The sequence below is a fragment of the Lissotriton vulgaris genome, unplaced genomic scaffold (genome assembly GCF_964263255.1).
Source record: "Lissotriton vulgaris unplaced genomic scaffold, aLisVul1.2 SCAFFOLD_805, whole genome shotgun sequence".
NCBI lineage: Eukaryota > Metazoa > Chordata > Amphibia > Caudata > Salamandridae > Lissotriton > Lissotriton vulgaris.
In genome coordinates, this window is record NW_028245451.1 from 300,604 (window position 1) to 444,782 (window position 144,179).

Consider the following 144,179-nt stretch of genomic DNA (forward strand, 5'->3'; position numbering starts at 1 on the left):
CTCGCAGCATAGCTCTGGGGCGGCGTGATCCCCGAGGAATGGCGGATCGGCGCCGGAGGGGCTCGGGCCTTCTGATCGAGGATTCTGAAAGTACTCTGGTAGGAGACGACCTCGATTGTGGCCAAGGGGAATAGTGGTTTCATTCCTCCGGCCTGTCTCTTGATTGGGGGCCTCCTACGGACTTCGGCCCGCTGATCTCGATGAGTATAGTTACTGCACTTCTTTTTCTGATTTTGTACAGTGTTTTGTTTTGCTTAGGGGGGGGTTTGGTTGGGGATTCTTGGGGATGGGGGGGGGGACCCGTGTCGGAAGGCCATTGGGGGTGAATGCGGAGTGTGTGTGGTGGAGTGCGTACTTTGCTACAGTGGGGATGGTCCAGCGGCTATTCTGGAAACGTTTGGGTGCACGCTGCCGGGGGGAGGGGAGGAATGCGGAATGGGCGCCACTGGTATTACTGATAGCGGGGTCTGTGTTTTGTGTTTGCCATGCCAATTAGTATAGGTACATGGAATGTCAAGGGCTTGAACTCTCCTCAGAAGCGACAGAAGGTCCTGAAATATGTTGTAGACCATCACCTTGATGTTGTAGGGTTGCAAGAAACTCATTTGGCGCGAAAGGATGAAATGCGGCTCCGCCATAGGGCGTACCCCATTGTGTACAGGTCCTCAGCTATCACGAAGCATCGGGGGGTGGCTTTAATGTTCAAGGCAGCGTTGCATTTTCAACCACTGGGGGTCCGCAGCGACAGGGAGGGACGGTGGCTGATGGTCAAAGGGCACATTCAGGGTAGGCTATGTACATTTGTGGTGCTCTACCTGCCCAATGCAGGTCAGAATAAGTTTTTGCAGGAGTTACTGGTTAAGGTGGGGGACTTTGCAGAAGGTCACGTGTTCATGTTGGGTGATTATAACTTGGTTTGGGACAGAGACATGGATAGCTCGGGGGGCGGCGGGCGGACACGGGGGACTTTTCTGAGGCTACGCAGCGTGGGGTGGAGGAGATGGGTCTAGTTGATGGATGGAGGTTCTTTCACCCTGATATGAAGGATTATACGTTCTTTTCCCATGTGCACCACTCCTACTCCCGTTTGGATTACGTCTTCCTTAGTCAATCCCTTAGAGGGAACATTCTAGATGCCGCCATTCTCCCGATATCTGTGTCGGACCACAGCCTCATTGTGCTCACGCTTCGTTGGTCGCCCCCTAACGCCGCGAGCCGGAAGTGGTACTTCCCGGCTTCAGTAGTCAGGGACGAGGTGTCCCATCAAGCCTTGCGTTTGGCCATTCGTGACTTTTTTGATTGCAATCCCCCGTCGGACACATCCTTGATGACCATGTGGGACGCCTTCAAGGCAACGATCAGGGGGACTTGCCTGGGCCTCAATTTGCAATTGAACGCTCTACGTAGGAAGGAGAGGGAGTCGCTAGAGGCCGAGGTGCTCACGCTTGAGAGGGAGCACAAAGCAAATCCCTCGAGAATAACCCTGCGTCCCCTGACGGCGGTTAGGGGCAAACTGAAGGCACACTATACGAATAGGGCCGAGCTCACCCTCCTAAGGCTGGGACGGCACTCCTACTCCAGTGGTAACAAGATTGGTAGGCACTTGGCCCGACAACTGAGGGATAAGAGGGAGCGTGAGTACATAGGTGGGATTAGAGATCCCGCGGGAGCACTCCACCATTGCGACGGGGCGAAGGCGGACGTCTTTGGCCGCTTTTACGCCGCTCTGTATAAGGGGGAAGAGCTGGATACTGCTAAACAACGGGAGTTCCTGCAGCGCTTATCGCTCCCGCAGGTCTCCGGGGCCTGGAATGACTTACTCGATGCTCCGATCACGAGGGAGGAGGTCCTCTCTGCCATCAAACACTTGAAATTACATAAAGCCCCCGGACCCGATGGGTTCACTGCAGTTTTCTATCAGACCTATGCGACTGAGGTGTGTGACTTCCTGACCGCCCTCTTTAACGATATGGTTGGACCTGGGGTGAATTCCGGGACCCTCGCGGAGGCAGTGATCACAGTCCTGCCAAAGCCGGGGAAGGACCCGGAGCAGTGTGCCTCATACCGCCCCATAGCCTTACTCAATATCGACGCGAAGCTTTACTCAGCTATTTTAGCAAGTCGTCTACAGGATCTGCTACCGACGATTATCCACGCAGACCAATCCGGCTTCATTAAAGGCCGCCAGACGCACGATAATACTAGGAGGGTAATCCACCTTATTGAGAAGGCGGACAAGTTCCGCATCCCGGCGGTCTTGGTGGGTCTGGACGCAGAGAAGGCCTTCGACCGAGTGGACTGGGGCTTCTTATTCCACACGTTACAGGCGTTTGGTTTCTCCGATCGATTCATCGCTATGGTGAGAGCCAACTTCTGCAGCCCACGCTCGAGGGTGGCAGTGAACGGCCACCTGTCGGCCTTCTTCCGGCACTCACGAGGCACCAGACAGGGGTGCCCCCTCTCACCCCTGTTGTTTGCGCTCAGCATTGAGCCCCTGGCGATGGCGGTTCGGGAGCATGAGGGGGTGAAGGGCATCCCATTCACAGGGGAACAGCACAAAATCACCCTGTTTGCAGATGACGTCCTGCTATCAGTGGCCGACCCCGCTAACTCTCTTCCGTGTGTTCGAGATATTTTGCTGGAATTTGAAACAGTGGCCGGCTTCAAGGTTAATTACGGCAAGTCGCACGTCCTGAATCTGACCCTAACTCAGGCCGAGGTAGCACAGGTGAGGGCGACGACACCTCTGGCCTGGGCCTCAGGCTCCATTCTATACCTGGGAGTTCATCTCACCCCTACGGTGGGCGGCTTATTCACGGCCAACTTCCCGCCCCTCTTGGCCAAGTCGCGAGCGGAACTGGAGAAATGGAAACCAAAATTCCTATCCTGGCTGGGACGGGTGCACGCTGTCAAAATGGTCCTTCTCCCCAAGTATCTATACCTGTTCCAGGCCCTACCGATGCCACTGAACTCCTCCTTTTTTAGCCACCTTAAATCGATGCTGTTGAAATTTGTCTGGCAGGGTGGTCGGGCGCGCCTTTCGTTTACACTCCTGCGACGTCTGCAGAATGACGGGGGGTCGGCCTCCCGGATTTCCACCTCTATTACAAAGCGGCCCAACTTAGAGTCATGGTGGAATGGTCACAGCAGTTTTCCGACAAACACTGGCTGCATATGGACCGGAGTGTGGCGGGCCGGTCCATCTGGGATCTGGCATGGAAGCCGAAGCGGGACCGCCCGGCAAACGCGTATATTAGTACCCCCACGGGGACTACGCTGAAAGTCTGGGATACCCTGGCGGGTGATGAGAGGTGGACGACCTTTCCGTCCCCGTTCACTCCATTACATTTCAATCCGGAGTTTCCGCCGGCACTCACCGAGGGCCCCTTTGACGCCTGGAGGGAGGGGGGATGCCGGGCACTACTTCACCTGTTCCACGGCCCGATCCCCTGACGTTTGAGAACTGCATGCGGGACTACCAAGTACAGCCGGTGGAACGATACAGGCATTTGCAATTGCTCCACTGGGCCACGTCACCGGGTGTGCGGGGGGCTGCGACAAGACCTCTGTCCGACTTTGAGGCCTTTCTCCTGAAGACATCCGCCATGAAGGGGGCCATCTCCTTTCTCTACAAACTGCTGCTCCGTTCGGCCCTTTCCCCCAGACCGCGTTACATGGAGCAATGGGAGGAGATTGTAGGGAGGGATATCACTGACGGAGAGTGGTCGGCACTTTGGAAGGACATGACACAATTTAATCACTCCATACTCCTGAGAGAGGCGCACTTAAAAACCCTTACGCAGTGGTACATGGTCCCGGCTCGACTTCATCGCATTTACCCGGCTGTCACGGATAGGTGTTGGAGGGGCTGCGGCCTCCTGGGGGACTTCCGCCACATTTGGTGGGACTGCCCGACCATCAAACCCTTCTGGGTCGAGATCTTGTCCCATATTAAAGACATCCTGAAGTACCCTGTCGACGACTCCCCGGAGTTCGTGCTACTGGGGTTGAGAGACCCTGGCCTTGAACACCAGACACGAGCTGACAAAAAGATCCTTTGGCTGTGTCTCGGCGCGGCCAAACTCACGTTGGCTTCGGCCTGGAAGCGGAAGGAGGCCCCGGCAATCTCCCTTTGGCACGCGAGACTGTGGAGGCTCCTGAGTCTCGAGAGAATGGCGGACATATTCCTAGGCAACTACAAAAACTTCAAACACGTGTGGGGCCCCTTGGTGGCCTTTCTCTCTAATGGTTTGCCTTCCGCAGTTTGCCCGGCATCACTGAGGAATTTACATCTATTTCAGCTCTAGAGTGTGCCTGTTGGATGAATGGGGGATGTGAGCAGCACCGGCACGGGAGGGGGGGGGGAGTTGTGGGGAGCTGGGGTTGGGTGCTGATCTGGGACAGTTATATCGATGAGATGAGGCTCACCTAGAGGACAAGGCGGTTCTGGACTCCTTGTCGGCTGCACTAACTGAGCGACCCCATGTTGGGGGATAGGAACGGGACTGCCGACACGTACAACTGACGAAGCCTCTACTCCTCTGGCTTTCTGGTGTTGCAGCATTGCCTCATCTTACCTTGACGCTTTCCCACTGTGTGGGACCATCTGTGCGCCATATGTGGTACCTTTTGTTTAATGTTCATTTTTCTTATCTGCATAATAAAAAAATTTACAAAAAAAAACAAAAAAACATCACAATCCATGAATATTAGATGTAAACACATTTGAATTTGGAAGGGTGTGCATGTGCAGTGTCAGTGACCTGGCCAAAGAGGGCATCAAACAGATGAATTTAGATCATACATTCAAAGCTGTTCCGAACAGGGACCCACAAAATGGGCTTGGGCCAGGGCACCCAAACACATTAAGATGTCCCTGTCTGTGCATCTATTAATTGGGAATTCAATGGAAATGGGTTAGATGGTAGCCTACCGTCAGCTACATCCACATCGGTTTCAGTTTTGGACATCAACAAGCAGCAGAGCCAGGATGTGTACGATCGGCTCCATGGCAGCACAGGACGTGTGCAGCTGAGTACAGGTGAGTTTCAGCCTTATATCAGTCCCTTTCCACCAGCTTAACTGTGGAGGTTTGACCGTCACATTCAAATTGGCGGGAAGGCCATTGTGATTGGTCCGGCGGTAACACTGGTGGCCTGCCCGCCAATGGATGCATTGTACTGTCCCGCAGCAGTTGAGATGTCCTGCTGCCTGCAGCAGTGCCATGTAGTCTTTTGTCTATGAAATTACATGCATCGCAATAGGGTGAGCGGACCACCAAGTGGGGGGCGGTGAATTTGATTCCGTTTCGACAGCAGTGCCGTGACCGCCAAATATGTAATGAGGCCCTTAGTCTGCTGCATGCTGATTAGACGTTGAAAATCAAGAAATGATACGAAACACCGTCCGAGTGTGGAATGAGACACTCTCAATTATCTGAGATGCAATTGTACTAAAAAAGACATTTCATGTACAACAGTGAGCTCCACCTATACAACAAAACTATACAAACGCCAGAAAGAAGCAATTTTTGAAGCAACACTAGTTCTCAAGGCGAAATTTCATCATATTTTGGAAATCACACACTCAAAAACAAAGGCTCACTCCATGGAGGTGGATTCAGCCAGGGGTAGCGGAAGTGGCTTCAGAAATATGTGTAGCCCACCCCCGATGACATCACTGGCTCTTCTTTGCTGCAGAGGGGATAAAAGAGGGCCATGGAGTCCAGAACTAGCAAAGGCAGAAAGAGACAACCCTGTGTCTGGTGGCAGAAAGAGACCATTTTGTTAAACAGCAGGAGATTTAGAATTCGAGGGGTCGGAAACAGCATTGATGGAAGGCGGGACTAAGAGGCTGCTACCGACCTGAAACAATACACCCCACCCCCGCCACTTCCTTTGGAGTTTAGCAGTTCTTTCCGGTGCACCAAAGATACCCTCTGTTTCGTTCACAGTAAGTTGAAGTAGATGTGGCCGGCGGGTACCATTTTGCTCCCGGCCTGCTGTGAATAATTCATCCGCAGCAGATCGATGCATTATTTCGAAGCAATATAGGCCGCAAGGCAAATTAATCGACCGGGTGATCATTTCTCTATTACTTACAATGTGCAGCTTTCCCGCATGTGATCTAAGTTAAAAACAGATGCCTCTTGCTATTCAGTGAAACCACAGAGTGTGTTTCTATTTTTTCTCCGCAGGGCTTCCAAAAGAGTGCCAATGGGTGCAGAAGGGCACCCTGCTCAAGTAGCTTCCACCCAACGGGGCATAATAAAGATAGCTGCCTGGTGCAAAACAAAACAAAACAAAACAGAACAAAGTAGGGGATTTCCATCCGCACAATCTTTATTGATAGTGCTGCAGAGAATGGAGAAATCAGTATTTCATCTAAGCTAACGTTTTGTACCAGGGCAAAAGATGGAACAAAATGGTTTTGCACAATGTTTTTGGTACTCCCATGAGAACAATAGAGAAAATAAATGTCCTCCCTCTTTTCAATTTTGAAAGATAAGACTACATTTTAAGGAAAAGCATTTTCCTCCATGTTATACGTAGAAAACAATAGTGTGTTATCCCTTTGCCCTGTTTTATCAACAAATGTGTAGTTATAGGATAAATCTTAGTTCTTAAAATCAATATCACTTGTAAAATGATTTATGCATATTAAGGGGCTTATTTACAAGCCGCTTGCGCGCCTGGTGCAAAGTGATGCACCAACGGCACAATGTGCTGGCACATATTTACAAGGCAACGCAAAGCCACCCTGAGTGGCTTTTTATGCCCTTGCAAATACGGCCCCTTTTCACATATCACTTTGCGTGAAAGGATCGTGCCACGGGTGTTGCTGTGGGTGTTCCCACGCAACACTCATGAATTCTGCTGCGTTCCCCAGGAATCCTACGCCTCCCCAGGAGAGGTGTAAGGAGGCAACAGGGAGAAATATATTTATTTCTTCTAGTTTTTTCCCACTTTTTATGTCTGCTGCTTTTGCAGCATGTATAGAAAGAGGAAAATGCCATCAATGATTGCAGGGTGTCCCTTCCTGCACAACAACATTCATCCCCGCAATGCAGGCTCCCTTGCAACATGGCTGCAGACAGCGGATAGAAATTACTGATATCTACATTGCACACCACACACTCATGAAGTCTAGGTAAACATTCCCACCCCTAACTTAGGGACAGAAATATTCATGCATTTACATGCCCAATAAAGCTCATACTTGGGAATATTGCTTCCAATGGAGAAGTGGGTATAGAATTGCAGACGATTGGCACCAGCAGGTTCAACGCCATGCCAATGTGGGTCATGAGAGCCCAGGCCGAGGAGAACACAAGGCGAAATCTCTTCCTTTGCTATTCATGGAGGATTAGGCAAAAATACAACTGAAGATACATCCTCATCCACCCTACTGCCGTCAGGTCTCAATCCATTTAATAACAACTGTATTACGGCAGCATAGAATGATCAAAACCATTGCATCATCGTTGCGTCAACCAACGATGGGCCAAAGTGTGACACAGCTCCTCTCTGTAGTTTATAAAGCAAACTTGAATTATATCACCACATTTCAAATCACCTAACAGCTTTGGTTATGGACTTCATTGAGTAAATCGAGATGGGAGGAAATGTATGGGAAGAGAAGGGAGTAGACCAAAGCTTTACTATCCGCCAATTAGCAACATTTATCTCAATTCAAGAGACAATGTCACCCTATCTTCACCTGATCTTCGTATCATCTCAGATATGGCTGTCCTTATACAATCCGTGCCATCCCTTTTATCACAGGTTGAGAAAGGTGACCAGCTTCGCTCAAATGCATATGAGTGATCAAGAACCACAGCTATCAACTTTTCAGTTGCGTATTGTTCCACGATGTTTACAATTGGAGAGGGAGCGCCTTAGGCCCGCTATATTTCTGAAATACCTATCTTAACTTGGGATTGGTCCAACACTAATTCAATAGGTGTTTTGACACACCGCCCAATGGGGTTCTGCTTGGGCCCAGTGAAGCAATTGTAAACACCAATAATTGACTCGAGGTGACAAATTAAATTCAGTAACATTTCTCTCTACTTGTAAATTTGCCAAGTTTTCTCCAATATCTGTTGATATCAATGTAGAGCGTTTTTTGGAGTAATCATAAGAGGTATTGCGGGAGGATTTGCAAGCAGTCTTGCTCCATTAGGATTTGAGGTTCAGTACAAGGGAGCTTTGACTATTCCATTGCTGGCCTCATATGAGTTGCTCACATACAATGCCCCACAGTCAGATATTCAATGCTTCCCTCACATGTTGTGCTTTTCTAGGCTGGGACATAGCTGTTATCATGCAGTCTTAACCATGCAATGCCATTACCACGAAGTCTTTACAGCACATGTGTCTTTACTATGCACATACCATTACCATGCATACCCTTTACCATGCATATCCTATCACCATGCATGCATTTACCGTGCTTAATGGTAAGTATTGATAAGTAGTGGGTAAGTATGTTAAGTGTTTTAAAAAGTGCTTTGTTTTGTTATTTATTAGTTTATTTTCAAATATAATGTAATATAAATTACTCAATATAAATAAATTATAATTATATATTACTTATAAATTAAGGGTTATGGTGGAATGTTAGGGAAAAAGAGCCAAAATGTGGGAAGTGTTTTAGCACACAAGCATTAATTTATTTTAAAAAATTCCAATAGAATTATTAAAAACATACATATATATTTAATATATCAGCATTGGGTTATTACACGTTAAATTAATTTAATTTACAAATAATCATTAGGAGTGGGATGTTAGGGATACAGGGGCAATGTCTGGGTAAGTATATTAATCCTCAGATACACATGTAATTGTTAGAGTATTCATTAATAATAAGTATTGTAATTAAGTGTTAAAAATAAATGTTAAAATAATATATATTATATACTTTTAAAAAATTAATTTTAGGTTCAGGATGCAAGGAATACAGTGGCTATGGGTGGGGAAGTCTATTAATTACCATGGCCAGATTTACTTGTGTTAGATTAATAATTAAAACACATCATTAAATATATATTTCACATATAAAGATTGAATTAATATATGTTAATTTAATTAGGAAATTAACTATTAGGAGTGGTGTGTTAGGGATACAGGGGTAATGGGTGGGGAAGTATATTAATACTGAAGTACTAATTACATTATTAGAGTATTAATTTATATTAAAGATATACAAGAAATTTATATTAAACATATAAATTAATTGGTTAGAAAATACATAAATAATTAATATATTTAATTTTCAAAACTAATTTTTAGGAGAGGGATGTTAGGGATACAGAGGCTATGGTGGTGACTGTATGAACATCCAGATATTCACTTACATTTTAAAATTGCTAGGGGATTAATTAATAAAACAAATACATATTTCAAATATTAATGTTGGATTAATATATGGTAATTTCATTTACAAATGAATTACTAGGTGCAGGATGTTAGGGATGCTGGGGCTATAAGTAGGAAATTATATTAGAAGTCAGGTACTAACTTATTTGCTAGAGTATTCGTTTATGATAAATATAAAACACAGTATTGAAAATAAATAATAGATTAAAATGTTTTAATACATTTTGAGCAAAAACAAGGAGATGATGGACGGAGCACTGAAACTTTTCACACACTTACCCCAGTCACAGCTCTGAGTTAAATCCATCATCGTTCTTTTGCTCACTTCGCCGCCCCAGTTCAGACCCAGCTATTTGTAAATCAGTCTTGACCCTGTGCCTCATGGGAACAGTCCAGCCCGAAATGCCAAGCCAGGTCTTCCCTGGACCGGAAACAAGCATTCTGGTACCGGTTTCGGGCTAACAGCCCTCATCAGCCAGTCTAGCTTGAATCCATTGGCAAGGTGAGTGAGGGACCCACGTCCGGGCATACGCTGCTATCTTAGGACAAACAAAGCAAACACAAGGAGATGGTGGATGGAGCAGTGAAACTTTTCAGACACTCAATCCCAGTCACAGATCTGGGTTAAATCCAACATCGTTCTTTAGCAAACTTTGCCACCCAACTGAGACCCAGCTATATGCAAATCAGTCTTGACCCTGTGCCTCATGGGAACAGTCCTGTCCGAACTGTCAAGCAAGATCTTCCCTGGACTGGAAACAAGCATTCTGGGACCGGTTTCTTGATAACACCCCGCATCAGCCAGTCTAGCTTGAATCCAATGGCAAAGTGAGCGAGGGACCCACGTCCGGGCATACGCTGCTATCTTAGGACAAACAAACCAAACACAAGGAGATGGTGGATGGAGCAGTGAAACTTTTCAGACACTCAATCCCAGTCACAGATACGGGTTGAATCCATCATTGTTCTTTAGCTCACTTCGGCACCCCAGTTACGACCCAGCTAAATGCAAATAAGTCTTGACCCTGTGACTCATGGAAACAGTCTAGCCCGAACTGCCAAGTCAGGTCTTCCCTAGACCAGAAGCAAGCATCCTGGGACCGGTTTCAGGGTAACATCCCTCATGATCCAGGCTAGCTTGAATCCAGTTGGAAAGTGAGCAAGGGACCCACGTCTGGGCATACCCTGCCAAATTAAAGCAAGCAAAGCAAACACAAGGAGATGATGGATGAAGAACTGAAACTTTTCAGGCACTCACCCTCAGTCACACATCTGGGTTGAATCCATCACTGTTCTTTAGCTCAATTTGCCACCCCAGTTCAGACCCGGCTATATGCAAATCAGTCTTGACCCTGTGCCTCATGGAAACAGTCTAGGTTGAACTGCCAAGTCAGGTCTTCTCTGGACCGGAAACAAGCATCCTGGGACCGGTTTCAGGGTAACACCCCTCATCAGCCAGGCTAACTTGAATCCAGTGGCAAAGTGAGCAAGGGACCCACTCTGGGCATACCATGCCAACTTAGGGCAAACAAAGCAAACACAAGGAGATGAACTAGGGTGGCAAATTGAGCTAAAGAATGATGATGGATTCACCCAGATCTGTGACAGGGGTGAGTGTGTGCAATGTTTTTGCGCTCCGTCCATCCTTTTCTTGTGTTTGCTTAATTAATTTTGAGAAATAGTTTTTGGAAGCGGGATGTTAGGTATGCCAGGGTTTAGTGTCAGGAACTGTAAGAATACTCAGATAATATTTTAAATGTTTTAGTTTTACATTAAAATAATCATTTTAATATATGCTTAGTAATCTAAAAATATATTAACATACCTGTCACAATTTGAGAGTCGCAAAAAGGTTATGTACAACAGTATCTCATACACTGTTTGCGATTCCTAATGGGGTCGCACATTGCATGCCTCATGAATATTAATGAGGCAGTCGCAATTTGCTACCCCATTGGGAATGGCTAGCACTCCCAGGGATGGTGGCCTGCTGGGGTCAGCAGACCACCATGTCTGTTACTGCTTTTAAATAAAGCAGTTTGTTTTTTAATGCTGTCCATTGTCCTTTAAAGGAAAACGGGTTTCATTTAAAAAATAAAAATGAAGCTTTTCAGTTTAATTTTTCAAGGGCAGACAGTGGCCCCTGGGACCACTGCCTACCCTTAAAAAATAATTGTGCATGCATCCCAAAGGGGAAGGGGTCCCCTGGGAATGCGAGTGCCTTACCACCCTTCTGAGAAGGGTGGTAAACTGCGAGTGTTTTGCGACTGCAATTGCGGTTGCAAAACATTCATACATAGGTTTTGGAGTCACTCTTAGGAAGGGACGCCCTTGGATGCCCCTTCCTAATAGCGAGCCTCTAACCCTATTTTGCGAGTCGCTAATTAATTTGCAAAATAGGGTTGGTACGTGGACCACATGTTTTTTGCGGTCGCAAACAAGCCTAAAACCCCTTTGTGACCGCGGAAAATGGTCGTACATCTGGCCCATAGAGGCTATGGGTGGGGATTTGGTATGAATATTCAGGTAATACAATACACACTTAATACTATACATTTCTAAAAAAATATATATATATATATATATATTTTTTAATATAATTAAAAAGGTAAGATTATTAAAAAAAATAAGAATATTTGCATAATTTATTAGCATTTAAAATGACAGAAACGTGATAAAATAAAGTTAACTTTTTAATCAAAAAAACACAAACTAGTTTGGATTTAATACACTATATTTTTTTAAACGTTGCAATCATTAACAGTCATTATTTCAATGTTAATCAATATGTTTTAAACAAAAAATAACCTTTTTCTGACATTTTTACATGCATTTTAATGGAAGAAAATGTCTTTATTTTATTACTCAGGTTTCAGGTTGATGTTCTTGGTTTTGCATCTGTTCCTACAGTCGTTGAAGTGCCTCATTCGCAATATGATGGACTGAGGAGCTGTTCTCGGGTAAAAAGAATGTAATTTATTTTTTTATATATAGGCTAGAACCTTTATTGTAAGGCGAGATAGAAGAAGGTAGTTAATAATAACCTTGTAATAAAAAGTATGTATTATGTATATTTAACCAGTTTTACATCACCATATTGGTTGGGTTTTTTTTTAAACACATCGATCAGTATTTTTTTTCATAATATAGGTTTAAAAAATGTTTAAAAAGGTGGTGTTTATTTTTTTAACGTATTTTATAAAAATATTAAAAAAAAATTTTAAATGTGCGTATTTTTAAAAAGGTTTAATGACTTGGGGAAGTAAAAAGTCATTCTGGGGTACAAGAAGAAAAGAAAAAAAGAATTGTATTTGGTCATGGCTTTTAATTTTTTTCAATAAGAAGGGGCGGAGGTCCCGTGCCTCGAATTAGGATGCACCCACCACAGTGGCGGGCGCATCCTGCATTTTTAACATTGCGGCGGGCGGTGCTGAAAGCACCGCCCGCCGCAATGCTCAAAATGATTGTTGTCCGTTTCAAAGCACAACATGACAGGCACCTCGTGGTGCCTGCCATGTTGTATTTTGAAACGCAGGGGGTTATCATAGGTACCCCCCATGTGCATCCCCACCCCTCTTCTCCCTGGGGGCCCGCATCGGGCCCCCAAATTAAAGACCGTATGCCTTTTCGTGGCGGCATTGCCACCATGGAAAGGCATTGCCCACAGCTCATCCTAATATGGCTGGCGGTGTCTGATAGACACCGCCACCAAGGCGACTGCGGCGGAAAAGCGGCGGATGATCTTCCCGTCCGCCGCGGTCCCCCCGCCATTGTAATATGGCTGGGGGAAATAGGTGGCAGATGGGCACGGGTGGCAGACAGATCGCCAACGCCTGCATGGCGGTTGCGATCCGTCCGCCATCCTAATCGTCCCCCTTAGTGTGTAAAAACAGGCGAGTAGTCACCAAATGTTGTTTTACATTTTAAGAATGTACGCAAATTTGTCCAGGTACTCAGAAGCCTCCATCAATGAACATTACTGAATTTTGGCCAATTGTCTCTCAGACATTTCTTTACTTTTTTTGGAAACTCAGGGATTGAGAGTGCCTGACAACAATTGTGCCATTCTCACTCCCTGGATACGTTGTTCTTTTTTTTAAATTTCCAAGAAATAGTTAGGGTGGGATTTACCAATACAGCTGTTAAAATAATTATGCCATCCCTCTATTGAATTGTTGATTTTAAACCTCTTTCTAAACTTTGATGGCCAATCCATGTATCTTCAAAGTAATGTAGAAGTGGTCGCAATTTGTACTCATTTTGGGTAAAATAAATCAGTTTTTATAATTGAGATGTAGAATGCGTCCACACATTCAGGAGTTACAAAGCACACCACTGTTAGGGGCTTATTTATAAGCCCCCTGCCCCTGCACCACCCGTGCGTCACTTTTTGGGACGATCCAGAAGTGCAGGAGCCTGCTCTATATTTACCAGGCAGCACTAAGCCTCTTTTTTTTGGCTCAATGCTGCATTGTAAATATCGTTCTCTTTAACGCAGTTTTCTGCATTAAAGGGGCATGCAATGGGTGTTGATGGTGGCGTTCCCTGCAACATCTACTGCTTTTTTACACTGCCCAAGATTTAGGAGACATTGTAACTATGAGGCAGCGCCAAAAACATACGACTCCCCAGGGGGGGTGTAAGGGAGGCACAACAAGGAGAAATATCTTTCTTTCTCCTCATTTTTTTCTATGTGTGCTGCATTCTGCAACACACATAGAAAGAGGAAAAAGCCTCATGTGATTGTTTTTGTGCAGGAAGGTTCCCCTTCCTGCAAATAAATAATCAAATCTGCAACGCAGACACCCTTGTACCATGGTGCAAAGGTGCCTGGGTTTGCACACGGCACCCATTGTGGGAGAAAAAGACAAGAATGTGCCATATCTAATAGATATGGCGCATTCCTGCCCATTTCTTTTGCCGTTGGGCAGAGCAGCAGGAAGGCCTGCTCTGTCCTAGGCAAACATTCATAAATGAGGCCCTTAGTTACTTAAGTTCACATTGCAGTGTACTGCTTGTCATGTATTCCTCAACTAAGGATGCTTTTATGAATTTTTCTCCAATATACCTGGGAAAAGTGAAAAAAACATCCTTAAATTTGGGTCTCTGGGTAAATTTTGTTAATAGTTTTTTTAAATTGTAATTTTATGTGAATTACTATTTCCCTAGGACTTTTGTTTGTTGTTTTGGTTTTCATAACTGATAAAAGTTCAGTTTATTTTGAGGAATGTGTCAACAGCAATCTATAAATTAATGGGAAGGTGGTGTTATTTGCATGAATAGTGCAAATTTGGGTGAATGGATGGGGTGTTCATTTAAAAGTTCCATCCATTATCCTAATTTCACTATTCTCAAGCGTAACTGTATTATGGACGGTACAGAAAATCAGTATACGTTTGAGATTGTTATCGTTATCATACAGTAAGAAAGATTCATGGTTGTAAGTTTCAGTAAGTTCAGGATGAATGTTAAGGTCTAGGTGAGTAGGTTTGGGGTGTTACTCTCATGGGGTTACTCACTTGTTTTTTAGTTGTATCATTCTTCTCAAATTGGGGATTGTGGACATACTACTTGCATTCATGAGAATATTCTGGACTACCTCCCTCAAAAACAGAGCCACCGGAGGTGGCAGCTGGAGTTTTAGGGCCTTATTATGAGTTTGAAGCTCTTGGAGCGGATCGCCATGCCGGCGCATTGCTCTAAGACCACCAAGCCCATACTGTGACCGTGCTTCAGATTCCTATTGGAATCCAGGTCGGGAAGTCCTGCGGTGGCTGGCCCATGGTGGTGCTGTGCTAAAGCTCATACATGAACCTTAGCAAGGCACAGCAATGGGAATGCCATTGCACATTCCGGCAGGGCATGGACTGTCAAGTCCATTCCCTGCAGGAACTGGTGGCACAGCCTACAGAGGGGGCACAAAATTTGCCCCCCAGCATGCATCACCTGGCCCAGAGGGAACAGGGGGCCCTATGCTGCCACACTTTACATTGTGGTTGCTGCACCATGAAAACTGTGGCACTGAAAGAACTAGCAATATGCTTGACTGTGCAGCAGCAGCACCTCCAGCATATTATTAGCCTCACACCGTAGCAGTGGCTCTGTGGCTGTCAGACCACCAAAGTCAAAACATGACAGGTTGACCGCCAGTATGGTAGTCCACGGACCGCCACCTCAACTATGGCATCCGCCATGGTCATAATAAGGCCCTAAGGAGCATATTTACAAAAGAATGTTGGGTCGCGGCGTTAAGCCAAAATAGCTAACGCTGTGCTCCGCCATTCTGAAAATGCAGGGATGCACAATATTGACAACAATACGGTGCATCCCTGCGTTTTCCCTAGCACTGGTGCTGAACTCAGCTGCCTAGCACCAACGCAGGCACCCTAGTACCATAGTGCAAGAGAGCCTGTGTTGAGGGACAGATTTTTTAAGTGAACAAAGGTGTCCCTTCTTGCACATAAACAATCAATAATGACAATTTGTAACTTCTATATGTGCTGCTTTGTGAAGCACACATAGAAGTTGCAAATCGTAATTTGTTAAATGATTGTTTATGTGCATAGAGGGACTCCTTACTGCACATAAACTATCATACATGGCGTGTTGGTGTTTCTATGTGTGCTGCACAATGTAGCACAGATAGAAGCAGCAAAAACGAGGAGAAATAAAGCATTTTTTCTTGTTTTGCCATGTTAAGACCAAGTTTTCCCTGGTCTTAATTTTGGCCCTGCCTCCTATTTATGCCACCCTTGTAAATAGGGGACAGTGTTGGGTGTTGTAGTGGGACGCCTACCGCAACACCCATTGCCCAATCCTTTTTTTTTTGCTAAGTGTAGCATGAAAAGGTGCCTTATTTACAAGGCAACATTGAGCCACATTAGGTGGCTGAACACCGCCTTGTAAATAAGGAGTAGCCCCTATCGCCACAGAAGCGTCAATTAAAGTGGCGTGCCTGTGGCGGTGGGGCTTGCCCCTTAATGTGTTGAACATTTACTCTAAGCTCAGTCTACTTTGCAGAGGCAAAGTGGTTATGTTCAGTGGTTCTTTCACCCACATCAGCAAGGGAAATCGCTCTGCCTTTGCAACAGGATGAGAAATACTCAACACACCTCTCTTGGTTAATCTCTCCTTACAATAAAGGTAGCCATTTATTTTAAAAGTTGTTTTCCTTGGTGTGACAGTACATATGCAGCTTTACGATTTTCGATTTTCTGAAATAAAAAAAAGTTTTCGTAAATTGTTAATTAAGGTTTTTCTATGTTTTTGTGAACCTTTTCCTGCACCTCTGCAAAAAAGATTTGTGTCTAGAGACAATAACCTGTGTAGGCGAAAATGTCTTTTATTTTTTGCTGAAAAAGAAAAGTTAGCTTCCTGAAATTAGAAGAGAGATTTATTTAATTTTGTTTACTCTGATTAGTAATTACCTGTTCTTTGATTAAGGCTTCTTTACTGTTTTGGAGATATGTTCCCCACTTTATGATGAGATTTCTGTTTTTGTTGTCAAAATGTTTCTCTGAGATTCATTTTTGAGAAAAAGATGAAAATATTTTGGGGTTGATTATGATGTCAGGCGGAAAGCCTCCACCTGACACCATCTCGGAACCAGGACCGACTGACTTGGGGTTGGCGGTTCCAACTGACAGATTGCGATGAAGAGAACCAGCCTTAACACAGGCTCTTATGGCAAAAATTTGATATTTGCGGAAAATCCTGCACACCAAGGCAGGCACCCCATGGTGTCTGCGACACAGTGCAGGGTTTTTAGAGGCGGATCTCTAAGGTACCCCTTCAGCCATCAACCGTAGGCCGGAAGGGCCAAGGGCGCCCTGCCAGGAGCCCCCAAAATCACTTTCTGACAGCCTTTCCATGTCATAAAGTTTGCATTGTAATCTCAAGGGCCGAAAGGCCCGCCCTTGAGATTACTAGCCGGCTTCCGAATGGCAGCCCATCGGAAGCCAGCTGGAATGACCGGCTGGTTTCCTTTCTAACCGCCTCCATCATAATGAGGCAGTCGGAAAGGAAACCAAGCGGCCTATTATGATGCGGCCCTGATGGAACCTTTAAGGGATGCATCACAATTTGCCCCTAAAAGAGAAAACATGTGCTGTCTGAACTTTAATTTGTATAGTAAATAATTGAGGAAAGTATTTAAATCTAGCCCTTTCCCCCTGTCACTATCCAGCAACTTTTCCTGAGGTACCACTTGGCAGAGTTGGAATAGTAAATCTGTCCCCCCTAGTCACTGTCCAGCACCTTCCCTGAGGTAACACTTGGTGGAGTTGGAATGGTCAATCTGCCCCCCGTCACTATCCAGCACCCTCCCTGTGGTAACACTTGGTGAAGTTAGAATAACAAATCTGCCCTCCCAGTCACTGTCCAGCACCTTCCCTGATGTAACACTTGGCAGCAGTGTTAAAATAGTAAATCGGCCCATCAAAGCACTGTTCAGCACCTGCCCTGAGGTAACACTTGATGGAGATGCAATAGTAAATATGCCTGACAGTCACTGTCCAGCACTCTTCCTGAGTGCACAGTTATTTGAAACAACAATAGAAAATTCGACAGTTCATTATTCTGAAAGTTTTCCTTTATGGTCTTAAAAAATAAAAAATACATGTTTTAATTTACAGATTTCACGAATTTATACTGATTGATGAATCCAATTGATGTTGGAATTAAAATATGCAGCAGAAAACAGTTCCAGCACCGCCCGCCGCAATGCCAAAAATGCATGCCCTGCATGTGCCTGCACAACGTGGCAGGCAAAGTGCGGTGCCTGCCATGTTGTGCATGCACATGAAGTGGGGCACTATAGGTACCCCCCAATCCCCCAACATCCCGGGGGCCCGCAACGGTCCCCCAAACTCAAACACTGCATGCCTTTGCATGGCAGCAATGCCGCCACGGAGAGGCTCCCTCCCGCCTGCATCCTGATATGGATGACGATGTCTAACAGACACCGCCACTATATGAAACCCTTTTCTGCCCCGTCGACTTGTCGGCCGGGCGGAAAAGTGGTAGACGGTCTTCCCGTCCGCCGCGGTCCCACCCGCCATACTAATATGGCAGGGGGAAATGGGTTGCGGGTGGGCTAGGATGAGGGGCGGATCGCCACTGCAATGCGTGCGGTGGCGATCTACCCTACATCCTAATGGGCCCCTTTGTTCGCCATCTTGGTTGGGTGTAGACTTAAATGTTGTGTAAAAATGGAAAAGAAGTGTTTATTTTGGTTAAAAATATTTGCGTACTGTTGTGATGTGTTGCGTTATTGTTGTGTTCAGTTACGTACTCATGCGCTACGCAAAACAACTTTTTGTGTTTTTGTAAAAAATAATTTCTTCTATTTAATTACATTTGACTAAGCTCCTTATTATGACTTTAGGGATATGGCACTGGGCTGCCACGCCAGTGCCCCGTTGCCACAACGCCACAGCCATAATGCAACCGTCTGCCGAATTCCACCAGAAATCCAGGTCGGGCGGTCCTGCGGAGGCTGGCCCACAGAGACGCAGTGCTTAAGGCTCATACTCAGCAAGGCATGGATGGACAAGTCTATTCACTGCAGGAACTGGGGGTTCATGCAGATGGGGAGGAACAGTATGTGGCCCCCTGCATGTATCCCCTGGCAGAGAGGCACCAGGGGGCCCGCTTTGTTTCCACACCGCCTCACTTTTCATAGTGGGCTCACCGTTATGAAAACTGTGGTGGTGAGGAAACTCCTAATATGCTTGGGAGGGCCGCAGATGCACCACCAGATTATTAGGCACCTCAGAGCGCTGCAAGACCACCAGGGATTGCGGCTCCCTGGTGGCAGCAGCAGTCCAATGGCTGTACGACTGCACAGCTTGTTATAACTCGTACCGCCAAACTCAAAATACGACCCTACGTATATATAATTTATCGTTGTTTTATTCTATATTTAATTGCAATTTTTTCCATTTAAAAAAAGTGTGCTAAAGATTCTATGGTAAATCCATGCGTGGTAATAGTACTTTAATGTAAACCCATGTATTTTTGTGATAAAGGCATGCATGGTAAAGACATGTATAGTAAAGGTATGAGCGTTGCTAGAACTGTGTGGTAAAGGCATGCATGGTAAAGGCATGCATAGTTGTTGCGTACAGCATAATTCTAGGAGATTTAGGGCCTGATAACGAGTTTGGCGGTCATGGTATCGAACTTGAAACGGTGTGGGATTCACCACCGCCCAGTTGGCAGTCTGCCCGCCCTATTACGATCCATGCGGTTTCATAGAAGTCGGAAGGTGGACTGCCAATTATACAGCCGGCCCAATCACAATGTGCCTTCCCGTCGACGTGACTGTGACTTACTAACCTCCAGAGCTGAGCAGGTGGAAATGGATGGGTATGAAGCTGAAACTCACTTGTACTCAGGTACACATGTCTTGTACCTCCATGGAACCGATCGTACAGATCCTGCCGCTGCTGCTTGATGACTTCCAAAACTGACACCGTTACGGACAGGCTGGGACATTTTGAGGTGTTTGGTTGTCCTGGCACAAACTTATTTTGTGGGTCCCTGTTCGGAACAACTTTGAATATATGATCTAAATGCACCTTTTTTAGGGCGTGTATGTCCAGGTGACTGACACTGCACAGGCACACCCTTCCAAATTCCAGATGTGTTTACATCTAATATTCATGGCTAGTGATGAGCGTTTTTAATATTGCAATGTAACAGCAGCTCCTCACTAACATTATATCAAATAACCTTTGTGACAACCTCCAATTTCCCACATGTGATATGAAATAAACATAAGTATGAATGCTGCATGAAATAGAAATACACCTTCTCAGCAAAATTTCTGTAATACTACCACGCATCACCCACATTAAAAAGTAGTTTTGGGGAAATTCAATTAAATCAATCTGTTGTAGAAGTATTTCAAGGTCACCATGGCAATACTCTCTGTAGAAGACGGGTGTCTCAATCATGGGGCACCCTGAAGGTCTGGCTCCCAGAACCAGAGCCCACTTTTCCCATGCTTGTAAACATCTCTGTGCTTCTGGCTTCAAGTATTTCAGGGACAACCGATGACTTCACTAACCACATACCATATGTGTGTAAGTGCAAGATTTAAAAACCACACAATAACGGACACATGTAACATAAAAAATGGCTGACAAGGCTGACAACTAACCAGCCTCCAGGTGTAAATAAACAAATAAGTGACTTGCACGCATCATATAGCTCAGGGACAAGTGCAAACAAAATGCCAACACAAAACATTTATAAAGTGTACAGCTTAATGATTATTTAAACGTTACCATTAGCATGAGCACATGCATGCATGCTACATTACCGGAAAATAGGTGGTCACAGAGACGTCATAACCCCAGACAGCTCCAAATGCATTAATGGACTTGTCTACACTACATCCTTATGTCCATATTAAGATAGTTGATCACCTTGTATACTTTGGCCCTTGTAGTATAGCATGGTAAACTGATGTAACCAAATAGGATGGCTATTAAATATGCATTTCTACACTGTTCACACAATGCCCAGAATTCACCAAAATGTTCATTTACCATAAACCACATCTTGATGTCATGAAGGTCAAGTTAAAAAAAGCAATGTAGCAGCAAGATGTGCTGTAGCAGAAATCAGGTCTCTTGCAAATGCTCATTGCCCACTGATGACACTTTTGATTTGAAATTTCATCATATGTCCACTTCCAAAAAGTCTCATGAAAGCTGGACTTAAGTAGTTTAGCTATGTATTACACATAGCATAGAAAGGTTTCCTGGAGACATTGAGGGCCAAAGCTTTCAGAGATAGAGACTCCAAGTGCACACAGTATAAGACTTCTTATAGCCCTGTGAACATCCACAATCCTGCTTGGTACTGGTGACAACACCATTGTTAGATTGCATTCCTACAAGCAGATACACCTTTGAAGGTTGTTGTGTGTCAGTGAATATCTATGACATGAAGAGGTGGGATCACTATAGTACTAATGGGATGGCACATCACAGCACCATTTGGTATAGCAAACACAAATTGCCTTGTAAGACTAAGTGAAGAAAACTCACATATGGTATCTACATTTCTACATCTTACTCCCTGATGCATGTGACCATTCACTGAATGAATCTTTAAACAGTATTGCAGATGAAATAACAACAGGGAAATGTACACTGAGCAACATGTAGGCACTAATGCTGATGGTGCCAGCGATATATGCAAACTTATGAAATGGTAGAATCATAAATTACCAATGGGAAGTGTTGTCCAGTCACTGCATAACATGTGCACTGGATGCCATGTCACATGTAATAGGGCTACCACCACATGAGAGAATGTAGTGAGGGAACATCTTTCCTTACACAATGAAGACAAGTGGCCTTGAGGTAATTTATTACTTTACTCAGCTATGTGTCTGCTCAAACCGTAAATTGGCAGTGGCCTGGACTCTGCTGTGTTCCTGGTCATAAAGACAATAGGTAAAGCACATCAGCATCCACCTACTACCAGACCTACACAAACAAGAACTCTTCTTGTGTGTCGTACATGGGTCACTTCGAATGTTGATGGGGAAATGCTTGCCTATAGCCAATAAAGTTGGCAACGTTACATGTACAACTCTGGCCAGGACTAAACCTCTTGTAGCTGCTGTCAGGCATTCAACTGCCCAACAAGCTCTGGGTAGACGACCACTAGTATGCAAGCAATTAGTGAGGTCAGGGTGTGGCATGCGCTGTGTTAGGAGGGCATACCCAGCTTGACCTCCGCGATCTTCGGGCCCATCAATTCAGCTCCTCCCACCTTATCCTGTAATGCAAGCAGCGCCAGCCATAGACCCCCTTCTGGGCGATGACTATCTAAATGGCCTGATTCTGATGAGCGTTGACCTGTATGGATATAAGCGATGAATAAAAAGATCATCACTGCAGGTTTTTATACATCTCTTTTGTTGAGACCAAGTTGCATACATCTAGCACAAGCATAAATTGATAGTTAACACACAACATGTGTAGTTCTCACATGCTGGACACAACAAACATATGAATACACACTTCTGTAGTCATCTGCTGACTATTCTCATCTCTGGTCATGTCCTACACTGACTAAGCCAGCCCATTGACATCATGTAGCCCAGGGCCATCGTACACTTACTATGATGTGAGGTACTATGAAACACGACACACCATTGTGACCTTCTGAAGGGTAAACTACTTGTTCATTAAGGTACACACACCTTTACAGCCAGGCCTGTTGACTTGATGCATACGGTCCATATAGCCTGGTAGCATTGTATAGACTACATCCTAACACTTATATCATATGAAAGGGCTGCTGTGTGTCACTGAGAGTTTCCTTTCTGGGGATGTGTGGACATGTGGACTACTTAATGGGATATAATACTACGGCTGATTGAGTTCATGTTGTATGCACTGCAATTACAGGAAACACCTTTTGCCATAGGTAGCACTGTTACAGGGTATGGCCAGACATGGTCCCTTGCTCACTTTGCCACTGGATTCAAGCTAGCCTGGCTGATGAGGGGTGTTAGCCCGAAACATGTCCCAGGATGCTTGTTTCCGGTACAGGGAGGACCTGGCCTGGCTGTTCGGACTGGACTATTCCCATGAGGCACAAGGTCAAGACTGATTTTCAAATAGCTGAGCCAAACTGGGGTGGTGAAGTGAGCTAATAAACGATTATGGATTCAACCAAGATCTGTGACTGGAGTGTCTAACAAATTTCAGCACATCCGTCCATCATCTCCTTGTGTTTGCACTGTTACAGGGATGACATCAACATACCATTGTATTTTCTTGTTTGATTAGCTGAATGTAACAAAGCTGGTGATTCACATATCAAATCTCTTCGGAAGTACTTAACTATCTGCACTGTTAAAGTATCACATGTGCAGTAGGCCTGTACAGTGCAAGCATGAGTTATTGAAAATTGATAACAGACCTGTGGGAGTAAGGGACCTGACACAAGTAAAGGACACATGTTGACAATGTGAGCCAATGGAAAATGGTGTAAGGTCCGGGGGTTACCTAAGTCACCATTCCAAATGTGGTTCTTGTAAAAGCATACAGGGCTACTATTGGTTATGAAAACTCATTTTGGGATCATCCAAGGATCTGCAAGTCTATAGGCAGATTACTCTGTACATCAGTTGTATTGACTCAGTATCTCTACCCCAGCTTGGCCCATAGGCTAGACTGGGCACAACTCCTTGTCAGGCCTGAGCATATTGAGAATTCTGATTTCATTGAACATCAATACTTTACCTCAGGGTTGTGTGACACTTTGAAGGGGTCTGTGAGGTATACTAGCTCCTGGTCAACAATTTGATGAGCCCTGATCTGGGCTGAGTGATATGTGGGACTATACATAGAGCTAATACCATCCTCAATTGCTTCTTACGGTATACATTCACAGCTTATGCTATAAAGGCTATTCATTTGTTTGCACATTTACCATGATCGGATTAGTAAAAATATCATAGGTACCATTAAATGCATACATGCATATGTGCATGCACCAAAAGTAGAATGTAGGGCTTACCACACATCACCATCACAGGCAGAGGGACATGGCAGCGGCAGGCTAATGGCTGCTGCGAGGCCCTGCACTGAAAACACCCTGAACGACGGATTTGACGGGTCTTTCTAATATGCGATCCAGGATGATGGCGTTTAAATAGACGGAGAGGACGGATGATTGCCTTTCAATAGAGGAATTGCACATACCATTGAATTCTTTTCTGTTTTACTGTCCGGAGGTTTGGAAGCCGCGGCGCTGAATACGGTGAGCACTAGGACCCTGTGGCGATTTTCGAGCGTTGTTACGTGAGGGAGGCAGAGACAGGGCAGCTGTGCCGAATCTCGTATGGAGAAAGCAGCGAGTTGCAGTTGCGGTGGCAGAAGAAGATCAGCGGCGGCGGCAGTCAATGTGCGAAGGTGAAAAACGATCATAGAGGGCTCCGAGTAAGCTGTGGAAGTTTGTGGTCACGGTCAAGGGAGGCTCTCCTTTTTCAAGCAAGAGCAAGAGGTTCAGCATGTTGGGAGGCCTGTATAGCGCTCAGTAGCAGCAAGGTGGCAAGTGGAGGGGAGGACTGCATGGAGGCAGATAAACATACTGCAATTCGCCCGAGTAATTGCGACAGTACAACCAGAGACATTAAGGCTGGTAGCGATATAGAGGGGGCTGCCTCAGTTGATCATTATATAAAGCAAGACCTCTCAGTAAAAGAAAAGTTAGGGGGAGTTAAGAGCAGATATCAGTTAAGGTCAAAGCAAGCCCTTAGGAAACAAGGGGTTTGGAATTCTACTGACACTGCTGAGAAAGGTGGTCCTACACCCATTTCCCCCCATAAACAAAATAGGAAGGGTGGGGCCAGGAAAGCTAGGTCAGTTAAGGTGATAAAGCAAATTCAAGCACCTAGAGCAACTCCTTCGCTTAAAAGTTACTTTAAAATTATGTAGCGAGCAGTGAACTCCAAGGAGGATGTCACAAAAAGGGCAAAGAATAATGCAGGCTCTGAAGTAGCTGAAATTCTCACAGCAGATGCAGATACTAGGCTTAATAAAGTACCTGCTCCCCCACTTTTCTCTACACTACCGCTGAGTAACAAATACGCTGTATTAGATCAAACTCCCAGTGAGGAGGGAACAGAAGCAGTTGCGCTGATTAGCCCAGGACAGAATTTAGACTTGGGTGTAGAAGCTCCATTGAAGGTAGTACAAACCCTCCCCCTTCCACTAACCAAACCTGTAATTCCAAACCCTGTTGTAAGCTCCCCTCCTCTGATTACATCAAACAGTAATACTAGACTTAAATCTCCCCTCCTCCACGCTCAAGATATACAAGGGTCAGTCCCTACCTCTGACGGGGCAGACAGGATAGCCGGAGCGGAAAATGAGGATAGACTTGGCTCCCTATTTCATGCATTAAGAGAAGATCTACTGGGCAAGTTCGAGATTTCCGAGAAAAATCAGAGGGGCCTACACAATAGATTTGATCTACTAGAGGATAAATTAGAGGGTATTAATGCCAGGACCAGTGTCTTGGAAAGTAAAGTCACGGCACTCTCAGAGACCTCCAAAGAAAACTCTAAAGATATAGAAGCCATCAAAGCACAGAATCGTACTCTATCAATGGATCTGGAGAGGTTGGAAACGCAGAGTCGGCGCAACAATCTTAGGATCCTCAAAATTCCTGAAGGGGTAGAAGTGGAGGATATAAAGGGGTTCGTGTGTAGACTACTCCGTGAAGATATTTTAAAGGACCGTCTGGATATTGACCTGGAAACTGAGATTCAGCGAGTGCACAGAGATCCATTCAGATTGCACCCTAATCGTAAAGCACCCAGGAAGATTTTGTGTACTTCCAAACATATTGTGTCAAAGAGCTGATCCTTAGCAGATGCCTGGCGCGCACTTCTCTGCACTTTCGAGCCAACCCTTACCAAATAAGATCGGATTTAGGGGGTAAAACCGCTCAAAGGCAATGGGAGCTTGGCTCTAGGATGCCAGATTTACGTTCAATGGGGGCTCAGGTACAAATGAAGTTCCCAGATTTGCTCAAAATAATGTGGATCAACAAGATGTATACTTGTCATTTCCCAGAAGAAGTTGATGACTTACCAGTTAAAATGAGAGAATAGTTAATTTTTCATCAACTCTCCGTAAAATTGTGTACCTAGAGGGAATCACACAAGGAATAGTAATAAGAATTGATAAAAGGGGGTAAAATAAAATTTAAAAAAAAGGGGACACAAGAAAAAAGACCTACGATGGTTACATATAGCGGGTGTGTTAAGGTGCAGGGCCTCCCAAAATCGTATTCACGCCAAACAGGAGGGTTGGGTTCCTCAGGGGGAGGGTAGGGAGGGTCCACAGAGGGAAAGGGAAAAAACAGACAAAAATGTCCTCATTTGCCATAAATCACTATTCTTTTAGGCTTATACGTAACCACGGGCCGCCATTGATTACAGGTGTAGGGGCAGTTAAATCACATAATGGCTTCAAACCTGACACCTAGTAGTAAATTCCTTTCCTGGAATTTGAATGGCTTGGGAAGCCGGAAGAAACAACAAAATGTTTGTGAGTTCCTGAAAAATTCTGAAGCGTGTATATACCTCTTGCAGGAAAATCATTTGGAAGCAGAAGAGTGTAGGAAAATATTTATCAGATGTAATTGGGTTCAGGAAATACTCTGTTCTAAACAAACTGGGGTTACCAGAGGGGTAGCTATGGTAGTGCGCGCTAATAAAGGGATTAGGATTCACGACTGGGGTACAGATCAGTCAGGAAGATGGTTGGCAGCAGTTGTTTTAATCGGCGGCACTAAAATTTTGTGTGGGGCATATTATGGTCCTAATGAAGATAATTCTTGTTTCCTCCATAAGTTAGAAAAATATATGCTGCAGCATACAGGCCCAGTGATATTAGGAGGCAACTTTAACCTCTTATTGGACCCACAATTGGACCGTACCTCTAAAGCTAAACATAATCCCCTGAAAAAATCTCTTCTTGCTTTAAAAAATATTATGAAAGATTACACATTACAAGATGCATGGAGAGTTAAACATGGTAATCTCAGAGAGTATTCATTTTACAGTAAAAAATATAGCCAGTTCTCAAGAATTGACTTTTTTTTGGTAGATCAATCTCTTTTGGTTAATGTTGCTTCAGTTTCTTACACTCCGGTTGGTCTGTCAGATCACTCAGTGGTCGAGCTAAAAATAATTCTCAAAAATAGCCCTTTAGAATATAGGTGGACACTTGATAGGACCATTTTGTTAAATGACGAGGTTAGAAATAAAATTAAGGAGAGTCTATTAGAATTTTTAAGGTTTAATGAGAACACAGCTTCAGACCAAATTATATGGGACACGTTTAAGTCTTTCCTTAGAGGAATTTATGGTTCTCACATGACTTTAAACAGGAAGCTCGTAAAAGAAAAAGATACTCAAGCACTCAACTTAATTAAAATAAAGGAACAGCAACTTCAACTTGCTGTTTCTAATGATAGAGCTAGTATTCCGGGTCTTGAAAAGGAAATACTAGAATTACAAACAGACTTCAGAGCTAGAGCCGAAAAAATAATTAAAGATAAGTGGGAGGTCAGTAAGCTTCGCAATTTTGAATATGGCGAAAAATGTGGTTCCCTGTTAGCCTGGAAGGCTAGGACGGACAGGAGCAGAAATAATATTAACTCTTTAACACAGCGTGGCACTGGATTGCCTTTAACAGAGGACATAGAGATTAAAAGAGAGGCTAGAATTTTTTATGAAGAATTATACAAGGAGAAGAATATTCGAGGGGTGGAAGAATTGGATAATTGGTGGGTTTCGAGAGAGTTGCCACAGCTGAGCGATTCAGATAAAGCTTTTTTAGCTACTGAGATTACAGGGGGCGAGGTTAGGTCACAACTGAAAAAGATGGCTAGAAATAAGGCCTCTGGCCCTGACGGACTCCTGACCGAGGTCTATAAAGATAATATTGAAGAAATGTTGGCCCCACTACAGAGACTCTTTAACACAATATTTATTCAGGGAGAGCAAATTCCATCCTCTTGGTCAGATGCCACAATTTCTTTGATAGTTTTTTTTTTTTTTTTGGAGTTCAAATCTGCTTTACGTGTCACACAGCTTGTCGTGCCCACAACCCGGAGGCAGGCAGCGAATAGGCGCAGGAGTGTACACAGCCTTAGTGTCGGCATCCCGGAGGCCCGACGGCATTACATGGGAGAAATGAAGTGGGGTAGCGCCACCGATGTGGTACGGCAGAAAAGGATGAACAGCAGCAGAACAGTGTTTTTCATCGGAGATAAAAGAGAGTTCTTCCCTCTCCGTTTTTTTGGGGGGGTTTACAACATCTTAACAAAACAACCCAACAATGTAGTAACGAAGAGGCAAGTCATGCTACATGGTGAATGAAGCAGCAGTGAGCAGGTGTGGCATGCTATGTGTGCAGAGGTGTGTATGTGAGTGTGTGCAAGTCCCAGTCGTCCCAGCAAGAGGATCTCTATAAGCCAGAAGCCAGGTTAGGTATGGAGTCCCAGAGGGTCAGCCTGCAGTGGGTGTCATGTCATAGGGTAGGTAGGGCACATACGGTCCGCGTGTAAGTAATAGGGAGTAATGGGAATCTAAGGTAGTAGAGCCATGGTGTGGGCTTCGCATGGGGTCGGGGGGGTCAACGAGTGTACAGTGGTCGGAACTGGGGGGTACTCCTGCTGGACAGCACAAGGAGGAGGCATGCACGCTGAAATAGGATCCCCAGCCAGGTCCAGTATTGGAGCAGTGCGCTAATCTATGATGGGTCTGTCACCCGCCGGGTTCGTGTCTTCTGAGCGTGTAAGTAGATACCGCACCAGTGGATCCCAAATGTCACCGGGGCGACACGAAATAGGCAACAGTTCAGCAAATGTCGCGTGTTGCTCTTGGCAATAAGTTAAGTCGCCCAGCCAATCCTTAAATCTGGGCGCTCTGCCCCTTCCCCACCGGCACGCCACGCGTCTCCTGGCCAGCAGGAGTGCAGTGTCAATGAATTTTCGGCAGGATCTGGGAAATCGTACCGAGTCCCCAAGCAGGGCCACCAATGGATCAAGAGGTACGGGCTCTTCAACCATCCCAGCAAGAGCATCCAACACCTGTTGCCAGTAGGTCGCCACCTGAGGGCAAGCCCACGCCAAGTGGAGGAAGTCAGCACCAGCAACATGGCAACGTTCACAGCGGTCGTCATCAGTCAGTCCGAAACGCCGCTTCCTCGCCGGCGTGTAATATACTCGCTGCAAGTATTTATAATGGATAATCTTTAGTCTGCTGCTGGCAGAAATGCGAGATGTGAGCGCGCAGCAGCGGTGCCACTGCTCGTCTGATATGTCGATTGCGAGTTCGGTAGCCCAGCGCATCCGCGCATTGGATTCCGGTATCTGGGCAGTTCCCCTGAGTTGTCGATAAAGGCCGGAGACCAGGTGGGCTCCGTCCTGTGAGCTCAATAAAAAGTGTAGCGGTGGCAGGGTGTCGGGCTCGTTGGGAAATTCTGGCAGTATGTCTCTCATCCCCGCCCGCAGCTGCACATAGTAGAAGAGGTCGAGGGGAGTGCGGTCATGTTCAGCAAAGAACAGGTCTGCTGACTTGAAGGTGCCATTGGAGAACAGATCTCCCCAGCTAGAGACTCGTAGCTTTGCACAGAGGTTGCGAAAGCCCAGTTCCCCCAAGAGGGTGAGATCAGGGTGATGCGCGAGCGGTTTTTTGGGTGAGTAAAGAAGTTTACAAGCCAAGCCCTTGGCGATGTGGCACCATGCGTCCAATGTGCAGGAGACCGACGTATGTGGTGTGGTAATGGCAGATTCAGAACAATGAAGCAAGCCATTGAGCGGGAGAGGATGTACGATCCAGACCTCCACCGCTACATGCGGCATAAAGGGAGTAGGAGCCATCCAGTGGTAGGCAAAATGCGCCTGCGCACATTGATAGTAGGCTTCGAAATCAGGAACATCGAAACCTCCTTTTTCATAGGGGGGTAATGGTGGACCACTTAAGTCGGGGGTTCCTGCCACCCCAAAACAGCCGTCGCAGCTCCGAACGCAGGGTTCAGAAAAAATTAGCGCCAGAGTAGTAAGGTATATTAAGAAAGAAGTACAGAAAGCGGGGGAGCACCACCTTTTTTATGAGCGACGCTCTCCCAGCCATGGATAGAGGCAGGGTGATCCAGCGGTCCACTGAAGCAATCAGTTTGGTTATCGCTACCCCGTAGTTGGATCGCAGTGTCTCGTCCCTGTCCCGCGAAATGCATATCCCAAGATAGCGGAGGTCAGATCGACACCACTCAAGTGGGTAATCGAGGGGGAAATCGGTCACCGCATCGGTCAGGGGGAAGAGCTGCGACTTGGACCAGTTGATATGGACACCAGACATCCCGCCAAACAATACAAACTCCCTAAGTAACGGGTTAAGATATACTTCGGGATGTTTGACATAAAGTGTGATATCGTCCGCGTAGAGGGACACATCAATCTGGCGCTGCAAGCATTGTACTGCGCCGCCGCGATGTAATTGGCGCAGTCGACAGGCAAGAGGCTCAACAGCTATGGCGAACAATAGGGGAGAGAGAGGGCATCCCTGTCTCGTACCCCTGGTCAGTGCGATGGGCTGAGATAGATGACCGTTGATCAATACTCTTGCCATAGGGCGAGTGTACAGCAGGTGGACCCAGGATATAAATAATTTGGGAAATCCCATGCTAGCCAGCACTGAGAACAGGTATGGCCATTCGACGGAGTCGAAGGCCTTGGTTGCGTCGAGGAAAATGGCCGCCACGGGTGTGTCAGGGTGCACCGTGCGGAGCAGGGAGAAGAGCGTGCGAAGGTTGTGGGAAGTGGACCTGCCCGCCACAAAGCCGAATTGGTCGGGCAGTACAAGTCTGGTCATCAACAACGACAGCCGGGTGGCCAAGACCTTGGTAAGGATCTTGACCTCGCAATTTAGGAGGGAGAGCGGACGGTAGGAGTTACAGGATTTGGGGTCCTTATCGGGTTTAAGGAGGGATGTGATCACCACTTCGCGCATGGAACAGGGGAGCACCTCATCGCATAGTGATTCCGAGAAGACCTCGCTGAGTACCGGGGCCATAATGTCGATGTAAGCTTTGTAGAATTCGGCTGGTATACCGTCAAGTCCTGGGGCTTTGCCATTCTTGAGGGACATAATGGCCTCTCGCACCTCATCTAGCTCGAACGGAGCCGCGAGGAACTCCCTATCGCCGTCACTAAGCCAACACAGTGCGACGTCGCTTAGGTAGTCAGTATAGGATACATCAGGCCCCACCGTGGAAGTGTAGAGTGAATGGTAATGCGCCACGAAAGTAGCGAGGATCGCGTCTGAGTCTCGAACAGCAGTGCCAGAGGTGTCGGTGAGTTCTAATATGGTGTTGTGAGCTCGTGGTGGTTGTGTAATTACAGCAAGTGCCTTCCCGGGCCCGTCCCCTTCGCAATATTTGTGGGCCCGCCAGTGTTTGCCCCTAAACTTTGCCTCTCGCGCAGCCTCCTCTTCATAACGCGACAGCTTTTCCCTAAAAGTGGCCTGCAGGCCTGGGTTGGGGTTGGACACCATCCTAAGTTCTAAATCCCGCAAGTCTTTCTCCAATGTGCGAATAGATGCAAGGATAGCGCGTAGGACACCATGGCCTTTGGATATACAATACCCCCTGATTGTGACTTTGAATGCCTCCCATATATGCTCAACAGAGTCTACCGATCCCTTATTCCTAGTGAAGAAATCCGCTATCTCTTCCCCTAGCTCAGTGTGAAATAGGTTATCAAGGAGGATATCAGGGCGAAGTCGCCTTTGCGGCCGAGGACTGTCCCAGCCTGGTGTACGACAGTGTAGCAAGACAGGGCTGTGATCAGAGTATGTCCGCGGCAGGTGACGGACCCCCACCAGTTCCACAGCAACATCCTTTGTGATGAGAAAGTAGTCTAAACGTGCCCAGGTCCCGGTATATGATGTAAAGTACGTGCCTTCCCGCCCCAGGGGGTGCAAGTGTGGCCAGGCGTCCAGTAGTCCGCCCTCCTCAACGATGCCCTCCAGCGCCTCCCTTGCCTTGGCCTTGTAGGTGCAGACCCCATCCGCTCTATCTAGCTGTGGTTGCATCGCCAGATTAAAGTCCCCCCCCAAACCATATGTTTCGATGCAATAGAGAGAATTTTGCCCCAGAGTGTAGTGAAAAAATCTGGTGTGTCGACATTAGGCGCATACATGGACACAAATGTGAAAGTGTCGCGGCCTATCCTGCCCCACAGAAGCGCATATCTGCCCTCCCCGTCAAGTAGGTCTCCAAACTTCTGAAAAGGAACCTTGCGGGCAATGAGGATAGCGACTCCCCTCGAATAGGTAGAATAGGAGGCGAAGGCTCATTCTCGCAAATGACGTACCGCCCTGTGGTGACAGATGTGTTTCCTGCAGCATAGCGACTTGCACGTGATGCCTATCAAGGTATGCAATGACATCTCGACACTTTCTGGCATTATTCAACCCTCTTATGTTCCAGGATAAACAAGTTAATTGCTTGTTAGCTACCGGAGTGGCCATGGATGACACAACAAAAGCCAGAACAATGCCGACCTAGGCAGCATAAATAAACCACCCCCACACCACCAGCACCGGTGCTCACACCAAGGTAAAGTTCAAGCATACAGGCCAAGAGATGATTGCCTCAAAGAAAAAGAGAAACATCCCACCCCACCACCCACCCCAGCATTCCAATCATGCCAGCAGCCAAGCAATCCCACCCAACAACCCACCCCCCTCCCCCCTCCCCCAAGTCAAGTAACATGAACAGCTGAAACGCCAGCAAGTCAAAGGGGATCTCCCAGTGGGGGTAAGACATAGAGAACGCACAGCCACTTCCTAGACCCCAGCCTCGTATCTGTGCCGCCCTCGGTGGAGACTAGGGCCAGGAAAGTGGTCCTTGGTTTACGTTACCACAGGGATGAAGAGTCCATGCAGGGACACTGTCCGTTCGGTCTCTCGTGCCTGTGCATCAATGTTCGGGAAAGCCACAAGCAGCCGCAGGTAGGGTGCGCAATGTAGCGGATATCCGCAGTCAGTCTTCATGAGGCGCCGGGGACAAGTCTGCTCCGTCACGGTCCTCCTCCGCATCGCGGTCCTCCCTGCGCACCCTCCGGAGCGATTTGAGAAAGTCTTCTACTTTCTGAGGGTTGGTGAAGAACCGTTGCTTGCCCTGATGAGTGATGCGTAGCTTTGCAGGGTACAAGAGCGCATAATCGACCTGTGCCTCACGTAGCTTTTTCTTAACCAGTAGGAACTTACGCCGCTCCTCCTGCACCATTGGCGTGAAGTCCGGGTAGATGGAGAAGGTGACTCCATTGTATTGCAGCGATCTTTGAGACCGGGCCGCTCGGAGTGCAGTGTCCCGGTCGCGGTAATTCAGCAGCCGAGCAATGATGGGGCGCGGTGGCAGGCCAGGTTTGGGCATAGGTGCCAAGGAGCGGTGTGCCCTCTCAACAATGAACTGAGGTGAAAAAGCGTCCTCGCCGATGGATCCCTTGAGCAGTTTCTCCACGTACAGTTCCATTCTGCCCGTATCTGTGGATTCCGGCACATTGGTGATCCGTATGTTGTTACGGCGACTACAGGCTTCCAAATCCTCATTTTTTGCCGCTATGATCCGGAGGAGGTTGTCTATCCTGGACAGTTGAGTGGTGTGAGACGTGGCCACGTCCGAGGTATCGGAGATGCGTTGCTCCGCGGCCGTGATGCGTTCCTCATGTCGGTCTACCTTGTGCACCAGTGCGTCCAGCCGTGCGGTGACACCATCAACCTTCTCTACGACAGTGGTGAAGCCCTGTCGCATCTCTTGTATCAGGCTGGACAGGTCAGCGTCCTTAGCTGAGGAGACCGTGGCTTTCAGGGAGGACGTGCTAGGGTCCGGGTCCAGCTGCGTTGACTTCGCGCCCTTCCTCGCGGCATCGAAGCTGAGCTTGGTCTGGCGGTTCTCTGGGCGCACCATGGTGGTGCCGGGATACGACACCCCAGGAGCGTAAAGTGCAGCAGCACTACGGGTCGTCAATCTAGGGCGCTGTCACCAGTATGTAGGGCCACAGCAATAGCAAGGCAGGGCAGTGTCGGGAGAGTTCAGCAATCAATCAATCAATCAATCAAAAACATTTATAGAGCGCACTACCTACCCGTAGGGTCTCAAGGCGCTTGTGGGGGGGGGGGGGGGTGCCGCTACTGCTCGAACAGCCAGGTCTTGAGCTTCTTCCTGAAGGAGAGGTGGTCTTGGGTCAGGCGCAGGTCGGCCGGGAGGGAGTTCCAGGTCTTGGCGGCCAGGTAGGAGAAGGACCTTCCTCCTGTGGTGGCTCTACGGATGCGTGGGACGGCGGCGAGGGCGAGGCTGGCAGATCGGAGGTGGCGTTTGGGAGCGTAGAAGTTGATGCGGTTGTTGAGGTAGCTCGGGCCTTGATCGTGGAGAGCTTTGTGTGCGTGGGTAAGGAGACGGAAGGTGATTCTCTTGTGCAGGTCTCTTAGGTGTCCGGAGATGTGGCTGTGTCGTGGGATGTCGAGGATGAGTCTGGCTGAGGCGTTCTGGATGCGCTGGAGTCTCTTCTGGGTCTTGGCGGTGGTTCCGGCATAGAGTGCGTTGCCGTAGTCCAGTCGGCTGGTGATGAGGGCCTGGGTGACGGTCTTCCTGGTCTCCGTGGGGATCCACCAGAAGATCTTCTGAAGCATGCGCAGGATGTTGAAGCACGACGAGGAGACGGCGTTGACTTGCCTGGTCATGGAGAGGGAGGAGTCCAGGATGAAGCCCAGGTTGCGTGTGTGGTTCGTTGGTTTGGGTGCGGTGCCCAGGGTGGGGGGCCACCAGGAGTCGTCCCAGGCGGAGGGCGAGGAGCCCAGGATGAGGACCTCCGTCTTGTCTGAGTTCAGTTTCAGGCGGCTCGTCGTCATCCACTCGGCTACCTCTTTCATCCCTTCGTGCAGGTGGGCTCTGGCGGCGGCGGGGTCGTTGGTCAGGGAGAGGATCAGCTGGGTGTCGTCGGCGTAGGAGATTATGTTGAGGTTGTGTTGGCATGCGATGGCCGCGAGGGGGCTCATGTAGACGTTGAAGAGAGTAGGGCTCAGCGAGGATCCTTGAGGGACGCCGCAGATGACTTCGTGGCCTCTGACTTGTGCGGTGGTAGGCGGACTCTCTGTGTTCTTCCGTCGAGGAAGGAGACGATCCATTCCAGTGCCTTCTCCTGGATTCCGACGTTGCTGAGGCGCTGCACTAGGGTGCGGTGGCAGACCGTGTCGAAAGCCGCGGAGAGGTCTAGGAGGATGAGGGCCGCTGTTTCTCCGTTGTCCATCAGGGCGCGGATGTCGTCGGTGGCGGCGATGAGGGCGGTCTCGGTGCTGTGGTTGGCACGGAATCCGGACTGCGATGGGTCGAGGGATCCATTCGTCTCGAGGAAGGCGGCCAGCTGTTTGTTGACGGTCTTCTCGATGACTTTGGCTGGAAACGGGAGTAGAGAGATGGGGCGGTAATTCTTGAGCTCGGTGGGGTCCGCTGTTGGTTTCTTGAGTAGAGCGCTGAGTTCGGCGTGCTTCCAGCTCTCGGGGAAGGTGGCGGTGTCGAATGAGGTGTTGATAATGTCCCGCAGGTGGGGTGCGATGACAACGTCGGCTTTGTTGAAGACGTGGTGAGGGCAGGGGTCGGTCGGAGATCCGGAGTGGACGGAGTTCATCATGCGGACGGTGTCTTCGGTGTTGACCGGGGTCCAGGCGCGGAGGGTGGTGGTGGGTTGCGTTGCTGCGGTCGTGGCGTGCGTCGGTTGAGTGCTGAAGCTGTTGTGTATGTCCGTGTATGTCCGCGATCTTGTTGTGGAAGTAGGAGGCGAGGGAGTTGCAGAGGTCTTGCGATGGGGTGATGTCGTTGTTTCCGGCGTTGGGGTTGGAGAGCTCTTTCACGATCTTGAAGAGTTCCTTGGTCCAGGATCCAGGCGGTGAAGGCACGGGGGCCTGGTGGGTCCATGCAGGCCCTGCGCAGTCTGGTGGCTGGAAGGGGGGCGGTGAAATTCCAGCAGCGATGGTGGTGGGGCCCAGCCCGTGAACACTGCTGTGGGGAATGGCGGCGCGGCAGGCCTAGGCAAGTGTCAAAGGCAGGACGGCCGAGGTGTAGCGGGGGTGTGCCTCGCAGGTGTGGCGGTCAATTTGGGCCGCCTGCAACAAGTCCGGCCCGCACAGCACAGCCAGGAAACAGCAGAGCAATGTCAGGTGAGTAGATGGGGAGCGTGGAAGGGCCCCAGCCCTTTCCCCACGGAAGGTGCGGCTGTTCTGTAACGAGGGGCAGCGTCCCAAGATCCGGCGCAAAGTAAGTAGCTAGGGCCGGCAAAGGCCTGATGCAGGATCGGCAGCAGGCTCGAGGGTCCAGTCCTGATAGGCAGCCACCCCGCCGGCAGTATACTGGCCTGTGCCGCCCTTCACCAATCGGGCCCGGCACCTCTCAGGGACCAGGCAGGCTGTGTAACGTCCGCCCCCCGGCAGCCCGCAGCAACGGAGGCAGCATCAGTTTCCCCGACGGGGGCAGAGAGAGCAGCAGGGGGGCAGGGAGGGTCTCCGCAGCACCAGGCAGGCCGCTCCTCACCTCCGCCTCAGGTCCGCCGGCGATGAGCCGTCCAGGGGTCCGCCAGCCGCTGAGGGGAGAGGCCTAGTTCCTCGTGGTAATCCCCGGCCCAGCGTAGTACTGCAGTGCCGGCCGCATGTACTCCTCCGCACCAGAGCTGTCGTCGGCGATATTTCAATGAGGCACTGCTCCGGCTCCAATTCTCCCAGCGGCACCAAACATGGACCGAGGGTAGAGACAAGTGTCCTGCTGCGAATCACCAGGAATGTAAGCCGATATGGACCCCGTGGCAGAGGATAACAGTAGGATAATGTCCCAAGGAGCGGCAGCTGCGATACTAAGCGGCCATTCCGCTTGTGCGCCCTCTAGCACCCCCATTTCTTTGATAGTTAAACCAAACAAAGACCCGAAAAAGATTGAGTCATATCGACCGATTTCGCTTTTAAATTCCGATTCAAAAATTTACTCTTGTATTTTGGCGTCAAGGTTAGCTAAAATAATCAAATCTATTATCCACCCAGACGAGAGACCAGGTCAACAACTGAATGAACTGACCTTTCAAGTCATCGGAGCGATAGACGTTGCAATTGAAAATAAGGCACAGCTTACCATTGTAGCGATAGACGCTGCTAAGGCATTCGATCAAGTAAACTGGCTTTTCTTATGGAGGACGATGACAAGATTTGGTTTTCCAGAGGTTTTTATTAAAGGAATTGAAACTTTATATATGGGTCCCAGGGCAAAAATTCTGGTTAACTGTAGTTTGTCTGAATGGCTGAATATCTCCAGAGGAACAAGGCAGGGGTGCCCCCTATCTCCCCTCTTATTTGACATTTATATTGAGCCCTTTGTTTGCTCCCTGAGACAGGACCTAGAAATTAAACCATTCATAATAGGAGACCTGGTGCTCAAGACAGCTGTTTATGCCGACGATCTCCTCCTCTATACGTCTAATCCAGAGGAGGCAATACCAAGATTATTTGAACTGGCTGAGGATTTTGGTAAAGTATCAGGGTACAGTATTAATAGAGATAAAACCGACATAATGAGTTGGAATAATCCTGTCCCTATCCCAGAAGCAAAATCTAAAATCAGATATTTGGGGATCCATCTTACCCATAATTTGGAAGAAACCCCTAAGACTAGTAGGTTAATAGTTGTAAAGGAAGTTAGAAAACTTTTGACTAGATGGAACACTCTACCTTTATGGAGTAGGTGGTGTATGCAGCAACTGCAGGTACATCCCCCAATCAGGCACTCCTCGGGTGTTCAATGATTTGATTCACAAAGTCAATGAAGTTTCATTATTTATTCAATGTTTTTCTTCATGCGATTTTCTAGAAACCTGATATTGGCAGCATATCGGTCAGAATAGCATTATTCCATTAGTTAGATACATGAACTCTTCTCCAATGCATTTCGGGCGGAGATGCCCTTTGCCACGGAGTGCTGAAGAGGAAGACAAAGGAGGTAGGGTGAGGGGTGGGTAGACGGCTGGCGTTTTATGGCAATTATTAGTGTCTATCAGTGAGGGAATAGGCGTAGATAAATCGGAAAGGTATGAAAGGTGCACGATAATCAACGTGAAGGGAGGGGGGTGAAGGGGGTTTAACGCGTGGAGAAAAGGGTGAAAAAGTCTAAGCGCGGAGTGCGCTACGGGACTAGACTTACTTCATGCTCAAGCATAGCGGAGTTCGCTGTACAACGGTTGCGGAGTCGGAGTGGGAGTGGTTGTGGGAGGGATATATACGTGTCTGAAGTTTGAACCGAGTGAAAAGGGTGGGTAGAAAGAGGACTAAAGGTGGAAAGGTAAAGCGGCCATATTGTAACAGTGTATACATACTTGGGGTTGTGAAGTGAAAGCGACGGGTAGAAGAAAGGGAATAGGGAGCAATGCAAGCAAATTAACATCAACATGCGTACATATTACAGATGACAACTGTATTCAATGCGATTGTTAAGACCAAATGGTTTTAGAGTCTGTAATCGATAAATCCATTCTAGTTCTCTCTTTAACAGTAGCTTGTGGTTGTCAGTTCCTTCTCTTTTGGTAAGAATTTCCAAAACTATGAATTTGAGTTGTGTGATTGTGTGGCGTGATTCAGCAAAGTGCATGGCAATGTTGGATTTCTCCAGTTTTAGACGTATGTTGGATTTATGTTCATTTAAACGTGTTTTTATTTTACGTTCAGTTTTTCCAACATATAGTTTTCCGCAGGGACATTTCAAGGCGTAAATTAAGTTCATCGAGTCGCATGTGGCATCAACGTGTAATTTAATCGCATGGCCCTTCATTGGATGTTGGATGATGTTGCCTTTGATAACATTGTTGCAATGATTACAATTTAAACAAGGCTGGGTTCCTCGGTGTTGTGAGATAGCTGAAGTGGGTTTGGTAAGAATCTCCTTGATGTTTTTACTTCTGGTGTGGGCAAATAAAGGAGGTTTTTCAAAGATGCCCCGGAAATCAGGTTCCATCTGTAAAATGGCCCAGTGTTTTAGTATAATTCTCTTGTAGGTAGAACTGGCTGTAAAGAATTTGGACACTAGTACAATGCGTTGTTCCTTCTCTTTCCTGATTTTTAGTAGACATTCTTGTCTAGAGATCTTTTCAACTCGACTTTCGGCTTCTTGTAGAACTTCCTAGGGGTAACCTCGGTTAAGGAAACGTTCATGCATTTGGTTGATGCGTGTTGTCAATGTAAGCTCGTCAGAAACAATGCGTTTCACGCGCAACATTTGCGAAAAAGGTAAGTGTTTCTTCAGGGAGCCTTGATGGAAGCTGGAGAAATGCAAGGTGTTATTGCGATCCGTGAAAATCTCTAGACAAGAATGTCTACTAAAAATCAGGAAAGAGAAGGAACAACGCATTGTACTAGTGTCCAAATTCTTTACAGCCAGTTCTACCTACAAGAGAATTATACTAAAACACTGGGCCATTTTACAGATGGAACCTGATTTCCGGGGCATCTTTGAAAAACCTCCTTTATTTGCCCACACCAGAAGTAAAAACATCAAGGAGATTCTTTCCAAACCCACTTCAGCTATCTCACAACACAGAGGAACCCAGCCTTGTTTAAATTGTAATCATTGCAACAATGTTATCAAAGGCAACATCATCCAACATCCAATGAAGGGCCATGCGATTAAATTACACGTTGATGCCACATGCGACTCGATGAACTTAATTTACGCCTTGAAATGTCCCTGCGGAAAACTATATGTTGGAAAAACTGAACGTAAAATAAAAACACGTTTAAATGAACATAAATCCAACATACGTCTAAAACTGGAGAAATCCAACATTGCCATGCACTTTGCTGAATCACACCACACAATCGCACAACTCAAATTCATCGTTTTGGAAATTCTTACCAAAAGAGAAGGAACTGACAACCACAAGCTACTGTTAAAGAGAGAACTAGAATGGATTTATCGATTACAGACTCTAAAACCATTTGGTCTTAACGATCGCATTGAATACAGTTGTTATCTGTAATATGTACACATGTTGATGTTAATTTGCTTGCATTGCTCCCTATTCCCTTTCTTCTACCCGTCGCTTTCACTTCACAACCCCAAGTATGTATACACTGTTACAATATGGCCGCTTTACCTTTCCACCTTTAGTCCTCTTTCTACCCACCCTTTTCACTCGGTTCAAACTTCAGACACGTATATATCCCTCCCACAACCACTCCCACTCCGACTCCGCAACCGTTGTACAGCGAACTCCGCTACGCTTGAGCATGAAGTAAGTCTAGTCCCGTAGCGCACTACGCGCTTAGACTTTTTCACCCTTTTCTCCACGCGTTAAACCCCCTTCACCCCCCTCCCTTCACATTGATTATCGTGCACCTTTCATACCTTTCCGATTTATCTACGCCTATTCCCTCACTGATAGACACTAATAATTGCCATAAAACGCCAGCCGTCTACCCGCTCCTCACCCTACCTCCTTTGTCTTCCTCTTCAGCACTCCGTGACAAAGGGCATCTCCGCCCGAAATGCATTGGAGAAGAGTTCATGTATCTAACTAATGGAATAATGCTATTCTGACCGATATGCTGCCAATATCAGGTTTCTAGAAAATCGCATGAAGAAAAACATTGAATAAATAATGAAACTTCATTGACGTTGTGAATCAAATCATTGAACACCCGAGGAGTGCCTCATTGGGGGATGTACCTGCAATTGCTGCATACACCACCTACTCCATGATTCTTTCGGTGTTTGACGGAAAACACCACCCCTGAGAGCACCCTAAAACTAGTGAAAAATAGTTTTGAACCTCTAATCAACCCGTGCAGTGCACCACCTACCTCCTTTTGTTTTACACTCTACCTTTAAACATCTATGGTAGGGTGAACCTAGTCAGAATGATAATCCTGCCAAAGGTTACCTTTCTATTTAATTCTATTCCCCTGATCTTTAACAAAAAAGACATTTCTAACTTGCAAGGGAGGATTGGATCTTTTATCTGGGCTACTAAGTCTCCCAGAATAGCCTGGAAGAAGTTGAGGAGGGGACTAAAACTTGGCAGGTTGGCACTCCCAGATCTACTCCTTTATTGCTACGCCTTCCAATTTAAAAACTTTAGACTGTTAGCTAACAAGTTGGACTCTACCTCACATGGCAGACTCTTTCAGGCCATGCTACTAGACCTTCCATATAGTTCAGACTTTTTTCTTTTTAAGTTTGGAGACCAGATGTACTTCAAAAAAATTTGTGTAAAGCTCCTACGGACAGCCCTAGATAACTGGCAATCGATGCGAAACATTTTGGACATCCCTTATCATCACTCTCAGGCTCCAATATGGGATTCCCCCGGTACTCCGGAATGCTTAACGGATCAACCAGCTCTTCCGTTGAGGAAAGCCGGCCTTATGAAATGGGGGGACCTTTGTAATGGTTCGACATTATTAAGTTGGGAAACCCTATCAAGCCTAACGGGGGGCACTATCACAAGATTTAAGTTTTATCAGTTGTCTGCTTGGTGGGGAAGTCAGAATTGGAATACAGAAGAAGAGAGTTTTCAGTTCGAATCAATAAGTAGGGTGAAGGGATGGAAGGGTGAGGTAGCGGAGTGGTACAGGATCTTAATGGGAAGTAAAGATAACCAAGAGGCTGAAATAATCAAGTTGTGGGATACCTCTACAGTGCAGACTTCAGGTGATATACTAAAAGTCTGGAGAAACTCTTTTATAATTTCCCAAAAAATTATTAAACCATCAAATTCAAGAAGAAACCACCTGTTTACAGCATACAGGGCTTATTGGACTCCGGCGAAACTTTCAAAAATTTCAACAGTACTGTACTCTTGTCCACGATGTAAGTTTCCAGCAGCAGATGATAGTCATATGTTCATCGAATGCCCTGAAATAGGTAGCTATTGGAGACAGGTGTGTGTATTTCGGCAAGAGGTATTGTCAACACCAATTGTGTGCACTTCCAGACTAGTTTTCTTTGTTTTTTTGTCGGAATATGATATAAACAGTTGTATATCATAGTTTATTTTCTATGTGGTTGTTATTGCTAGAAGGGAAATCTGTAAAGAGTGGAAATCAGAACACCCACCAGAATTTGTGGACTGTCTCAGGAATATCATGGCGGTGAGCAGACTAGATATACTGTAAAGTCTGTAAAGCTTTGGTCTGCCTTAAAAATATGGTGTGAGAAATAATAACCAAAGTCCAATGATTATGTCAGAGGTTAAGTGGTCCCGTCCTCCCTATGTGGCAAGTAACATCGTGAAAGGGAGTAGGACTGGAAACGACCTTACCTCTGGGCAATCTTCTCCGGCTATCCACAAACTCCAGGGCAGGAAAGGTTGGTTTGTGTCAGGGGCCCGAAGTACGCCCATTTAGAGCTAATATCTACTAGTGGCATATATGAGGACAAAAAAAAACAAAAAAAACAAAAAAAAACATCACAGTGTTGATGAGTGCACGTTGTACAGTGCTCCACAATCCATTATATGATTGCCTATGTAGGAAGCACAACATTTTACAATAGTAATCAGACTTCAGTCTGGAACTCAGAGGAACATTGTAGCCTGTGGGAATGCAAATGATGAAGTTAAGCCGAGTAATATATATGATTGTAAGTTAGTAACTGGTTCCTCTGGTGAGCCATAGAGTTGGTCATACAGGGAAAGGACCTTGTCAGCCAGTAGCTCCAGCTCTTCTGGAGAGAAGGCAGGGCCCCTCTCACCTGCTTGGCCTGGCATGATTGCTTTCCAAGGGTGGCAAACAGCTGCTAATGTAGAGGAGGTGATGATAGCAGCAGTGTTAGAAGGCAAGTGAGTTATTTTTCAAACTGCAGCAAACATGTATGCCACATGCGCAGTCATCAGCATAGACGGACACTGCCATTAGCCCGTTACAGTCACAATCAAAAACATTAGCCTACGGCTGTGTCAGTCATGGATGAAAAAGCCCACCATGTGGTTGACTTCTGCTGGTGGCGACATGTTATGAATGTCCAATATGCGAGGTCAGGCATCTGCCATTTTAGCGGTTGGAAGTTAGTGTTGATGACTGTTAGGTACGTCAGAACCAGTCATGTTCTGCCGTATGACTTTCGGTTTACTTTTCATATATGTTACTGTGGACACTGTGACCAATGTTTTAAATTATTTTCACTGCACACATATGTACCCTGGGAGAGAGAGGAGACGTCAACCTCCAGTATGCTGCCCATTTCCAGACCTTCCAGATTTCCAGAACGGGATATCATCAAGAATTATTTGCTTGAATAGGGAAACTGTGCTGTATTTATGTCATTAGTTGGATACTGATCTTCTTCCTCAAAACATTATTCCTACATGTATCCCACCAATTGTGAAACTTATGGCAGCATTGCAATTGATGGCCACAGGTTCCTTTCAATGCACTGTGCCTACATCTGGTGGTATGTCACAACCATTGTTCAGTGGTGTATTACAAGACGTGCTTTCAGCCATGATGACACACATTGACATCAACATCCAGCTCCCCAGATGTGAGAATTTAGCCACTGTGAAGGTTGACTTCTATGAGTTCGGTAACCTCCCATATGTGGTTGGGGCCATTGATGGCACACATATTGCCTTTGTACCACCGTAAGCCAGGGAACAAGGTTACTGTAACAGGAAGTACTTCCATTCTGTCAACATGCAAGTTGTCTGCCTACCAAATTTGTATATCTCAAATGTCTGTGCCGGGTTCTCAGGCTCAGCCCATGATTCCTTCATACTGCAGAACAGCACCATACACTGGCAACCTTGACAACTACTACCGGAGAGGGCGTGGCTCCTTGGCAAGTATGAACTGTCCTAACTTTGTGTGGATAATGTCAGGTAGCAGACTCAGAAAGTGTGTAACTTATTGTTGCACTTATGTCTGTCTTTCATCTAGGAGACTCAGTGTATCCCAGCCATCCATGGTTGTTGGCACTGCTCCAACAATGCCACGGGAAGTCTACTTCAATTAAGTCCGTGGAAGGACACAGCGGGCAGTAGTGTGGGCTTTTGGGCTCCTGAAGGCCAGTTTTAGATGTCTGGACAAGACTGGGGAGCTCTTGTCTACTCACCCAGGAAGGTGTGTTAAATCATCGTGGCCGGCTGCATACTCTGCAATATCGCCTTATGAAGGAACATCCCTTATATCGTAGATGGAGCACATGAAGTGCCACCAGGTGAGGATCTTAAAATGGCAAATGATGATGACTGTGGTGAAGAGTAATGGCTGACTTGCATCAAAGTCTCATCAACAACTTTTTCTCATGAGTGTTAGTATTTTGTGACATGTCATCATGACTTTGTTACAGCAACTCTTGTGATAATATGAGGAGCATGTTAAGGTACAATGTTAGGAAGGTCAAGCCCTGGAAAATCCAGCTGAAAGGTGCTTGTAGAAGAAGGTTTTGACACATGTTCATTTTGTTTCTGTTGCTTAGTTCAGCTTTCACTTTTTGACATGGACTGTGTTCTCCAGACAATGGCTATGTGAATTGTCTTATATGTATGGTTTGATAGCTAATGTCTTTGTTTTGCTCTGTTTTAGGTGCCTTCACCATGGCATCTTCATTTGGACTTTTCAGAGTTGTGACATTTGTGGGTATATGAGGCTGTTTGGAAGTACAAAGGGGACATGGGTTGTTCCTGGGAATGCCTGTCACAGACTTTGGGTGAACAAATCTTATACCAAGACAGCTTGCATAGTGATAGGATGGAAGTTATGAGGAATCCATTGGACGTGTACCTCACCGTGTTGTGGTCCTAATGCAAATTGTGTGCTATCATGTGCTTCAACAAAACCTTGTTGTGGGGGAAATCATGCTAGTCTTCCTTCACATTGGCAAAATCCTCATTGTTTGTAAAGTGTATGTGCATGTTGAGGTGTCTCTTCATTGTAGGGCAAAGTGCATGGCGCACACCACTGAAATTGTTGTGAAATTTTCACCAGATGCGGCAACACTGGATTGGAATGATCCTGTGATCACAAAATGTAGTACTGCCACATGACTTTCTATTTGTGTTATTGATTTGGGATTCCTTTTGTGGGCTACGTGATATGACTACAGCTGATGATATTGACCATTTTAATTTTGCCTATTCAATAGGAAATTAAGTCATATGTGATATGCTATGTTTCTGACATAAAGCTAGCCTATTGTTGGAACAATTGAATAAAGATGGTATATGGGAATACACTTGTATGTAAGTGTTGGTGATACATGGCTGTGATCCTAAGCTAAACATTGTATACATGCAACATATTCATGCTTACACAAGTTTATATTTTTGGCATTGTAAAGTTCAGATGGGAGTACATATATAATTGCTAAATGTAAGATATACTACAGCAGGCAATGAGTTTCTGACTAGTGAATTTATTGCAGTGAACATAAACATTGTGCAAAACCAAACAGGGAAAACCAAAAGTGAAGAAGTCAGTCATGGTGAATGAAACCGTAGTTGTAGATTCCAAATTGTTTGAAGTCCGTTGTCCAAAATACTACTCCCATCAGAAAGGTAAATGTGTCCAGAAATAGTCCACAGACTGAATGTGTTAAACACACAGGAGGAAATTAGATGCAAAATTTATTTTTGGTGATAGTGGAGGTCTTGCCATCCACACCTCCTGGATGATATGTGTGGACGTCCCAGTTTTGTCGGTGCGGGGGATCCAAGGCTGCGGGGAAAGAGGTGTCTGTAGGTGTCTCTTCCTCTGGCAGGGCCTCCCTTCCTGTGGCTGCCAGAGATGTTGATGGGCCCGATGTTGTTGGACCACATAAAGAGGTAGGTGGTGCTGGAAAAGCCCCGAACAGGTATGTGAGTATGTCCTGCAACACTACTATGAGAGAGCCCATGTTGGTTTTATGGAGCTGCATCTCATGGTATATGTCCCTATGCAGCTTTTTGACCTCCTGCAATTCGGTTGGTACCTGGCCCATCATGCCTTGGGAGTCCTGATAGGCTCCCCAATACTTGGTTGATGGTGGCCTGTGTGTGAGTGGCCCCAGTGGGCTCTCTCAGCCAGCACACAGTATGCCTCTTACGACCCATACCCCCACAAGACTGTTCCTGTAGCCCAGATTTGCCTATCCCACTGGGTCCTGGCTCCTCTGTAGATGGGCTGGTGATTGTCACCTCAGGATGCAGGTCTGGGGGACACACAATGGATTGTGCCAGGTACACAGCTGGGGGGACTGAGGTTGACTCTGCTGTTACAGCTAGGGTGGGAGATGTTGGCATGGGCACAGTGAGACTCACAGTTGCTGTCTGCCCAGGCTGACCACATGGACCAGCACCATTATCCACGTCAAGATCTCCAGAAGTGTTGTCATCACTGAGGGCTTGATCCTAGGGTGGAATGGGAGTCTCTTCAGCAGGCAAGCTCTTACCAGGTGCTCTACCAGATAAACCTGTTGTGAAATAGAGAACTTTGTTATTGGTGGAAGTGTGCTATCTCCATTTGGAGACATTAAATACATGTACTTGAATTAAGCAGCTCATTAGATGTCCCAAGAAGTTGAATTTTGGATTAAGGAATAAACATGACATCTTCCAAAAATGTAAGGCAACACAGTGGAGAGGTAACGTTTATTAGACTATTCCAAGGCTTACGTGTGTACAAAAGAGGTGATCACTAACCCTGGGCATAGGACTACGCTATGCTTGCTTAGTTTGCGCAACTACGCGCTACGCGAATTGCACGTAGCACAGTGCAAAAACACGTAGCGTAGCAGGCATTTTTTGCTTGCTACGCGCCCCTCAATGTGAAGTTGACAACCGCGAGCGAGCAAAATATCATCCCAGCGAGACTTTTTCCTCATTCGTGATCAGCAACATCAAGTTGCTGATTGCGAGCATGGACAATAAACCTCCCGGCGAGATTCTCAACACGTGGAGGTCAGGTTTCTCATTGCAAGTGGTCGCGTATGCTCTCGACCGCTCGCAATGATAAACTACCAGTCCGCCTTCAGAAAAGTTGCTGCTCGAGTACAAATCTACTCGAGCGGCAGGAAACGACTGCTTGCACTGTGCAAGATGCGGTTGGCAATGATTGCACAGTGCGGACAAGCATCCGGCACTGTGCAATCAGTGCGCACAGCATTTTGCACAGTGCACTACGCAGTTTACGTAGCTTGCTTAGTATGAAGTGCACTTCGCGTAGCGATGCGTAGCGCTACTACGCGACCTTCACCCAGGGTTAGTGATCACACAACTTGGTAGCATATTTAGTATTAGTCATCATGTGACCAGTGCAGAGTCAATGGGTCACCTGCCACTTCTAATTAGTTGCGTTACCTTCATGCCTTGCAAATATTTGAGCTACACACTTTGGATTGTGTAGCTCATTAAATAAATTGTTTCAGTTGAGGAGACCAGGACAACATAAAGCTAAGTAGGCAGACATGTCTCAGAGTACAGCATTGTATGTAGATTGCTCAGTCCATGAGAATTAGACATCACTTGTAATTTGTCAGGCATGTGAGTATGGGGAGTTTTGAGTCACAGAAACAGGGCCTAATGGTAGTTGTAGTCATTTCAGTCTCTACTTGACAACACTTCCATAATGGTTAACTCCATGAGCAATGAACACCAGTTGTAATCTGTCAGACAAGTGAGTATGGGCAAAATCACAATTTCATCTTGTTTTGAGTTGCGGAAACAGGGTCTCATAGTAGCTGTATGAAAGATTTGAAAAATGGTTAACTAGATGAGAAATGAACATTAGTTGTAATATGTCAGACAAGTGAGAATAGTCAAAATCACAATTTCATCTTGTTTTGAAACAGGGCCTCATTGTAGTTGTAGTCATTTCAATCTCTACTTGTCAACACATGGAACATGATTACTGTTACATACCTGTTGTCAAAATGCAGTTGGGATGAACCATACATCTACATATTAACACATATGGGTCCTGGAATTACATTTTTATAGTAATACACTTACAGACACCATTCCAACAAGTGGCTTGTAATGGAGATTGATACATGTGTTTTAATATGCAACAATCCACATTAACACAGACAAACCTACATCTCTGATACTTTGAGGATTGCATGTTAGGAAACTAGGTACAAAACACAGTGGAAAAAGCCAAGTAGGGAACAAACAGGACATTAAAGTATTGTGACAGTCAGTCAGGTGTGAATTACCAGACTCCACTCCGCCGGGTTTTCCTGTCAAACCCTCAGAATGTAGAATGGCAAAGACCTTCTACTCCCAGGGAAACAGATGTATTGGGGCACTGGGAGGACCACAGTCAGTCTTCTGGGCCTCCGTGTGTTGCTTGGAGTTCAGGGAACGCACCATCCCATCAGGTCATTCCATCTCTTCCTAATTTCCTCCTGTGTGAGCAGGGTGATACCTACAGCAATCAATCTGTTGACTATTCTAGACCACATTTCCTTTTCTTAGAGCAGGATGTTGGACTTCGGCTCTAAACAATTGTGCCTCTGCTCTTATGATTTTATCCAGCATAACTGACAACTCAGTCTCTGGAAAACATGTATTTTTTGCCGTGACATAACTCCAAATTAAAGTACGAGACAATGGAAAAAAAACAAGGGAGGTGAGAAAAATGTGCAACAAAAGTGTGCAGAGATTGATAAAAGGAATGGGGTCTAAAAAGGCTGCCTTCTTTCACTAGAAATTGGGTTCTGACTTGTTGTGCTGCAGTGGAGTGGCTGAGGACCATGGTCTGAAATGAAGTGTGCTTCATAGTGGGATTTGTAGGTGTATCCACTTGGACAATGGACATCATGTGTGTTGTAATCATATCCATCTAATTGCCAATGTTGTGTTGCTTTGCTGAGAGTGTACTGTGGTGGACTACCACAGTTTGGGAACTGCCGCAAGGAGACTTCCAGTACAACTGTGTTTTGGTAATCGGCCTGCTGTGCGGGTGAGACAAACTCCGTCGACCCGATCAATAGTTCAGGCTGCATGCATCATAGTAGGGCGGGCAGAAGACCGCCGACTCAGAGGTCTTCTGAGGATGCAGTAGTATGGAGGTAAGATTGCCAAACCCGTAAACAGGCACTTATTGTTCCAGGTGAAATTTGTTAATTTATGTTTCAGAGTTTCAATGGTGGATTTTGTGAACTGTAAGGGGAACATTCACATTAGCATAGGAGATGTGACATAACATTAATTTTGATTTATACATATATGAATGTATATGGTATTCATATAGTGAGTACCTAAATGAAAGGCAGCACTTTGCAGTACAGGATCAAAGGCACAGTCAACATGTGATAAGAGGAGTAGCTGACTGCTACTGCATCATGGTGAGGTGTTCTTCAAGAGGTGAGTATTCACCCTTTTCTGAACATGTATCAGCGCTAAGGCAGTTATACTGGGTGAGAGCTATTGGTCCAGGTTCACATGCATAGAAGAAAAAGGTCTGTTGTCTTGTTTTTTTCTGTTTTGCAATTCTTTGTCCCCAGTCTGAGTGTTCTGGGCTGTAGGTGGGACATGGGTTGTTGAAGGTGGTTAGCTTATCAACAGGAGGGTAGGGATGCAGTCATGATGGCTTTCTAGATTATGTTTTTGATTTTGAATTTGGTGCAGGCCAGCAAGGGGAGCCCGTGCAGGCTTCTCAGGATCGAGATTTAGTGGTCATATTTCATTAGGCCCTTAATGAGGGGGCTGCAGCTTGTAGGACTTTCAAAACTAGGGGAAGGAGCGCAAGACTGCGGAAAAATACACTTGTGGTAAAATGAAGTATGGAAGCTCAGACATGTCTTGTAGATGTTATTAGTAGAGTTATTCTTTTAGTAATCTTACAGGCTCTCAGTTACAAAGATCCATAGTAATACCTGGAAATGCCCCACCAGGAGCAGGGTCGTCTCTGCTCAGCCCATCACACCAACTGACTCTCTGCTACATACAAACCAACCTCAGCATTCCAAGTGACCTCACCACAGGCTGAGCAGAAAGACAGAGAACCACAGTGGAGAGACCGCATTAGTAATAAGCACATTACAACACATCTCCCCCTTAATAATCAAAACATTCAAAAGAAACAGAAGAAGATAAAATACACGAAATAGAAGAAGATAAAATACACAAGTCTGGAAAGAAAATACAAATGCACAAGTCTGGAAAGAGAATACACAAGTCAGGAATAGAAGAAGACAAAATACAGAAAATACACAAGTCAGGAAAAGAAGAATGCATTAAAACAATATATAACATATCCTTCCCCCTTAATAACGATCATAAACACAAAAATGTATCAAGATGATAAACACACTTTTGATCAGAAGGAAGAATGCATTCATAACAATATATACACATCCTTCCCATTGATAACGATCATAAACACAAAAATGCATCAAGATGGTAAACACCCTTTTGGCAGGGAGAAGAAAAGAACGCACCACCAAAACATTGTAATTCATCCTTACATCCTTCTCCTTGAAAATGATCAAAAACAAAAATAGCAAGAAACCAAAACCGCACCAATTTCCTACCTTCTTAAACTTACAAATCAAAAACCACACACATTTCCAAATGTGCTGCCGAAATCCCAAAAATCAAGGGTAATAGCAAAACTGATAGGGGAAGTTATACTACACCAGAAGTAACCCCCCCCCACGTGTGTACCCGTCACACACAGTCTAAGTAATGTGTATATAACACAAGACAAAACCTGAAAATCTAGGGTATCCCTTAACCCAAAACAAAATTAGGGTATCCTTTATACCCAAAACACTCTCGAAATATACTATGAGTATCAATAGACTCCAGAAATCCCAAAAACTAAGGGTATAAACAAAACTGATGTGAGAAGTTACACTACACTAGAGGTAACTCAACACGTGTGTACCCATCACACACAGTCAATGTAATCTGTTAAAAATAGTACATGCCAAACCTAAGTAAATCTACGATATCCCTTAACCCAAAACAAATCCAGAGTAACCTTTAACCCATGACTCACTCGTTAACTATGGGTATGGGTAATCCAGGGTATCCTTACAGCCAAAAAGACACTCAAAATATTCACAGACTATGAGGATCTAGAACCCAAGGCAAACATATTCTGGGTAAATCTGAACCCAAAACACACTTAAGACACATTGTGGGTATAATTAAACCCAATGCAAATCCGGGGTACCCAATGCAAATCTAGAGTATCCTTAGCCCAAACACTCACAAACACTCTGTGGGATGTCTAAACCCTAACATCAAATACAGGAAAAGTACAGAAATTCAAAACCCAATAGTAAAACAACCACCACCCTCCAAAATTACACATAAAAGATGTAAAATGCCTTGAAGATTATGTGTTAAACATATTATTTATTTATTTATTTAAAGTTTTGTATAGCGCGAACAAGACCCTTGGGTATCAGAGCGCTTTACATGACAATAGAAAATGAAACTACAGAGGAGAAGTTCTATAGGTGTCCTTCTTCTCATGCCATATGGAAGGAGGGTAATGAGGAGTAAAAAAGGTAATGTACAATACAGAAACATAGTGAGATACAAAAAACTGAGGTAGGATTGGTAATTAATATATTCTCATGTATAATAATGTTTTAAAGACTTTTCATAGTTCCTTGTGTTTATCGGGTCCAGGCATAGTATCATGTCGACTGCTAGTAACCTTATAGATTTGGCCGTTTCCTAGTTTCTTCCCGACTGTTGTAGAGGAGTCCTCTCTAATTCGGGCTTGGATGATGACCTGATTATTTATTGTAGGAACTTGCTCATGAGGAAGATCTTTGCTTCCTTCTTAAATGTTGCGGTGTTCGGAATTTTTCTAATGTTCGGAGGGATAGAGTTCCAAATTCTGGGGGCCGCTCCCGAAAAAGCTCTGTCGTAGGTTTTCTTTTTCTTGAAGATGGCTGGTCTCAGCATCAGCTCCTTGGTCTTCCTGGCCAGTCTGTTTCTACCCGATATTTCAATTTTCTGAGCTAGGTATTTTGGTGTGTTGTGATGAATCGCCTTGTGTGTAATGCATGCCATTTTTAGCTGAATTCTAGCTTCGTAGGGTAGCCAATTTAAGGATTTCAGGTGCGGGGATATATGGTCAAATTTCCTCGTTCCTGAGATCAGTCTTGCTGCTGTGTTGAGGCAAGCTTTTAGCGGTGCTGTGGAGATTTTTGGTAAGCCTGCTAATGTAGTGCATCCATATTCGATCCTCGAGATAACTAGAGATTGGACTGCAAGTTTTAGATCCGTCTCCGTTAAAAATGCTTTCATTTTTCTTAAATAATTCAGATGAAAGCGGGCATTTTTTGCCATTGCTTTGATGTTCGCTTTCATATCTAGATTCTCATCCAGTATGATTCCAAGTGATTTTGCCGAATCGACTAGCTTGGGCGTGCAATTTAACGCTGTGATAGTTTTCGTCCATTCCTTCATTTCTGATTGGTTCTTTTGTGGAGAGATGAGTAAGAATTCTGTTTTTTGTGCGTTTAGCTTCAGATGATTGGTTGTTAGCCAATTTAATGTCATTTTGAGGGTGTTGTTCATTAAGATGATGTCTTCCCTGTTCTCGATCTTGATGTAGATCTGCGTGTCATCCGCATACATGTGGTAAGATATTTTTGAATTTCGCAGAATTTCTGTGAGGGGTTCGATGTACAAATTAAACAGTGATGGAGATAGTGTGGATCCTTGAGGTACTCCTATGGTGTTTGGACATGCAGGTGAGAGAGATTGGTTAACCAGGAATCTCTGATTTCTATTACGTAGGAAGGACTCAAACCATTTCAGTACCTTGCCAGATATTCCCATCCTGTCCTGTAGTCTGTTCAGCAATTTTCCGTGGTTGACTGTATCAAATGCTGAAGATAAGTCGAGGAGCATGAGGAGACAAGATCGGTTTTGTTCTCGGGCTTGGAGTGCTATGTGTAGGATTGATGTTTCAGTACTGTGACCTGTTCTGAATCCTGATTGGCAGTCATCTAATAAAGAGTAATTGTCGATATGCTGGCTCAGCTGATTCTGTACACATTTCTCTATTACTTTGGCCAGTAGTGGAATGTTGGTCACCGGAAAATAGTTGTTTGGGTCTGTTGGGTCCGCTGTAGGTTTTTTTTTTTTTTTTTTTTTAATTTTTGAAAACCTTTATTCTGAGCGGAGCACACAGCTATTCAGCCTGACATCCCGGAGGCAAGGCAGCATGGGTAATATGAGCAGTAGTGCAAAAAGATCCAATCATAATCATCGAAGGTTAATTTTATATTGAGATGAAGAACTCAACAAAGAAGCGCCCGAGGGCGCGAAAAGATGGCAATAGAGTCAACATAAATCAGGGCGTCAAGGGATGGGTAGGGTAGGAGAGGCAGGGAAACGATCATCAAGGAGAGGGTATCAGGATGGGAAAGGGGGGGGGGAGGAAGAACAGGAGAATGAGGTACATCAAAGCTCAGTTGGTGTTACAGGTCAGAGTGTCACATGTTCGTCAAGGGAGACTGGGTCGGGTGGCAAGCACACATCTCCCCTATATTCATTCCAGGCCCCCCACACTTTATTCCACGTACGGGGTCTCCCTCTTGCCACATAGACTGTCTTCTCCCGGAACATGCACCAGTCCATATTGGCTTTCCATTGTACCACCAGGGGGGCCGTGGACGCACCCCACTTCTGAGCAATGTCCCTCTTGGCCACCATGTTCCCCAGGGTCACCCACCTAGTCTGCGCTGCACTGTGATCAGACGGCTCCCATACGTTCAGGAGGCATCTTCGTGCTTCCGCGTGAGCAATCACTCCAGTGACTTCTTCCATGATTCGGTGCACCCTCCTCCAGTAGGAGGCTATTACGGGGCATTCCCAAAGGATGTGTAGGAAGGTGGCGAGGGTCCCACAACCTCTGCGGCAGAGCCCATCAGGCGAATATCCCATGCGCATCAATCGGGGCCCCGTCACGTACACCCGGTGCAAGACCTTAAACTGCACGAGGCGGAGACGAGAGGAAATTGCGACCTCCTTAGGGGAGGAAATTGCGCTCTGCCAATCCTCATCGTCGAGTTCCAGACCATCCGCCACCCAGTGGTCCCGCAAGCAAAGGAGGAGATCCGTGCGCACGTTTATCAGCCTCTTATACGATAGGGAAATCGCGCTATCCGGCATGTGCCCATCCAATATCCTATCCTCCAGAGGGGAGCTTTCAGGGATGTCGCCGTCCGGCGGTGTGGCCGAGAGCAGCGCATGCTTCAGCTGGGTGTAACGGAAAAACTCCGTCGCACCCAGTTGGTATTCCGTCTGCAGCTGGGGGAAGGTCTTGATCGTGCCCTTGGAGAGCATGTCCTCAACTCTGCTAATACTGATGAGGTCCCATTTATCAAACCCCTTGGTGTGCCATAGTCTACCCAGGATGTCCGAATCGAAGAGGGGGGTGAACCTAGTCAGTCTATCTTGCCAACCTTGCGCCTTGGTGACCGTCCGCCAAACATGGATCGCCGTCCGTGTAGGACCCGTCAGCCGTCGGTCGAAGGACTTCGAGTACAGGGCCCGATAATAGTTGCCGTCACCCACGAGCCATCTATCCATGGCATAGCCAGGACTATCCACAGGGCCATAGAACCCGTGGTTGAGGGCAGCAAGTTGAGAGGACCAGTAGTAGCGGCGTACGTCCGGCAGGGCGATGCCGCCGTCGTACCACGGAAGCGTGAGTTTATGGATGGCAACACGAGGTCGACCGTCCCAGAGAAGATTTCGCAGGAGACCTTCAAGGTCTCGGAAATAGCGCGCCGGAACCGGATCTTGGGCGTTCTGCAGGGCGTACAAGAACCTGGGCAGGGACATCATCTTAAACAGCGCAGCACGGCCAAGGAGGGAGAGCGGGAGCTTACGCCAGCTATCCACATCGCGCTGTAGACGCTGGAGAGGAGGGAGTAAGCTGAGGTCGTACCGCAATTTGGGATTACCGGAGATGTAGATACCCAGGTACTTGAAGCCACGTGCGGCAATCTGAATGTTTCAGTCCCTGCGGAGCCGTGGAGTATCTCCTTTAAGGACGTACAAGGACGACTTGGCCCAATTTATGATCAGGCCAGAGTAGCGTCCAAAGAGTCTAAGTACATCACAGGCCACGATGAGGGATTTGCAGGGGGAAGTCAAATAGAGTAAAATGTCATCGGCATACAAGGATACCCTGTCTTCAAGACCAGGGGCCCAAGTAATACCGTGTAAATCAGGATGCGCACGCAATAGGGCTGCGAGCGGTTCAAGGGCCAAGGCAAACAGAAGGGGTGACAGGGGACAGCCCTGTCTGGTACCCCGATGTAAGGGGAATGGCGTCGACAGGCGGCCGTTAACCGTGACGTTGGCCATCGGCTCAGCGTACAGCAACTTCACCCAGCTCACAAAAACCGGTCCAAATCCGAGTTTGGACAGAACTGCCCAGAGGTATGGCCACTCGAGAGAATCGAAAGCCATCGTGGCGTCAAGGGACGCGAGGACCGCTGGCTCTTCGAGGGTGTGGGCTCTAGCCATGACACCGTGAAGGCGGCGTAGATTCAGGGCGGTATTACGGTGGGGGATGAAGCCCGACTGATCGGGGTGTACAAGGTCGCCAATGACACCAATCAGCCGGTTGGCGAGCAACTTGGCGAGAACCTTGGGCTTCACATTAAGGAGAGAAATAGGACGATACGAGCGGCAGACGTCTCGTGGTTTACCCTCCTTGTGGATGACCACAATAGTGGCCAATCTCTGATCCAAGGGGAGACGACCCCTCTCAAAGGATTCCAGGAACATTTTTCGCATGTGCGGAGACACCGCGTCCGGGCGGATTTTATATAGTTCAACCGGGATACCGTTAGGTCCCGAGGCCTTACCGGTGCGTAATGAACGGATCGCCAAGGCAATCTCGTCAGCGGTAATCTCTCTGTCTAAATCCGCGCTTTCGTCCTCGGAAAGGCAGGGAAGTTCAATACCCGAGAGGAAAGCCGACGAGTCCGCCTCAGAGAAGTCCGAAGCGGACTCATAGACCCCCCGAAAGTAACCAGCGAAGGAGTCGACAATGGCACTCGGGTCCGTAAGGACCACTCCGTCGTCCCCCAAGAGTTCAGGCACCACTCGGCTGGCCATCTCCCTCCTGTCCAACCAAGCCAGCAACTTCCCCGCCTTGTCACCTTGCTGCTCTTTAGCCAGAGTGAGTGCGGCATTCGTGGCAAGGTTGTGGTACCCTGCTTGCTTCAGTGAGAGGGTATGCAGTACCGAGGGGTCTGGCTCGGGCCCCAGCTGGGACTCGAGACGTAAGACCTCCTGCTCAATATTCAGCAAGTCGGCATCCCTAGTCCGACGGGCCTCCGCAATGAGCGCCTGGGCCTCGCCCCGGAGCACTGTCTTAAAGGCCTCCCACAGCGTAGCGGCCGAACGAACCGAGCCCACGTTTTCAGCAAAATAAAGGTCAATGGCTTTGGCCAGGAGGGAGCGGGTCTTAATGTTGCGAAAATACCACGGATTGACCGTCGCCGGTCGCTCCGATAAAACCACGCCAAAGTGAAAAGAGACCCACAAGGGGGAGTGATCAGAGATACCTCGCGCTAGGTAACGGGCTTCGGAAACGGCCGATGCGTGCGACGCCAATGTAAGGATGTAGTCAATGCGGGAGAGACTCCCATGTGCACCCGAGAGGAAGGAAAATTGACGGAGTGTCGGATGGAGTAGGCGCCAGCCGTCCACCAGGCCCATGGACTCAAGAAAGGAGGGAAGCCACATCTGTGAGCTGCGGAGGTCTCGAGACAGTTGGCGATCAAGCAAACCAGAGCAAACCGAGTTCAAGTCACCCCCCACTATCAACAGGCCGTCCGGCATAGACAAAATGGCACCACCAAGGTCCTGAAAGGTACTGGATTGCAACCCCGGGGGGACGTATACGGAAAACAACGAAAGGGAACGCCCTTCCCATCTACCCGCCACGGCAGCGTACCGCCCCCTGTCGTCAATCATGGTGACATCTATCTCTAGGGGAAGGGACGCGCGCATAAGGATACCCGCCCCCCGGGATCCGGAAGAGAACCCCGAGTGAGCCACCATTTTGTAGCCTTTACGATTCAAAGCCTTACACGTGTTACCCACCAGATGTGTCTCTTGAAGGAGGACAATATCAGGCATATGACGTTTGATCAGTTGTATCACCACCCCTCTTTTGACTCGGTCACCCAACCCGTTAACATTCCAACTGAGAATTCTTAACTTCCTACCCCCCATCACCCCGCAGCCCACCCCACCCAGTCCCAAAGGACGCCGATCTCAAATACAGTCCAGGAGCATAAGTGACCCATTGCCAGACAGAGAAAAGAAAGAAAAAACCAGCAAACAAATTAACTCTTCCCAACATACCCCCCACCCTGCACCCCTGCATCAGACTAAAAAGCCCTCCCAACCAGCAGTGTGCCTGTCGCCCCATTAACTAATCTACGAAAGACCCAGAGGAGTAGGGAATCTCCATGAACCCGTCCCGCCACCCGCCATGTAAGGAAAGGAGAGTCAGGTTTAGTTACGGATACCAGCTCCGGCAGTCTTTCGAGGCGGGGGTGCCGCCAGCCCCTATTTAGTCTCATTGTTCCGCTCCACCAGAGGCACCTCCATCCCTGTCTTCCTGTTCATCCCGTTGAGGCGAGACTGTGTCCAACCATTCACTGACGTTTTCAGGGAAGTCAAAGAAAAGGGCACGTCCCTTATATTCAACACGGAGTTTAGCTGGGCACATCATCGAGTATTTGTAGCCCATGTCCCTGAGGCGCCTCTTCACTCCGGCGTAGCTCTGGCGTTGGCGCTGTACCGACCTAGTGAAGTCCGGATAAAAGTGCACCTCCACATTCTGGTAGTGGAGTGGCCCATGCGATCTAGAAGCTTGCAGGATCACGTCCCGATCTCTAAAGTTGAGGAGACGCGCCACAATAGGCCGTGGCGCCACCCCTGTCTTTGGCGGGCCACCCGGTACTCGGTGGGCACGTTCCACCGAGAAAAAGTTGCTCAGTCCAGAGGGTGCCAAATGAGTTTTAATCAAGTCCTCCACGAATAGGTCCGTCGCAGCATCCTCGGATCCCTCCAGTACGCCGACTATGCGGACGTTCTGCCGCCTGGCTCGTCCCTCAAAGTCCTCCAGCCGCCTCGAGAATAGGTCCGTGGTCATCCGCAGGTTGCGGACCTCGGTCTGCAACTCGGAAACGTCGGAGGTCAGGCTGGAGGTCTTAATGTCGAGCGCCTTCACACGCTCATTGGTCCTGCCTAGGTCGGCCCTTATAAGAGTGATATCAACAGCCATTGAGTCGACCTTGTGGTTCAGGGTTTCGTGCTGCTGTTGCATATCGGCCCGGAAACTCGTGATGGCGCCCATGATGTCGCCGAGGGTAGGGTCCGAACCATCCGGCGGGCTCGTAGATGGGGGCACCTTAGACACGGCCCCCGATGTAGGCGGCGACTTCAGGTTCACATATCGCTCAATGCGATTCTGTTGCGTTTGCGACTTGCCCCGGCCACCTTTGTTCGATGCCCTGTCCGAGTCACCTCTGCCCGCCATGATGGGTTCGAGAGAACAAAGGCAAGACGCCCCTCGAGTCCGGGTCCTCAGCCGATGGGCTGGCAGGGCCGAGGAGACAAAACCAGGGTGTAGAAGGCACAGGCTGGAAACACTATCACTCCGCCAGTGAGGACAGCAGGCAGTCACTACGCAGACCAATCGTGCGAAGTGGCGAAGTTCGAAGGGACAATGGCACCGTCCCGACGCGAAGTTCAACTCGGTGTAACTCTGCACAGGAACCACCGATTTGGAAGCCGAGGGCAGTCCCAGCCTCAGCAGACCACCAGCAATAAGGTTCCACCAACGTGGATCAGGATTTCAAGCAGGATATTTGCGGTGGGTCGGACGGTCCACGGAGCTCCGAGCTTACGCGGCCATCTTGGTTGCCCGCGAAGCTCCTCCCCTCCGCTGTAGGTTTTTTGATGATTGGTACAACTTGACCAGTTTTAAGGCATTCTGGAAGGATCCCCTGGGAAAGAGAGGCGTTTACGATTTCTGTCCAAATAGGGATCACGATATGGTTGATTTCTTTCAGGCATTTTGCCGGAAGTGGGTCATTATAGTGGTTGTTGGGTTTGATGTCCGCTAACGTTTTGGCAATGTCGTATTGATTCAATAATTTGAAGGTGTCCCAATGTGCTTTGTTTTTTATCTCCCTTTTCCCGTCTTTTGGAGTAGTGAAGTTGCGTGCTTGTGTGTGGTCGCTAGGGTTGTCTGCTGCCATCTTAAGTTCATTTTCCAGCTTGTTGGCTTTGTCTATGAAAAAGTTGGAAAATTCTTCGCAGCTTATTTGCGTTTTAACTACTTCTTGGGCAGATTTGGCTTGCTTATTTGATTGTTGTTTGATGATCTCAAACAGTTTCCGTGGTCTGTTTTTGGCATTTTGTAGTTCATTTCTAATAAAGTCCTTTTTTGCGTTGAGGATCTTTTGGTTGTACTCTTTTCTGAGTCTTCTGAGGGATTTCAGCTCCAGGGATGATGGGTGTTGTCTCCATTTTCTTTCCGCACATCTTAGTTTTCGTCTATCTTCGTTCAAAGATCCATTGAATCATGGGTTTTTATCCTTCTCAGTTACTCTTTTCAACTTTAGAGGCATGGTGGAGTTGACAATTTTCGTTACAGAGGGGGTGTAATGGTTCGTGAGCTCATCCACATTTTGCACGTTGAGAGGTAAGTTTAGTTCTTTCTTGCATCTTTCGGTTAGAAGTTCCATGTTCGAGTCTCTGGTATCACGTATCCATCTTTTGGTTTTGATTGGTTGAATGGTTTGTGTCTTCATCCATGTAGGTATCATGAAGGTTATGGCATAGTGGTCCGACCAATCGCATGGCTCTATTGCGAGACTTGAGATATTTTCCTTTTTAGATATTATCCAGTCCAGTGTTGCTCCCTTGGAATGTGTTGGATGTAGGCATGCCTGGGATAGATTTAGATCGGTTAAGAGGTCTTTCAGGATGTTGACCTGTTTGTCGTTGTTGTCGTTCCAGTGTAGATTAAAATCACCTAAAAATATGTTGTTTGCGTCTGAGTTAGTGTATGCCGTGATTATCTCCATTAGCTGCTCGATGAATGTCACATTGTTGTTGTTTCCCGGTGGGTGGTATAGTGCATGTAGAATGCAATTTAGTTTGTTAGCTGATCTTATATTGAGACCTAGGTACTCGCAATCCTCTAAAGGGTCGGCTTGACTTTGGCTAACTTCTATGTCCGATCTGTGTATGCAGGCTATACCACCTCCTATCTTCTTTTGCCTGTCAAGTCTCACAATGTTGTAGCGGGGGGGTACCAGAAGGTCCAAGATTGGGGACGACGATTCAGATAGCCATGTTTCCGTGAGGATTGTTATGTCTATCTCCTGGTTAATAATGATGTCAGCTATGTCAGATGCATGTTTAGCTGCGGATCGACAGTTCAGCAGTAGGCATTTGAGGGATTTTTCTGTTGTACATGAGTTGATATTGTGCGGTTCGGTGATCAGATGGACTTTTTGCAGGTTGTTATGATTAGGTTCCTTTCTGTTCCGTTTTGGCATTCTATTGGCATCTATCGGCACTCTTTTGATTTCCTCCCCTCTACTGTTCTCCTTAGACTCATATTCGCGTACTAAGGCTTGAGTCTCTTCTTCGGTTAGGAAGTTCTGGATCCTATTTGGTCTGTTTTGTCTTCCTGAAATTGGCATAGGCATCTTTTTGCCCTTACCTTGAGATGTATGTAATAGTTTTTGGATGTGTTCGATTTCTGTGTGGGTGTTTCCTGTGATGTCCCGAAGACTTTCTATTCCTATGAGGGCGCTTCGTAAATCCCGTGTGAGATTGTTCATTTGTGTTTGGATCTCTGTGATCTTTCTTCTCATGAACCCGGGTGACGTATTGGGAATGGTCCTCTGCCCATTTAGAGGTTTGCGTCTTCTGTTCCCCAGTTTAAGTTTAGCGTTTTTCATCTGGGTCTTGTTCTGTTTGCCCGTGTGACGGTTGATTATATTACTATTGTTTGGCTTGCTTAAGTCTCTATCTTTGTTTTGTGTTCCTGAGGGATTGATTGAGGAGTCTAACGCTGTTTAAGGAGTCTAAGAAAAACCAACAATATGCAACTTCACACATTAGAAACAAAAGAGCATAGTAAAAACATGCTGAGTTAACTTGTAGTGAATACATCAGGTGTGCATGTCACCGCCGATCGAAATTCTTCTATGCGCATTCACTTATATATAAACGCCGGAGCTCGATCCTTGCCCCCGAGCCAAATATCCCCATTTTATCGAAGAACGCACTGCAACCAAAAAGAAATAGCGGATGCACAGTACAATCCCAGTACAATCCCATCCTCGTCGCCAGTGTTAAAACGAAGTATGGAAGCTCAGACATGTCTTGTAGATGGTATTAGTAGATTTATTCTTGTAGTAATCTTACAGGCTCTCAGTTACAAAGATCCATAGTAATACCTGGAAATGCCCCACCAGGAGCAGGGTCGTCTCTGCTCAGCCCATCACACCAACTGATTCTCTGCTACATACAAACCAACCTCAACATTCCAAGTGACCTCACCACAGGCTGAGCAGAAAGACAAAGAACCACAGTGGAGAGACCGCATTAGTAATAAGCACATTACAACAACTTGTTTTTCTTTTCTGTTATTTTCTTCTCATAAGAAAACATTTAGAAGAGCTTACAATTGCAAGGGTTCCCTACCCCTTTAAAAAGGGGGGCATCTGACCCCCCATGTGGAAGATGTCACCGGGAGCAGATTTGCATGTATTCTGCCAAAATCTGTTTTCGACAAGGGGTTATGGATTTTAGGGGCAGTTCTATATGCAGAGAGCACAAAAAAGAAAGAGAAAGACACCCCTGAAAAAAAAACCTCAGCAAACCCCCAACATGCTCCAGTTTAAACAGAAATCTAACAGGATCAGTACTGCAAAATGATTTCATTTTTGTTTATTTTTCTTATGGCAATACATGATGATGTACTCTGGATGCTAAAACATATGAACGAGGCGCCCGTGCAACCTGTGGAATATAGCTCTAAGTATGTCGACTTCGAAAACTCACCACAGAGCACTCGTCCTAAACTTTGACGTCTCACCATTTTCAAATGTTACCAGCCACCACTGAAGAACATGCAGCTTTTTATTTTTTTCTCCATACCTAGGAAAACTAGTTTCTATACATCAAATCTTGGGCAATTTACCCATGGATGAGAGCTACTCCTTGCTAGAAAGAAACACATCACATTCAACATAAAAAATTGAAAACGACAAGAAGACTTCACTAAAGCAAAACAATAATAGAACAAACAAGAAAACACAATATCACACATTAGTGTGTTAATAATTGAAAGGGAGCTAGATTCAGGATTGAGCCTTGTGGAACCGATTATCAGATGGGGTCAATCAGCAAATCTCTGATTTCAGCATACAGCTGAGAAGCAAACTGATCTGATATACACATCTAGAGTAACAGATCTCCTACAAGGATAATTCATTTTTATTACACCTCCTATGATGGATCCCTTGCTTCAAAGTTACAGTGACAACATAAAAATAAACTCACCCCTTGTCAGAGTTTTCACAATTGTATCTGTTCTGGTGACTCCTAAATCTACTAGCTGCTCTGCATTTTCTGCTGGTCTGGATTCTTGCCCAAATTCCTGGCCCCCAGTGAGGATGGCTATCTTAGTTATCACACTCAATCAGCAGGAAGGCAAACCTTCTTTGTTGCCCTTGTACACAGTGGTTTAGCTTCAGAGGGTATTTGGGGTGTTACACCCCCCTAATAAATGTATTTTCTGATGAATAGTTCGGTAAAGGTGCTTTCAGTCAGGAATCGTGAGGTGTCTGGATTTCACCTGGGATTTTTGCATGCACACATACAAAAACGCCTCATAACAATGCGGTTCAGTCGCAACCGAGAGCTTGTTGGTTGTGGTCTGAACCACATCTACTGCTGCGGTCCGACCGACTCACTATAATGCGTGTGGTCTGAGGCAGCAGTTGGAGGACCGACCAATGCTTTCTGAGGGGCAGTCGGTCTGAAGCTCACAGTAATCCCTTAAGGACGGCTTTTCTGCAGTTGGGATAATGATGTTGCTTTCCGACAGTCTTTCCACGTCAGACTTTCTGACATGGGAAAGCTGTGGGAAAGCAGCATTGGGGGACCCTAGCATTGCCCCCTGGGGCAATGGGAGCTTGTGCACGGCGGCTTCCACCTGTTGCACAAGCTCCCGTTGAGAAATGGTAGTTTCTCACCGCACTATGTGCCGTCAGATCAGAATTCGTGTGCAGAACTATCAACTTATGGTCGAGCGATTCCTCCACCGCAAAGGTGCCGGTCAAAGGCAACTCCGACTGACATCGTAATCAGGCCCATAGTGTTTATTCTCACTTAGTATTACTACAAATCGACACCACACTCTCTTTAGATTGCCCATTATCCATTCTCAGAAACCCGACTTGTTGTATAATGTATTTTAACATAGTATGCCAGTGTGATTGTTGGGAAATCTGAAGCTCACCCCCCTCCTCCCTTCTTCCCAGTCTTACTGACCAAGCTACACCCCTGCTACTGCCACCAACTAGTGAGATCTGAAGATTGGTCAGTACCTTAAAAAATACCTCATTATATGACTCTATGCTTTATCCCTCTGATTGTCTCCTCCATGTGGGGCTCAGGCAGACGACTGCCAACATTATATCTTGGCTCGCCCCACTTGAATGTAGAACCATGGACCACAAGCCCCCTACAGACCAATGCAAAGAGAAATGTCCATTTTTGTTGGCCAACACTTCTAACCCTAAACCAAGTAGGTGGCCAACCTTCCTCAAGACACTTCCTGAATTAGAGACATTGCCCCTTCTTTTGCAGAGCATCTGTAAACTATCTGTCATTCGTCATTGTTTTTGCTCTGTGGCATATTGGTTTAGTTGTTCGTCAACATTAAAGTGGCAATCATTAACTACTACTGACTCACAAATGGTTCAGAAACGATATTGTGACATTATTGTGCTTCTTGTAGCAGGGTTGCCCTGGGGCCGTATTACGTATTGGCATTGTTTGCGCCCAGCCCATCTTTGAAAAGGTGAGCCGGGCGCAAACAATGCCAATGCCCCCCTTTATGGTGAATGTGCTGCCCTGGGGTCAGACGCGAACTCGGGCTGCCTCCAGGGGAGCGCATTCGTGTTAAACCACGGAGCAGGTGCTCTGTGTTTTCACAGTGCAGGTGGCATCTATCTGCACTTTCAAAGGGGATTAGGGATCCCCTTGCAAGCAGGTGCACCTGCCTGCAAGGAAATGTCAGGGGACCCCCTTTACCCTCTGCAGAGGGTTGCTTTCAGGGGGCACACTGACAGCGCGCCACCTTTAAATGGCACACTGTCAGTGCGTCTCCTGAGGGCTTCTTTGACTCTGCGCCTGCATCTGTAATATGGCGCGGGCACATAGTCAAAGGAATTCCCTCATTTGCATAGGGCACTCCCCTCTGCAAATGAGTGAACACCCTCTGTTGATAGCACTGGAGCGTTAAGTGCGCCAACGCTATCGGTATTATAGAAGGGGAAGCACCAGCGCCTGCTCCCCTTTCTATAATACCAAATTGCCCTGGGGGAGCACAAAGCGAGCACAGACGCCCGTTGCACCCCCGGGGCACCTTATGTAATAGGGCCCTGATGTTCACACTCTTCTAGTGACAGCAAACAGTAAATGATGTGCATTGCCAATGGTTCTATTTTACTTTTTATACTGTGTGCACTAATTTGTGTAGTTTGTTGTGTACTTTCTACCCCTGGACAAAATCGATTGCACTGTGTATATATCTTTGTTTTCTTGAGCTATTCTTGGCTGGACATTTACATCTTTGCTGCAGCTGTGATAAATGTGTTGTACTAGCCCTAGATTTACAATTGCCATCTTCCTTGAGCTACATGTTCACGGTTCATCCACTTCTATGCTGAGGGTCTAGAAGGCTTCCATCACACACTTAATACATGGAGTAAGGGTTGATCGGGGCCCTTAACATTTTCAATTTTAGAGTACACAGTGGCCCTTACAGCTGTTGGCTCCAGATACAAAGCCTTGCTGTACAACATGGCACCCATGTTCCCGAAAGCCTTCTGCAGGTGCCTATTTACAGTAGAAGCTTCAAAGGTGCCTATCTCAGAACAATTAAGGGCTTTGTTTGTTCATTGGCAAGATTTGATGAATGGCAATGTCAGCAGGTGTGTGTCTGTGGTAAAATTCCTTTGGGTTTGACATATTCAAGGCAATTAGCAGTCATCAAAAAGGAATACATTAGAGCTGGCTCCAGGTCACCATTAAGGCAACATATTCTCACGAGACTTCCTTTTCTATAAATGCTAACATCATACACCATGCCTTCTTCATAATATCCCCCTAAAAGAGATCAATGGTCATTGAAAATTTATGAAAACTCTGCTTACTTTTACAAATGTCCTTCTTTGCTGGCTCAGCGTAGGGGCCGTAGCCTCCAGCACTCGTGTTCCCCAAGGTAGAGCAGTTCATTGCATAGATGTGTGTTAAACACTAGAGGGGAATACAATGTATTTTTTATATTCTAGTTTGGGAAATGTTCGACTTGGCCCTTTCTTCAGGGTCATCTCCAAATGTTTTGCCTTCACTCTTTCTATTTTTGCTGAAAATTGTTTTTATGGGCCTTAGTGCTCTGCACAATTTACCACTGCCTACCAGTGCTAAAGTGCTTGAGCTATCACATTAAAACATGTTAGACTGGCATGTTTAATGTACTTGTAAGTCCCTGATAAAATGGAGCTACCCATGCCCAGGGTCTGTACCTTAAATGCTAATAGTGGGCTTGCAGCACTGATTGAGCCACCCATTTAAGTAGCACTTTAAGCATGTTTGAGGCCTGCCATTGCAGAGCCTAAGTGTGTGGAGTTTTTAAACTGTCATTTCGACCTGACAAAATCAAGTCTTTGCCAACATCAAACCTTCCTTTTTAATACACATAAGTCATCCCTAGGGTAAACCATGGACAGCTCGGAGGGCAGAGTGCAATGTATTTGCAAAGTGGGACAGGTACCTTTAAGTTTTACATGTTCTGGTTCTGAAAAACTCTCAAATTAATTTTTCACTACTGCAAGGCCTTCCTCTCCTATAGGATAACATTGGAATTACCTTATTACATTTTATATTTGTGGTTTTCAAATGGGACCATGTTGGACATGGCCCTTCGTAGTGAATTTCCCTAAAACCTTTTGCTTTTTCACCTCCTGGTTTTTGATGATTCTTTTTGTCGTGGCCTTAGGACACTGATCGTTTTCCCGCTGTAATTTAATGTGAAAGTGACCGCACCCTTCCTACTGAGGCTAGGATGTGGTGCCTACTTGATTGGTTCAGGTGTTGTACCTGTGAGTGTCCTGTAAAAAGGTACACCACATACCTAGGGCAGGTACTGCACTGGCTAAAGGTGGGAAGCAGCACTGATTGTGCCACCCACCAAAATGGCCTTTCAAACATGTATCAAGCCTGGTATTGCAGACCTGTGGGTCTGCAGTTGCGGCTTTGCTCAGGTTGGCATTTCTAACTCATTAGCCAGGCAGGATTCTTTCTGGCACGATGCTCCTGTCACAAAAATTTAACCTCAACAGGAAGCACTTACAGTTATAAATAAAGCAGGTGCCCGAGTTTAAGCTCAAATTCAGTAACTCATTAATAGGCCCTCGAAATTTAGCTGTGATGCTTGATGGAGGCATTTGCATCCTTGACTTTCACGAGTGAAGTCCCTGTGCAGTTCCTGCTTCTTTCTCCTCTTCTGCTGCTCTGATCGGTCTCTGACCTTTTATAAACACAGGAGGCATGTGAACTCGCATAGAAGCCCTGCCCGTTTGGCCCCGCCACACACACTAGCGGTTATAAATAAAGCAGTAGCCCGATATAAAACTCCAATTCAGTAACTCATTACTCAGCCCAAAAAAATCGTGAGCTTTGTCGATGCAGGGCAGTTGTACTTTCTCCCCATTTCTACCCTTGAAAATTAGCTGTGATGTCTGATGGAGGCATTTCCATCCTTGACTTTCACGATCGCAGTCCCCATGCAATTCCTGTGACCAGGACCTTCTTTCTCCTCATCTGCTGCTCTGATCGGTCTCTGACCTTTTAAAAACACAAGAGAGGCATGTGAACTCGCAAAGAAGCCCCGCCCTGGAAATCTCCGCAAGTATGAGAAATTCCGCGTGCTTGGGGAGATTTTTTGCCGTTTCGCGAAATTTTGCGAAAGGCAATTTAGCAAATTCCGCCCACCCCTAGTTTGCTCTTCCTATAGGTTAACATGGGGAAATAGTTGAAATTACTTCAAGCAGCAATAATGGCTTACATAGGAGCAGCCTCATAAGGTTTCCTATAATTGGATTCGCAGTGACAAACCGTTTCCTGCGGTGAAGGGTGATTTGTCATTAATAGCTCAGAAATGCCACTTCTAGAAAGTGGGAAATTCTCTGCTCTGAAACTGTTTGTGTCCCTTAAGTTTGACTCCAGTCCACAATGGAGTTCGAGGGAGCACATCTGTGCATTCCCCCGAGACAACTATAAACATTGGGCATGTAACTGGAATAACAGACCTCTGCCATTTGCAGTCCTAGCTGGATAGATTGGAGAATGAGGTTTAAACACTTGGCCTCTGGGAAGCCATGATCTATGGCCCCACTAAAGATTAAGATCTGCATTCTATGGCACCATGGCATACTGGACTGAAATTTAGGGAAGATACTAGTGGTTCAAAGGGAGACCCCCTCTAAACCACCCCCAACTTCAAAAGCACACTAGGGTATAACTACTGGTGCCATACTTCAGCAGGATAGAGATACACTTGTGGGGAAGTGGGACCAGAGACCATGGAACATTGCCAGAGGAGTCATTTGACCACAAGGAGGATTATTACCATTAGAAGGGACAATGCACCCTTCCTAAATTGTGGCCGGCCTGGGCTGACTACATGCTTCTGTGAGGCATCCTGATGTGTGCTCTCCAAGGGCTAGTTGGCTTGCCCCCTGGTCTCTTGTGGATGTCTCTGGGTCACCAAATACCTCACACAAAGAATCCACACTGTCTACTTGTGACACCTTAAGTGCCCACATCATCTACTGGATCCCAACTGGTAGTGCGACGTGAGCATGGGACTAAGTATTGTGTCTGGAGACCGGATTGCCTGGTGAGGAGCCCCAAAATTGCTGCTTGCATTTAAGGAGGGTGGCCCCTTTATCGTTGGGCCTCACCACGCATAAGCCTCTTGTTGGTGGTGAGCGTATTCACCAGTTGCCGGACCCACGTGGCCCACTTAGTCTGTCGTGCCGCATCTCTTTCATGTCACACACCGACTGCATTCTCATTACATGCGGTGTTGAACTTGCGTCTATGTGTGTGACAGGAATTGTCTGGTGCGTCCCATATCAATGCACAACAGATTTTCTGCCTCATTTCCAGGGAGGTATATAATTTGCAACTCTTCATTGTGTGTGACCAGGCGCAACAGACAGTTCCTATCACATACAATGCAAATTATATACCTCCCTGGAGAGATGCGGCACGATAGACAAAGCGGGCCATGCGGGATCCCGCAACCGGATTATTGGTGCCCAGATTGCCCGGGTGCTACTTTGATCAACATGTGTATGACGGGGTGCCTCCTTTTTAAAGAGGCTCCTCTGCTTCATCCCCCATTCGTTGATTGTTATTTTTGTGCCCTCAGTGCGGCAGACCAACCTCACCCTGCCCCAATGACTTTGTGTTGCCAGGTAGTATTGCCCAGACAGGGCCTGGTTGGTGAGAATGATTTAGTGGGGGCTAAGAAACACTTCAAAGAGCAATCATAAGCAGGTCAAGAAACCGTGTGACCCCCCTGGGCTTCACTGAACTCGGCTGGTGCCGGAAGGCACTGTGTGGAATCCTATGATTGAACTACTATCGCCCTCAGCCTGCTTCTGCTCTGCACACCGTGGGTGAACTTCCCGAGTAGTGGCCAAATCTCCATTTGTCGAATGCTGCCTAATTAGCCCTGCCACCTACCCCCTCTCTACGAACCTGACTAATAGTGACTCTGGACACAATTGGCTTGGTTTCAGGGGGGAACGTTTTCTTTATCTCCAGCCAGTGGGTGTAGGGTAGTTGGGGTTAGCTGAATGGTTGGGCCATGGGGTCTGCATGTGCATTATCAACTTATCTCCCGGATATCAGTTGCACCACAGTATGGTGCTATATTCGTGTGTGTGCTAGTGTGCCCTATACATACCTGCCTATCGGTGGTACCATGTATCAGTGCTGAGTGAGTGTGTGAGAGTGACTGCCTATTATGAGTTACACTGTACAGTGGTGTTGCTTTACACTTTGACTTCCTGCCCAAAAAATACTACGTTTGACATTGGTTTTCACCTGTGCAGCCTTGGATCACAGTACTGTTTAAAATTGTTGAAATCCTTTGTGTGTACACATATTTGATATCATTATGATCTTGGGGGCACCCTACAACTGTGTGGTATTGAATTATAATACTTGCCAGGGTGGGCCTTATTCTGATAACGTTTTGTACTGCATAAGCATAAGGGTGATGGAGGAGTAAAATATTACATATTACCGTTGTCATTTTAACACTTTTGGGTTTAGTACTGCTAGTGATATTTCCAACTGTGAACTATGCCAAGATATACATGAGGTTTATGGTGTGTTAGTTAATGTGTGTGTTGAATAAAAACTTTATTTACATACATCACATGTGAAGTCTCTTTTTTGACGCTCATTGTACTTATTGTATGAAAGTGCTGTGCCAATGCTTTTCACATTTCCTCTGTGATAAGCCTGACTGCTCAGTGCAAGCTACCTAAGGGTTAGCACAGGTTATACAGTGAGTGTAATCACCTAACCTTGACGGGAGTGGTAGGTTCTACCTCGCTAGGGACTCACCTCAGCCAACCATAACGTGCCAGTTCCAACAGACCATGTAATAATTTCAGGTTTGGTGTCTCTGGAATTGAATTTGAAATCCAATTGATAGTGAAGTTGGATTTTAAATTACAGTTTTAAAAATGCCAAATTTACAAAGTTTGTTATAATGGACAGTGGCCCTTGTTAAGAAAGAAATTCAAAGAGTAAATATAGAACGCAATGGATTATATACAGTCTACCCAGCCGGATAGACAATTTAATATAAATTAATACGTTTTCTGTCCAAGGACAGTTGCAATATCCAGTAGGATACAGTCCTTTACCCAACAAAATACATAAAATGTGTGACAAGGTGATAGGGTGTGTTAGAACCGGCTGTCTCTAGTTGGCAGAGGTAGGCACTTCTGACAAATAGGGACACACCTTTTCTAGTCAGGGCAAGGGGATCACACCCTTTGATAACCCCTGCTCACCCCCTTGGTAGCTTGGCAGAGCAGACAGGCTTATCTCAGAGGCTGTGTGTTAAGCATTTATGACCACATACAGTAATAAAGTGAATACACTACAAATGGACACGACACAGTAGTATTATAAAAATAAGTATTTTTATATAAGGCTTAGCACAAGACCAAATAACGACAAAAATATGCCACAATCCCAATAAATACTCTTGGAAGGAAAAATAATGGTTCAAGTGTAGTTTCTTCTTAGCACAAAGTCTTTAGTATCAAAAGCAACTCGTCTTCTAGGAAACACAGTTCTTAGCAACAATGTAACCCACACGGGAGTCACACGACGTCGAGGCAAAGTTAATCCAAAGGGTTCGGTGTCGACCGCGAGGAGCGCTACGTCGAGCCCGGAGTCACACGGACCCCTAACAACACAGTACCTTAGGAAAATGAGGCACACGATGTTCAGCGGCGTCGAGCAATCCGGCGTCGCGTCGTCGGTGTCGATCAGGCCTCAGTAGTCGTCGATGTCGATGATGATGTTGCAAGAGTGAGCAGCGCTCACGGCGTCGAGAGGGCACGAAGTCGATGCGATCAGCAGCGGTGCAGACACGAAGTCCCTTGGAGCTGGAGCCGAACTCACTACTCACTGGCGGTGCTGCTGGCGTCGATCGGGCCCGGCGGCCGGTGTCGAGGAAGCGGGACACTGGAGCCGTACTCACGATGTCGAGCTGGATTCGGTGACGTCCGTCGGCGTCGAGATTGCTGGTTTCTTTCAGAGGTGCTGGATTCTCAAGTTCCAGCCACAAGCACTTTTAGCAGATGAAGTCCTTTAGCCCTGTGACTTCAACAGGAGGCTGGCACTCTTCCAACCCTTGGAGATTTTCTTAGCAAAGTTTGAGAGTACACACACAGTTCCTCTCTCCTGGTTCCTTGGCAAAAATAAAGAAGCAATGCAGGATTCCCCCCAGCAAACAGCACACTGGCAGAAGGGGTAGGCAAGTCCTTGGCTCAGCAGGCTTCTTGTCCTTGGTTTCAGGGTTCCTTGTCAGAAGTGATCTAAATTCTTGGTTCACGGGTCCTTCTCTTATACCCCTTTTTGGCTTTGATCCCTTTGTCCATGCAGGGGAATTTCCCAACATCCTGGGTCTGTTGTGGGTGTAGCCAGGCAGAGGCACCTGGCCTATTCACTGAGCAGGGCTGGGTCCTCAGATGCCCAGCAGGAGGTGGAGCCAGCATTGTCACTGGCAGGAGCAGAGCTATCGGCCTCCTGGTAGTAGGTGGGGCCAGGATCGTCCATGGCAGGCACAGAGCCATCAGTCGCCTGGCAGGAGGTGGAACCAGTATTGTATCAGGCAGGGCAGGCTATCAGCAACTACTCTCCCCCTACTCTCAACGCAAATGTCCCACTCATCCCACACTGACTCATCAGATCTCTGGAGCCACCCAGCTCCTGTCACACACACACCAAACCAGCAGAAACCAGAAATAGTTAGACAAGAAAATAGCCACTTTCTAAAAGTGCTATTTTCAAACCCAGAGTCTAAAAACCATCCACACAAACGGATGCGTAATTAAACCCCGAGTTCAGGGATACCAAACTCGACATTGCACCATGCTCCCTGAGCCAGCTAGGATTATAGCATTAATAATTCTAACTAATGGAGAGCAGGTTACCTCGCAATAGTGAAAAACGAATATGGCTGTAATTCACTATTAGGACATGCCAACTTGGTCACGCCTGTCCTACCTTATACTTACAATGCACCCTGCCCGTGGGCCTACCATAGGGGTGACTAACATGAAGTTAAGGGAACGTTTGGGGACTGGCAAGTAGGTGTACTTGCGCAGTCAGCGTGACAGTATCAGACTGCACGTAGGTCTAGCAATGGCAGACCTGTAGACATACTTTTACTAGGCCGCTCTTGTGGGGGGCACAATATGTGCTGCAAGCCCACGGGCAACATTTGTATTTACACGCCCTGGCACTCCTGGTACACTAGACTAGGGACTGACAGTAAACCAAATAAGCCAAACATGGAATTCAATCGAGACAGTAATTTAACATAGGGAGCACTTGCACTGTGGCACTGATCAGCAGTGGCACAGTGCCCAAAGCGATATACCAGCAAAAACATCGTAAAACAGTGGAGGCCAACAGAAAAAATGGAGGAGAGACTCACGCCAATGATACCAGGTCGAACATGTGTCCCCTCCAGCTGAAATGTGGGGAGAACTACCCTTGACCTAGGGAGTCCTCATCACTAAGGCGGAAAAATCTGGACAGACCATCAGCATTGGCGTGATCTGTACCAGGGCGGTGTTCCACCGTGAAGTCCATCCCCTGTAGGGAAATGGACCACCTCAACAGTTTTGGATTCTCACCCCTCATCTGCATCAACCATCTGATGGGCCTGTGGTCTGTCTGAACCCGGAAGTGAGTCCCAAACAGGTAGGGTCTTAGCTTCTTCAGCGCCCAGACCACAGCAAATGCTTCTCGCTCTATCGCACTCCACCTTGTTTCCCTGGGAAGTAACCTCCGGCTGATGAAGGCTACAGGCAAGTCTCGGCCCTCTTGAGGGGGCGCTAGAGGGCGCACTGCAGCATGGCCGCACTGCCGTGAGGCTCCTGCAGCCCGGAGCTCTCATCCGGTCATTTATCCTTCTTGACCATCGCCGATCCCTTACCTGACCCTGGAATCTTCGTCGGAGTGCTGCACGCTACAACAGCAGCGGTGCGTCCATTGGGGCGTAGGGGCGTAGCCCCACTAAGCCCTGGACGCACCGTGGCACTGCTAAGCTTAATAAATATAGCTGCTCAAATTCAGTAAAACGCAGCGCGGGAGTGAAAGAGACACGGATCATTTTGTCAATGCCTGCCGGAGTGGGCAGGGGGCGTGGGGGGGGGCGGGGCTGCTGGCCTGCTGCAGCTGCTTGAGTGACAGTCTGCAGCAGGCCAGCACTGTACCTACGCATGATACTGCCGGGCTGAGACTTGCCCGCGCATGCGCTGATGCCCTTAGGCATAGAGAAGGGGCCGGGGGTGAGGCTTCAGCCGGGCCGTGTTCTAAAGGCTGCCCAGGGCGAGCAGTCCATGTGCCATCCTAACCAATCCTGGCGCAGCATGCTGCGCCAGGATTGGCTGCCACCACGCAACGACCATTATTGGATGCCGTCCGTCCAGTCATTTACATTGCCAGCACGTGGGCCCGGGTCTCGGTTTCCCCTCACTTGACTTCTCTACTTCTCGTCTACGGTCCTTCCGGCGGGGGAACAGGAGGCACTTTGCAGCCGACAATGAAGCCTTGGCAGCTATTGGAGCCGTGGGAGATGACTTTCAGGTAAGTCAGGATAAGGAAGCTTTAAACATTGTAATGGAGGGTTGGGAGTAGGCGGGGAGGGGGGCGCGAGTGATGCAAAGTACATGTACCACCCTGTCACTGCATTTCAATCATGTACAGAACCAGAACAATATGGCGCGTGCAGTGTCTGAGGGTATTAGTGGAGACCAACAATAACATGATGCCGTGGTGTTTGGTATGTTGTAGTGCGATGCATCCATTTCGGGGACAACAAGTGCATGTTTGCCTCAGTGACGTCAGTGCGAGCCAGGGCTGTCTGTCTTCTCTTCCATAGCCTCGTGTTTTCCAGGGCGCGTGAGTAGTATAGTAGTTCGTTCGTCCCAGACCGGAGTTATCTCATCCTCGGCTCGTACATTCCTCTTAGTCGTTTCCCTTGAATGTTCTGCTTTACTCGATTCCCAGCAGAGAACATCTGGGTCTGTACTGCTTGAGTTGTGTGCGCTAGTTGAGATGCGAAGTGCTTGGTTCAGAGGCTCTTGCATTGCAGTAGCAGTGACGCTATGTTCAGTGTTTAAAATATGTGGTGCAATCTTTGAGGCCCTCTCTGCACTGACTGTGCGCTCATTAGTGCTCCACTCGGATGCTCTTCGCACTAATTGAGGTGTTAACACGCATTGCAGAGATCAACTGTTCAGTGGCTTGTGCGTCGGTTGAGGAGCCCTGAACAATAGTCGAGATATAGCTCGAACAGGCTAAAAAGCCGCCTAAAATGACTGAGATGTTCTGTGCAGTAGCAGAGAGGTCACGTGCACTGAGATTGTGATTCCGCATAGCCTGGTGTGCTCTGTGCTCCGGCCGAGATGATGCTTTGTGATCCGGATTGTGTGTGTCTCTGACGGACTTCAAAGCCAGATCCATGCTTCCTTTGGCCAGCACTAATGCTGTGTCTATAAACCTATGGCAGACTCTTATTTCTTGGGCGTGGTATTAAGTCCAGTAAGGAGGCTTCAGGATCTATCAACTCCTTTCTGTCCATTCCTTCGGAAAGTACCTCTTGACCTTTCCCCAACATTTTGCTATTATTGGACATTAGCAGAGAATATATTGGAAAGACTCCTTTTTGAGGCAGCATTAGAACAGGAGGCCCCGAGGTCTGGTACATCTTGATTATTTTTCATGGGGTGAGTTGTGCTCTGTGTGGATAGTTAAATTGAATTAACTTAAAGAGTGCGTTCTCTACAATTTTTATTGTGTAGCTTTGTTCAGTTGCCTGCCGTCATCGCTTATTATTAAAGAACATTTGATCATATTCGGCAGAGTTTTGTTCAATAATGTAACTGCTCTAATTCGTTATTATTTAAAACCATAGATCATGTTGTAAAATAGGCTAGTAGTTGTAGTGCTAGTTGCTGTGTTTTTTGCTGCAAATAATATGTGCAGATTAACTGTGATTTGTTAACTATGGACGCTTTTGTAACCCCGTTTTTGCTCCCCGAGAGAGCAAAAACGGGGCACACAGAGGGGAAAAAACAGTGTCACAGAGGGCAAAAACGGGGCACAACAGAGGGGAAAAACGAGTGCCAAAGAAAGCAAAAGCAGGGCACAAAGGAGGGGGAAAACAGTGGCACAGAGGGCAAAAATGGGGCACAACAGAGGGGAAAAACGAGTGGCACAGGGAGCAAAAACGGGGCACAAAGGAGGGGGAAAAACAGTGGCAAAGAGGGCAAAAATGGGGCACAACAGAGGGGAAAAACAAGTGGCCATGTGTTTGGCGTGGGTTGGTAATTATACACACCTCTGTAGCAGTGTCCAATTGGGACAAAAAATAGGCCCGGACACCAAATTAAATATGCCCCCCCATCAGATAGCTAAACAAGTGGCCCACATTTGCAAATCAGGACTGGTTTAACTTTGTAAAGACATTAAGTATAGGTGTTTTGCAAGGTGTCGGAGACTATCCATCTGTGCTTGCTGCAGCCAACGTTTGTGTTAATATCAGAGCAAACCAACTGTAAAAACAGACCTACCACACCGTAAAATAGGTCCACGAACAATCCCAAAAATAAATTACCTATATGCTGACCTGTCGCACCAGCCCTTCATGTACAGCCAGATTGTCCTACAGGCCAGTGCGACCCTGCTGTGTAATATAGGTCAGGAGGTGCAGTGCTGATTGTGCTTACTGGAGTTTTGGTTGCAAGTAATGTTGAGTCCGGTAGTGACAGGGATGCTGGGATAGGGGACCGGAGGCAGGGAGGAATTGATATGTTTGGTGCCTGTTATTGTGTGTCTGCCTCCTGAGCTGCCCAGCATTAACGCAGACAGCTCCGTGTTTGTGAGGGGCTTCCGGCTGTGTGATTGGAATAGGGATTGAGCGACTGATGGAGTAAATACCAAAAAGAAATGTTGTCTGCCTCCTGCCGGCACCCTGCTTGAGAAAGGCGCATGGTATGTACGCATGAGGGGGCTCGCTGGGGGGAGAGGTCTTGTGTTTTTGAAGTACAAACACCCCCAGCCACCCCACAGCCTTAGAGTATGTACTTTCAACTCTTCGGATGCGCATCCATACTGTGCAAACAGACATTTGATTTCTTGAGGAAGAATTAAATTAGAGGGCATTACACTGACGATGCCTGTTATCTGTAATACGGTAACCATAGCAATAATGTAGATACCCATGCATCTGCCTATATTCCTTCACTTGGTAAAACATGTATATACTTTGACATGATGTGGTACATTTGTTTTTGTCTGACTGCAAAACGCTGATACCGAAAATGGAAACTGCAGCTTGCACATTGTGTGGGAAAGCTCTAAAAAAGGGTGTTCAACCAAAGTTTTGTGAGAACATAATTTCTATATGGTTTGAGCACATCTACTTATTTGGGTAAACACCAAAGCTAAAAATAAGCGAGGCATTTTAATATGAGCTCTTACACGTAATATTGTTGTTGTAATTACACTCTGCCCGAATGTACCTATTTTATTGGCCAGTTTTATTTCACTGCCCTACATATTGATGATGAGTGTATTTTTTCATGTTGCAGATCACTTGGTGGTTTGCAGTGTGATATTGCCGTGTCCAATAGATGTTTGCTTGGGTTAATTAAATGACTAACTTTCCCGAGTTGAATATCCCAGAGTATGCCCCCAAAAAGTTTAAATTTAGTTGCCAAACTATTTCCATTGATGTGCTGAATTTCTTAGGCAGGACCCGCACAGCGCAGTGTTAATGTGTTCACAGTTTCTCCTTTGCTGTCTAGGCATTTCAAACAAATGTGAGTAGGCAGTGTGCACGTTAAGGAATTGAAACTGTTCTCCTTTACTGTTTGGCAAACATTATACAACGTTATTCAAGCCTAAATAGGTCGATTGACTGTGTGAATTTTTTGTGTGGATCTCTTGCTCCTCCCAAAAACATATGCACAATATTTGCACTTCCAGAGGTGCACTTGGAGCACAAATGTGTGATATCTCGCTCATGTGGGGACAGCAGTGGGCGCTATTCGAGCCCCTCCGGCTAACAGTGCCTCAGAACCAACTCCCCCTGATGTACACTTATCTATACCAGCTGTGCTCTAAGAGTGATTGTCAGTGCCTGACGCATCTCTAGTTCTAGAAGTTACCATGAAATGGCCCCAAGTTGACAGGACTATGATAGGCAAACCACTTAAGGCATCTACTATGGCAGTGACATTGATAATCACTTATTAATATACTTTGTCCACAAATAATGAAATCAGGTCAGTGACTTCAGGAGCGAGTGGGCCTATACCTGTATACTTGCAGGTCACAGGTTCAAGTTGCAGCAGATCATCCTTTCAAAGTAGACGGTTTAAGTAAAAGCGTTCTAAGTAGTATGTAGTGTTTACATTTCCTTTAAATTAAGTTCTCAGAACCCCGATATCACTGAAAACAACGAATTGGTTTATTTTGTAGAAATATACCTGGAAGTTTGAATACAGTATATCGGATTATTAAATGTTTTAGGGCTTTTGCCTACAGCAAACATAATGTACTCAAGGTAATTACAATATCGGTGATTACTGCATGCCGTTCTGCAACCTACTCCTGCTGCTTTGTCAACAGAGCAAAGCAGAACATTATTTCAGAAAATGAAGTAAGATCTTTCCCAAAATGAAGGTAGCCTACGTGGTTCCCCCTTTCTCTGCTTTGTGTGATCAATTGCACCTTTTCCCATTAAAACAGCTACTTCTTAGTACCTCGTGCAAACAGGTTGTATTTTTGTAAAAATAATTATACAGGTTAAAATATCCTGGCTAGCTGGTGTGGGTGCTTGTGCAGGTGATCATGGGAAATTCCTTTTCTATTTTATGTACTTTAAAGTATTATTAGGGTTTGGTGTTCCATAAGGACGCACCAGATCGTGATTTTTGATTCGTGGAAGCTCCTCCAGTGTCATTGGAGTGTTTTTTTGACTTTTCCAAAGACAACTACGAGAGTCCCCCTCCCCATTGGAAGTTGATTGTTTACCGAAGGTTTAGCTTATCCAAATTCTCTGCCATCATGCTCTGCCATCATACATGGGTTTGAACAAGTTCTGGAAGGTTCTGAGCATCATTCCTGTTCATTTCAGGTACATCATGGAGCTAAATACCAGTGTCCAATAGAGGGTTTTGGAGTTATCTAGCATTTCTAACTATTAGCTACATTTATATACAATTACACATAAAAATGTGTATACAGAAGCATAACAGATGCAGTTGAAATTGTTATCCTGGATTTCACCAGGGTTACAAATTGCCTTAACGTCTCTACTTTGGAGACCCGGAAATGGTTTGTCTCTTAAGTGTAAGAATGGTGTTTAATTCAGTGAACCAGGGCTTTCATTGAGATATGTACCAAATAATGTGCCATATGGACTGAATCATTGGTGGTATGAGGTGTGAAGCAGGAGGAATACTAATGCCCAAGCAGTCATTGCACACTTCTCAGAGGTGCAGCGAGTCAACCAAAAACACATCACATAAAGGTGTGTCCAATAACCCACTGATTCAAACCTTTGCTGCTAGAGGTACAAGGATCTTAACAGTGGCAACGTGTACTATCCAACTGCTGCCCTGTCTGATGTGCTGTTCCAAACATTACTTTTAATCTGGTAATATCACCTTCGAAAGGATGCGCTCTAACTAGATGTAAAACATGACCTGCCACTATTGAACAGGAACCGGATGGAATCCACACTTTAAAAACAAGTCTGATTATACAGGAGCCTTCACTGTTAATTCCACTGTTCGATTCAGCTTTAGGCATGTCCATGTGTATTTCTGGCAAAAAGACATGCAATATTATGCCGTTTTTGAATTGTACAAGGAAAAGGCATGATAAATGCAGTCCGGATGCAGTTTGAGGTTGGCTTCCTTTGACAATACAGGAAGAGCAATTCTTTTAACGTTAACTTTTCTCGTCCTAACAACTAATATTATTGTGTATAAGAGAAGGCGAAGAATACAACGGGGGCACTCATTAAAGGTGTGTAATGCAGAGTTGTTTTGCTTACAGGAACTGTAAATCAGATTAAACTTTGTTATTATCCACTTGCCTATTTTTACTAAGTGGGCAATAAATGATCACATTTAAAACTGCGCACATTAGGTGGTTACTGGGCACTATATGTGGTGGTCACTGCTAAGGACGGCAGGACAGCACTGTTCAGGACAGCATTTGTTTTAGCACTTTGTGAAAGCTGATAATCTAAATCATTGCGACTGACATGCCTTTATTTAATTGCCTCAAGCTGTGCATGGTGCGAGCGTGAGCCACACTGTTAAAACATGGTATTTCAAGCTGGTATTTATTTAAAGTCTTATAGTCTGAATCAGCACCTGAGCATAATAGGACGGAATGTATGAAGCTCTGTGGTTATACTGAATAAGCAGCTACCTATGTTATGCCATCTATTAATGTAATAATTGCACTTTCACAATTGCTTTATTAACCTTCCTGCTTTCTCAAATTTGCTTGAAAATGCTTGATTTTTCTTCTTTTTTCTCAAAATTTTCTTGGGGGGGGGGGGTAATCCCCCCAAACCCTCCTTTTGGGGTTCGGGCTCGCTCGCTGCGCTCGCTCGCTACGGTGCTGTATGCAAATCACTTGCCGCCTCACCACTTTCAAATGTCACCCACCGCTACTGCGCTACAAGCGGTCCAAATCCTGATCGGTGATTCCTGGCCGGAGTTAGGAGGTCCGGAGTGTTCACCGGCGGGTGATCTGGAGGACGGGCGCTCCGCGGCCCGGCGACTCTGTTTACTGTGGACCGCCGCCTCACACGTGGGTGGAGGCCTGATCCCCTCCCCCCTCAGGGATTCTTCGGACCTGCTCGTTTGCGGTACCGGTGGCTGGTGCTCATTGGCATTGCGTGCTGCGACAGGAGGCGGCCCATGGCTGAAGGTACGAACTAGTAGAGGTTCTGTTGACCGCGTTCCTGGGGGGGCCCGCATTTTCCCTCATTTGGCGCCATAGCCGACGCGAAGGCTGCTGTGTGGCGGAGCCTGTTGTACGAGGGTCTGCGGTGGAGCGCTGTGCAGACTGTCGTGGTGCCGGTCCCATCTACCTGCCCTACCCACCAGTACCCCCTGTGGTGATACTTCTGGGCCAGCTTGTCTCGTATTGTACAACACTGCTCCTGGGTGACCGGCATAGTTGCTAAGACCTGCGCATTGATCCTGTTTGCACCCGGTAAGCAACGCTGCCTTCACTTGCCTCTGCTGTGCTGTGGCAGACCGCGGCTGTCTCCTCTCCACCCCCCCTTGCTTGGTATTACTGTGATTGCCCCCTGCCTTCCTGGACGCAGCACTGTGGTGTGACCATTGGAATCTGCTGGTGAAACTGCGTATCCGCTCTACTGCTGCGCTTCACTCCTGGTCGTGTTCTGCTACCTGCCCCATTGACTGGTGTACGGGGACTTGTACCCAGGGATCCCCGCGTCTGCACTTACTGTGGTGGCCGAAGCTGACTGTGTGTGAGTGACCATGGGCAACCCGGACAATAAGCAGCCTAAACTCTCATTTGACTCTGCGGCCTCTAGGAGAGGCGCCCGCTTGGCACAGGACGCTGGGAGCTCCCGCTCCCCCCCCCCCCACGCACTGCTGATGCCACTCCGCAGCTCGCCGCCCCAGATTTTCAGCAACTGATGCTAGAGATGCGACAAGGGTTCGCTACCATTGTGGACAAAGTGGACAAGCTATCCTCGCGCATGGACGCAGTGGTGCAAAAACTTGATGTCCATGAGGAACGCCTGACCACGGCGGAACAGCGCATATCGGATCACGATGACACTGCTGCCACTCATACCACTCAACTGGCGAGGATGGACAATATCCTACGTGTGATAGCCGCCAAGAATGAGGAGTTGGAGGCGAGAAGTCGGCGCAACAACATTCGCGTAGTGGGTGTGCCGGAGACGACGAATGTTGGAAAGATGGAGACTTATGTGGAGAGGCTCTTAGTTGGGGCAGTTGGAGCGGAAGCATTTTCTACCCAGTTTATTGTGGAACGGGCACACCGTTCGCTCGGGCCGCGTCCGGCCACCGGTGCACCCCCGCGCCCTATCATTGCCCGCCTCCTGAACTATCGGGATCGTGATGCGGCTCTTCGGGCGGCTCGCACTTCCCGCTCCCTCTCCTTTGAGGGGGTCAACTTCACCATATACCCGGACTTCACTCCGATGGTGCAGGACCAACGGCGTAAATTTTTGGCGGTTAAGAAGAAACTTAGGGACCTCCAGGTGGACTACGCCCTGCTCTACCCTGCAAAGCTAAGGATCACTCATCAGGCGAAGCAGACTTTTTTCACCAATCCGCAGCAGGCGGAAGACTTTGTGAAGCGGCTGAAGAGGGAGCGGGCTGCTGCTGACCGCCAGGATGGACTGGGACAGGATGATCGCCAATCGGCGGGAGAGGAGGAGGACTCCTGATCAGGTTTTTTGTTGGCATGATGACTGTATTGAATACTTCACATTGGTACTACTGCACCTGCTGCTGACAGCTGTCTTTCCACAGATGTGTGCTATTGTGGGCGGATACGTGGACCTCCGGACCTCTCCGAGAGGCTGTATGTTGTGTCTATTGGGACGGCGATGGTTGGGGTTTTTCTCTATTCTTTACTCCGGGCACCCACCCCAGCACTTTGCCTGCCTCGTATCTTTGCCTAATCGGCTGGAAGGGCGGCAGAGTGTGAGAGGGTGGTGAAGTGCACCTCTGGTGGGCACCCCCCACGGGAATTCCCCTTCTATGTTTACGCTTTACCTTGTTGTGGGACTGTTTTTCTGGATGAATGGATGGATGCCTGGGGTGTGGGGAGGGGGGGTGGTAGAGGGTCCTGACTGGTTGGGGTTGGTCAGGTGGGTGGTGGGAGGTAGGGACACTTTGGTACTTTTACATTCCCTTGCTGGCTGTGCTGCGGTCGGAATGTTCTCATGCGGCGCTGTGTGCCTGTTGCATGGTTGCGCTCTGTTTGGTTTTGGGTGGGGGGGGTTGGTTTTGGGTTTGGAAGACGGCGTGGATGGTTGTGACTTTCGTGTAACTAGGTGGAGTGAATGTGGGGCGGCTACGGCCTACTGCTCTGGCTCGTGTGGTGTACCTGTTGCGGGGTTGCGGGGTTCCTTGGCACGTATTCCTTATGAGTAATGTCGGTCGAAGTGTTGGATAGGATATCGATTCTTTCTTGGAATGTACGGGGGCTCAATGATGCCAGGAAGTGTCGGAATGTGCTGCAGTATCTGGACCGACATGCCATACAGGCGGCGCTTCTTCAGGGAACACATCTGCGCCGGTCTCCGGCACATGCGTTTGGAGGGAGGTGGGCCGCTGTGAGGAAATTCTCATCGTACTCCTCTTATGCAAGGGGGGTTGCCATATTGATTAAAAAATCACTTGCCTTCCAGGAGTTGGGATCACACTTGGACTCTGACGGGAGATATGTACTGTTGTGGGGGAGGATTGGGCTAATCACTGTGCTTTTTGTGAATTGTTATGCACCGAATGTTGATACTCCTGCTTTTTTTCTTGCACTGTGGGGTCATGTACTTGCTGTGGATGCTTCCCATATTGTGTGAGGGGGGATTTTAATCTGGCAATGGAGGCTCTTGAGGACAGATCGGAGGGGAGCCTTCAGTACAACATACAGGCCAGGGATGTCATGCGGGGCATTGTGGAAGAGGCAGGGCTGGTAGACAGCTGGCGTTATGTACACCCCACTGTTAAGGAGGGCACGCATTTCACGACTCAGGCCCGTACCTGGGCGAGGCTGGATTATATCTTTCTTTCCAGAGGATTGGTGGCTGGATTGCATGGGGTGACACACCTCCCCAGGACATACTCTGACCACTGTCCGGTTCGGGTTGTAGTATCGGTGCCTGGATTGCACCGACCGCGCCCGCCCTGGAGGCTCTTCCCGTCGGCCCTTCTGGACCCCATCTTTAAGGCAGAGCTGGGCGAGGAAATAGAGGCTTTCTTTCCAAGGAATAGGGGGTCTGTGGACAGTGTGGAGGTGATATGGGAGGCATTCAAAGTTACGATCCGGGGGGTCACAATCTCCAAGAGTTGTGGGGTACTCAGGACTATTGTTCGTACACTTGCTGACTTAGAAGCCGATCTACGACGCCTGGAGCGTAAACTGCTTGCTGGCTCTGACCCTGATCTCATGCACCAATTTAGAGGTAAACTTTCGGAATACGAGGAAGAAGCGGCCAGGGAGGCGAAGCATAGGGGAAAATACTGGATGGCTAGACGGTATTGTGAGGGTGAGAGACCGGGGAAGGTACTGGCTGCTCTTACGAGGCACCAGAGGCATAGCTCGGATGTCCTGGAACTGGTCTTGGCTGATGGCACGCGCTGTACGGACACTACGGCTATCCAGGATACGTCTCTACAACACTACACACACTTATACACTTCCCAGCACTCAGGAGATGTGAGGTATGGGGGGTTTTTGGATGAGTTTTGCTGGCTCTCTGACGGTCATAGGGCTTTTCTGGGTAGGCCCCTGGAGGTCGATGAGGTCAGGAATGCCATCATGTCTCTTAATAATGGCAAGGCTACGGGCCTTGATGGTCTCCCTGCCGAATTTTATAAGTGTTACGTTGATATTATGGCTCCGGTGTTACGGGAGGTATTTGAGGAATCCCTTGAGGTGGGGCGCCTGCCAGGGTCTATGAGAGAAGTTGCTATCACCTCTTTACTCAAGCCCGGAAAGGATCCCCTTGACGTGGGTTCCTATAGACCTCTTTCATTGCTCAACTGCGATGTTAAAATTCGGGCCAAGGTGTTGGCGATGCGCCTCTCCGAACTTATGCCCGTAATAGTGCTGCCTGACCAGTCGGGGTTTGTGCCTGGACGGGCGACGTCCCATAATCTCCGTACTTTGTTCTCCTTGATTCCGACCATCTCCCCTGAGCTCCCGGTGGCTGCTGTTTTTCTTGACGCGACAAAAGCGTTTGACTCGGTGGAATGGGGTTATTTGATAGACGTTCTGTGCAGGATGGGCTTTCCCAGAATTTTTATCTCCTGGGTTAAATTACTCTACACTGACCCTATGGCCAGGGTGGTTGTGAATGGTGTGTTGTCCCCTCCTTTCCCGATCACGAGAGGGACCAGGCAGGGGTGCCCACTCTCTCCCCTATTGTTCGCCATTGCTATAGAGCCTCTTGCATGTAGAATTCGGCAATTGCATCAACAGAGCGCGTTTAACTGTCTTCAGCGACAGATTGGCATATCCCTGTATGCTGATGATGTTACCCTTTATGTGAAGGACCCGCAGTCGAATCTTAATGCGTTGCTACGCGAGTTTGTTGTCTTTGGCGGTATATCTGGGGTTCATATCAATTGGCAGAAATCCCAATTCTTTCCACTCACTGCAGCGGTTCATCGTTTCCCACTTGACTACCCCCTGGAGTGGTGTGACTCGGAACTGCGATATCTGGGTATTGTTGTGTCGTTGCTCAGGGAGGAGACGCTACGGCTTAATTACGGTGTGGCTATAACTAAGTTGGCAGATAGCGTCACGAGATGGATGTCTTTACCATTGTCTATGGCGGGTAGAGCATCTCTCATTAAAATGGTGGTGTTACCTCGCTTCTTATATTTGTTTCAAAACATTTCGTATTATCCTGGGGCTTATTTTTTCACACGTCTCCGCTCAGAGTTGCTTCGGCTGTTCTGGGGGGGCAAACAGTCACGAGTGGCGTGGGCCACACTGACGCTGCCGTATGTCGACGGGGGCTTCGATGTCCCTGAGTTTGAATTGTATTATGTCAGCGCTCAAGCGCACTACGCCTACCATTGGATGCGCCCCACGCCGTTTATGCCTCAGGTGGCCGCTGAACAGTGGGCTGCCCATCCTCTCCCATTGGAGGGCATGGTCCTGGGTAATGTTGAGGACATTGACACACACCGAACGACGGTTACCTGCACTGTTGATGCATGGAAGCGTATCACAAAGGTGCTGGATGTTGCGTTTCTCTACTCGCCTGCGTTGCCTTTGATATATCACCCTGATCTGTCTCTTTTGCAGGAAACTGGGTTCCAACGCCTGTGCAGTCGTCTTGCGGTACGTACATGGGGCGACCTGTTTCGTGAGGGCGTCTTCCGCACCCTGGAACAGTTCTTCGGGGATGGGGCGTACTCCCCGCTTGAAATGTTTTATTATGTCCGGCTGCGACAGGGCCTGAGATCGCTGTTACCTGAAATCCCTGTGGAGCCGGGTGTGACCCTGCCGCTTCATGTGCTGCTACTTTCTGATGGGCGTCACTTGGTGTCTAGATTGTATAGTGCCATCAGGAAACAACGTGCTGTCTCGCCTGGCCGGGCGCGGGCCCAGTGGGATGCTGAGCTTGGCATTTCCATTTCTGATGACCAATGGAAGTATTGTTGTGGTGTGACCGCCAACATCTCCTCTAGCTGCCGCCTAAAGATCATACACTACAAATTCATACAGCGTTTTTACTACACCCCGGCTAGGAAGCTCAGGTTCCGGCTAGCGGAGGATGATAGGTGTGCTCGTTGTCATATGCCAGGTGCCGATTTTCTTCATTTGGCGTGGGAGAGTGGGGTGGTCTCGAAGTACTGGGGGCTAGTCCATGATGCTCTCCAGGTTATGACCGACAATGGAGTGCCCCTTGACCCTATGGTCCTGTTGCTGGGTTTTACCAAGGCGGTGCCGGCGTTGTATCGTAGATTTGTAGATGTAGCTTTGCTGCTGGCGAAGAGGCGTGTGGCCTGTTGCTGGGGAAGGGGCAGGATACCGCAGTTAGAAGACTGGTTGAAAGATGTCGTTTATTGTCAGGACCAACATAATGTTTACGCAGAGATGATGCCTGTGCGCTGCAGGCCCAGAGACTTTTGGAGCCCATTGCAGGTGTATCTCCTTACCAGGGCTGTGCAGGATTCTGACTCGGACAGTGCTGATCGGGTTGGGGTGGGTTAATGGGGCTGCATTTGTGGGAATGACAAGCTTCTCTGCCATATGTCCAGTCTACACGATATAAGAGTCCCTCTATTTGCACTTCTGCTTGTTTCGATAAAGGGAGTATACTATGATCATCGGCAGGGGAGCGGGGCTTTACGGCCCTCTTTCTTGTGGTGCTGCTTATACTGCCTTACCTCAGAGACTACTGCACTGTAAAATTTACTCGCGGCCCTGCCGCTACTCTCCTCTTTGGTAAGCTATATGCTTGTTATTCGTATTATTGGTATGTTTATATGCTCTGTAATGATGTGGTACGTCGCAAGCCAATGCTGTTGCCATGACTTCATTTCTGCCCTCTGCACCTCCCCCTTCTGGATGTGACGCCTGGACACTTTATGTATGCCGCTGCACTACACTACACCTGAAGCTTTGTATGCTTAGTATGTACGTCATTGATGATCTCATGCTTGTCTTCCACTACTTGTTGCGAATAAAGGTTTAAAAAAAAAAAAAAAAGTCTCGGCCCTCTTTATTCACCTGAGCTAGAACAGCCCCCACGCCATGCTCTGAAGCGTCCGGCTGGACAATAAATTCTTCAGAAAAGTCGGGTGCCTGGAGTATGGGTGCTGTGCACATTGCAGTTTTCAGGGTGTCAAGGGCCGTTTGACAGGCGTCAGTCCAGATCACATTTCGTGTCTGCTTCCTGGAAGTCAGCGAAGTCAAGGGGTGCACAATGTTACCATAATCCTTGACAAACCTCCTGTAGTAACCCGTGAGACCTAAGAAGGCTCTCACCTGAGTTTGGTTTTTGGGCGGTGCCCAAGCCAGGATGGTATCAACCTTGGGTTGTAGGGGGGCACCTTGCCGCTCCCGACTTGGCGCCCCAAGTACACCACAGAACCCTGCCCAATCTGGCACTTACTGGCTTTGATTGTGAGGCCTGCTCTGCGCAGGGCCAACAACACTTCCTGGAGGTGGCGCAAGTGTTCCTCCCAGCTGGCGCTGAACACTGCAATGTCGTCCAGGTAGGCAGCACTGAAATCCTCCAGTCCAGCCAAGACCTGGTTGACCAACCTCTGGAAGGTGGCAGGGGCATTCTTCATCCCAAAGGGCATCACCCGGAACTGGTAGAGCCCATCTGGTGTGGAGAATGCTGACCCCTCCTTTGCCCCATCAGTTAAGGCGATCTGCCAGTACCCAGATGTTAGATCAAACGTGCTAAGGTACCGGGCAGCCCCCAACCGATCTATGAGCTCATCAGCTCTGGGGATGGGGTGCGCGTCAGTCTTCGTGACTGAATTGAGTCCTCGGTAATCCACACAGAACCGAAGTTCTGGTGAAGCACCAGGCGCTGCAGCCTTCGGGACCAAGACCACTGGGCTGGCCCAAGGACTGCTAGAGGACTCAACCACCCCTAAGGCAAACATTTTTGAGACCTCCTCCCTAATGTATGCTCTGACCTTGTCAGTCACCCTGTAAGCCTTGTGCTTCACAGGAGGGCCGTCTCCGGTGTCAACATCATGGACACACCAATGAGTGACACCCGGAACCAAGGAAAACAGATCAGGGAATTGTCCCAACAGTTGGCGACAATCCTGCTTCTGCTCAAGGGTCAGTGTGTCAGAGAGGACAAAACCATCCACTGACCCATCTTGCGCTTTAGCACACAGGAGGTCAGGAAGAGGCTCACTCTCCTCCTCCATTCCAGCATCCGTAGCTAGGAGCATGCCCACTTCGGACCTATCTAAGTGGGGCTTCAAACGGTTGACATGCAGGACCCTCAAGGGGTTCCTGGGAGATTTTAAGTCCACCAAGTAGGTGACATCGCTCTTCTCCACAACCTTAAACGGTCCAGTCCACCTGTCCTTGAGCGCACAAGGTTCCACAGGGGACATGACCCAAACTTCCTGACCAGGATGAAGCTCTACCAGAGTGGCATTCCGGTCGTACCATCGCTTCATCTCCTCCTGGCTGGCCTCTAGATTTGCCTGAGCAAGATCTCTGAAGCGCCGAGTCTGGTTCCTAAAGGCCAGCATGGAACTGTATACATCCTGGGGAGGTTTCCTGGGAGATTGCTCCCAGCCTTCTTTGACCAGACTCAAAGGCCCTCTTACCGGATGACCATACAAAAGCTCAAAGGGGCTGAACCCTAGAGACTTCTGTGGCACCTCACGGTAAGCAAACAGCAGGCATGGCAAGAGGACGTCCCATTTCCGCCTCATTGGTTCTTCAAGACCCATGATCATGCCTTTAAGGGTCCGGTTGAATCTCTCAACCAGCCCATTTCCTTGAGAGTGGTAAGGAGTGGTGAACTTGTAGGTTACCCCACACTCCTTCCACAGAGACTTCATATAGTTGGAAATGAAGTTGGTGCCCCGGTCTGACACCACCTCTCTGGGGAACCCCATGCGGAAGAAAACACCCATCAGTGCCCGTCCCACCACGGGGGCCGTCACTGTTCGGAGAGGGATGGCTTCCGGGTACTGTGTGGCATGGTCCACCAACACCAGGATAAACCTGTTGCCCAGGGCTGTCTTGGGGTCCAGGGGCCCAACAATGTCAATCCCCACCCGGTCAAAGGGGGTACTGACCATTGGAAAAGGTTGGAGGGGAGCCTTCTGCTTACTTCCGCTTTTCCCACTTGCCTGGCAAGTGTGACAAGTTTTACAATAGATGTCTACATCCCTTCTCATCTGAGGCCAATAAAAATGGGTGACAAGCCTGTCATAGGTCTTGTCCTGCCCCAGTTGTCCAGCTAACGGAACGTCATGAGCCAAACCCAGTAGGAAGGCTCGGAAGCGCTGGGGTACCACCAGCACACGGGCTGACCCAGGCTCAGCAGCCTTAGGCTCGCTATACAGTAGGTCGTTCTCCCAGTAGACAAAATGTGACCCTGACTGATCAACTGAGGTTTGGGCTGAGGCCTGCTGCCTCATACCCACAAGAGAAGGGCACACTCTTTGCTCGGCACAAAATTCTTCCCTGGAGGGACCACCATCCTGCTGCCAATGGGTCAGCTCGGGCAGGTCTCCCAGTTCAGCAATTTGTTCCCCTGTGGGCTCCAGGGCATCCCCCTCAGGGTCTACCTCCTCCTGGACCACGGGAACTATGGGGGCCGGTTTCCCGCGCCTCCTGCCTCTTCTCTTTACAGCTGGGTCCTGGGCCATACTCTCAGGCTCCGGGACCCCATCAACAGCTTACTTGCTGTCATGGAATGAGTGGTTGCACACACCCACTCTGGCACACCCAACATTTTCAAATGTGTCTCCCTCTCCACCTTAGCCCAAAGGGTGTCTTCTAAATCATTGCCCAGGAGACAATCAACAGGCATGGCGGGCCTCACAGCAACCTGAAGAGTACCTGAAACTCCCCCCCCATTCAAAGGAAACTTGAGCTACCTCACACTCCTTCTGGGAGTTGTCAGCAGCTATCACGGGGTAGAATGCGTGGGGAACCACCTGCTCTCTGGACACCAAGTGACACTTGACAGCTGTCACACTTGCTCCGGTGTCTCTGAGAGCTTCCACTCTATGGCCATTAATGGTCACCCACTGCCTATATTTATTAATGTTACTAGGCAGAGGGGGTGGAGGGACCATTTCCATGTCTCCTAGCGAGACCAGGGACATTTCTGCGGGACCCCTCCCACCAGGGACAACCATCTCCTCCCCTCCCAGGGCTACACTCGCCAACTGACGGGGGTGCACGTGGCAGTGCACCAGAATTCTTCATGGGACACTGGGGGTCATAATACCGGTGTCCCACCTGCCCACAAACGTAGCAGGTCATTGGGCCCCTATGAACAGGTTTGCCTGTCGGGCCCCTGGCTTCTTCTCAGGGGGAGGCTGGGAACCTTTCCCTTGGTTCCCTTGGGGATTACTTTGGGGCCCTTTCTGGGACTCCTTCTGTTTGCCCTTGTCCCCCCCACTCTTCTGCTGGGGACCCTGCCCACCTTTGGCTGAGTCTCCCCCTGGACCCTTGTGGACCCTGGTACTGACCCAGCGGTCCGCCTCCTCAGCAATTTTTCTAGGGTTAGATATCTTGCTATCAATAAGGTGCTGGCGCAGCTCTGGAAAACAGTTATTAGACAAATGCTCCCAAGAAAACAAATCATAAAGAGCTTCATAACTTTCCACTTTGCTGCCCTTTACCCAACCATCCATGGCTCTGCAAAAAAAAGACACATATTCACCCCACGTCGTACCAGGCAACTTCTTACATTCTCTAGAAGCTTGTCTGTACTTTTCTGGGGTTAGGCCATACCTCAACATTAAAGCATCTTTCATATGAGCATAAGACATCCTTTCCTCAACAGGCATGTCTAACAGGGTATCTCTTCCCTCATTCACAAAGCGACCCCACAACCCCGGTCCCCAATCCTTCTCAGGGACCCGGTGGGCCAACAATGCTAACTCATATGCTTTAAACCATTTACCAATATCTTCATTCTTATGATAATCTTTGATCACATCTTTGGGAAAATAAAACCTACTTTCTGCAGGCACAGATGGGATGCTGCCACCAGAGGGATTCAATTCTAACTTCTTAGCTTGGATCTCCAACTCCCTCAACTTGGTATCACGCTCCAAAGCTAACTTTTCTCTTTCAACTCCAACCTTTTGGTCTCCAAATCAGCTTCTCTCCTACCTCTTGCATTTTCTAACTCCAACTGCCCATTTATCTTAAGCCTTGCCATTTCCATGTTGTATTCTCGCTCTTTCGCCCTTTCTTCTCTTTCTTCAGGGGAAAGACCTTTGGAGGAAACACTGCTACCGGGAGAGGACACGGCTCCATTCACTGGTGCCTCCTCATCCCCTTCCACTGGTGGTACCACCACCGGATCAGTGGGATCTCTGGCCTCCAACCAGGCCTGCAATGCTTTGAGATATCTTTCCTTAACCCCATCGCTGCTGCGGCGATTTTTGCGCTGTGGGGCTTTTTTTCAAAAGCTGCGTTACATGACGAGCTCAGCTCGTCATCAGCACACGCCACCCGTAGGTGATGACGAGCTGAGCTCGTCATCAGCATCGAAAGGGTTAATCTTGAGGCCTTTGGTAGGAACTTTCAACTGCTTGCAAAAGTATTTCAGCTGATTTAACGTGTAATCCTCGATTTTACTTCTATCGAATTCCTCCACAACAACAACAGAGGCAGTGACTCCGGTGTCACTCATGGTCAAAACTGGCAGTGTTCAAAAAATCAAGCTTCAGAAAAGCGGAGAACAAAAATGGAATCCTTCCAAAATAGATTGTGGCTGCGCTATGGTCTGCTTTCACTATGTAGCGCACACTAATCACTGCACATGGGTCATAAATGCAAGGTTCAAATTCTCACCGCTGCGTCCAATGTTGGAACCGGCTGTCTCTAGTTGGCAGAGGTAGGCACTTCTGACAAATAGGGACACACCTTTTCTAGTCGGGGCAAGGGGATCACACCCTTTGATAACCCCTGCTCACCCCCTTGGTAGCTTGGCAGAGCAGACAGGCTTATCTCAGAGGCTGTGTGTTTAGCATTTATGACCACATACAGTAATAAAGTGAATACACTACAAATGGACACGACACAGTAGTATTATAAAAATAAGTATTTTTATATAAGGCTTAGCACAAGACCAAATAACGACAAAAATATGCCACAATCTCAATAAATACTCTTGGAAGGAAAAATAATAGTTCATGTGTAGTTTCTTCTTAGCACAAAGTCTTTAGTATCAAAAGCAACTCGTCTTCTTGGAAACACAGTTCTTAGCAACAATGTAACCCACACGGGAGTCACACGACGTCGAGGCAAAGTTAATCCAAAGGGTTCGGCGTCGACCGCGAGGAGCGCTACGTCGAGCCCGGAGTCACACGGACCCCTAACAACACAGTACCTTAGGAAAATGAGGCACACGATGATCAGCGGCGTCGAGCAATCCGGCGTCGCGTCGTTGGTGTCGATCAGGCCTCAGTAGTCGTCGATGTCGATGATGATGTTGCAAGAGTGAGCAGCGCTCACGGCGTCGAGAGGGCACGAAGTCGATGCGATCAGCAGCGGTGCAGACACGAAGTCCCTTGGAGCTGGAGCCGAACTCACTCGTCACTGGCGGTGCTGCTGGTGCCGATCGGGCCCGGCTGCCGGCGTCGAGGAAGCGGGACACTGGAGCCGTACTCACGATGTCGAGCTGGATTCGGCGACGTCCGTCGGCGTCGAGATTGCTGGTTTCTTTCAGAGGTGCTGGATTCTCAAGTTCCAGCCACAAGCACTTTTAGCTGATGAAGTCCTTTAGCCCTGTGACTTCAACAGGAGGCTGGCACTCTTCCAACCCTTGGAGATTTTCTTAGCAAAGTTTGAGAGTACACACACAGTTCCTCTCTCCTGGTTCCTTGGCAAAAATAAAGAATCAATGCAGGATTCCCCCCAGCAAACAGCACACTGGCAGAAGGGGTAGGCAAGTCCTTGGATCAGCAGGCTTCTTGTCCTTGGTTTCAGGGTTCCTTGTCAGAAGTGATCTAAATTCTTGGTTCAGGGGTCCTTCTCTTATACCCCTTTTTGGCTTTGATCCCTTTGTCCATACAGGGGAATTTCCCAACATCCTGGGTCTGTTGTGGGTGTAGCCAGGCAGAGGCACCTGGCCTATTCACTGAGCAGGGCTGGGTCCTCAGACGCCCAGCAGGAGGTGGAGCCAGCATTGTCACTGGCAGGAGCAGAGCTATCGGCCTCCTGGTAGGAGGTGGGGCCAGGATCGTCCATGGCAGGCACAGAGCCATCAGTTGCCTGGCAGGAGGTGGAGCCAGTATTGTATCAGGCAGGGCAGGCTATCAGCAACTACTCTCCCCCTACTCTCAATGCAAATGTCCCACTCATCCCACACTGACTCATCAGATCTCTGGAGCCACCCAGTTCCTGTCACACACACACCAAACCAGCAGAAACCAGAAATAGTTAGACAAGAAAATAGCCACTTTCTAAAAGTGCCATTTTCAAACCCAGAGTCTAAAAACCATCCACACAAACGGATGCGCAATTAAACCCCGAGTTCAGGGATACCAAACTCGACATTGCACCATGCTCCCCGAGCCAGCTATAGCATTAATAATCCTGGCAGCCCATTCTAACTAATGGAGAGCAGGTTACCTTGCAATAGTGAAAAACGGATATGGCTGTAATTCACTATTAGGACATGCCAACTTTGTCAGGCCTATCCTACTTTATACTTACAATGCACCCTGCCCGTGGGCCTACCATAGGGGTGACTAACATGAAGTTAAGGGAAGGTTTGGGGACTGGCAAGTAGGTGTACTTGCGCTGTCAGCGTGACAGTATCAGACTACACGTAGGTCTAGCAATGGCAGACCTGCAGACATACTTTTACTAGGCCGCTCTTGTGGGGGGCACAATATGTGCTGCAAGCCCACGAGCAACATTTGTATTTACACGCCCTGGCACTCCTGGTGCACTAGACTAGGGACTGACAGTAAACCAAATAAGCCAATCATGGAATTCAATCGATACAGTAATTTAACATAGGGAGCACTTGCACTGTGGCACTGATCAGCAGTGGCACAGTGCCCAAAGCGATATACCAGCAAAAACATCGTAAAACAGTGGAGGCCAACAGAAAAAATGGAGGAGAGACTCACGCCAATGATGCCAGGTCTAACAGGGTGACACTTTAAACAACATAAATCATAAAGAAAACAAATCAAAATTCGAAACAATCAGGCGAAAAAGAAGAAGAGCGTGTTCATAAGTATTCATGATGTGACAAGAGTGATATAGGGCTACAGACGTGACACAAATGCAATACAATTATTCATGTGTACGCTGTTTTAAAAAAGTCAATGGCGTTTCGATCCCTTTTAAGGGATAATTGGGATCATCATCTGGACAAAATTTACTGTGAGCCTGCGATAACACTAATTGTGCAAGGAATGGACACGGTGATCCGCGAAGTGGAGGTTTCCTTCCCTGTGGAATGCAGAGTTATGGTAAAAGAGGTGAAAATCGGTCCTGGTGGGGTGCCAGTGAGCTTGCTGATGGGTAGGACTAGCGGCGCCGAACTGCAGGGGTTCTAGAAGCGCTTGGTCGAGGAATTGGCATACAAGACTGTCTTGTATGAAAAATGTCGGAGCGCGGCACTGCCCCAAATTTGGCAGTGCCACGCGCTGACATTTTTAAAATCAGGGATGAACCCTATTCACAAGAATATGGTGCCCCCCTGCCCTTCTGCTAGCGCAAAAAAGCTGCCTAGCGCCAGCACAGGCACCCTGCCGCCATGTTGCAAGGGGACCTACGCTGCAGGGACGATTGTTTATGTGCAGGAAGGGTGGGGGCATGGCCCCACAACATGGGTCAACCCACAACCCCATGATCATTAACTGCATTTTGGTATTTTCCCTCCCCTGGCATTTGAGCCCCAAAGCATAACACAAACAGCCACCCAGGGAATGGAAAATACAGCAGACATTTTGTTTTTGGTGGTGCATGCACAGGGGCTTTCTGCTGCCCCCTGAAGCAGTAACTGTGAGATGAGGACTGAAACCCCTAATCCCCAAGCAAATATCCCACAGGCCACCAAGGAGATGTTTTTTGGGGAGATGGACCCTCTGGCATATGGGCTTACTTTCATGCCTGAATTGTCCTGTTAAATATAGGCATGGGGCAGGGGGTCAGGCCACTCATCCATTGGCTAACTTCACTGTGATTGAGGGCTAGGGGCTTCCAGCCAGCCCTCAACATCCCTAGCCATAGTGTTGTGTCATTCACATTTGCCTTTGTCCCATTTCATTATACTGCATGAGGCAATGGGTCAGCCCGCTTCAGCCATTGGTGGCTACCTTCACTGTGAGTGAGGTCATTCTGCGCTTTCACAAGGAGCACACCATCACCAAAGTAGTTAGTAGTAGTAGTACAAAGCTTTATTTCGATATGAAATATCTTAAAAAGCACATGGCAGTTAAAATACAATTCTTTTTTAAAAAACATTACATAAGCACTTAAACGAGCATAAGAGAAAAAAAAAACATTAAATCAGATGCTGCTTTGGACAAGATTAAAAAGCAGTCGCCTTATAAAATTATTTTAGGACTTTCAATCTGATCACCCATGCCCAGCTGAGAAATTTAGCCACCCCACAGGCTAGGGTGGTGTTAGGATCAGTCTGCAAGATTCTATGGGCAAAGGCGTGATTCTTGGTCTCAAGCAGATGGCAAAGAGGTTTTAACCATTTCGACCTAGGTTTGTTATAGGCGCGACATACGAAGAAGAAGTGTGGGATGTTTCGGGTGCATTGGTACAAAACGGGCAATTGGCAGGTGTTTGGTTCACTTTAGGGAGTTCTTTTAATTTTTGTAGTAATGTTACACCTAAGTATCTTATTTCATTTGACAACCTTACACCATGAACATCCAGGTTCCAAGCCATAACTTCCACCTTACTTCTGTTAATCTCATATCCAGACATCTTCCCAAATGCCTGCACTTCAGTGTATCATTCTGGGAGGGCTTGATTGGCATCAGAGGTGAACATATCAAGTCGTCGGCATAAAGAGCTGGGTTCCAGGAGAAACCGCCTATCATGAAGGGAGTTATATCTTCATTTTGCCTTAGTCTTTAGGCCAGAGGCTCAATATACATGCCAAAGAGGATGGGAGATAAGGGGCACCCTTGTCTGGTGCCTCGCCCTATTTGTGCAGAGGCCATGACGCTGCCTCCTTTCAACTCTTAAGTCATTCACGTTCCAACTCATGACCTCCAGGGATTCCCCTCCCGGTGATCTCCCCTTATCCCCCATCAACTGCTATCGAGGTCTAACCGCATCCTTAAACTCCTGTTGTGCTGAGCGAAGATCATTTTATTTCATTTTTACCCCTATGCACTCCACCACATGTGCTCCCCCTGATACTCCCTCCCTTACTACCTACTGGCTAATGCCAATTTGAGCTGCTATCCACAAAACTAGAATTCACAGATACATTTTGGCTATCACCACCGTCCGTCTTCTAGGATGGGTGCCTTAGCTATTTTTCAGCCTTACTGAGGCCAAAAAACTACCCACTTCATTTGGCGACTGAAAGTTATGCATTTTATTTGCCCTCATCACTTTAAGAAACGCTGGGAACTAAGTTGTACTTGGGCACTCATTCCTTATAAGGGTCCATTCGCTTGCCCAACTCCCACCTTCTATCTTCTGTCACAAAAGAGATATCGGACCTAATTTTGAAGGTTAGATATTGGACCTGGATTGTTTTTTGCTTATGGGCGGCCCCCAAAAGGTTTTTCTTGAGACTGTAAGATTGTATATTCAGCAGGATATTTCTGGGTTTCTTCGGTCCAGGGTTTAATTTGAATTGATCATGATGCACCCATTGGATTTCGGATTCCAAAGTTGTAGCAGATACAGCTTGTGTGAAAGCTTTCGTCAAACGGTCTATTACGAATGACAACGTTATCCCCTTCCACCCCTTTCTTAAAAGCCAGGATCCCGATGGAACTGTTTTCCAATCTTTCTAGCCTTTCTGATAGGTCTTTCTCTCCCTGTGTAAGCCTAACCACTGCCTGAGTATTATCCTTCATGTCCGACCCTAGCTTCTGAACTTTACTTTCCAGTACCTCCATACGGTGCATTAACGCTAGGTCATGAGTTCCATGGGTGGAGAGCCTGCACCATGCTTCTGCCTCTCTTTCCCTGCTTCAAGAGACTGGGTTGATAGCAGGTTTTGACAGCATAGCCTTTTCCACTAGGCAGGACCTCCAAGACTGCCAAACCTCTGGCACCAAAACCTACAAAGCCTCCACTTGACTTTCCCGGGAGGCTGCAGCATGTACTGACTCTGCCAAGTTTCCCCTGGAACAGGATCCAGGGCCTCCAGGGCGGGGAAGGGCCCGGTGCGCTGCACGGGACTCAGAGAGCGCACCCACGGCCCTGAGCAGAGCCAAGCCTTCACACATCCGCTGGGTGCCTGAGACTGCCAAACAACCGGACACGGAGAGGACAAGAAGAGAAGAATGAGCAGGGTGCAAGTCTGCGGAGAAAGCAACTCCTACGGTGAGGTGAGCAAGAAGAGATGCCGAATATTATGCATGGTGCTGGTGGTGAATGCCAGTAACATCAACATCAAGGGGCCACCCTGGCGGAGGCAATCCGCCCGCCATCCTTCCCTGCATTCCCCCCGCCATATTACGATGGCGGAGGGGACCGCAGCGGTGACAAACACCGCCCGCATGTTTTCCGCCCCCGTCGCCTTGCGGCCGGGGCGGAAAACCAATAACATGGTGGCGGTGTCTGTTAGACACCGCCCGACATATTACAATGGTCTGGTCTCAATGCCTTTCCGTGGCGGCAATGCCGCCACGGAAAGGCATGCGGTGTTCACTCTGAGTACAGGTGGGGGGTGCACATGGGGAGGTACCTATGGTACCCCCCTTCATTTGCATATACAAAGCGGCAGGCACCGCGCGGTGCCTGCCGCTTTGTATATGCAAATGCTGACAAGCATTTCTAGCATTGTGGCGGGCGGTGCTGAGCGCTCCGCCCGCCACAATGCTAGAAATGCAGGATGTGCCCGCCACAGCGGCGGGCACATCCTAATGCCACCCCCGGGACCCCCGCCCTTATGGCGGGCGGTCCCATTCCCCGCTAGGATGACGGGCGGACAAAGTCCGCCCGTCATCCTAATAGGCCCCCAAGCATTCGTTGGCGTGTGGAGAGCAGCTTCTAAGCAGGACGCCATGTTCCCACCGGCAGTCAAAATTACTATCAACATAAAAATATTAAACAAAACAAAGCATAAAAATATTTTTACTAGTATTTCAAAAACTTCATCAAGTTGAAATCAATGCCCTAATCGTGGAGAAAATTTGTAAATATTTTTTATGTTAAATATTATTTTAAATAAATGTTATATATTGATTTTAGCTGTGAAACACTATCCAAATGGTACAGCACTGTTAACTTAATTTTATTTTAAAATGTAATCCTTTTTAATACATTTAATTAATTTAAAATTATTTTTCGGAATCTTAATTTAAAATAAAAGATTTCACTGAAAGCAAATACATTTTATTTTTATTTTACACTAAAAATAATGAACATAATTTATTAAGAGTACAGTAATGTTATTTAAATAAAATGAATTTTACATTTATTTTTCAATTAAAATGATTATTAAACTATTTTCAAATAACATATTAATATGTTTTCTTTATAGATCCTTTGTTTAGCACTAAATTAAATGTACTTTTATTTTCAACTAGTTTCAATATTTAATTAACATTATTTCCTTTGGGGCTCTATTTTAATTTTAATTTCATTTAATTTATTTATTTGTAGAGCGCGAACTGTTGCTCCGGAAGGAGCATCCCGGCGCTAGGGAGAGTGAGCAGAAGAAAAGATGACGTGTTAGATTGATGCTAGGACTGATGCATCTGTTGCATTAAAAATCCACGTTTTCAGTGATTTTCTGAAATGGATTTCTGAGGATTGAAGTCAAAGTACTTTCGGGAGGGCATTCCAAGCCTTGGATGCTAGGACGCTGAGGGATTTGCCACCCTTGGTCTTATAGTTGAATTTTTGTATTTTAATTAGGTTTGATCCAGCCGATCTTAGCGCTCTATTAGGCAGGTAAATTGTGAATTTTTTCGCCAGGTATTTAGGGCCATATTATGTAGGGCTCTAAAAGCGATTAAAAGAATCCTTTTATGAAGAGGGAGCCAGTGCAGTGTCCCAAGGGCAGCCAAGGCAGAAGATTTACGAGAAAGTTTTAAAACAAGTCATGCTGCTGCATGTTGGACACTCTGAAGTTTTTTTAATGTTTGTTTTTTTATTCCAGCCATCAAACTATTGCAGTAATCGAGTTTTGAAAGTATCAGGGCAACCGTCACCAACTTTCTAGAGTTTAGGTTTAAATCTTTTTATTGAGAGCAACACAATCAAGACAAAACATGTTATGCGGTCTAGTAGCGACAGAAAGCAAGTGGAAGATAAGTACAACCCCAAGGGGGGTGGACATAATATTCAATGGCCAACTTGACCAGCAAAGGCATGCAAAGACCATAAGTGCAGCAAGTACCCCCAAAAAGAAAACCCTCACCACTACCCCCTTTTTCCCCGTCTCCCCACACACCCCCTCCCGTCAAGTGCTCATATTCACCATCCCGTAGTTCTCACACACCCGTTCGTGAGCGATCCTTCATCTGTACCTCCTTAGGAGTCCGCCTCTTTGGGCTCTGTAAGGCGCAACAGGCAAAGGTATCTCGGGCAGGTGAGCTCCCTAAATTCAGTGACCAACAGAGAATGAAACGGTTGCCAGAGGTCCTCAAATTGGCCTACGTCTCCCGCTAGGGTGAGCGAGAGTTTCTCCATCCCCAACACACACCACAATTTTTGTAATCAGCCTGTAGCGGAGGGGACTGTAGCTGTACGCCAATGTGTAAGAATGTTCTGTACAGCAGAACCCAGGGCGATGGACATCTCGCGCCACCTACGCGAGCGCAAGGGATATGTCAACGGATTAGGGAGCCCTAACAAAGCATAGGCAGAAAAGCGGGGCAGTTCCGTTTTAAAGTGAGTGTCAATGTCGTCTATCGCCTGCTTCCAATAATCCTGGAGGAGTGGGCAGTCCCACAGGAGGTGCAACAAGGTGCCTGTGTGTCCGCAACCCCGCCAACAGTGCTTGTCTCTGCTGCGATCCATCTCATGCATCCGTTCTGGGGTGTAATACCGGTACGTGGAGACCCTACTGAGTGTCTCCGTAAGTCCGGTATGGTATGTGGAGTGGCGCGCCCTATACAAGATTTGGTCCCATTCTTTATGACTCAGTGTTCTGCCTAATTCGCATTCCCAGCATTCCCTGCCCGGGTTATAGAAATGTATTGCGGGTGGTTGTAGGAATTTGTAGAGGTCTGAAATCAGTTTGGAGTCAGAAGTGCGCAAGAGAAGACATCGTTCATAAGGTCGGAATTTCCTATCAGCCGACTCCCGTATCTGCGGCTGGAGTGCCCAGTGTCGGACCTGCATGTAACGCAGCCGGTCCGTCTCCGAGAGGTTATATTCCTGTTTAAAGAGCGGAAAAGGAAGAACCCCGTCGGGGCCATAGACATGGTAAAGAAATCGACACCCTTCGCTAGGCCGGGAGTGAAATCCAGATTATCAACCAGTGGGGTGAGTGGGGAAGGGAATGTGGCAAGGTCGTGAACGACGTTAGTGGCATCCCACGCTACCAAGGGGACCCGTGTGACGAACGAGACGCAGGTCGGTGGGCTTTACGAACAAAGGGTATCTCTTGGAGCGGGCGCCCTGCAATCGCCTGGTCCTGAAAGAGCCAGTGCCTCTCCGACTCCCACTTGCTCCATTCCACCAAATAGTGTAGTTGTGCCGCCTTGAAGTATTTACGCAGGTCCGGTATCCCCAGGCCTCCCGCTTCTGGACTCAGCATTGCTTGAGCCTTCTTCATTCTCGGCCTCCGGCCCTGCCAGATAAAGTGAGCGAGGTCCACCTGCATTTGTTGGATCCACCCCATCGGCAGTTGCAGCGGTAATACCCGGAAAAGATAAACGATTTGGGGGAGGATTGTCATTTTGACAGCTGCGATCCTGCCCAGCCAAGAGAGGGGGAAGTGTTTCCAGCGTCTCAGTTCCTCCTGTACCTTCTTTCTAAGTATAGTGTAGTTGGCCTGTACCATAGCTGGAAGCGTAGGGGCTAGCTGGATCCCCAGATATGGCACTGTGTCGGATGCCCATTGGAGAGAGAAGAGGTGTTGCAAGTGGGCCTTTGTGGAGGGGCCCAGAGACAGATCGAGGGCTATGGATTTGTCCATGTTCATCTTGCCACATTAGCGAAGGTATCTAGCTCCGCCACGCAAGCCGGCAGGGCCGTCCGCGGGTTCTCCAGGGACAACAGGACATCGTCTGCATAGAGACTAATGGTATGCGTAAAGCCACCAAAATCTTATCCCTGTTGCGTCCCAATTCTGGCGGATTTTCTGAGCGAATGGCTCCATATACAGGGCAAATAATAGTGGCGACAGTGGGCAACCCTGCCTCGTGCCCCTCTCTATATTAAAACTCTCAGAGCTATAACCATTGACCCTTACTACTGCTGAGGGGAACTTATAGCAATTAAATATGAGGGTGCAAAATTTCTCCCCGATGCCAACCTTCGCCAGAACCTGTTCCAGATAGGGCCAGTGGACCCGGTCGAATGGCTTCTCGGCGTCTACCGCTAACAGCATTCTCTCCCCAGGTATACGGGAGGCTTTTTCTATGAGGTGGACGACCCTTTTTGTGTTATCTACCATCTGGCGTTCGGGGATGAATCCCGCCTGATCGGGGTCTATAAGGCCTGGCAGGTGGGGAGCTAGCCGGGCCGCTAGAATTCCCGTGTATAGTTTTAGGTCCACATTTAGCAGTGATATCGGCCTGTAGGAACCGCACTTGGCCGTGTCCTTTCCCGGTTTGGGGATGACCTAAGGGATGCACGCAGGAGATCGGGCGGAATGTCGCCTGGGTCCGAGAAGGTGTTAAAAAGACGCGTAAGGATTGGTGCTAGCGTAGTGCAGAACGTTTTGTAAAAGAGGGCTGTAAAGCCATCCTGGCCTGGAGCTTTCCCCAGCTTGAGCTTGGCGATGGCTGAAATCACTTCTTCAATGCGGATATCTCTTTCAAGATATTCCGCCTGAGAGGGCTCAAGAGAGGGGAGCGTAACCAAGTCCAGATATTCGGCCGCTGCTGGAGCGGCCAATGGGCTGCTAGTGTAAAGAGTGGCGTAAAAGCTACGGAAAGTCTCCGCGATCTGGGCGTCCTCCGTGGCCATGGACCCATCTGGGCGAGAGAGCTCTTTAACCCCTTGGAGTTGGCGTACTACTCGTAGTCTGTTCGCCAGAAGACGGCCGCACCTGTCCCCCCCAGTGTAGTAGGCATGGTGCAGCTGCAAGGCCGCGAACTCTGCTCGGTCCGTGTCTAGGGCTGCCAGAAGTTGTTGTGCGACTTTCAATTGCTTCCAAATCCGAGGTGCCCCGGTGCGTTGGTGCATTTGCTCAAGCTCATGCACCTGCTGCGTGAGCTCTTCACGCTTGCGTTGCCTGTCCCTGTTCTCCGCAGAGGCAAGAGCCAGAAATTCCCCCCGAACAACCGCCTTCATGGCCACCCATTGTGTCGCTAGAGTGGTGTCGGAGTTAGCGTTGTGAGATAGGTAGTCCTGGATCGTGTCTTGCCCATGTTTCACTACCTCTTTCTTATGCAGTAAGGTGTCTCTAAGGCGCCAGAGCCTAGGAGGATACGACGCTGGTGGCAAGGAGAGTGTTGTGGTGACGGGTGCATGGTCCGAGAGTGAGGTGACCCCTATCTCTGTTGAGGTGGAAAGGGCGCTAACAGGACTAGAGACCAAAAGATGGTCCAGCCTGGCATAGGTCTTGTGTCTTGTGTGCATTGGATTAGTAAGTGTATTCTCTGTCGCGTGGGTGTGAGCGGCCCCAAAGATCATGAAGATCCAGCTCGGCCAGCCGATCAATGCTGCTGGGCGAAAACGTCCCAGCTTGGTGGGTGCGTTGAGCAGACCTATCCAGATTCGTATCAAACACCATTTTGAAGTACCCCTTCAGTATAATATGCCTATCCGACGTGTCCGTGATGTCTGTAAGGGCGGAGTGTAGAAAGTGTTCCTGGCCTTCATTAGGGCTATAAAGAGACCCAATCGTAAACGTCAAGGCCCCTATTGCGAAGCGGTATGAAAGCAATCTCCCTTTCTGTTCAGCATTCTTATGAAGGAGCTCACCTCTAAAATGTCGTGCCACCAGTATCGCCACCCCCGCTATCTTAGTGGAGCAAGAGGAGAAGAATTGAGTTGGAAATTTGCGCGAGCGGAGCCTGTGGCAGTCACGGGCACTTTCTAGAGTTTATTGGAAGATAGTCAAAAAATTTCTTTAAGAATTTTATGATGCTGAAGCAGCTTCCTGCTAAGCTCCTTGCGTGGTGATCAAAGGCGAGTGATGAGTCAAAATAAACTCCGCGATTTCTTGCAACCTCTACTGTTTTCGGGGTGGAGAGGGTAGTTCCCTCTGGCCACCAATTAGAAGGGGTAAATTTTGTGGTTTTGCCGATTGGCAGTATTTTGGTTTTACTCGAATTACATTTTAAGTGGTTATCTTTCATCCATTGAAAGACATTAGACAGGCAGTCACGGAAATTCTGTTTTGCTTCTGTGGAGTTTTTTTCCAGACTTACAATCAATTGGGTGTCATCGGCATAGGATGTAACTTCGATGCCGTATGCCTCAATGAGTGAAATAAGAGGGGCCATATAAATATTAAAAAGCAAAGGGCTCAAGGTTGAGCCCTGGGGTACTACAGAAGTGATTTTCTTGTCCGCGGTGGTATACGAACCAAGTGATATCGTTTGTGTGCGTTCAGAGAGGAAGGACTTGATCCAGTTGAGAGCAATGTCCGTTATCCCGCTATCTCTCAACCTTTCTATGAGGATGTTATGAGAAATGGTGTCAAACGCCGCCGAGAGATCGAGTAAAATCAGGGCGGCGTTTTTTCCCTTATCTTGTGTAGTAATAGAATCTGTGAGTTCTATTAATGCTGTTTCTGTGGAATGCTTTGGTCGAAAACCTGATTGTTGGTGGTGAAGGATATTATGTGATTCCACATAATTTGTTAGATCTGAATGCACCATTCGTTCTGTTATTTTTCCTAATACTGGTAACATGGATATAGGGCGAAGATCAGAAAGCTCAGTGTGGTCTTTATTCTGTTTTTTCATATTTTAAGCCCCTATGTCCATTATTTTCTATCGCAGTTCTAGTGGTTGGCCAGGTGGGGTGTGTGGTGCTGGACGTACTTCATATCTGAGCAGCAGCACATTTACTACTGTTTTGGGTCCTTTTGGTTGAGGTAACTTTAGAAGTGCAAATTGTGAATAGCAATGCCTTACTCTTTTATGAGTGGTTGCATGTCTCTCATTAACCCCTTCCACGCTGATGACGAGCTGGGCTCGTCATGGCGTAGTCTCCTCGCACGCTGATGACGAGCCCAGCTCGTCACGTAAAGTGCGGTTTTAAAAATCTCAGCACAGGAGTGGAATTGCGCTAGCGCGCATGCGGTTAAACACCTCCTTAACCCTTCCTAAACCATCCTTACTTCTCCTTAACCGCTCTGATTCAGTAGTAAGTATACTCCTTTGCAGCCTCTCCCCCTGCTCCCTCCCATATTTGCTACTAACTAGTAAACTTACATATGTGAGTATCTTCCCATAGGAATGATAGGAGTGGTGGAGGTAGAGATTTACACACGAAGACTTGCGAATTTCGTAGTAAGTAGAACTACTGAAGTACTACTTACCTACTACAAAATGCAGTCTGTGAATCAGGCCCTGTGTCTCTATGAGTGTATTATTTCAAGCTTAAGGTTCACCAATCCTGAGCGGTGACTCGACTAACCTACACCCACGTTCACAACAAAATGATTTAATCGAAACTGATCCTACTTAGTCTCACGTCACTAAATCCCAACTTTTGCAAAATTGCAGATGCTTTTGTTTGACTGAATGTTCTCTTCTGCCCTTTGTTCTTATTTCCATTGCACTTCAAAAATAGCACTTGGTGAGGCTGAGAAGCACGAGGGTCTAATTTAAGGTATGGCGCTAGCCAGACTGTCATAGTCACAGTGAGTAATATAATTTACTAAGAGCGTGATTAACAGCAATGGATCTTCCTGGATCAGACTCAAAATCAAAAATCCCAGAATGCCCTGTCAAAAGAGGGACTCCATACTTCTGTGTATTTAGCATCATGAAATCTCAGCAGTAACAGACAAATAAATTATCTTAGGTGAAGTCTCGGTGGATGTAGATAACATTATATAATCAAATTAAAGCAAATAGCTAGAAATATTAACTCACCAATGAAAACGCCACAATCCTTAGTTTCATAAAGTTATGGGCTATTGCAGTCAGAAACGTATGTTAACTTTAACTAACAAAATTGTTTATCTGACATAAAGCCATGTAAGGAGTCTGTGTGCTATTGTGCTGACAGCACATAGCACAATGTTAAAAAACATATCTGCTCGGTAGAAACAAACATTTCTCTGCAGCCTATTTTAATGTTAGAATACTAGGGAGACAATCCGAGTAGTTCCAGCGCTTAATTTGAAAAAAAAGGGAAGTGCCAGGGCCCTTGTCAGGAGTCCATTTCCACTGGCAATGCCCATTGACACTGTCAGCATTGCCAATTATAGTATCAACACAGCCACTAACGATCACACTCCTACAAGTGTGACAATTCTGACTATTCCAGGCCCTCTAATCTATAAGAATGGCTTTGGCGGCAAGTATTAGTCATATTTATTTTATGTTGAATTAATAAACAACTGTTGTTGTGCTAGAAACAGTGCCACAATGGGGCAGACTGTCATAAGAGCTGGTGTTGCCAATTAAGGGTCCGACTTCGATGTCGGACGGATTGATTCGGTTGTGGGAGGGACCGACCTCCTATCGGCAGTCCCAAACCAGTAATTAGGATGCGACCGAACATTGTTCGGTTGCAATCCTATTCATTACAATGGGAGCATGCAATCCGACTGGAATGCATGCTCTTGTTGCAAAGTGATGAGGTGCAGTTCGCCATAGGAGCCTCCTCAAGCCCATCGAGCCCGTCGGAAGCCATTCGGAAATCCAGTTCGGATTCCTTTCTGACCAATTCCATCCAAATGATTCGGTCGGAAAACAATCCGAACAGACGATTAAGATGCTGGAGGAACGGCTCTGACCGTGGGTTGGAGCCATTTCCTGCGCATTGTAGTCGGCCCCCAAGTGTTGGTGCTGAGCACCGGAAACCACCGGCTAAAATTAAGCACTGAGTAGTTCACTGTCCAGGAGCTATCACCACAAATTAAATCACTGTACTTTAATAAAAAAAGTGGAAAATGAGAGTGGCAGAAAATTCAAAATGTTCTGGGCAATTAACAAGGCACATGGAATCCTTCTCAGTGCCCACCGGTAATTTGACTTTTACTATCATATCACAATGTCATGCTGGCATTATAGAGGAAAATGAGAGTCAAATAAATGTTTAGACTTACTATTATCTTAATGAAATTCGAAAATGTATTCACATGCGATATATTCTTACCCTTTTTAGACCTGCAGCCTGTCTGCAAGGTAAATGCTTTTGTTCCATGCCTCTTCTAAGGAAATGCTGCAGAGTTAATCCCTTAGCTGCTGAGGTTTCTCCCACTTACAGGTGTTGAGTCTTGAGCCTTTTTTGTTTATGTCTGGGGCATATTATGCTTAAGCTACATAACTTTTTTTCCACATAAGGGATCCAGGTCACATTTGGGTCCCTTTTTCCAACATATTGAGGAATCTAAAGATACCCTCGGTTTGTGAATTTTCCAGAGGAATCCATGAAAATAGCCAAAATACAGAAAGGTTTGAGTTTCTTTGGAAAATAGAAGTGCTGCGTAAGAAACCATATTTTTCCTACAATTTACATCAACAAAAGATTTCCTGTGCTATAATCAACATCTTCTCACCTTTCAAGAATAAGCTGTAAAAATAATGTTTTAACCCAGTTTTTATACTTTTTCTAAGTGATAGTCCATTGTTCCTGTTTTTGTAGTTTTTACCCACCTGTAGTTTGTGGTGACAAGAATTACAAAACCCTTGGTGCACGTAGAGAGCTATACCACTCTGAAAAGTAGACACAACTCAAACTTCAGCAAGTGGTCATTGAAGATGATTGTTTATGATGTTCCCACAGAAACTAATAGAGGAATTAAAAACATTATGAAATACATAGGAGAAAATAGCAATCTGTGACCATTTTCATCTGTAATTTCTTTGCACCAATGGCCAATTTGCATAAGTAATATATTGGTACATCAGTCACATCCTTCTGGGTGCAGAAATGTGTATTTTTTGCCCTACAACCGGTGACGTCCAGAGCTAACAAATGAACTCTAGTGTATCACTTGGTTATGACCATGCATCAGTTCATAAAGTAATACCGTATGTATTTGAAGAATAACAGATATGAAGAACATCCAAGCATTTTTTAAATGTGCCCAGATAATGAGTTTAGGAATAAGAATATTAATTATTTGTACAACTCAGATTTTTGGGTATTTGCTGTTACCCATACTATCCTGTGATTTAGAGGGCATTTTGCAAAATATGTTCTTTCTTGCACAGTGGATTACATTTGAAGCATACAAATTCACAGAATTTAAATTGATAATCAAAATGGTTACAATATTCTGTGTTCTGACACGTCTCCCGATAGAAAAAGAACCCCACTTGTAGGTCTGGGCCTACCTCCAACAATATAATAAGGTCTAAAACACAGACAGCCTGATTGACTGACATCTCTGTAGTTTTGAACCGACCAACTTCAGGCCGGCGGGCCGAAACTGCAATTACAATGCAACCGCACATGGTGCGGTCACATACTCACATTTTCCTATGGGGGCTTGTGCGGCGGTCGAAAACCAGTCGCAGCAAAGGCTCCAATAGAGAATTGGGAGTTAGTGTAAATCCCTGCACTGTGTGGGAAGCACCTTACGGTCCCTGCCACATGGTGCAGGGATTCACAGGGGGGTACCATGTGTGCCTCCCAGGCCAACAACCGGTGGCCGCAAATTGAAGAGGGCCCTGCTACGGGCCCCCAAAGTCACTTTGTGATAGGCTTTCCATGTCGAAAAGCCCGACATGGAAAGCCTATCAGTAACCGATATGATAATCCAGACGGTAGAAACGGCGTCCGTTAGGGATTATGATTGGTTTCCGACTGGCCGACACTATGAGAGCACCAAACTCTAAATCTAAGCATACTCCGTTTATGCAGGATCAATGACTTACTGACTGCTATATTCTTCAAAGTATAAGTCTCTGGAGACAAATGTTTGACAATATGCTGAATTTTGAGTAGATAAGTAAGATTGTACTGTTGGTTTGCACCAATACAAATGAGGAGTGTAAGGGCCAAAGCAAATTTCAAGTCCTCATGTGAAGTGGGATCCACGGTTGTGCCCTGGAATGAGGTGCCAGACTGCCTCCATAGATGTTCAGAAGCTGTTCAGCATGCAAATTAGTTTAATGCACAATTTCTTCAACAAACACATCATCCACAAAAAATAGTAAGTAGTCAATAGGCAACACATGTGTAGTATTGACTTTACATCCTGTATCTGCAGTAAATGGGGTAATTTGTGGCTGACATCCATGAGGGGCTGCCAAGTGAGAACTGCCCATGTGCTGTACCCGCCTGCACTTGGGACTGGCTGGACTGCCACTGTTTCTCAGCTGCACAGATTGTGCCTGCAAAGAACCTCTCAAGTGCCATGTGCTTCAGAATCACTGGAAGAAAAGTCATCATCGGATGCAACTCCACTGATTGTTCCAACTTTTTATTCATGATCCTCTCCCTTGGGTGCAGTCTCATTCTCAGAAGCTGCTTCAGAGCTCTCCTCCAATATTTGAGTTAGGGCCTAGGCAGCAGTGATCCAACAAGACATCATCCCTGATAACTATCCGAATCTTTCTTTCTCATATACTGCGTACCAGATAGAATGCTGTTACTCCAGTGATAATAATGCAGTGACAATGATGTGTGTCTGATATTAACTGAAAGTGAGAATGTAATGCAATGGTTTGCAAGTGAGAGTACGCTACAAAAATAACAGAGACAAGAACACATTTGGCTCAATAAAAAGAAAAAACACCTAGCTTTTACTACTCCGCAATGCTAAGAACATCATCCAAGAACCTAAAAGAAAAAAAAACGACTTCAAGTTGCCGCACACAGGAGGAAACTAAAGTGAGTTTTTTGATCTCCAAAAGCACTTTTTGCCTTAGTAGTCCCTGGCACTGAAAGTAACTACTTTGGTGATGGTGTGCTCCTTGTGAAAGCGCAGAATGACCTCACTCACAGTGAAGGTGGCCACCAATGGCTGAAGCGGGCTGACCCATTGCCTCAAAGGCAAATGTGAATGACACAGCAATAGGACTATGGACAAAGATGGCTGAAAGCTGCTCATTTCCTTCAATCATAGTGAAGTTAGCTAAAGCTGAAGTGGGCTTACCCTTTGCCAAATGTTGTATGCAAACATGGGATAAAGGCAAATGTGAATGACACAACTCTATGGCTAGGGATGATGAGGGCTGGCTGGAAGCCCCTAGCCCTCAATCACAGTGAAGTTAGCCAATGGATGAGTGGCCTGACCCCCTGCCCCATGCCTATATTTAACGGGACAATTCGGGCATGGAAGTAAGCTCATATGCCAGAGGGTCCATCTCCCCATCTCCCCAAAAAACACCTCCTTGGTGGCCTGTGGGATACCTGCTTGGGGATTAGGGGTTTCAGTCCTCATCTCACAGTTACTGCTTCAGGGGGCAGTAGAAAGCCCCCGTGCACGCACCACCAAAAACAAAATGTCTGCTGTATTTTCCTTTCTCTGGGTGGCTGTTTGTGTTATGCTTTGGGGCTCAAATGCCAGGGGAGGGAAAATACCAAAATACAATTAATGATCATGGGTTTGTGGGTTGACCCATGTTGTGGGGCCATGCCCCCACCCTAAAAAAACAGACATCTCTGGCTCGTTGATCAGCCAGAAGGGTTGGAGCTGACATGAAGCGATTCCCCATTGGTCTCCATAAAGGGTTAAATTGGCGGAAGCCTCCGGTGCAGGCACCAGAGGTTCTCCCGCATTCCCCTAGGTGGACCAATCATTCAAATCAACCGAACTGGGTGGTTTGGTCGCTGTACTATAGAGGTTATTCACCAGCACTAATTGTGTACTAAACAGACTCTATTCTGCTTTTGGTTAATACTGTGATTGTAGAAAGCTAAGCTATATTGTCAAGGAGAGCATGGTCTTGGTTGCACATAAGCCTTTCAGATTCAGAGGAAATCAACTTCAAAGCGCAAACAGTTTTGACACAAAAAAGCTAATATTTTACACTTCCTTAGGTGTGTCTCATGGGTGTTGCACTGCTAGCAATCAGGCAAGTAAATGGTTCAGGACCAAAGTACAGTGCACACATAGGCATATATGACAATAGATTGTGTGTATCTGTAAGACACATCAATTTAAATCAGTTTAATGAAGATAGTAGGACTGGTGACTGTATACTAGGCACTCACTCAAGCGTACACAGTGACCATTCCACCCACCACGATACATGGGTTGAATTCTATGCTGCGAAGAAAGAAGTGTATGTATATGCCAACAGCCCTGATTCAGACAGGAGAATACAATTTATTTTAAGTCAAATAGCTTTCATTCATCTGTATCCCACCAAGAATCGATTCCACAACAATGTAAGTGATGAATGGGGGTAGTAAATTCCCTTGATTTGTTTTCTCAAAATCTCCTTCTTTCCAGGTTCAAAATGTTAACATGTCTGGGGATATGATCTGGCCTAGGCTTATAAACACTGCTGTGAGGAGTGTAACAGATACTGGAAGGGACTGGCAGTGAGGCCAATCAACTTGGAAGCAGGGTAATTGCCGAATCGCATTCCGGTGTGCACACAAATGCACAATTACACAGTATCTACTGATTTGGGGATCAGGCCTTTCATAAGGATACACTCTAACCTGTTGGATTAGTCCTGACAACTCTCCACTTTTAAAACATATTTACATTGAAATGGAGAATTCTTATTGTCAAATATGTATTGAGGCAGTGAAGAAGCAACCTCATGACTAATAACAGAGTGGTGTATACTGACACTCGCTGTTGTTCATGGGAGCCATTGGCCTTACCAGCTAAAGCCTTCCCTGACTTCTAATTTGATCATGGGAGCCATGTGGAATATGCATATGGTTCTATAAAAGCCGCATACTCTGGGGCATATTTACAAAAAAATGTCATGAGGCAGAATGTTCTAAGAATGGGGACTAGGATGAAATCAGATATGGCTCATCACCTCCTACACACAGAATCAGCCAGCAGAAATTGGCTTTGTAGAAAAGAAAAAAAAGTTGTACCCGATTATTGTTATTGTTATTGTTATTGTTATTGTGGTTTTATATCGCGCCTAATCACCTGCAGGTCTCTAAGCGCTTGGAAAGATGGTAACAGACAATAACTTGGCAAGGTGGAAGCTGAGGCCGTAGCTAGATTATACTGTGCTCATGCTTTTACTGAACAGTAGTGTTTTTAGGCTCTTTCTGAATCGTAATAGATTCCCTTCCCCAAGCAGCACCCCAGGCAGCCTGTTCCATAACTGGGGAACTAACACTGAAAAGGCTCTCCCTCCCTTAGTCACTAACCTGTAGCGAGGACAGACCAGTAGCTGGGAGTCTGAGGATCGGAGTGTTCTCATAGGGCAATAAAGCTGCAGACGATCTTTGATGTAGGTTGGGGCTTTGCCATAGATTGCCCTATGGGCCGTACATAAGTTCTTGAATTCCACTCTTTCTTTAATGGGGAGCCAATGCAAACTTTGTAGTAGGGGAGTGGCTTATTATGACCTGAAGCCTACTGGTCAGAGTTTTAGGTAAGCCAAGGTAAAGGGCATTACCATAATCAATTCTGGAGATGATGGTGGCTGCTACTATTGATCGCATCATGGATTGTGAGAGGACAGGAGTTAGCTTCCGCAGTTGCCGAATGATGTTTGTACAGCTTCCCACAACCGAAGAGATCTGAGGGGCCATTGACAGGCCACCATCCAGCTTGATCCCCAAGCTCTTTACAAACGGGCTTGGTTTTGGAGCAGGGCCTAACTCCGTGGGCCAATAGAGATCAAACCAAGGTGAGGTAGTGGATGAAATCACTAATACCTCAGTCTTGTCTGGATTAATTTTTAGCAGGTTATCCGTCATCCATTGCACTGTGAACCGCAAGATGTTCTGAGCTTGGAGTTGTGCGGCCGTAGTGTCATCGACACTTAACAGCAATTGCGTGTCGTCCTCGTAGTTAAAGACTTTACAGCCCATGGTGGCCAAAGAAGCAATCAACGGTTGCAAGTAGAGATTAAATAGAAGCGGGGACAGGGCAGACCCCTGTGGTACCCCGCACTCTAAGATCCCCATCTCAGATGTTTTGTCCCCCAGTTGTATCTTTTGGGTCCTTCCTATAAGGAATGATTGCAACCATTGAAAGGCCAAGCCCTTAATCCCAAAATCCCAAAATCCTTCAGTCTTTCCAAAAGCAAGGCATGGCTGACAGTATCGAACGCCGCTGATAGGTCCAACAAAATCAGGGCGCAGTCAGCCATGCCTCTTAGTTCATTCAGCACCGAGAGCATCACCAACTCGGTGCTGTGATGAGCTCGGAAACCTGCCTGTCGCTCATGGAGTAGATGATGGGATTCCAGATAGAGGGACAGGGATTTTAACACGTGCTGCTCGAGAATTTTTGAGAGAAAAGGCAGCTGGGAAATAGGTCTGTAATTCTTTAACACCGCAGGGTCCGACCCAGGTTTTTTCAATAGGGGTCTTACACGCGCCTCCTTAAGTTAAACCGGTAGGTACCCCGTATCTAATGATCTATTGAGGAGGGAGATGATACATTCCTCCAATAAGGGGCCTCACAGGATACCAAATGGTGATCAGACGAAATGCAAGGCGCTACATCTTTAAGGGTTAGACTAGCGTCTGTGGTCCACACAAGGTCAAGAGTGTGGCCTTTTTCATGTGTGGGGACATCCACAATTTGTTTAAAGCCCACCGCAGACATTAAGGTGTCAAGCTGGCGCGTGGGTAGGTCCCAGTTGGGCTTATCCCAGTGTAAGTTGAAATCTCCTGTTACCAGGATTTTCGTGTATCTGGAGCATAGGTCAGATATAATAGGGCAGAATAAATCATGGAAGAGTGGATTTGAATTAGGTGGGCGATAGACTGACAAAATCACCCAGCACACATTGTGCACAGTGACTTTTACTCCAAGCAAATCAGTCAGGTCAATTGTCTCTGATAGCAACTTTTCAACTATCAAAGTCTTCCTATAGAAAATAGCTACCCCTCCCCCCGTGAGCCCCCTGGGCGGTTGTGCCACATTACATCATATCCGCTTGGGAGGGCGGCGATGATATCACGCATCGAGTTCTCGCCCGTCCAGGTCTCCGAAAGAGTCAGGACATCGATGTCATTGTCCTGAAGCATGCTGTAAACCTCCAAATGATGGCAGTGGAGCGATCGAGTGTTAAGGCTGGCTATTTTTAATACAGGGTACTGACCCGGGGGGGGAGTAACCTTATCGGGATGCAATATAGCATACTTTTTAAGCGTCAGTAGGACTGCCTGATCTACAAGCGGCTCACCTCTGTTCAGGGTATATAGCTCCTCCATGGAGTACATGCGCCGCTGGCCAGTAGTCCCAGCCCCTGCACCGGTCTGTGCGCGGACGGGCGCAGACGGGCGCAGACGGGCTGGACTCTGGCGTGACTCCGGCAATGCTGCACGTCAGCATGACCTGCTTAAGTACCCGTCTAGCGTCCTTGTGACCACTAGACCGCCCCGACCAGCGCATTTTCCCTTTCTATGTATGCTGCAGAATGCAGAACACATAGAAAATAGACAAAACGAGGAGAAATAAAGTTATTTCTCCTCATTCCCCCTCCCTTGCGAACAGTTTTGACGCATTCCCAGATTTACAGACCCTTGTAAATCTGGGAATGTGTCAAAACCCATGGGTGTTGAGTTGAAAAAACCCATGGAGCAACGCCTATGGAATGTCTCCTTGATGTAGAGAAAGGCAAGGCAACACTTTGCCTTACTCCATAACTATGAGGCCATGCAAAGCCATGCAGAGTGGCTTTGCGTCGCCTCATATATATGATTGAGCGACCTGTGCTACTGGTCGGTCATAAAAAGTGATGCTCTGGTGACCTGGCCTCCTGTAAATGAAGCTGTAAGACTGCAGAGAGTGAGGGCTGAAGGTAATGATACAATGTTTCCTGGCATCGGGTGCAATGCAGCTTGGAAAACATCTCTCTCTCCCCTTGACATTGACATAGCACGCAATGACAGAAACTCATATCTGCAGCAGGGCTCACAGGAATGGAAGGGACCTCTGCCCTGCTGGCAGCTTAAAAGAAGGCTCATGTACTCAGTGAAGGCACTTGCAGTGGGTTATATTACTCTGAAAACACAAACCTGCTCCCTCCTCACCTATTCTGAGCACAAGAATAGCAACAGTAAATAACCCAGTGCATCTGTCAGCACCTATGCCGCTGCATACCAGCATCACATCAGATTCAGGCAGGAGACTCCGATTTTTGAAGCAAAAAATGGCTTTATTTTAACTTCCTCACACCTGAAATTGATCAAACTTTATTGTAAATCAATGTGGAAAATAGATTCATCCGCTTTATTTTTTATTGACTCCCTCTTTCTCCCTTCAGAATGTTGGCAATATGAGGGCCGTAACTCTTCTGTACCAATATTGGATGGGAGTGAGCCATTATACCATAAGGGGCACCATTCTGTGACCAAAAAGGAAGTAAGATTTTTCATGTTTCAAGCATGCAAATTTGTATAATGGTGACATCACAGGAGATGACATGAGGCGACATTCAAAATGAATGACCATGTCAAGCACAGGAAATGACCTCCCAGATTTAAGGAAAGACTGTTTGTCCTTTGATAGAGGGGTGGGATTGTAGGAAAAAGTGAATGAGCTCTATAGATACTTGACGGGAGATGAGGGCTGCCGGCCTTATCTACCCGTGGAATTGGTGACACTTTTTTAATGCAGCGGTCATATTAGGTCTGTTGCCTTTCTCTGATTCTATTGATCTCCAATTCCCTAGGGACATTCATCATGCCAATTTACAGCCTTCACATCACTCTCAGGCCCACAAGGGTCCCCAGCTTCTTCCTAACTCAAATATTGTATCGTTCTTTTCTTATGCCGTAAGAGTAATAAGTACAGAGCGACCAAAGTAATGGTAGAGAAAGCATTGGCATAGCCAACAGGATTTGCCTTTGGGACCTTATAAGTGTTTAGCCATGCAGCACATTATCCTGGGTGCTGCGCCACCAGGGATTGAAGAGCTACATTTAATTATTACACACTGGGTCGTGTAGTGTGAATCAGGAATCCATGCTTGCCTCAGGAAACATTTATGGACACATTCCAAGGCTTTTTAATGCATAGACAGAAAGACAAGTGCCTTGATGCAAGTCAATAGCACTATAACATTCTGTGTGCAGGGGCATCACTAGAGTATTTAACATCCTATGAAAAAAGCACGGAAGTACTTTCCAATTGCAGAGACATCCCATACCCCCTTCCCCAGATCTCTATTCACCAGGCGCCCTTCTCCAGAGTTTTCCATTGAAAACACTGTTGGTACCATCCATTTACCAGCAAGTCTCCCACCCTGCCCTCTGTCCCTCCCAGCCACCTGGGTATAGGAGAACTGGACATAGCAACAACAACAAGAACAACAAAATGCTCCCATTTATCAGGTAGAGGGGAAATAATGAATAAAAAGGGGCGGCGTGGGCTCCAATACCTTCGGGTCAGCCGCGTTCATGTTATATAAAAATGGCTTCAAAAATTAATCTTGTGTAATGGAACTAGTGCTCATGTAAAATGCTCCAACACCTTCGGGTCACTCAAGGTCACATATAAACAAGTGTCAGAGAACACCTTGCTTAGTAACTGTGCTGCAAGGTTAGGCTGCTGTATATCGGTGATTAAGGCTCGCTAAAGCAGCAAGCAGGAAAGTGGAAGAGTCTGGAAAAATCATTGCACCTTGAAGATAGAAAAAATGAAAGAGGCGATTTAGAAAACAGTGTCTGAAGCGTCTGACATTTCATCAATCAATCAGTCATTTTTCAAGCGCACTACATACCCAGGAGGGTCTCAAGGCGCTGGGGGGGGAGGTGGGGGCAGCTACTGATTGAACAGCCAGGTCTTTAGTATCCTCCTGAAGGTCAGCAGGTCTTGGGTCTGTCGTAGGCTCAGTGGGAGGGTGTTCCATGTCTTGGCGGCGAGGTGGGAGAAGGATCTCCCATTGGTGGTTGTTCTTCGGATGTTTTGGACGGTGGCGAGTGAGAGGTCGGCGGTGCGTAGCTGGCATTTGGGGGTGTAGAAGGAGAGCCTTCTGTTGAGGTAGGCTGGGCCGGTCTTGTTATGCGTTTTTATTTGGCGCACAGATGCTCCAGCTGAGGAGCGTCCTGGCGCCGGACAAGGCAGCTGCACAACACAACTAAAACAAAAACAAACATATGTATACAAACTAAGGGAATAAAAAGGTTTTCACCGCGCGGCGAAAGGAAAGCAAATCTCTCATAGCGCGAATCGCCGTGGGCAAGGAGTTCCAAAGGGCAGCCGCACGCACTCGGAACGAGCGTCCTCCGGCTCTACTCCGCTTGAAGCTTCAAGATCTGCAGATCTTAAGGGTCGCGCTGGGATGTAGTTGGCAAGGAGGGCCGTGAGGATCGTTGCTGGGGACCCCTTCAGAATTTTATAGGCGACGCAGAGGACCTTAAACTGGATCCGCTGGGCCACCGGAAGCCAATGCAGTGACCGCAGGGTACTGGAGGTAGGACAGAATCTTGGGAGGCCTACCACCGCTCTAGCTGCGGCGTTCTGAATCCTCTGTAAGCGCCCGATCTCTGCCTGATTCAGACCAGCCAACAAGGAACTCGCATAATCCAGCCTGGAGATGACAGTAGCTTGGATCATGAGTTGCCTGGTGTGGGCATCGAAGAACTTGAGCACAGGACGGAGCCCGCGCAGGATGCCAAAGCAGCATGCTGCCGTGCGTTTGGTATGGCACACAAACGTGAGGGAAGGGTCCAGCCAGACCCCGAGGTTCTTAAGCTCGGCAACTGGAATGGGAGCAGGACCCAGATCCCCCGGCCACCATCTCTCTCCCCACAGCTCCGGCTGTCTGCCAAAAACCATGACCTCGGTCTTACTAGCGTTCAGCTGGAGACAGTTGGACGTCATCCAGCTGGCGACCGCCCGCAGTCCTTGTTGAAACCTGGGGGCATCGACTTCGGCATCCCCGCTGATCGTAACCGCTAGCTGGGTGTCATCGGCGTATGACACCATGGTCATACCCCATTGCCTGACAACCTCAGCTAGCGGCCTTACGTACAGATTAAACAGCGTAGGGCTCAGCGAGGAGCCTTGGGGGACCCCCAGGTTTAACGGATGGAATTTGGACTGATAAGGTGGGACGGTCACGCTAAAGGCCCGGTTGGTTAGAAACGACCGGAACCACTCAAGAGCGGTACCGGTGACACCAGCCTCCTCTAGGCGCTGCAGAAGGATAGGGTGCGAGACGGTGTCAAAGGCAGCGCTTAGATCTAATAACACAAGCGCTGCCGTTTGTCCCGCGTCAAGCACGGAGCGAAGATGCTCCACCATATAAAGCAGAGCCGTCTCCGTGCTATGACCAGCCCTAAACCCATTCTGCGTTGCGTCGAGGATATCTGCACGGCGAAGATGTTCCGAGAGGACGGCATTTACATGCGCCTCCATAACCTTAGCCGGCCACGGCAAGAGTGAAATCGGCCGATAGCTCTCCGGCTTGCTACCGTCCAGGCTGGGTTTCTTAAGAATAGGCCGAACCATGGCTCGCTTCCACTTCAGTGGGACCTCGCCAGATGTTAACGACGAGTTGATCAAGGAACATAGCGGTGAGATATCGTGTACCGCTAGGTCCTTGAACACATCGGGGCAAAGTGGATCCTCTGAGGACCCAGACTTCACTCTGCGGGCCAATGTGTCTAGGCTATCTGATGTTAACATAGGTAAGGAATGTAGTCCCTCAGATGGTAACGGCTTAGAAGATGGATTAGCCGAGGGAGTGACCGAAGGAAAGGCCCGATAGATGGCATTCACCTTTTCCAAGAAAAACTCTGCCAATTTTTCACAATGCTCAACAGAGCTCTGGTGTGTCGTTGTGACTTTTTTGGCAGTGAGGTCTTTCAATACCTTAAAAATAGCCTTAGACGGGTTCGAGCTATTCCTGAATTGTGCAGCATAAAATGCGGCACGAGTTCTACATACCGCCCGATGATACACTTTCACAGTCGACAGATATAGAACTTTCTTCGTGCTGTTATAGGCTTTACGCCAAGCCCACTCTGCACGCCTGCAAGAGACCTTCAGAGCCCGCAGTGAGTCGTCGTACCAGGGGCTGGCTTTACCAGCTCCCGTTTTACAGGTTACCAAGGGAATAAGGGTGTCCAAAGCCCTGGATACCCAGTTGCAAAACCTGTCATAGACCTGATCAGGCGATCCCAAGATGTCAAACGGGTCAGCCGATAGGAGGTGGAAAAACTCATCTTGTGGAGTGCCTTGTGTGCGTGGATGAGGAGCTTGAAGGATATCCTCTTGTTGAAGGGGAGCCAGTGCAGGTTTATCAGGTGGGGGGTGATGTGGCCGTGTCGAGGTACATCGAGGATCAGTTGTGCCGAGGCGTTTTGGATGCGCTGTAGTCGATTGATGAGCTTCGTCGGGGCTCCCGCGTAGAGGGCGTTCCGTAGTCGAGTCTGCTGCTGACGAGGGCCTGGGTGACTGTCTTTCTTGTATCTGTCGGGATCCATCTGTAGATCTTGCGGAGCATGCGGAGGGTGTTGAAGCAGGAGGAGGAGACGGTGTTGACTTGCTTGGTCATTGAGAGCGTTGAGTCGAGGATGATTCCCAGGTTGCGTGCGTGGCCGGTGGGGGTCAGGGCTGCCCCCAGTGCTGTTGTCCACCAGGAGTCGACCCAGGCTGACGGTTTGGAGCCAAGGAGAGGACATCCGTCTTGTCCGAGTTCAGCTTCAGACGGCTGATCTTCATCTAGTCAGCGACGGCCTTCATTCCTTCATGGAGGTTGGCTTTGGCTGTGATGGGGTCCTTGGTGAGGTAAAGGATCAGTTGAGTGTCGTCGGCATAGGAGATTATGTTGAGGTTATGCTGTTGAGCGATGTGTGCGAGCGGGACCATTTAAATGTTGAACAGTGTTTGGCTGAGGGAGGATCCTTGGGGTACGCCGCAGATGATCTCGGAGGCTTCGGAGCGGAACGGGGGAGGCGGACGATCTGTGTTCTGCCGGGGAGGAAGGAGGTAGTCCATTCCAGAGCCTTGTCTCGGATCCCTGCGGCGTGGAGGCGTGCGCATAGTGTGCGGTGTCAGACGGTGTCGAAGGCGGGTGGAGAGGTCTAGGAGGATGAGTGCTGCAGTCTCCCTGTTGTCTAGCAGGGTCCTGGAGTTCTGGACTTTTTGGTTCCGTCCAGAGGTGTCAGGGATAACACCCGAAGACCCCGGAGTTCCACCTGACCTCGGTGAGGTACGACCCAGATTGGAGTGGAGCTTTTACGCTTGCTTTCTCCCAAACTAAGGCGATACTCCGAAGAATTCCAACTCAAATATACTCGTAATTCGTCTCTAGGGTAAGATGGAGTATTATTGACGTCCTTGATCATGTCAATAATTCCCTGGACTAAAGCTTTGTTGGCAGAGTTATATTTAGTGGAACGTGGTGGACGTGGAGGATAGGTTTCAAGGGCATAAGCAAAGATGGTTTGAAAGGCCTGAAATGATCCATTATAGCTAAAAGGCAAAACCAGATAGGGAATGCCTTTATCCATAGTGTGGGGTATCAAGCCACACACCCAGCAGTCTGTAGTGTTAACTACCAGTTGGTGTTGGTGCAAGAGCTGTACGAAAGTGTTATTGATAAATTCTGAGAATCGAGCCTGCTCATGTTCAGGAAACGAGTGAAAAGAGTGTATAGAAGAAACAGTAGAGATAGCAGGATCAAGGCGAGGTACTGTAGTTACTGGCACAAAGATTAAATTTATACCAAAAACGATTCCACCCACCAACGTTATTAAAACAATTAAAAATGTAATAGCACATTGCATCAGAAAACATTTGCTGTGAAGAATTCTGTAAAGTCTGTTTCTGCGAACATAAATCAAATTTTCTCGTTGCAGCGCAGGAAGCTCCATCTTCTACAATCCGCTCGCGACCACTGATGATGTGTACGTAGATGAAAATGCCTCTATCAGCCCTGGGAGTTCCCAGAACCAACAGAAAGATCGACCTTGTGTCTGATCCCTGCAGATTCAACTAGGCACACAGCCACGACCCTACGGCTACCCAGACGGCAAGGCAATTTTTAAAAACAATAAAACAATAGCAAACTTCCTGGCTGATGGCAAAAGTTTCAAAATTCAAATATCACAATAGGCAGTTTCCTGCTTTATTTGTCCATATTACGAGATCGTAAGTTGTATCTTAGTTTTGCAGGAGCTGTTTGATCAGGAAACAGTGTATCATTAGTAGATATTGCAGTGTTCAGGTTCGCAGATGGCAAAGTTTCTTCTGATGCAGAGGTCAAATGTTCAGAGTTCAAAGGAGTAGTTTCAGGAGGAGAGTCAGAGTTCGAAGTGTCAGTTATCAATTCGGCATCGCTGAAAGGAACGAACTTAGGTGTTTGCTCGAATTCAGAGGCACCAATTCCCTTCTTCACCCAGTTGTCATAAGGAAGTGGCAAGGGCACACGTTTGACGTGTGTTGCATGGATCCAATGCTTGTGACCAGCCACACGAACAGCAGTTCTCGTCGCCAATAACACCTGGAAGGGGCCAACAAATCTGGGCTGAAGGTTCTTCGTCCTCGCAAAATTTCGTACCACAACGTGGTCACCTGGTTTCAGCTGATGCCCTGAACTCTCCGGAGGCTTTGGCAATGCGTCGAAAACCTGTTGGTGAATAAGACTCAATTTAGCAGTCAAGTCGTAAAGGTAGTCAATCAACATTGGATATTCCAGAGAACAAAATTCCTTTGGCCTTGGCACTCCCCAAATATTAGCAGGACGGCCAAAGACAATTTCATATGGACTAAGCCCTACTCTAGAATGCACAGTCGCTCTCGTGGATAACAAAGCCAAGGGTAGTGCGTCTGGCCAGGGTAAACCCGTGGATGCCTGTATTTTAGCTAGTTTTAGTTTGAGGGTGCCGTTGTAGCCCTCAACTAAACCAGCAGACTGGGGATGGTTTGCACTATGGAACTTTTGTTTTATACCCAAACCGGCACACACACTCTGCATAACTTTCCCTATAAACTCACTTCCGTTATCTGACCATACAATCCGTGGCATTCCATATCTAGGGAAATATTCTTTGAGAAGAATTTTGGCAGTTGATAGGGCAGTGTTGTCTTTCAGTGGATATGCTTCGATCCATCTGGAAAATGCACAAACTACCACCAGGACGTACTTTAGATTGTTACAACGATCCATGTGTATGAAATCTAGCTGAATTACTTCAAAGGGGCAGGAAGGAGGAGTGAAGTGACCAGCAGGAGTTGGGATTCCCTTGCCAGGATTATGCATCAGGCATACCATACAATTTTTCACCACTCTTTCTGCACATTTACTAATTCCATTATTCTTCCAGACTGGAGCCAACATCTTACATATTCCTTTAGAACTTATATGCGCTACTCCATGTGCCATTGTCACCACTGCAAGCACATACGCATCAGGCAACATCCAACGCTGTTGTTCCGACAAATCAATCCAACACCCACTCGAATCCAACTTGCCCGTACTTTCTTTCCATGCACGCTTTTCTTCCTCAGTTGCCTCTTTCTGAATCTCTTTCACACTTTCCACTGTATCCTCACACATTCCAGACTCGGAAATCCATCTAGCAGACGTAGCAACATACATTCTACTCATCATATCTCTAGCTGTCTGTTTAGCAGTCTCATCAGCAAAAGCATTCCCACGACCAACATCATCCGTGATTGCTTTATGAGCACTGCATTTCACAATTGCAACTTCAGTCGGCAAGGTTAGAGATTCCAACAAGTCGTTAACTAGCTGACCATGTTGAATCTTAGTCCCATGGGACGTAATGAAACCTCTTTCTTTCCACAAACGGCCAAAACTATGGGCCACGCCAAACGCGTACTGACTATCTGTGAACACATTCACTCTCTTTCCCTTAGCTAAAACACACGCTCTTGTTAGAGCAATTAATTCTGCAGCTTGGGCAGAATTCTGACTCACTCTCGCAGTCTCCACAATCGTACTCAAAGTCGTTACTGCATAAGCAGCGGTCACATCACCATTCTCCAGTTTAAAACATGACCCATCCACATACAACGTGCCATCTGGATCTGACAACGGAGTGTCTTTTAAATCAATTCGTCCTTTTGTCTCTTCCTCAGTTCTAAAACAACAATCATGGGGCTCGGAATCACTCGACTCTTGATTAGTCGGCAACAATGTTGCTGGATTCAATACATTGCATCTTTTGATTTGAATATGACTTGCTAGTAGTGTCAGCTCATAACCAGATAATCTAGCACTGGTAAGGTGTTGCGTTTTGGTTCTGTTCATGAGCGTATCCACAGCATGAGGAACCATAACCACTAGCATGTTGTTCATCACCAAACCAGCAGATTGTCGAATGGAAGCTGCAGCTGCCGCTGTAGCTCTCAAACAACTAGGTAACGCTCTAGCTACCGGATCTAATGTTGATGAAAAATACGCACAAGGGCGTTGTTTATCACCGAATTTCTGTGTCAGAACACTCAACGCGCAACCTTCTCTTTCGTGAACATAGATCGTGAATGGCTTACTGTAATCGGGTGTACCCAATACAGGGGCTGAACACAATGCTTTCCGTAATTCAGAAAAACTTTCCTGACATTCAGCAGACCACGGCACCGGACTCGGAACATTTTTCCCAGTCAAAGCTACTAATGGTTTTGCTAAAAGAGAAAAATTTGGGATCCACTGCCTACAGTAAGAGGTAATACCTAGAAAGGCACGTACTTCTCTCTGAGTACGAGGAACACTCATCTGCGTAATTGCTTTTATTCTTTCTGGGGTCAACTTCCTTCCCTCCTTTGACAAGAGATGACCTAGGTAGGTCACTTCTTGGCAGCAGTATTGCATTTTGGAAGGTGACACCTTGTGATTCAAATTGGACAAATGATGCAATAACGAAATCGTAGCTGCTTTGCAAGTTTCCTTGTCATCGGCAGCCACTAGAAGGTCATCTACATACTGTACTAGAGCAGAACCTGGAGGAAGTATAAAAGAATCTAACTGACTTTTTAATGCCTGGCTGTAAATGGATGGGCTCTCACAATAGCCTTGTGGAGCGCGTTTAAATCTGAAGCTTCGACCTCCTAGACAGAAGCCAAAAATATCTCTACTTTCTTCGGCTATCGGAATGCTGAAAAAGGCATTCTTTAAGTCGATGACTGAAAACCATGTGGCTGTAGCAGGAATCAACGTTAACAAGACAGTAATGTCTGGAACCACAGGAAACTGTGGAACCACAATCTTATTAACCTCTCTGAGATCGATAACAAACCTATATACTGGAGGCTTTGTAGGATCAGTTCGTTTCAAAATCGGTAATACAGGACTGTTACAGACATTTCCTCTAGTTTCTTCAACCACACCTTTTTTAATCAAATCTTGTACAATTAATAAAAGTGCACATTCACCTTCACTAGAGATTTTGTATTGAGGAATTCGTGGAAATTTTACATTTGCTTTCAACGTGACTACATATGGTGGTATTTCCAAAAGGCCTACATCATTAGGACCAGTCGCCCAAAGAGTATCAGGGAGTGAACGCAGCTCCGGCGGGAGTGCATCCATTGACAAGTACATCGGAGAGGTTATTCTTTTACCCAACGTAAGCTGTACTCCTTCCGGAGAACAGTACAATGTCGCATATAGGCGTTTTAACAAGTCTAAACCAAGCAGATTTTCATTACAACCTGTCGTCAAAATCAAAGGTGCTTTCAATTGACACGGTCCAACAGAAATAGACAAAGGACCAGATATGGGATTGTAAACAGGGGCGCCTGAAAAACCTACAGAAACATTTGTTAAGCCGGACAAAGGTGCGCCAGGGAGTTTTGCATGGATGATAGAACTTTTTGCTGCACCAGTATCCAACAGAAACGGTTCGACTACACCTGATGTTGCTACTGCGACATAAGGCCCACTCTGATCCACTGGAACTGATACTACTCCCTCTCTCTGTCCATGGCTGTCCTAGTACTCATTTTGCTGAAATCCCCCATCTACTTCACAATAGCCCTCAACATGATACTGTTGAGATCTATTTTGTTGGGCAGACTGTCCATTCCGCTGATCAAAGTGATTGGAAGGGCGATCGTTCGTCTGTGGAGGCATAGCACCTCGTCCTCGACTTCTAGAATTCTGCACAAAACCACCACTGAGCTGCGGCTGCGTTATTTTGCGCTAAGACTGGACACTCATTCTTATAGTGACCCTCTTTCTTACAGAACGCACACTGATTCCATTGATATTGTGGTCTCCGGGAACCATAATCTGTCCTTTGATACGATCCTTGCTGCGTATTAGTCTGAGTCATACGAGGCGGATATGCCTGTTGCAGAAGAACTTTAGTCTTTAAGTCTTTTGTTTTCTTATCTGATTTCTCCTTCTCCTCTTTATCCCTGTTTTCATAATATTGTGCAGTTGCAAGTATTTGCGCAGTTGTAGAGACAGCCCACGCACACTCGGAATCTTTCAATTTGTTGCAGAGCTCTGGTAGTAAATTGTGTACAAATTTATCGACAAACAATCTCTGTCCTCCTTCTGTGCTCATATCCTGACCACTATGATCTACAAAAGTCTCTTCGAATCTTGTGAAGAAGTCGGAGACACTTTCGTCTTTCTTTTGCCTGCATGCGGACAACTTGTCCCAGTTAACGCGCAGTGCTGGCATCAGAGTCTTCATTAAGTCAATTATCCTACCTGGAAGATTAGCAATTAGAGGTTCGGGTTTGGAACCACCTATTTGCTGACCATCCGCTGCTATGGTAGCTGCCCAATCACCACCTAGGGCAACTGGATGATTTTCTTTACGAATTTTCGCCCAAATTGGTTGCGGAACTACATTCCCAAATAACATGTCGATGTCCGCTAGATTCATTACACAAGCCTCAACTGTCTGTGCTAATTCCTTATAGTATCCGGCAGGATTTTTACGCGGATCTGGCAAGGCCTGTTTCACTGCTAGCACTTCGGCTCGCTTCCACGGAATGTGTATCCACACTCTCTGGAATTGCGCCGGAGCGGCTGCAATACCATTAATAGCATCAGCTTGCACAGCTTCGCGCCAAATTGGAGGAACCTCCCTCATTGGATATTGGCGATTCAGCTTCGTACTTTGTTTCTCCAAATCTCTCGGTGAACGAAGAGATGGATCATTCCTATAGCTTAAGATCAGTTCCATCGCTTCTTTTATATCTTGACCCACTATCATACCTGCAGCAAACTCTTTCTGAACATTAATTAATTCTTCTAGGTTCGATTCAGAATCATCTTCTTCTAACTCATCACGCGACAGGGAGCACATTTCGTCAAAAACATATCGTTGCGTTGGTTCCTTCCACTGCATAAAAGTATTTAGTACATCTCTCGTACTATATCTCCTACTCTTCGAAATCCATCGGAGAGCCGTGGAATCTAATATTCCCCGTTCCTCAGTACTTGGGAGCTGACTACGTCTCTGCACAGAGTCAGAGGCAGGAGTTTTAATTAAAGTTTTATAGAAAGGAGACAGAATATTAGAGACAGAATCAGTGATTCTTCGACGAACAGAAAGCGGAGTCATAATGCTGGCAGATGCGGAGAACACAGTAGCAGTTGGAACAGATAGCGGGACAGTAGGAGTATCGAGTAGGATAGCTTGTGAAACAGTAGGTGTAAGCGATACAGGTATAGGCAAAGAAGCCGGCAACCCAGGAAGAGGGGGTGCCGAAGGAATATTCACATTAATTGCAGGGGGTACAGGACCTTGATTCTGAGGGGCAGGAGCAGGAATACCAGGTTGTCCAGCAACCGGCAATTGAACATTTGGTACAGGCAGAGCCGTAGCACCCTGTGCATACGGTGGAGGTGACTGTAACAAATAAGACAACAGAGGATCGTTTTCGGGATCTTCTACTATCTTAGTTGTTTTCGATGGCAAGGCAGGATAGCACTTGTTAATCGCTAAATTATGCTCTCTAATGGCCACCTCTACGGCCTTCTCAGACTCGTTGACTTGCAGCTGCTTAACAGCCTGTTCTAAAGTCAACTCTTGCTCTTTTTGTTCTTTCTTCAACCTTTTAATTTCTCTCTGTTTAGATTCCTTTCGCCAGAAACGGAAAGAATCAAACATTGCCGGCCGGGCTTTCTTTTTAAACAATTTCGCTTCCAAATTATCAAGGATTTCGGGTTCAAAACTACCATGCAGTGGCCAACTAAGGACACCATCCTTTTCCGTATAGCGGACCCACACCTCATTATAAGATATAGGACCCACACCAAACTTACAATAAAGATCATGTAGAGGAGTCCCAATCGGAGGTACCAGACATGAGTCCTCCAATCGTGAATCACTGTTGCAACCAAAACACGACAACATACAATTTTTCCGACTTACCATTTTGCAATCCGGAACACAGAACGAACAAAACAAGAAACAGATATGTGCACTTGAACCAAGAACTTAGGCCTACCAAAAGCGAACTGATGTATCGATACCCAAACTAAACCAATAGATTATCGTAACCAGGACAACCAGTGATAATCTTACGAAACCAAACCAAACCAAGAACCAAAAAGGATTTTAACAACCCTCACGAAGTAACCAACGAGCAACCACTAAATACTTAACTGAGGCACTGAAGACGTCACCAAGGAGAAACCCGTCACGTTTCGCCGTACTAAGGACTGCACCTCGGGTCCAAGACAGGGCGACGGTCAAGGCAACGGCCCACTGCAGCCGTCTTGAACGGGAACCCTCGCGGAAGAGAACTTCGGGCCACTTTTGCGATATGCCGGGATCGATGAAGTGGGGCGCCTCCCTCAGGAATCTTCACACGAAGCTTCTCGAACTCTTCAGGCTTTTGGACCGGTACCGAATGACGTCGCCCCACGTTGGGCGCCAATTGGAGTTCTGGACTTTTTGGTTCCGTCCAGAGGTGTCAGGGATAACACCCGAAGACCCCGGAGTTCCACCTGTCTCGGTGCACGAATAAACAGAAACACGGGCTTCTCGATGGTGGCGTCAAAGACCAAAGGTTTATTACTGCAGGGACACAGAAATCACAGAATCTACACACGGGCAGAGTCTAGGAGACTGTTCAATTTGTACAAAGAGGGTTGCTCCTTATATACTAAAATTTAAGCTTGAGGCAAATTCTTTACATGTAATACATTCCCAAACCTTTGTGTCCTAAACAATAAATATTTGGCGTTGCACAGGAATCGTCGACAATATCTGATGTCAAAACATTACGAACGAGGGGTTCCCACTTTTCCATCATAATCTCATGTCAACTTTTCATTCAAGACCAGGACCGCCTCATCGTAAATTTCGTTACCTCCCCCTAATAAAGGCCCAGAAGGAAAGGAGCAGAGCCAGGTGCAGAAGATAGAAAAGCAGGATAAGGGATGTTTGTAGGTTGTAAATGGGCAAGGTTACCAGCCTCGGCCGCCTAATCGTGATCAGGCCAACGAACACAAGAACCAGTATAGCAGGACTGGCCTCGGGCAGAGGAGGCAGTCTTTGTCGAGTCATGCAGCTACAGCATGTTCTGTTCTAAGGTGCACGTGTCACTAGAGAGGTGAATCTCCGGCTAAGCCTACGTGTCCTTAATCGAAATGGAGAAATCAGAGGTTATTGCGTATGTGAGGGCAAGAAACACAAAATGGCTGCCATGTTCTAAGATGGATGCCATGGGTAGATCGGAAATGTGTTTGTAGCAGGAGTACCCTTGCTCATAGCATAGCGAAAACACCAGGATATGCTAAATGGATCATTTGCGGTTCGCTGATACCAATATTATGTATTTCCGACAATATTGAAAACACGGGTTCAAATCGTCATGGAACCTCAGACCTGATGTCGTCGGTGGCGGCGATGAGGGTGGTCTTGGTGCTGTGGTTGCTGCGGAACCCTGACTGGGAAGGGTCCAGGATTCTGTTCTCTTCGAGGTATCGGGTTAGCTGTCTGTTAATGATTTTCTCAATGACCTTGGCCAGGAAGGGGAGCAGAGAGATGGGTCGGAAGTTCTTGAGGACTCTTGGGCCTGCCTTGGGTTTTTTGAGTAGGGTGTTGATCTCAGCGTGTTTCCAGCTCTCTGGGAAGGTCGCGGTCTCAAGGGAGAGATTGATGATGTTGCGTAGGTGGGGTGCGATGGAGCTAATTGCTTTGTTGAAGACGTGGTGCGGGAATGGGTCTGACGGAGAGCTGGGGTGGATTGTGCTCATGGTCTTGATGGTGTCATCGACGCTCACGCTGGTCCAGGCTAGCAAGGGGACGTGGTCGATGGCGTGCGGAGGGTCTGTTGTGTTGCTGTCTGTTGCAGCTGTCTGGGTGTTGAAGCTGTCGTGGATGTCTGCTATCATGCGGTGGAAGAAGGTGGCGAGGGAGTCTCACAGGGCTTGCGACGGCGGGATGTCGTTGGTGTTGGAGCTGGGGTTGGAGAGTACCTTCACGATGTTGAAGAGCTCCTTGCTGTCTTGTGCATTGTTGTCAAGGTGGTGATGAGGTGGTGGTGGTTGTGGACGGCGTCCTTGTGTGCTGCGTGGCTGTCCGGAGTTTGTTCACTGTGCCATTTCATCTCTAGTTTCTGCCAGGCTTGCTTGGAATCTAGGAGTTCTGGGGTGAACCAGTTGACCCTCTTGCTGGTGTCTCTGTGGGGGGGTTTCTTCAGCAGGCGAGGGTGTTGGCGCAGTCTTCGATCCAGCGTCTGAGGTTGTGGGCAGCGACGTCTGTGTTGGAGGGTTCGGTGGGTAGGCTGAGAGTGAGTTTTGCATGTAGTTGGTCTTCGGTAATTTTGCTCCAGCGGCGGCTGGGGATCTGTTGGGTGCGGTGGTGTGTGGTGGGCTTCTGGAAGGTGAAGTGGATGCAGCAGTGGTCGGTCCAGAGGAGTTCGGTGGTGTGGCTGACGGAGACGTGCGGGCTTGAGGAGAAGAAGGGGTCGAGCGTGTGGCCGGCGGAGTGGGTGGGCGTTGTGACTAGTTGCCTCAGTCCGAGGTTGGCGAGGTTATCGATCAGGGTGGTGGAGTTGCTGTCGTTGTTATTCTCAAGGTGAAAGTTCACGTCTCTGAGGAGGATGTAGTCGGTGGAGATCAGGGCGTGCATGCTGATGAAGTCGGTATTTGAGGGGGAAGGGGAGATTATGTGCCTGCCTTGGCTCAGCTTAAAAAGGAAAAGAAAGAGGAGGACGGGCAGAGAAGAGAACATAATAGAGGCCATGAATACATTTTAAGACGAAATGTCAACAGGGGCACATTGCTGGAGAACATCTAAAAGGGAAAAATAAGTACTTGTGCTCCTATGCTGAGGGGCATACTTTTTATAATGTGTTACCTGTACAAAATAGCTGTAATGAAAATAATAAAACAGTACTGAGCACTGAGTAAATTAACTTATTACTGCTCTAAAACAAAGTTTAAGTGTCTGTGATAATGTTGAGGGCCCCTAGCAGTGCTTGATACAAAGGGCCTGACAATTTTTTATTTTTTTTGCAATCTGCTTGTGTGGTTTAGATATTCTTTCTGCATGGCTGCAGTCACAAAAGGGAATGCGCGTTAAGAACTAGGCGTGTGCAAAATTATTTGCACACATACAAAGAGGGCTAGTGCGAGTTGTGCTCTTGATGACAGGGCCAGCTCACCCCTCATTCATGCAAGCCGCCCTCCAAACAACAGTGTTCAAATAGGACATGAACTTACGCATGTGTTTGTGTATACATGAGATCTACACAGTACAAACCTCCTATAAACCAACGGAGAGCTGTACAATGAGATGGGGTTTTATTTTCTTTAAATCATGATGATAGCTTAATATTAGCTATACAACCATACTTGAACATCGACGTCTCAATCTTGACATCATCTTCATCTTAAAATTCAACACATTTTTAAGAATTTCAAACATTGCTAATTATCATTCCGAAATGCATGCTGAATGCATAACCTGACCTATCTCATTCATGTGTATAACATTTTAATTTCTGTAATAATTCCTGTTATTGACTCACATTTTTTGGTCTATCATTGCAAACAAAGAAAAATGCAATAAAGTGTGTGGGATACTTTCAATTACATCTCCATGGCAAAACCTACAAATCTGCACATCACTAGGAATACTCCTGCCAGACTCCAGTTGTTTTCAGTACAGGGAAATGTCTTGATCGAATAACATGCATTAGAATGAGATATTGCTCTTCAAGCAGCACCCCAGTGAGATCAATTATTTCAACATGTGCCAGTCCACCACAGCTTGCATTATTACAGTTTGTCATAGTTTCTGCCTCTCTGGAGGATGGATAGATTTTAGTTCTAAAAGATTTCAATGCAAAATTGCTTGGTCAACAAATAAATGTTATGTTATGTTATGTTATTTATTCTTTTGTATAGCGCAACGGTTACTCAAAAAGAGTGTCCCGGCGCTTTAGGTAAGGAGAACAGATTTCAGAATAACACAACACAGTTAAAAGAGGTTAAAAGGCAAACAGAACAAAAAAGAGGAACTACTAGCAAACCTATTGGGAAAACAGCCAGGTTTTGAGACCTCTTCTAAAATCAAGGAGCGTAGTCGCCCCCCGCAATGGGAGCGGTAATGAATTCCACATCTGTGGGGCCAACAGACTGAAAGAGCGGCCCCCGAGGCGAGCCCTCTTCACACGCGGAACAGCCGCCAAAAGTAGAGATTCCGACCTCAGCGAGCGAGCCGGGTGGTAAAAGGTCAGTCTCTTTTGGAGATGTTTTGCTCCCACAGCATGGAGCGCCTTGTAGGCCAAAGTCAGAGCCTTAAAGGCGATCCGTTTGCGGATGGGTAGCCAGTGTAGCGTCACCAACAACCCAGAGACGCTGGTGCGTCTACTTAGGCCAAAGATGGCCCTGGCCGCCGCGTTCTGTGCAACTTGAAGCCTCTGCAGCAGGTACTCTGGCAGGCCCAGGTAAAGAATGTTGGCATAATCCAACCTGGAGCCTATCAGAGCCTGCACAGTCAGCCTCCTGTGCTCCTCGGACAAGAGGGGCAGAAACCTCCGCAACATTTTTAAAAGGCCGAAGCAGGTGCCGGTCACCCCCAGGATCTGGGCTTTCATCGTCAGCCCCTTGTCCATCTTAACCCCTAAGTTTTTAGCCATGGGAGAAGAGCCGGACGGAGGGAACATGTCGATGGGCCACCAGGCTTGCCAGCTAGGCTCCGTATCGCACCCGAAGAAGAGTACCTCAGATTTGTCAGAATTGCACTTGAGGCTGTTCAGTTGGAACCATGAGAACACAGCCCCAAGGCAATTCTGGATACTCTCCCCGTCAAAGTCAGCCCCTCTCTCGCAAGAGAAGAGGAGCTGGGTGTCGTCGGCATACGACACGATCCGGGCACCAAATGACTCCGCCACCGCCGCCAAAGGGGTCATAAAGATGTTAAAAAGGGTCGGGCTCAGTATAGAGCCCTGAGGGACCCCGACTCCCAAAGGCGGCATTACAGCGGTGTCAGATGATGTCCAGATCGTTTGCCGGTGGCCGGCTAAAAAAGATGAAAACCATCTGAGCACCGTCCCCCGCAGACCAATCTCAAAGAGTCTTGCGAGCAGGCCCTCATGGGGAACGGTGTCAAAAGCTGCCGACAAATCCAACAACACCAGCATGACTTTGCCCCCGGTATCCAACACCCCTTTAATGGTTTCAGAAACCTCAAGGAGCGCGGTCTCGGTGCTACGATTTGAACGGAAGCCCGACTGGGAGTCATGTAAGATCTCATGGGACTCCAGAAAATTGGAGAGCACCGACTGAACGTGCTTCTCCAGGATTTTTACAAGGGCCGGCAGCAGCGAAATTGGCCTATAATTGGCTGGAGCTTTCGGGTCAAGTCCCGGCTTTTTAAGCAACGGGATGACCATTGCCTGCTTCCACACTGGCGGCACCACTCCCAGACTCAACGAAAGGTTGAGAAGAGGGTGCGCCAGTGGATTAACCACCTCCGCCAATTTACCCAGGAGCTTGGCAGGGCAGGGGTCAAGCGGAGACCCAGATTTTAAATTGCCCATAAGCGCTAGGGAAGCGAAGGCTGGCAGAGATGGAAACTCAGCCAATATGGCGCCCTGCATAACTGGGGGAGGCGTACCCGCCTCGGGCATTGGCAATGTAACCGGTCCACCAGATAGAAAGGAGTCCTGGATGAGTTTGATCTTGCCTGTAAAAAAACAAGCAAGATCCGCCGCCCAGGATTCTGCGGGCCCCTCTTCCAAAGCGGTGGTCCGAGGTGAGATGAATTCTCGAACAATGGTAAAGATCTCCTTACTGGAGTTCGATGCTGCTTCAATTCTCCCCGCAAGATAAGCTTTCTTTTCGAGGCGGATGTCCCGGTGGTAAGCTTTAACCACGGCCTTGTAGGCAGACCTGTCCTTGCTGTCATAATGTGCCCACCAGGCCCTTTCGGCTATCTTGCACTGCTGCCGCGTAGCCCACAGTGCAGTGGTAAACCAAGGGGCCGAGACCCGCTTAGATGTCAGGCGGGGGGCAAAATTGGGGCCAGGTCATTAAGCCTCTCCATCAGCCATTCTTGCAAGGACTCCAAGTCTCTCTCTAGCTCGCCAGACAGAGGGCAAGGGTGAGTCACAGCAGCCTGAGCCAGCATCTCAGGGGTCACCCTGCTAAATGCTCTAAAGGCTCGTCCCCGTTGCTGTGGGACAGGTATAGGCGCCCTGGCATTGCCGCTGATTACAAATTTGGCAAGCCAGTGATCCGACCACAAGACCGGGAGAATCTCTTTCACCACCAAAGGAGAGGTCGAGAAGACCTGGTCAAGAGTATGCCCCTTATCGTGGGTCGGACCCTGCAAATGCGGGGTAAGACCCAGCGGAGTCATGGCCTCCAAAAGCAATAAATTACATCTCTTTAACAGTGTAATTCATGTTGAACAAAAGGAGACATATAGGTATATGTTTTATCATATTATCAGATTGTCCTCCTAAATCAAAGCTGCAAATGTATAAAAAACAAAAATGGGCTGGTAAAAGCGATAGGCCCCAGAGTGTGCATACATCATTTTCAAGGCGAGGGACCCAACTGTGGTTGAGGGCCTAAGATCAAGCAAGGGGCGCAACACCCGGGCCTCAGACCTGGCAGGGGCAGTTCAATCTAAGCTAAGTAAGAGGTACACACACTGCGGCAGGAACCACCTTTATTATGCATGCCTTAATCAGGGGAGTGTAACTGCAACAAATAATGGACGGAATGCTGTATGATTCAAACATTCTCCCCCAGTCAAGAGATCTAGGTGAAATCCATTGTTCTTTTGCCCACTACGCCACCCCAGTTTGGGCCCAACCATATGAAAATCAGTATTTACCCTGTGCCTCATGGGAACAGTCCAAACATAAGTGCCAAGCCAGGTCCTCCCTGGACCAGAAACAAGCATCCTGGGACCGGTTTCGGGGTATGTCACCCTTCATCAGTCAGGCTTGCTTGAATTCCGTGGCACAGTGAGCAAGGGACCCACGTCTGGGCATACCCATCCCACTTAGAGGGAAAAGTATAACTGCAACAAATGATGGATGGAATGCTGAAAGATTCAAACATTCTCCTCCAGTCCTGGCAGTTCGTGCTGGACTGTTCCCATTGGGTGCAGGGTCAAGACTGATTTGCATATGGCTAGGTTCCAACTGGAATGGCACGATGAGCAAAAAAACGATGGATTTAGGCCCAGATCTCTGTACTGGGGTAAATGTAAGACATTGTTCTGCATTCTGTCCATAATTTGTTCATTTTGCATTTGTCAACCCGGAATGGGCGGTTATGCCCAGACATGGGCCCCATGCTCTCCATGCCACTGGAGTCAAGCTATCCTGGCTGATGAGGGGTGAAACCCCGAAACCGGTCCTAGGATGCTTGTTTCTATATGGGAGGGCCTGGCCTGGCAATTCGGTCTGGACTGTTCCCTTTGGGTGCAGGGTCAAGGCTGTTTTTCATATGGCTGGGTTCAAACTCGAAAGGCATGGTGAGCAAAAAAATTATGGATTTAGGCCCAGATCTCTGTCCTGGGGTGAAAGTATGACATTGTTCTGCATCCTGTCCATCATTTGTTCTTTTTGCATTAATCAGGGGAGGCATCATACCGCCTCAAATTCCTTAATCAACCTATTAAAAGATCCTTTCAGAGCTTGCATGGTGCTCACGTTGGCTTTCAGTTAGGCTGCCTACAATTTACCATTAAAGATAAGTAAAAGTAATGATATTCTGAAAACCTCAAAGAGGCAACACTTACTTAATAACTACATTTTTAAATGTTTTATTTATCCAAAACAATTTCTAAGTAAATACAAAAGTAAGTTCCTGTTCTGTTGGTTCTCCTAGCAAGGAGAGAACTCTGTACGAACTGTTTGCTCAAGTCTGCCCCAGTCAGGGTGGGATGGGAGCCTCAGAGAAGTAGGCATTTGAGATAGACACAAATGATCGTTCAGATAAGAGACTGAATATGTGGCAACCAGCGTCTACTTGGATAAACAATGATAACTGTTCATAATAGTTAATCCTCACTTATCTTTCCTTAGTGACCAACAGCTTGCTTTCTCATTTAAGAGTGTAAGGCATAGGTCTTCAAACTGTGGGGCGCGCCCCATGGGGAGGGGGCACAGCATCCCTTCAGGGGGGGGCGCGCACTCCACCCCACCACTTCATCTTCCATTGTTGCCTTCAGGCAACCAGTTGTGTGGCTCAGCCATACTCAGAGTAGAGATGCAGGGGCGCTAGGAGATGACAAAAACAACAAAGCCTCGTTAACACGTGAATGGTCTTTTAAAGACCTGTGAAGAACTCGGGTGCGGCTGGCAGCTCAAAAACTGTCTGCGTGTGTGCCCTGGAAGCTGTCTCAGCCCGGGCTGACCCACACGACGGGGTGCGTTGGGGGTGTCAGAGGAGGTTTTTTCAACTGTAACTTGTATGCCTTTGCTCCGATTATCTCTTTATCTCTTATCTATGATCCACACTTTGGGGACCCTCCTGCACCCAGTGGGTGGGTCCGTACTGAGACACTTTGCAAGTCCAAACCGGTCAGACAGGAGGTCCTGTATTTTTTTAAGTGACCTGCTGCTGCAACATGTGCTGAGGCGTAGCACCTGTCACAGCATCACTGTAGCAAACCACAGTTGCACTCACACTGGCTCCACATCAAAGCAGGTGCTGCATAGTGCCCAGAATGAGATGCCAACATTTTATTCCAGAATCAAAGATAAATATTACTAAATTTTCACTGAAACTTTAAACTAAGAAAACAAGGAATGGCGCTTATGTCGGCTAACACAAGCAGCAAAGAAATACGACTAGAGAAAGACGACAATGTCCCCATCTGCTTCTTTATGGATGTTAATTTGTTTACTTTGATCACGTTTGTTGTAACTTTCACACTAGAAGGCTGGGTATTGTAGTTTTTACTTAGGGCTATGAATTCCAAGAAAGTAAAGTCGAATCTGAGCCTGTGTCAAAGTCATAGAAACTTAAGGAAAGGCTATCTGATGGGGAGTGGGGGGGTTGGCTGAAACCCTCGGAACCCTATGTGCCTTGGGCGCCTCCTAAAGACTTACAGGTACATGCATCAAACTCGGCATTTGCGATTCCTTAATTGCGATTTTTAAGGAATCGCAATTAAGGAATTGCAAATGCCTATGCATCAAGAAATCGCTAAATAAATTGCGATTTCTTAGAATTCCTTAATTGCGATTAGCATTTTGCGAATCGCAATTAAGGAATCCCTTCCCATTCATTCCTATGGGCCTAGAGGCCCATAGGAATGAATGGGAAGACAATCTCAATTTGCGATTCGCAATTAGCTAATCGCAAATTGAGATTTCGATTTCAAGGGTGCAGGGGTGTCCAATGGACACCCTGTTGCACCCCTGAAATCAAACAATGCACATATGTTGTGTACACACATGCCCTAAGGGCATGTGTGTGCACAACATGAAAGTTAAAAAAATGCAAAAAATTGCATTTTTGTTACATTTCGCAAAATTACCATGAGGTCCAACCTCATGGTAATTTTTTCTCTCTAATTGCGAATTCGCAATTTTTTTTAGTTTCATGCATTGCTTTTGAGGAATCGCAAATTTGCGATTCCTTAAAAGCAATCGCACTTGAAAAAATCGCTAAAATAGCGATTTATTCACTTTTAAGTTGATGCATCCCAAATAGTGATTTGGGAATCGCAAACGGCCGATTTTTGCGATTCGCACCGTTTGCGATTCCCAAATCGCTTGATGCATGTGCCTGCATGTGTATATTTACATACCTTAATAAACTGATTACACAGGCTGTTTGTTTTCTGGTTCCAGTACCCCCTGGGACCCCACTCTGCCTATTCCTTGCATTTGGATTTTACTGCCTTAGTGTGAGACTGCATTTTATGAATAGGAATATAAAGTAGGGTTCCCAGAAGAAAAAAGCCAGCCATGTGTTGTTTAAAGAGCCTGCCAAGGCCTTGTCTTTACACTTAATAGGGTTATAAATAAAATAGTGTATATTTATTTGTAATGTGACTTTTCAAGCTTTGTTCCCTTTAATTATCAGTCATGGATCATTCAGGCAGCCTTAGAACAATTAAAAATGCTTTCTATTTATTTTTGCTGTTCCAAGTATGCACAGATAAGTGCTGCAAATAGGATTTAGGTGACTGCTTATTTTTGTCCATCTGGGGCATCAATATAAAGAGCTGGCAGCACAAATCGCAAGACTGGAAGTTTGGTGCAGGATAAGCACAATATTTATTTCCTTCACCCTCGATCCCTGAAGCCTGAATAATGCCATAAAAGCAATAGTTTAACTTATATCTCAAACCTTATGCCAAGCCTCAATCACATGCTGAGTTACTTCAACTGTGTCTGGGGATGCACCCTGCATTCAGACAACTCACTCCTCATTCTCGCCCTTCACTTTCACACTCACCCTGCACTCACAGGGATCACACTGTACTCACACTGATCACCATGCACTCATTCCACCCGCTCAGCCTGCACTAATAGTGACCACAGTGCACTTATGCCACTCACCATGAACTCACACTGTTCTCCCTCCACTTACTTGCGGTCACATGAGCACACCGCACACTCTGCACTCTCAGTGATCACTCTGCACTCTGCACTCACAATGCTCTTGCGCTATTCACCCTGTACCTCACCCTGCAGTCGCAAAAGCACACTACTCACCCTGCTCATGTGACAATTCACTCACCTGTACCTCTCAGGTGAGCGATTAGTGTTAGGGCCAGCCCTGGCTGGGAGCGATTCCTAAAGTCAGAGCAGAGTAGGCCTAGGCGTGAATGAGCACGGGTCTAGTTGCACCCCATGTTGCTTCTCACGTCGGAAGTACGTTTCACTGCAAAGAATTTACAATGGTTGTATCACTCCTGAAGATTCCATTCTCTGGCAGGTAAGAGTGAAAAGCTTTTGTAATATTTTTTAAAGCCTCACTCCTTTCCCCTTCATCCCACTACTAGTGGGAACGTTGGATGTTTCAAGGAGGAGCGGATTTGGCATTAATGCCATAGATGCTGACTTTGGTTCTGGGCACCCCGGTTCGAGTCCTGGTATCGGCTCAGCATCATGTGATCCTGGGCAAAATCACTTAATTTACCAGTGAATTACAAAAAATGAATTTGACCTTGATTAAAGTCGCTGGTGCTTGTATGACATGTTCCAATCCCTAGAGCTGAGTCCACAAGCATGATATAATAAATATTGTGAAGTATTCCTACCATTTGTCCTTACTTCTTTCGTAGACCAATATTAAAAAAAAATATTGTTCAGCTATTTCTGAAGCTTTAGAAGGCAATCTTCTTTATAAGCCAACTATGCCAACAAAGTGACGGTTGATGCTGCAAGAGAATAAAGATGCATATGTCCTCTTGAATCACTTATATCACATATGTATGATGTAAATGTCCCCTTGGCCTTCTTGGAAAACTGTGGCTGGCCTTCTACTGACATGGCAAAACCTGGCCATACGCCACATAATCATGGATTTTTCAATCGTGTCAGAAAGAATGTTTTGTGGAACTCTTTTTTTTTATATCTTGTTTAGGGGTACGGATGTGGCGCCACAGCCAGAGCAGATGACTGTAGAGCTGGGGAACCAGGTTCAATTCTTGGTGTCTGCTCAAAATCCTGTGATTCTGGGCAAATTACTTAATATCCCTGTGCTTACAAAAAATGAATGTGTGCTTGTGTAATGTAAACGATGTTCCTGTAAGTGCTCCAATACCTTTGGGTCTTGTTTGCACTATATAAAACTGCAAAAAATATATTACAAAATGTTGTGAGCACTCCTGTTTCCAGATACTGGTCAAGACTGGAAGTGGAGCACAACCAAAGGATGGCAGAAGCAATATTCCATCCACAGATTGACTGTCTCTGTGGAGAAAAACAGGCACACCGCACACCTGTGTTTTGGGAGTGTTTTTGCTAATCTATCCTACATTTTGTGTTTTATGTGAAAAATAAAGCACCAATGTAATTTTATGTGCTAATTCCTTCTTGGAGACTTTTTATTTGAACTTTAGAATAAGCACAAGCACTAAAACAACTTCAGTGTACTATACACTCTTAATTTATTTAATATTATTTGCCCTATACGACCTGGGCTCTGTAGGAGGGAAGGGCCATCAATGATGCAGAGTACCAGCTTCCAGAACTTTTTAGTCAGGTGGTGGTGATGGTGGGGGGGCTCAATATGTAAAACGTTTTAGATGGGGGGCTCAGTCGACAAAAGTTTGAAGACCTCTGGTGTAAGGGCTACCAATACATCCTATCACTAAACCTGACACTTGAGTCTGATACTCCAAGGTTGAGGTCAATCGGAAATTGCCTGTAGTCTCAGTTCATGAGATGATGACACCATACTCTCAGAGTTGGAATAAAGGATCACGTGGCAAGAGGTAAATGAGGACAATGATAAATAAATAAATAATATTAATGATCAATAATGCATTTAGAGCTCACTGTACACCAAGTGGGGTCAAGTCACAGAGGACGAATTGAGATGTGAAATTCCCCAGCTTTGTTTCTGCTAACCACTCCTGAACCTGTTGACTATTTGCACTGGAATTAATTATTTCATGGTGGTGTTAAAATTGAGATAGAATTTGGACATGTAGGGTTGGATGGTGGAAAGGCAGTTATTTAGCTTACTGATAGCTTGTTCTGATGATGCCGACAAGCAGAAAGGACCTCAACAATGTTCTGGTGGATGCTGACACACTTCTGGCCTACGAGCAGGTGGGCTTTTGGTGAGGAGAGAACAGAGTCTTGTGGAATGCTGCAGTTTATGGAAAATGTCTCATTTGGACCAACTGGGCTCTGGTCCTCAGGTATAACTCAAACTATTGTAGTACAGCACCGCCCAAGCTTATTGAGAGCACCAGGGTTTCCTAAAGAGCTTGGCGGTCATCGGTATAGATAGCAAGGTTGATTAAAGTGAGCAGGGTTTGTTGCTTCCGAAAACCATAATTATAACATAGACGACTTTTCCATTCAGAGAAACAAAAATGCTATGGATAGAATGTCAAATTAATCTCAGCCTCTGATAATTACTCAGGCCACACTTCAGTCTATACCTTTTTGCTCACTCTAGACAAAGGCAGGCCATTGCAAATCCAGCCTGAGTTGCCAGTAGATGCCTTTTCCATGCAATGTTGTTGTCCGAATCCAGACTGGCAGCTGTTGTCTTTGACATATTTAATGGACATAATTTGCCACAGTCATCCCAATGACGTTCTTCAGGAACAATTTAATGAGTGATATTTTTTATCGTCCTTCAGTTCCAGTTTAACCTTTTTTCAATAGTAGGACGTTCTGTCTGATCATCTAGAAAAATGTCTTCCATGAAGGACACATTCACAATGTCCAGTAGGGGTGTAAGGGTTTCACATTGTATCACCATCACAATAAATAATGTGATTACATCATCTTCCCATGTTGCTATCAGGGAGTTAGTAAGGGGAAACAGCCATTACTACGCAACTAAAACAATGCACTACCATTACAACAAAACGTTTACAAGGGAGGATCCATTACAACGCATGCCATTACAACGCAGCTGCTATTACAACGCATGCCATTACAACGCAAGTATGGGTAAGTATTTAATTAACCCCTCCAATGCTCATGACGAGCTGAGCTCGTCATGAGCCAAGGCGCTCCGGTGCTCATGACAAGCTCAGCTCGTCATGACCCGTGGAACTCTCAGTTGCGGGGAGAATTCCCCAGCTGTGCTGAGCGTTCCACAGGAGGCAATACACCTGTGACGAGTTGAGTTCGTCATGAGCACAGGAGCGCCGTAGCTCATGACGAGCTCAGCTCGTCATGAGCATGGGAGCGCTGTGTGCACCCCCCTCCCACCCAGCACAGCGGGGGATTAACCCCCGCAGCGAAGGGGTTAAATTTTAACCCCTACACCTTCCAACACTTACCCTACTATTACGTCCCCTGGAGTTAGAATAGTAATTTTAACACCTACACCATCCAACACTTACAATTTTTTTTAAAAGTACTTACCCATACTTATGTTGTAATGGGATGCGTCGTAATAGCAGCTGCGTTGTAATGGCGTGAGTTGTAATGGCATGCGTTGTAATGGATCCTGTGTTGTAAAAGTTTCGTTGTAATGGTATGCGTTGTGAATGTATGCGCTGTAACGTCATACATCCGTTAGTAAGTAAGGCAGGCCATTGTATGGGTGGATGTGAACAGAATGTCTGGTCATTGGATTGGTGGATGTTGAAAAGAAGGTCAGGTCATTGGATGGGTGAATGTGAAAAGGTCAGGTCATTGGATGGGTGGATGTGAAAAGAAGGTCAGGTCACTGTATGGGTGGATGTGAAAAGAAGGTAAGGTCATTGGATGTGAAAAGAAGGTCAGGTCACTGGAAGGGTGGATGTTAAAAAGAATGCCAGGTCATTGGATGGGTGGATGTTGAAAAGAAGATCAGGTCCCTGGATGGGTGGATGTGAAAAGAAGGTAAGGTCATTGGATGTGAAAAGAAGGTCAGGTCACTGGATGGGTGGATGTTAAAAAGAATGTCAGGCCATTGGATGTGAAAAGAAGGTCAGGTCGCTGGATGGGTGGATGTTGAAAAAAGACCATTAAGGTTTTTGTGGACCGCAGTTATCATGAGAATGTCAGATAAAGGTGGACTGTCAGTCTGCAAGGAGGGTCTAGTAAATGTTATCTTTATTATTATTACTATCATTATTACTTTTATTTTATATAGCACAGAGAGGTGAGTAAGTACTGCTGCCCTGGAACAACCTACCCCCTCCTCCAACTCACCTTCCCTATGTACACTCACTCCTCACCCCCTTGACTCTCTCTGACTGCCAGCGACACCCCTAACCCTTATCGCTCTTCCAGTGCTCCCAACTACCCATTTAACTCTGAATACAACCCCCCTTCCCCTTAATTCCTATCTGCCACCCTAAAAACCAATTGATGCCAACACCATTTCTAAACTAAACTCTCTCAACAGGTCTATTAGCACCAAGGCAGCTGATCTAACGATCGTCTTACACTAACTACAGTACAAAGATACATGGATGAAACACCAGCCCCAGAACATTGGTCAGGTTAATAGAATAACACAATTAAACACACAAACTTAAGCCATTACATAAAAAATATTTGGCAGTGATATTTGATCATCAAACAAACATTTTCTGATAGAGAAACAATATATTTTTTCTTGAGATACATAATTTTTTTGTGAAGAGGTCCGCTTCTTCTTTCAACAATTATATATCCACCTTTCAAAAGGTAAGTTGCTCTTTTCAAGAGGGTGTTATATGGTTGAAAGTGAAAGATGCAATGTTTAATAATTCGATTTAGAACGCAACCGCAGAACATTTGTTTGATTTCTTCCACTCAGCTGCACAAAGAAGTAGGGGCCCTCTGTGGTTACATACAACTGGTAATTGCGCTTCCTGGCATATATCTTACATTCTACGTCCCAGAAACCCACTGGTGTGATTATGCTAATACAGTCATCTCGTTCTGCTCGCGTGCTCAGTACTTACCGGCCCAGCTCCAACAAAGAGGCCAGTGGTAGTATTTATCGGGGCCTGTATCATTAATTTATTAGCTTGAAAGTTGCTGAGTACACCCTTTCGGCCGGCGGCGAGGAACACTCTGCTGGAATTGGGTGACACTCCACAGATGGCCCATCAATAGCCATTAACCCCCTTCATTAATTATTTCTGACTCGCTTCATTCGGGTAATTGAAGAGCAGCTGCGCGCGGGACAGGGCCAGTCAGCACTTTGGCCACCCGGGGTCAGGCCACGCAGATTTCAAAGGCAGTCAGGAGGTCCTCGCAGGCACATGAGTTAGGGGAATCAATGCGAATGGAAGCATCGAGATAATTGGCTACCTTCACATTCCAAAACAACCTTGAAATTAAAGACCGTTGGAGTCATCGAGTCCCTTGAAGTACTACGAGGCGCCGTCGGAGGGTTTCAGCCATTTTGCATAAAGTGGAATGAAGCGCAAACTACATATGTGCACTTTTCTGTTCTATGTGCATAAGAGAAATAGAGAAAACACAGTGACCACTTTCCAAATGTAGAAGTTGTTTGAATCAAAATAGTTTTCAGTTGGCATTTTTGAACTAGTAGTAAAAAGAATGCAAATTCTTCTTTGTCTATTTTTTTACTGTTGTAAAAAATCTCTATTACACATTTTTTTAATCTATAAAAATAAATATTTAAGAATGGTTGCACAATATATTGTGGGCGAGATGGCGTAAAAACATGACCATTTAGTGTAAAAAGGGTACTTTGATGAAGCAGGTGCACAAAATATAAACATATAACTCTGGCACATGCCTTACAGAGTTGGGTCCCTTGCTCACTTTGCCTCTGGATTCAAGCTAGCATGGCCGATGACGGCTGATTAGTCCGAAACCGGTCCCAGGATGCTTGTTTCCGATCCAGGGAAGACATGGCTTGGCAGTTCGGGCTGGACTGTTCCCATGAGGCACAGGGTCAGACTGATTTGCATAGGGCCATGTCTGAACTGGGGTGGCTGTGTGAGCAAAAATATTATGCTCAGATCAGTTGACTGGGGGTGAGTGCTTGCATTGTTCAACGTTTCGTCCATCCTCCCCTCTGGTTTTGCTTTGCTCGCCCTAAGTTTGCAGGGTTTGCCCAGACGTGGGTCCCTTGCTCACTTTGCCACTGTATTCAAGCTAGCCTGGCTGATGATGGTTGATTAGCCAGAAACCGGTCCCAGGATGCTTGTTTCCGGTCCAGGGAAGACACGGCTTGGCAGTTCGGGCTGGACTGTTCCCATGAGGCACAGGGTCAAGACTGATTTGCATAAGGCCATGTTTGAACTGGGGTGGTGGAGTGAGTTAAAGAATGATGATGGATTAAACCCAGATCAGTTGACTGTGGGTGAGTGCTTGCAATGTTCAATGCTCGTCTATCATCCCCTTTGGTTTTGCTAACTATTTATCCTCACTATACATTTTTGTACACCCACCAAACCCCCATCCCCACCCCTAAATCCTGCCCCCTCTTTAACAACAAATTTTCTATTACTATTCTCTGTCACAGGCCCTCAATGTTAACACTTTTTAACCAAACTTCATCTTCACTGCTTACATCTTAACTATCAACAACTCCCCAGACCAGGGGCGGCCTTAGGCATGTGCAAACTGTGCACCTGCACAGGGCCACCAAACCCCAGGGGCCACCACGCCAATATATATCCTTAATATAATAATCCTTTGAGGATAGAAACATATTTGTGTGGCGGCTCCTGGCAGGGATTTGGCGGCCTCCGGCTCTGTTCCACTTCCAAACACCCTGACCCCCCATCTTCACTGGCCTCCGCGCTCCGCCCCGCCCGAACCCCCTCTTCCAGGGCCCCCTACCTACGCTCCCTGCCCAGGGCCGCCATGAGCCTAGAGCCGCCCCTGCCCAGACCATCACACTCAGCCTTCCTTGAGGTGATCTGCCCGACCAGTCATGAGACCAACTAATAATTACATCCTGCCTCTGAAATTGTACTATCTGCCAACCCTATAGCAGGGCTGTTGGCATACTGCACCATTCCACCTGTTTGAGTTCTGCCATCTAAATATATATTCAGGTACTCACTTGCCTCACC